This window comes from Spea bombifrons, chromosome 12, assembly GCF_027358695.1.
Source record: "Spea bombifrons isolate aSpeBom1 chromosome 12, aSpeBom1.2.pri, whole genome shotgun sequence".
NCBI classification, from domain to species: Eukaryota; Metazoa; Chordata; class Amphibia; order Anura; family Pelobatidae; genus Spea; species Spea bombifrons.
This window is the reverse complement of record NC_071098.1, coordinates 15,445,490-15,574,687: the sequence shown is the minus strand read 5'-3', so window position 1 is coordinate 15,574,687 and position 129,198 is coordinate 15,445,490. Positions and strand designations below refer to the sequence as shown.

General features: G+C 39.9%; 2 protein-coding genes across 4 annotated transcripts; both read right to left on the bottom strand.

Annotated features, from left to right (window-relative positions):
* Positions 1-55,309: 55,309 nt before the first annotated feature.
* FXYD6 (FXYD domain containing ion transport regulator 6) lies at positions 55,310-89,503 on the bottom strand. Of its 3 annotated transcripts, none has more exons than XM_053452654.1 (8): positions 89,421-89,503; positions 68,538-68,591; positions 63,852-63,893; positions 62,265-62,339; positions 58,729-58,768; positions 57,092-57,141; positions 56,293-56,332; positions 55,310-55,343 (listed from the first exon to the last, which is right to left on the bottom strand). In XM_053452654.1, exons 1-7 carry the CDS (start codon positions 89,464-89,466, stop codon positions 56,304-56,306), a joined length of 336 nt encoding a protein of 111 aa, XP_053308629.1. In that variant the 5' UTR covers positions 89,467-89,503; the 3' UTR covers positions 55,310-55,343; positions 56,293-56,303. The 3 variants fall into 3 exon arrangements, with proteins under 3 accessions (XP_053308629.1, XP_053308631.1, XP_053308630.1); XM_053452656.1 differs by lacking the exon at positions 89,421-89,503 and adding an exon at positions 83,130-83,315 and having other exon boundaries at positions 68,538-68,593; XM_053452655.1 differs by lacking the exon at positions 89,421-89,503 and adding an exon at positions 83,127-83,306.
* Positions 89,504-93,060: 3,557 nt separating this feature from the next.
* Positions 93,061-113,405, bottom strand: TMPRSS13 (transmembrane serine protease 13). Its single transcript, XM_053452643.1, has 13 exons — positions 113,143-113,405; positions 103,267-103,396; positions 102,346-102,453; positions 101,439-101,564; positions 100,350-100,482; positions 99,212-99,310; positions 98,164-98,207; positions 97,871-98,042; positions 97,156-97,322; positions 96,188-96,286; positions 95,566-95,708; positions 95,086-95,238; positions 93,061-93,815 (listed from the first exon to the last, which is right to left on the bottom strand). The coding sequence occupies exons 1-13, from the start codon at positions 113,155-113,157 to the stop codon at positions 93,798-93,800; spliced, it is 1,407 nt and encodes a 468-aa protein (XP_053308618.1). The 5' UTR covers positions 113,158-113,405; the 3' UTR covers positions 93,061-93,797.
* Positions 113,406-129,198: the final 15,793 nt, after the last annotated feature.

Genomic DNA, 129,198 nt, shown 5'->3' with positions numbered 1-129,198 from the left:
CCTCTCATCGTCTTCCCCGTCGGCCCTTCCCTTTGTTGCCCCCCCTCCTCCTCCCTCTCCTGTCCTTCCCCCCCCCGCCCCTGATAGTTGCCATCTCTGCACTGCGATCAGGCTCCACGGCTCCATCGTGCCAGTATGCTCGGCTGTGTAGCGTGTGGGTCCCTCCCCTTGTGCTGCTCTGATTCCTTTTTGCCACATGCTCGCCTTGATCTCCTATGCCCGGTACCGGGTTGGGTTCACCTTCTTTGGGTGGTTTCCCCCCTGATTGGTCCTTCCAGTCCTTTTCCTTTCCTCGCACCTGCTTACTGCACATAGCCTTCATAGCCTCTGCGGTCGGCACTGTTGCCTACAATTCGTGGGTGCTGCCGCTCTCATCTGTGTGCGCCTTCTCTCCACTAGGCACTGTGATTTCTCATTTTCTACATGGTTTAACTCTACCAGATTTATGCCTGGTCCCGTGGCCTGTTGCTACCTCTTGGGTCCTCTCATGCTCGATGTTGTGTTGGGAGTCCTGATGTAATGCACTTTATTGCACTGTACCTTGTCCCCTCCCCCTCCCTTCTTCCTTTTTGTACCCCTCCCCAAAACTTTTGAAAAATAATAAAATTTGATTTACCCATAAAATTGTGTGGGACTTTATACTACCCCTGATGTTCCGACTGCTTTACTGCTTTGAGACAGTCGCCTGTGGAACTATAAGTAGTAACCGCAAGGGGTTCCCAGCAAAATTAGCAAAGACCTGGTTAAAAAAGGGAGAATGCTCTGCTCTGTGCCAGGAGGAGCTGCTGGCACTTAAATTTAGGGACAGGAAGAATGTGTGCATGCTCAGCACCATCCATGACGAGAGCACTATGCGCGTTCCTGTCCGTGGCAGAGCTGGGGTTACTTTGAAACCAGCGTGCATCAGAGCTTATAATAAGCATATGGGAGGTGTGGACCTGGCATACCAGCTGCTACAGCCATACCTTATCATGAGGAAGTGTAGAGCGTGGTACAAAAAGGTGGCAATCTAAATGATGCAGATTGTCACCCACAATGCCTTCCTCATTTTTAAAAAGTCACACCCCGGAGGAAAAACTTTTCTCCAATTTCAGCTCCAGTTGATCTCAGAGGTGTTGACTTCTGATGCACCTCACCCTTCAGCATGTCAAGGAGTGCGAAGGACTGCTGAAGCCAACTTTATTTATAAAATCCCCCCAACAATCAAAAAGAGAACCCCCCAAAAGCAATGCAGAGTGTGCCGAAGGAAAGGCAAAAGGAAGGACACTTCATTCTACTGTCCTTCTTGCTCTTCCCAGCCGGGATTCTGTGTCAGCGATTGTTTTAGGGAGTACCATGCTGCTCCTGTTCACCCCCCAGCAGCTGCCCATCCCTAACTTTCATCTGCTGCCCCCAGTTAACCCCGTTGCCCCCCTGTAATTTTCATGTGTAAAAAAAATGCACCCAAGAAAATGGTTAAAAATTGGCACAAAATGCTACCTGCCGCGTTGCCTTGGGGGTCTACTATTGCAAACAGACTGCCAAGATGGGGTAAATTAAACTTGGGGACTGCCAGGGGGTCCAAAAACTGACATGGACCCCTACAATCAAATGGTCCAAATTCCACGTTTGAAAGCTGAAAATTGCACATCTCCTATAGGACCGTATAACTACAGAAAAGCCTGGTATATGCATAAACTGGAGGCACCGCTGTACTGGGGGGACACAACAGAATGCAAAATGGGATGTTTTGTGGAAACAGCACCCACCAGGTGTACACAATTCACACAAAAAGTTCACTTTTTGTATAAAAAAAATGAAAAAATAATGTTACTCAAACTTTTGGCAGGAAATGGTTAAAAAATGACCGCTTGAAGAGGTACAAAATGCCACCTGCCACGTTGCCTTGGGGGTCTACTATTGCAAACAGACTGCCAAGATGGGGTAAATTAAACTTGGGGACTGCCAGGGGGTCCAAAAACTGACATGGACCCCCTATAATCAAATGGTCCAGATTCCATGTTTGAACACTGAAAATTGCACGTCTCCTATAGGACCGTATAACTACAGAAAAGCCTGGTATATGCATAAACTGGAGGCACCGCTGTACTGGGGGGACAAAGCAGAATGCAAAATGGGGGGTTTTGTTAGTTCTCTATTTGTGGAGAACTAATTCATGGACATTGTCAGCAGTGTAAAGCGTAAATTAGGTATAGTGATTGCATGTTTATCATGGACCCCCTATAATCAAATGGTCCAGATTCCATGTTTGAACACTGAAAATTGCACGTCTCCTATAGGACCGTATAACTACAGAAAAGCCTGGTATATGCATAAACTGGAGGCACCGCTGTACTGGGGGGACAAAGCAGAATGCAAAATGGGGGGTTTTGTTAGTTCTCTATTTGTGGAGAACTAATTCATGGACATTGTCAGCAGTGTAAAGCGTAAATTAGGTATAGTGATTGCATGTTTATCAATTTTATGACTTAACAGAAAGTGTTTTCATGATGTAAAAATTCAACAGTGTAATACTTGTGATAATATGACCTTAATTACCTTTAGGTATGTTATGTTTGTAGTCTGTACCTATAATTTTATGTGAAAGACAAAAACAAAATATTGCATTAGAAAACTGGATAAGAACATATAATATATACAAATAAGTACATTTCAAAAAGACTGCCATCTGAAGGTCCAAATAAAATGTGGTCAGAAGATATCTTTTGTTGTTGTTTCTCGCCCGCATACATACCGCGTCTTCGGCTCCCTCTCCTTCATTACCCATGTTTCCGCTGGTTTTGGCCCTCTTCGGCCTGCCCTACCTCTGCCCTTCCTTCCCTCGTGGACGGTCTCCCCTTCTTATGCAGTACTCCTCTCTCTCTCATGTTTTTCTTACATGGCCGGAGTTACCCTCTGATTGCTGCAGCAGTTTCTTTATTTAATAAACAAATTTTATGTTATCACATTTACCGTATTTCGATAAGACGACCCCACAAAATTTGAATGTTATTTCAGGAAAAAAAGATAAAGCCTGAATATTAGACTATCCTATAAGAAAAAGTTTTACTAGTAAATATGAATTTACATGTAAACAATGTTTTCTTATATAATAAAAAACTATGATTGAGAAAAATGTTTTTTTGTTTTTATTTCCTTTTGTCAACCTGCCCCCCAGATTTCCCTTTACCCCCTATATGCCACTCTGCCCCCCAGATATGCTTTATACACCTGTATTTGCCAATCTGCCTCCCTGATATTCCTTTTAACCCATATATACCACTCTGCCTCCCTGATATTCCTTTTAACCCCCTATATGCCACTCTGCCTCCCTGACATTCCTTTTAACCCCCTATATGCCACTCTGCCTCCCTATTCTTTTTAACCCCCTATATGCCACTACGCCTCCCTGATATTCTTTTTAACCCCCTATATGCCACTCTGCCTCTAGAAAGCCCTTATACTCCCCCCTGTATGTCACTCTTACCCTCCCCCGAATTACCAGTGCTTCCATAGACTTCTCCCATGTGCTTCAGATTACTTGGTGTGTAGTGGGGTCAGCCCGTGGAGGTTCTGCACGATGTGTAGAGACAACCTCCATTGCTATTGCCGGCACTTCAAATGAATGAGAACCCGAAGGTCATATGACGTCATAGATGCCCCAGCAGCAGAGGAGGTTGCAAACGTCCACCAGCTGCTGGGGAGAAGGATCCAGGTCCCCTGCAGCGCTGTGGGGGGTCTGGATCTTAGTCTTGTAATCAGATCTCTATTTGAGGTCTGATTAGAAGGCGACATTGAATATAAGACAATGGTTATCATCTTATAATCGAGCAAATACGGTATTTCTTTGGTTGTTCCATGATTGATTGCAATCTTTAATTATATCTTATTAATTATATTATTTAATTTTTTACTTATTTTAATTACTTATATTACTCATTTGATTGTCTTATTTATTTTAATGTGTTATGGATACTCTCCAAGATGTTCACTTGTCCCCTGCTTAATTTTATTTCACAGCAGGGTGATTCACGACAGGCTAGAATAAATCAGGCCTTTTTCTCTAACACATTGGCCCTTGCCCCATCCGGGTAATCTTACTTACACTTACATATTGGGCCAGTCAATTCAGTCCATAACTGATCCCAGCCTCTACGGCTACCTTGTGGCATTACTCTTTGTGCCCTGCACATTTATTATCTACCACTCCATAGTTCCGGTGCCATCAATTATACCTCTATTCTCTTACAGTTTGTGAGACGCACTGCTCAATGTGGCAGCGGATGCACACACATCATCTGCAGCAGATTTCGCATCATGGCTCTCCGCGGCCAGAGCTTCATTTGACACAGCCCTCCAATAAGCCCTAGCCTCCATCCCTCAGACTCCCGCTATTCCCCAGGATTCTTCCTCCGGGGTACGCTGCAGAGAGGATTCTTATCACTCCGATCTTGACTCCAAGGGTTCCGCTCACAAACATTCACGTAAAGGTTTCGTGTTCGGCACCAGTAAGGGTAAAGAATGCACTGTACATGGCCCCGTTGGCTCCACCCTAGAGCTTCGTGGGGTTCTTCAAGGTTCCTTATCCGAGGATGGCGAGGCTGCTGGCTCCTCCTATGCCCTAGTGGACGAGTGGCAGAGGGACTCACACGACTCCGTCCTGACGCCCCCAGACCTCCCTACCTGTTGCACACTCAGCGAGACTGCTCACAGATATAACACAGGCACACCTGCGGTTACAGGAGACTCCACCAGTCTGGATGCTGCAGGCATCAGAACACATCAGACATCCGCCTTTCCGCGAAATGGAACCCTTCCGGATCATATCTCCAACTTGCTAGTGAAATGGATCCAGAAGCCTGTAGAGAGGATGGTATGAAACAAACTTCGGACGGAATACCCAAGACCCATCCTCCCACACAAGGTGCTAAAGGCACGTGAGTTCGACCCTACTTTGGCAACCTACATGGCCAAAACAGGCCAGGATCCCAAGAAAAAGGCAGAACGAGGGATTAGAGGTGCCCAAGACAAGTTGCTGGACATTACAGGTCATCCTACCCAACTCTTACTCATGGCAGACCAGGCGGTTATGTACTCCAATGGGTGCCTCTCTCGCTGCATTATTTTACTGGGCAACACCAATGTGGCATTGTCCACAGAATGCCGCTGTGCTACCCTTCTACGACTGGACCCACGCCTCATGGATCTGGGGAGAAAGGAACTGGGACCTACAGCCGAAGGCCTCCTCTTTGGGAATGTGTTTTTAAAAGAACTTAACAAGCGCGTAAACATCTTTACGTCTTTCACCAAAGCACAGTCCTGTCTGAGGAGGCGTTTTCATTGTGCCAGCGTTTTTCTGGCAGTGCTAGACAACTCCAGAGGAGCTGGGCCGCCAGCCATTCAACCACTAGATGCTCGCAAACCTATTACCAGCCTTCTCATCAGAGGCGCTGCTAATAAGGGAGGCTTTTAACAGTTCCTCCCAGGGGAGAACACGTAACTGTAAATCCTTTATTCTCAAATCTCTCTTCTCCTATAAGGGTTGCAGGCAGATTATCTCTCTTTCCTCACAACTGGCATCTCATCTCTCAAGATCCATGGGTTTCCTGATAGTTTTACCAAACCTCCTGTCCAGCTCTCCCTTCTCGGTCCCCTCCATCTTTCTCTCTCTCAACAGGCCGAGAAGTCAGCCCTCATCCTAACCTAGACTCTGTAGCGGCAGTCCTCAAGCTCCCAGCCTCCAAGATCACGATGATCAGGAAGGAGATTCGCAGGATACTCCGCGTCAAGACGACACCTCTTCACATTTTGGCTCACATCGTGGGTCTCCTCAGGACCGAGTACCTACTGGGCTCGGACAACACGGTGGCAGACTGGCTTTCTCGTCACTGGAGAGATGTCAGATGGAAACTGGACAGAGAGGAGCTTCAAAGAGAGGACCGTTCACGATAGTCATATTCATTTTGAAAGACGGCCATCTCGCTATTCCCATATTGCTGTCCTGGGAGGCTGGTCATGGGTTATACTTACCTGACGTCACATTGCCGCAATTCAGTTGGGGTGGTCTGAGGCCCAAGGAAGGAGGCAAGGTTCAGAGGCCTATTCAAGCCAGTGCCACACTGACACTATTTTTATTGGGGGGGCATTTCAGCTTTAAAAATTGTTTCCCTGCAGTGCTGTGAGTTTGTGACTGACATTTAATGTGTGTGTATATATTGTGACAGAAAGGCCGGTACAGTAGTGGATGGGCGGTATATACGCCCTACTCTGGCTAACTTTGTGTGTCCTTATGTGTAAAATTGAAGTCCCAGGGAAAGATGTTGTTTGACTACAAACTGCATTACTGGCAGTTTGCAAAACATGGTAAGGGTCCCTGGGGCGGAGCATCTGGAAGAGCAGGGTGGGCCAGTGCTCCAACAGCACTAATTGTTGTATTGATCCAATCCAGAGTTTGCATTCTGGACAGGAGCTCTACAGGTGTGGACTAAGTAGCAGCTCACCTGTCCAGAATGCAGACTCTGGATTGGATCAATACAGCAATTAGTGCTGTTGGAGCACTGGCCCACCCTGCTCTTCCAGATGCTCCGCCCCAGGGACCCTTACCATGTTTTGCAAACTGCCAGTAATGCAGTTTGTAGTCAAACAACATCTTTCCCTGGGACTTCAATTTTACACATAAGGACACACAAAGTTAGCCAGAGTAGGGCGTATATACCGCCCATCCACTACTGTACCGGCTTTTCTGTCACAATATATATATATATATATATATATATATATATATATATATATATATATATATATATACACACACACTTGTTTATATATGTGTGTATATATAATGTTTGAAGAATCATTGATAGGTTGTTGTTTTTGTTTGTTTTATATATTTTAATAAGATAAGATGTCTTCCAAAAAACGAGAGGGAAGAGCAGAAAAAATCAGAAAGACATTTTAAGTCTTTGGAACTCGAAGCTCAGAAATGTGCTAAAATTACGGATATGTTCAGTCTTCATGCACAGAGTTCCAGTGATTCCATAGCAGGAACAAGTAGAGAGACAGCAAACACTGAACAAATAACAGTAGAAGATGATTTAGTGGAATGTGTTGATGAAACAGCAGAATTATCCATTGATGAACATAGAGAACTTGGACACACTGAATTACCAGCAGAACAAGTGATTGTAGGCATTTCAGAGTGCCAAACTGAAGACATAGATCCATAATTAAATTATTTTGCTTATCCAAAAAACTTGGGCCAGAGACGTGATAACGTGACAAGCCGTGACATGCACGCCTCGCAGCATGTTCCGCTGCTAAGAGCCCACCCCTTACCCTAAGTTGCCCCGTCAGTTTGTTTGAATCTCCCTGCTATTTTCCCGCTGCCTACCGCTGTCTGTCGCTGCCCGCCGCCTCTGAAACTGATCGCCCGCTGCTTACTGCCTCCTGCTGAACGCCTGCTGTCTCCTGTCGGATTCCACCTCCCGGAGCCTGTCTAGGGTAGGATACTGACGGGGGCATGGGCGACGTGGTTGGTTCACCCACAGTTCGCGAGTGGGGGAGTTGTGTGGAGTGCAGCGGTGCAGTGCTTTCCCAAGTATATCTAGGGGTTCTGTTTTGTATTCTGATCGTTGTTGGAGATGTTTGACAGATAGAGGTCATATGATGCATATTTGGTGGGAATGCCCAAGATTAGAATCTCTGAAACAACATCTGAAAAATGTATTATTGGAAATGTTAAATATAAATCAAGATATAAAAGTTTAAAAATATATATATGCCAGAAAATGGAAATCAGAGGAAATCATAACCTGGAAAGAGGTTGAGGTACAGTTTGAATATCAAAAGACGATGGAATTAGGGGTTTTCAGTTCTAGAGGTCAATATAATTGTTATGAACAAAGTTGGAGTCCTTGGATAAATCTTCCTAGAGATAATAAGGAATAAATAATCCCCCACATAGGAATCTTATTTTCACATAGCAGTTCTAGCCCTTAGTATGAGTGGTGTATGGATGTAGTATGATTGTATAACATTACTATCCATAGTTGGTATAGGAGATAAAATCCTAAATTATGGTATTCTAATGTTTAATAATTTACTGTGGAAAACACTGTAAATTATAAATTATGGAAAGATTTACACACTAAATTACTGTATTTCCCTCTATTGATATGGAATCATGGAAAATTTTATTGTAATTTATCATTTATGGAAATATTTGTATATTCTAATAAAATAAAATAAAAAATCATTCACAGCAGGAAATTCCAGATCCAGTATTAAAAAAGGCTATAAAGCGTAAGGATGGAACAAGTCGCAAGTGGCTCACCTACTGTAATGAAAAGAAAGCTCTGTTTTGTTCTGTTTGTCTGGCCTTTTCAAAGTCACATGAAACTAATTATTTTACTGAAGGAATGACAGATAAGCGTCATGTTCATCAAAGAATTGAAGAACATGAGAAGAGTGCAATGCGCAATGTGTGTGAAGCTTTTTTTCTGAAATCCAGCAGTACTGGTGTTGATGAGCTACTTTTGTATAAACAAATGTCTGTAAGGAGTGAACAAGTCAGAAACAGGCGGCAAGTACTGCATAGGGTAGTAGATGTTGTAAAAGTCATAGGAAAACATAGGAGTTACAGAGGAGATAAAGATGAAGCTGCATACAATTTAGAGGACATTACAAAAGACCAGGGAAAGTTCTTAGAGCTCATTCTTCTTCTTAGCAAGTATGACATTTGTCTAAAAGATCATGTAAACAAATGTATTGGTAAAGGAAGAAGAGGATCTTTTATAAATACTGCTCTCAAAAACTACTGTTAACAAAGTATTCGAAAGTATTTGTTTGCTTAGCCAGGGAACGATTTCCAATGAAGTAAGGGAGGCTGGAATGTTTTCAATTCAAGTTGATACTACTCAAGATATCACCTCAAAAGATCAGTGCTCGATAATCGTTCGATATGTCACAGATTGCATCGAGGAGAAGCTTCTTGCAATTGTTTTTCCACAACCCAGATCGGGAGCCGAGAGACACTCATGCCAAAATGGCGTCGCCTCCTTCAAGCCTGCAAAGTGCTCGGTCTGGCTCTCCCTCCATCGCGGACTCGATCGATCCATCCCTGCCGCATCATAGCCAAGCCTGGCAAGAAGCTCTTAGGGATTTACCTACCAAGAAGGAGATGGCAGGCCTCATCCACTCTGTACTGTCTGGCCTCCGTAACGATCTGCAGGAAATTAAGCACAACATAGTGTGATATGTAAACACAAATAGTGCACTAGTGTAGTGTCTTGTCAACTCACAAGCGGGCTGAACAGATCGGGCTCATCAAAGGTATCGGTAGAAAATTCTTTTAATGTCTTCTAAAATCAAGTTAAACGTGGCACTGCTAAACTAATAGAGTGCACAAAGCGTTTTAGGATGGTAGAGTCAGGATCAGCATATATTCCGGTGTAGTTGTCCTCTCTATTTCTGCTGTCTCTCAACGCGTTTCGCTGATAGTACGTCGGCTTCCTCAGGAGAAAAAAAATCACTCAAGTCGCAGAAACGATGTCAAATTCTATTTGTGGTCCGAGTTCCGTTTATATCCGTGAAGGAACTTCCGGGTACGTAATCGCGTTGTGTCGGCGTAATCTATTACGTGCCGCGTCTCATTCTTTTTCATGCGGGGTGTGTATCTTTTCGCTGTGAGGGTCCTATCATCCTACGTAGAGGGGGCGTTACACTTCTCTCGGAGGAAGCGGCGCATCAAGTCCCACAAACATTCCTCCCTCCACAGACCACCGATCGCTACCTACTCCCGAAAATTACTTGTTCTTACAAACCCGGTTTGATGTCACTCAACCCACAGGAATAAAAATAGTACTAATGATAATAAATAAATCTAAAAGAAATCTATAAAATGTTCATTGTTTCGAGACTCCTTTCTTTCTGTCCAGTGTCTTTATGAGCCCGATAGCGAACCATTTAGATATTTCAACATACGTATATCTCTCATTATTGACTTATAATATAGTACTCATACATTAAAATTGATTTAAAATTTAAGTTGAAATGTATAACGATATATCAGACAATAGAAGAATATCTATGAATAAAATTAATACTAGCTGGCATAGGAGCAAAACATATATAGCAGCATATAGATACACCATATAGGGGACAAATGAAAAAATATATTATTGCACTTTATATTATTGCACATAATAGTGTTCTATGAACCAATTATAAAAAAATTTTACAGTGCAAATTATTATTATTAAAGTGCAGTTTCTCCAGTGAAGGTGCAAGTGACACTTCAATCTCCATATGGAACACCTTATTCTCACCAAAATACATTGGAGTAAAGTGCAATTGAAAGTGTAATGATCCAGAAGAAAGTGGTATCTGTGTATTTTTTTATATATGTTAATTCATAAAAGCGAGGATATCTAGATCCGTATTGAGTCCTCCCCTCTTATGTGTTTGTAACGTAAAAATCCACTTTCCTTTTTCGCTATTTCTTGTTTTAAATCACCACCTCTCCAATGAGGAGAGATCAGATCAATCCCTATGACCTTAAAGTCCTCCAAAGAGAACTTATTACAATTGTTACAGTGTTTCGGAACACTGTGTTTTTGGCTTTTATTTCTTATGCCACCAAGATGTTCCAGGCCCCTAATTTTCAGTTCTCTAGTGGTACGGCCTATATATTGAATTCCACAGCAGCATGCCCAAAAACACTTCCCTTTTCTTTTCTTTAATGGATTTAAAGCTACGTTGTAGTAGTTCCTCGGGGTAGTTTCTTTCTTTGAATTTATCTATCAATGTCTGGCCTTGTTTGATGCAATCTTCCTCTCTTGAACAATTCCTCCGTACACGAGCTAAATTGCCCTTTCGGAATATTTTGTAACCACTGTGGTTGGTGGCAACCGAAGTAATCTTTATAGCTATTGCCGTCAGTGGGTTTGAAAAAATGTTTTTGACTGTATATTATCACCCTGAATATATAATGTGAGGTCAAGGAAGTTCATCTCGTTTTGAGAGATACATGATGTGAAGTGTAGATTGTGATGATTCGTATTTATGTGTGTGATAAATTTATTTAACTCTTCACTAGAGCCCTTCCAAATGATTAGAACATCGTCAATGTAGCGCCGCCAGAGGACCAAATTTGCACCAAATGGATTTTGGGACCAGATGGAATCCTCTTCCCAATCCGCCACGTATAACGTTTGTGCACTCTATTAGTTTAGCAGTGCCACGTTTAACTTGATTTTAGAAGACATTAAAATAATTTTCTAACGATACCTTTGATGAGCCCGATCTGTTCAGCCCGCTTCTGAGTTGATAAGACACCACACTAGTGCACTATTTGTGTTTACATATTACAATATTGTTTTTTATTATTTTTTTACCCTATGTTTATGCGTGCCATGGTATATCGTCTGTTTCTTTAAACACTTCAAGGAAGAGTGTTGTTGGCAGCTGCTTTCATTGGGGAGTATTATCATTATTTATTTCAATTTCACGTTGAACTCCAGTTTCTGTTTTCTTCACTCACCTTGGTGACCGACCGTGTGGCCTCTCTCGAGGAGGATAACATCCAAATATGCTCTACGGTGGATGAAGGTGTGTCGGCACCTGGAATCCCCTTACCCCAAATATATCCCATTTCCGACAGGCGTACACTCACATCTCCTGGTTCGGAAGAATCACGGTACTAAAATATATATCCTCCCAAGGTTCCTTTACTTATTTCAATGTCTGCCGATCTTCTTGCCACGTTTGTTCTTTAAAAAGTGTTGTCGACTTTTCGCCTCTTATATATGGTCGGCTAAATCGCCCAGACTATCTCACTCTCATCTCATCCGCCCTAGATCTGGCGGGGGGGGGGTTCCTGACTTGGAATCCGCCCACCTACGCAGGATTGTGGAGTGGTCTGTCAGGGCCCCAAAACAATGGCTGGGTATTGAGGAGGCCCTTCTGGGTCACCCACTACATGTTCTCCCGACCGATCACGTCGCTTTTTGGACCAGATGTTCCCGGACCCCGAGCTCCCCCTCGGCAACCCCGAGACTCCCGCCGCTCCTTTGGGATCACCCCGAGAACGATGTTCAAAGTATACAGACATTGCGGGGCTTGGTGGCTTAAGCACGACGCTGGACTGTCTGGGCAGAGCGGGAAGATTTATGACCTTTTTATCACCTAACCTGTATTTAAGCCTGTGTGTTTCCCAATAAAGTTTGTTACTTCCCTGGGACATTAGTTTTGTCTAATGCTTCAGGGGCCCACTGGATCACTAGTTGTCCTTGTCAAGAGAACTATGGCACTTCCCGGCAGGAAGCATCGCAGAACCAACGGGTGTACCCAGCCAGGGTACAAGTTGTGTCCGTGACAGTTATGATTAACTTATTATATATTTTTGTAATTCTAATTGATTACAGTGACAAAAGCATGCTGAAATAACTAATAGACAACAAGAAATGGTATATTAAATAAAAATAAAATGGGTTGCTTAGTCTTAAATGCCCGGGCCTATTTTTTGTCCCAGTCCGGGCCTGATGGTGGGGTTATAGATCGAAAATTGCGGTGGCTTCACTACATGCAAGCCTATTATATGAAATAATAAATTATGAATAGGGTATAAAACGTGAGAATTACGGAGTGAAAATAAGTTTTTCTAATGCTCACTAATATCCTTTGAATCAAAGTAAAGGCAAATAAATCAAGTAAATATACAAGTCAATTTGGCACCATTAAAAGCCGTTCTGGTGCTCTTTTTTTGAGCATGTGTGTAGAAGGGTACATATCAATGACTGATAGGTAGAAGTAGCCAAAAAAAACAAAAAATGGGAGGTGGTCTCATTGATGGTTATGGCTCTTATTGATGGGTCCTACAACCTGTGGGAGTTTTTCTTTACTTGTTTTCACTCTTCCAATCATCATTTACGAGGGGAAGGGGCAAGCAGTAGATATATAAGTGAGCTGATGACATTTTAACTTGTCAGCAGCAGCAGTTACAGGTTTTTGAGAGTTGAAATATGAGGCAAAGACAGGTAGCTTAGCAGAGATTTATCTCGTTGCTCACCTACAATACTCCAGGTTAATTAATAAAGTAATATAACAAAATATTTTGTATTTTCTTTCTATCTCATCATATATTATGCTTCATCTTCATTGACAAATATTGGTGATAAAACCAAGCATGTAACTTGCGCATAGTGTGACTATTTCTTTTGTTTAAAATATAAAACCTGTTCCAGAGTAATTATTTTTCTTTTATATGCTACTTTACTCTTCATTGATAAATAAGTATTGGTGACAAATCCAGGCATTCTAATATATAAAATATTGTGGAAACTTAGTCCTGCTCCAAGATGCTGCATGCCCAGGCCCAGTGCCCTACTAATCCTACTACTCCTCTTTGACCTTGCTTTCTCTGGGGAATCAATTCTTATTTTTCCTAATATGGTGGGGTCAATTCTTGTGGCTACTGGAGCATCGCCTGTCCTACCCTGCACCTCAATGAGCCTCTCTGGGGAATCAATTTTTGTTCTTGTTTTTAATATAAGGGAAGAATGTAATGTGTCTGCCAGTGCTTGACTTGTGCCACGTTCTGCCTCTGCAGCCCAATTTCCTCCTTACTCTGAGGAATAAATATTCCTCTAATCTTGGGCAAAAATCTGTGTCCTGTATGGTGGGACTTTATATGTGCCAATATCTACCCAGTGCCCTACTATTACTGCTGCTCCTGCCATATCACCTTCCTTACTCTGAGTGATCAATTAATCAAACTTGTCCAATGTTTGGAGAAATTGAGTCTTATAGCATGCTGCTCGGTGTGTCCATTGATGCTGGTGGTTGACCTGCAGTGAAAAACTGAGTGTGGATCACTTCCTTAACCTTGATACCCTGCTGCTGTAGATGAAAGGTGAGTTCAAAGGTGTCAGAGACCTCCCCTTGGCGAATTGGGAATGCAGTTCCCGAATTTTGTCCAAGCTGAAAATTTGCTGCGGCAAGTACTAAACAAAATTTTTTGTCTGAATGGATTTCCCTGGGTGTTTTGGCCTCTCACTGAGTTAATATGTTATAAAATTACAAAGCATTAATCCTCTCACAATTCGAATTAACTACAAACAACTTATTCCAGGGAACATTTGACACCTTCATGGATCTGGCATATGTCAAATGCTTTTATGGCCCCTCTAACCAGGGAGTAAACTGACCAAGGATGCCTTGATTGAACCATATCTGTCCATTGGATCTCTGCTAGTCCAACTAATTTACTGCTGAACAAATTCCCCAATACCTCTGTGTTTATCTAAAGTCTTTGTTAATGTGTGAATTGTGCTTTTGTATTTAGAAAAGTCTGTGTTAGCTTCATTAATGCCTGAGGAAGGGACCTAACAACTTGGTCTCGAAAGCTCGCAATTAAACTCTCAGTTAGCCAATAAATGGTATCATTTTAACTATACTTTTCTCCTGTTTTCTCAACGGGCTAACACGGTGCAAAACCTTTTTATCATTTTAATATGTTTTTGAATGTTTCTTGGAGAGATAGGGTGCCCCCTCATGGATAGTTGTGGCATTAGCTGCAGCTCTCTTATAGCCATTTATATATATCACCATGGTGATGTATCATAGACATAGTTTTCATTTATAAAAATGTATTATCTTATTTTCTGCTTTTTTATCTATATGGAATAAGTTATCTGCTGGATATGGGACATAGTATGACTGATAGTGGGTAGGTGTGTGATTATGAATTTAGTATACAAGTAACTGTGTACATGACTGGTCTATCTTGATAATAGACTATAACGTAGTCCAAAATGTCTACATTTTTAAGTGACAGTCTAATAAAAGATGGATTTTCTACTTTCATAAAAAACTAACTATTTCAATAGTCTGGTCAGTCTCCCTCCATTATGCTCCCTTTTAGAGTGCTGAGCATCAGAAGATAACATATCAGGGTGCCCGGCCTCAGAAGAAGGCAGCTTGAGGTAAGTGGAGCATGCAGATCTGTGCAGACAGAGGCAGGGACCTTGCGCTCATATGCAGTCTGCTTGTCACGGACCGCAGCATAGCCAGAGTACCCGCGGTCGATGCATACCTCCTCTGCTGCCTCCTCTCCCCGTCCCCTGGGAGTGTCGCGGTCCTCGCCACACGGGGTCCATACATTGCTCGCGTCCAGCAGTTACTTGTGTCGTACCTCCTTCGCTGCTGTCCATCCAGGAGGGATGTGCGCGTCCATACCACTGTGGAGGCGACGGAACGCACACTGCGCGTGGTCATAGCTGGGGACAGGGCTTAGAGGCGCGGCAAGTTTAAAAAACGAGTTCTGGCTTTCATTCAGTGCTCGGTGGTTTTAACGGCTGAGCTTACTACGTGACTGTGTTCCTAGTGATAGATCGTTGCTGATATTTGCCTGATCCTGACTACGCTGGGGGCAATACCTCAAATTCAGAAAAAGGGGTAACTGGGCTGATAAATGGTAACTGAGATTCAATGTAGACAAATTTAAAATTATGTATTTTGGGCATAAAAAAATGCAGCATATTCAAATGGTGTTTCCTTGGGGAAATCTACTAATGAAAAAGATTTGGGAGTAATTGTAGACAACAGACTTAATAGCAGTAGTGCCAGCTAGCGGCTGCAATGGCAAATAAGATATTGGCATGTATTAAAAGGAGTATTGACTCACGGGAGGAAGATATTATTGTGCCTCTTTACAGGTCCATGGTAAGACCCCACCTTGAATATGCAGTTCAATTCTAGGTGCCTTTTCTTAAAAAAGACATTATGGAACTAGGGAAAGTTCAGAGAAGGGCCACAAAACTAATTAGGGGAATGGGAAGTTTTAGTTATCAAGAAAAGCTAAAAAAAAGTTACATTTGAAAGACATAGCACATCTCATCCCTGCACTTGACCCCCAGGCTCAGATAGCACTTCTCCTTGGGAGAGATATCATCAGAGTCCACAAGGTGAGAGAACAAATCAACGGCTCCCATGACTCTCCCTATGCCCAGAAGCTGGACCTAGGATGGGTTGTCATTGGCGATGTCTGCCTGGGAAATGCTCACAAGCCTACCACTGTGAACTCCCTTTTTACAAAGACATTGGAGAATGGGCGTCCATCCCTTTTCCAGCCTTGCCCTAACAAATTCCTCATAAGAGAGAAGCCTGTTAACGTTGTACATTCTAGACTTACAAGAAGTGTTTCCACCAACCACCATCTCTTTGACAAAGGCGGAGATCATTTGGGATCCACAGTCTTCCAGAGGACAAAGGAAGACCACAAAATTGCCCCATCTATTGAAGACAAGAACTTCTTAAAGATAATGGAGCAAGGATTCTATAAAGATGAAGCAAACAGCTGGGTAGCACCGCTGCCTTTCAAAAACACAGAAACCCTGTCTCCCTAACAACAGGGAACAGGCATTAAAACGCCTTTCTTCACTCAGACACAAATTTCAAAAGAAACCAGATATGAAAGAAGATTTCTTCTCATTCATGGGCAAGATATTCGAAAACGACCATGCAGAGGTAGCTCCACTCCTGAAGGAAAAGGAAGAGTGCTGGTACCTACCAATCTTCGGTGTTTACCACCCTAAGAAGCCAGGAAAGATCCGGGTGGTATTTGACTCAAGCTCCCAGCACGAAGGAGTCTCGCTCAATGATGTCCTCTTAACAGGACCAGATCTTAACAACACACTTCTTGGTGTCCTTAACAGATTCCGCAAAGAAGCCATCGCCATAGTTGCGGATATCCAACAAATGTTCCATTGTTTCCTGGTCAAGGAAGAGCACAGAAACTTTCTGAGATTTTGGTGGTTCAGAGATAATGTCCCCGCTAAAGGACATTATAGAATACCACATGAAGGTACATGTTTTTGGCAATAGCCCATCCCCTGCTGTCGCTATCTACGGACTCAGGCGGTCCGCCCAAGAAGGTGAAAAGGAATATGGGCAGGACGTCAGACAGTTTGTTGAACGAGACTTTTACGTAGATGACGGCTTAAAGTCACTTCCATCACCTGAGGCTGCAATTAGCCTACTCAAAAGTACACTTGCCTGTTCAAACCTCAGGTTGCATAAAATAGCTTCAAACAGCAAAGTTGTTATGGAGGCCTTCCTCCCTCAAGATCATGCCTGTGATTTGAAAGATCTAGACTTGGTAACAGACTCTCTACCCATGCAACGCAGCCTAGGACTCGATTGGGACCTCATGTCTGACACCTTCACCTTTCAAGTTGACCAAGAGCAAAGGCCATTCAGACGAAGAGGCATTTTATCCACCATAAATAGCCTGTATGACCCATTCGGATTTGCAGCACTGGTGACCATCCAGGGTAAGACCCTGCTCAGAGAACTCACCTCCACCACATGTGATTGGGACTCTCCACTTCCCCCTGAGAAAGAGGCATTATAGGTTACATGGAAAGACTCTTTGAAAGCACTATCCAATCTACACATACATAGATCGTATGCTCACACTCCCTATGCAGAAATTCAGTCCAGAAAGCTATGTATATTCTGCGATGCTTCAGTAAAGGCAATAGCTGCAGTTGCCTACCTTAAGACAATAGATGTTAAAAGTCAAGTCCACATTGGGTTTGTAATGGGTAAGGCCAAGCTAGCCCCACGTCCTGAGCCTACCATACCAAGACTGGAACTTTGCGCTGCTGTTCTAGCAGTAGAACTAGCGGAACTGGTTACATCAGAAATAGATGTAGAATTTGATGACACAGAATTCTATACTGACAGCAAAGTAGTGTTAGGCTACATATACAATGAAACTAGGAGATTCTATGTCTACGTAAACAACAGAGCCCTAAGGATTAGGAAGTCTACACAACCTACCCAGTGGCGTTATGTACCAATTGATCACAACCCAGCAGATCATGCTACAAGGGCCGTACCAGCATCCCGCCTTAGAGACACTACATGGCTTACACCCTCCCTATACTAACCAGCACCTAACACTGCTTAGTGTAAGAAAAATAATGTGTTTTAATATTTATGTTAGAATATAACTGATATCTTAAATATAAGGTTGCTGGCAGTTGTGCACCCCCAAACTCATCAGGACATTGGCTCCAGGGATATGTGGCAAACATCGTGGTTATTGTGGACCTTCACAGTAGGCCTTTCGAATATTCGCAGCCGGCTCCAGCTATTGTGGACCTTCACAACATCCCTTTGAATATTCACACCCGGCTACAGCTATTGTGGACCTTCACAACATCCCTCTGAATATTCGCAGCCGTCTCCAGCTATTGTGGACCTTCACAACATCCTTTCGAATATTCCCGCTATTGTGGACCTTCACAACATCCTTTCGAATATTCACAGTAGGCCTTTCACATATTCATAGTCGGCTCCAGTTATTGTGGACTTACGGCCAATGGAAACATGGCAATGGAGAACTGAGCAATTTCCATATCTTAACAATGGCCCTTGATTGGATGGAATGGATAACCAAAGACAGAGATAGGCAGAGTCCATAACTTAGTATGGCCAGAAATACTGTATAAGAACAAGAACCTCAGACCATAAAGAGAGAGGGGAGAACCAGTCAAAAGGATGGTCCAGGAGAGAGGACAAGGATAAAAGGCTACCTATCCCAAGGACTGATTGGTTCCCAAGAAAGAAACTCAAGATATTGCTGTGTGCAGAGGATCCTTGGGGGTGTACTTAGATTGCCGGTGTCCTTTCAAGTCAAGATATCATTGGGACGTTGGTGGTAACTATATTGTTTTACGGTTATATTTTGTATGGTGTTTTCCTCCTTTGTTAATCGGAGTAAGGATTAGTGCTGTCATTATTATATATTGCAGTATTGTGGTAATTAGTCTGGTTAAGAGGTGTTAATATGACGATAATGTAGTAGAGGTTTGTCAGTGTTACTCGTGTTTGCTTTTGTTGTTGTATTGTAATTCGAGACCATTAATTGCTGTAGTTGAATTTTCCTATTAATATACTCTTAAAATACATATTGCTGTGTGCGTGTGTTTCTTTGCCACCTGTCCCCAAAAGAACGAAAGAATATATATTTGGGTACAAATAGTTATATTTCTTACATTAGAGAGTTGTGTATGAACTGCTGGAGCCTGAATCTGATACAGAGATCCGCTCTCAAGTTTCCACACTTCACACAACAATTTCTGACAGGCAGCTGGGATCCAAGCGCTTCCACAGATTTTCCACTTGGAAGTCGCTGCACAGAGCTATAGCCTGCTTAATTCACATAACCAAATCATTTAGAACACCTACAGGATCAGAACACTGCAGAGGTTGGCACTATTGCCACAAACCACATACAGTGGATGAGCTCACATAGGCTCAGAATGAGTCCTTAAACACATCCAGCTTCATAAATGCCCTCAGGCGTTTCATTTCCATCAAACATATCCGCTCTGATAGAGGTACCAACTTTGTTGGAGCTTGTAAAGAATTGAACATCACTTCAACCTGATGTCTGCTGGTAGCATAAAAGCGATTGAACTATTGCCTCTCCCAGTATTTTAAAGTGTGCCTCCTGTAGCATATTAATGCCTGTCCCTAACTTTTTATAATAAGACTGTATTTCTTAACCCCTTAAGGACCAGGCTGTTTTTGTACCTTTTGTACCCTTTGGGACTGGGGCTGTTTTAACACTTCTGCGGTGCTTGTGTTTAGATGTAATTTTCTCCTCACTCATTTAGTGAACCCACACAAGTTATATATTGTTTTTTTCAGGACAAAAAAATATGATGAAAAATTGAAAAAAAAAAAAACAACTGTCTGACTTTTACCCGACAAATCTTTTACTCATTCAAAAAAGCTAATGAAAAAAGCTGCTAAGAAATAGCATGGGACTGCCTGGGAGAGAGTGCCATTAAGGTGCTTTGCCCTCAGGTACAACTAAAATGGTGAATAGCCGGACCAGCATGGAACCTTTCTCTAGAGAGAGCAAAGGGCAGCAGGCTGGGCCATTTCCAACAGCGGGAAGGTATAGGGGCAGGGACAAAGGGGACTATTCTAATAAGATAAGTATTTAACCTGGCCATTAGGGCCACTCACTTTTCCTGCTTTGTTTCCCACCCAGCCCGTCACAAGAGCCTCAGGAGAACTGGAGGGCGACCGGTAATAAAACGCCAATGAAGTCTCAAGCTAGTCTAATGCTCCAGTTGATGCACTTCACAGCGGTAATGCGGCCTTCCCTCCTCCCAAGGTCGCCAGGAAACCCTCTACGGTTGTGATTCGGGCCTGCACCGGGCACTGACTTTGTGGTCGGGCCTGGCAATTGCCCATGGCTGGATGTAGGCATGACAAGCACGGACTTTGTGGTCAGGCAGTCAAGGGCAAGCACTGACTTTGTGGTCTCTCAGGGCCAAGAGGCACACCAGGGTGAGGATGGGGAGGACCATTCTGACAGTGCCCCATGGATCCTCTGCAATAGCAGCTGGGTGGGGTGGCCCCGCTTGCTGTTTATCGGGGAGGGGTATACGGCTAGTGGAGCTCCTAGCTTGCCCCTTGGACCCGCTTGCCACGTCAGATGCGGGTTGACGCTGACTGGAGGCTGGGTGCACGGGGAGAGGGAATGCTGCATTATACGGGGGCTCCTTGTTTTATGTGTGTAATAAATAAAGAGACTTCATTCGTCACAACTCTCATTGTCTTGTAGTGTTTATTTGTTTACAGTTGAGAACCATGCAAGGGTACATGTTGGGGCATATGCACCTTAATAGATTCTATCATTTGTCCTGAGTTTGGAAATACCCAATGTTTTTATGTTTTTTTGCTTTTTTCTGCAAGTTATTGGGCAATAAGTACAAGTAGCGTTTTGCTATTTTAAAACCACTTTTTTCCCCAAAGCTGGTCATCTTTGAAGCCGGCCAATGCAATTTACCCCATCAAACCATATATTTTTCAAAACTATATACCTCAAGGTATTTTAACCATGCACTAATTCTACTACTACTCTTTGTCAAACTTTGTGGTAGTAATTTATTTTGTATTTTTTTTCACACAAATTGTGCTCCGGGTATAGATGTATAGCTCCTGGTATAAATTACTATCAAAAACAATATGTGTTCAGCAACATCTCCCGAGCGATATCACCCATGCATGGGTTTGTCAGGTTGCTAGGGAGACGCCACATTTAGGAAGTGCGCATTTTTTTTAATTTGGAACTTTTACATCTGGTCCTACTGTCCCCGTGTCCTAATAGGGCCATCTTTGAAGCCAGCTTATTCAATTTACCCCATCAAACTGTATATTTTTTAAAACCAGACACACCAAGGAATTTCAAACTGTATTATTTTAACCCTTTCCATGCATGAGATTCTACCACCAGCCTTTGCCAAGGTTTGTGGTAGTCATTTTTTTAAAAAAAATTTCAGCATTTTGTTGAGCATCACACATGCATGGGTTTGTCTGGGGCTTGGGGTTAAAAGGCCACATTTGGGAAGTGCCCCCCCATTTTGGTCAGTCTGTGCCTATGCCCTATCTTTGAGCCCAGCCACTCCAATTTACCTCATCAAACCATTCTTTTTTTTTTTTTTTTTAAATCAGACACCCCTTGGGTATTTGAAATGCTTTTACTTTAACTCTTTCCATGTCAAGATACAGTGCTAATTTTAGCACTTGCTCATAATAAACTTTATTTTATTCTTTTTGGACTTTTTTTTACATTTTGGTGGAACTGGATGCATAATTATTTTAAAATGTTACTACTTTTTTTTAAATTATTTTTAAAATATTTCACTAATCACATCGTTGATCGCCTCCTAAACTCATTTAAAACGGGCGTCCGCTACCATACGGTGTATGGGGGATGTTGACGCCCCGGGGAGGGGTCAGACATGATCCCTGATGCCGATCTCGGTGTTGCCTTAATTACAAGCAAATAATTTAATGTACTAGACACAAGACTTGTACAATGCAAAATATAGCATGCACAGAACACTATTGCATTGTTTTGGATGGCACACTAGATTTTTTTTTGTTCAAGTCTATTTTATTCATAATGGTACAATGCAGTATATTCAAAATAGTACATTCATAGATACAGCACAAACATAACCAAATAAAACATATTGAAACGTGGATGTATATGTCAAAGAAGGTACATTACCACGTAAGGACAATTTGAGGATATTCATTATGGCTTAAAAGTAAGTAGCAAAGTGAAAAAGCCGAAAGTAACAGCAGTACAACAAAGCAGTACCCCGTATCCAGTGAACAGAGGGGAAGGAGAGATAACTCCCAAATGACTGTATAGTTCAGTACAAACCTGACAGACACTAAGATCCATTATATATGCACTAAATTTTTTTTAATCAGATCACCCATAAAGTAAAGACACTGAATTTTGTTTTCTAGAAGGACAGATTGTTAGCATATAGATAATTATACCAACTATATTATTTTTATTAGATGCACTAAGATGTTGCGGCACACATGGCTTTTTTGTTCGTTTTGAATCTCAGAGACATTTCTGAAAGTTCCCAGGTATGTCCATAAGCTCTCTCTCACATATATATACATATACATATGTAATTAACTTCATGGCACACGTGCTTTCCAATATACGGGTAGCAAATTATAAAACAGACTCAATTTTGCACAGCAGCAGAAAAAAAAGACTTTTTTCTATAACCTTTGTTATTACTGACATAGAAGGTTATGTGGCTGCAGCAGACTAGCAGATCTAGGTCTTCCATTTTTGAACAAATTACCAAATAAAGCAAGGCACCATCACTACCACATTCTATGCCCAGTGGAGCTTTAGTACGTATTACATTTGGGATCTTTGCCATGAAGCTACTCCATAGTTTATTCTACACAAAATAGATGTGTTATTTTAAACGTGCTATCCTATTTCAATTATTTCCTTTGGAGTTTTTGTTTACTAGGCCGGACAGTTACATTTCCAGTGCCATGTGCTGCCAGGAGTAAATCTAGTACAGGTGTGGGGCCTGGTGCTTGGTTTTAGATCCAGGATGGCATGTCTATCCCAGGCATGTTTAAATTATATTAAATAATTAACAGAGATATGCTGTAGATATTATAAATTATATAATTGTTATATGATATGATAAATCTATCAGAGAGGGTCATGACTGCCACAGCCAGCTCTGCTCACACACTCTAAACTCTCCTCTGACATCAGTTCCTCCTGTAGCTCCACCTACCCTGTTCATCTTTTAACCGTATGCTGTCCTTTTATGTGGCTTGTTACAGCTGCTTACATAGCTGATTGAAGCATAAGCTGAGTCTCCTGGGTATATGGCTTCAGAGCTTTCTAGAAAAGGGAGCTGTTAATGATTTCAGCAGGGGTTTTGTGTAAATTGTTCAATTTTGTAAGCTCACTGCTGCTCTGTTGCATATTCAATTTTTTTTATCAAAATGGCAAATCCATGAAATGAAATGCCCATCCATGAAATGCGCATTCCAATGAAAATCCAATCTTTCCTAACCTTATAATAAATATGTAGAGTCATAGGATTTCATAGCACATGAGAAATATTTGACCCGTTATAGTCCACCCATTTTTCTTGCTATAAACCATAACAGGTCCATAGTAATCCTTTATATTGGTTAGTATTATGCCTATGTTGTGCCCATTTACCTGTTAAAACCTTCATGGTGTTCCAAAAAACAGGGCCCAAAAATGGCATGGAACTTCATGAAGAAAGTAGTGGTGTGCGCAACGCTATTTATAACCCCAATGCAAGACTTTCATTCTGAATGGATGCATCACCTTCTGAAGAAATTAGATGCTCCATTCATGTAAAGTAAGTGTTACTGATCGGTCTCGGTCAGCAGCCTTAGTAGAGTTAAAAAAAGTAATAATAAAAAGTAAATAAAATAACAATGATCCAGGAGCAACCTGGATTGCTGCGAAGGCAGTCATTTGGGATCTACCTTTAACCCTCCCAATGCCAGAAGTCTTGCACAATCACGCAAGACTTCCATTGTGAATAGATTAAACGCGATCAGCCATTTCTGACTGCTGATCGGTCAGAAATGGCTGATGCCAGCATTTTGTTTTTCACATGTACCTGCTTTTGTGGCTTACAACTCACATCATCTTCAGCCAAGCTGATGGTAAGGGCGATGGGAGTTGTGGTCCATAAAAGAGGTTGCACAAGAAAGGCTCCCATTCTTTTGAAAATGTATTTTTTTTTCTCTAAACTGTATTTGTATTGTGTAATATCATTTAACCCTTTATTCTCTGTGTGCCTGCCTTGGCCTATTTTGTGTAGATTTGTACACTTGTGCATTTGCCTTTGTACAGACTTGATTTTTAACGAAAATTGCCTGTTTCGTGCCTTCGTACAAATCTACTACTACTGAAAATAAATTGCCAAAGCGCCACATTTTCGGTAGGATTAGTGCACACTTAATGTTTCGTTTAGTTTAGTGCAGAAAATGTACTGGTGTGGGGTGGATTGGAGAAGTTATATACACTTATACAGGTACTGCAGCAGTAATTTTTCTTTTTATTTTAGGGCTTTTCTAGAGGCAAAGCCTCTAGTTGTTGGTCAATACATTATCTTTGTGACAAAATTAGGCATTTTACTGCTTTCCCACAGTGTGTTTGGCTAGGTTTCCACTTGGGTTTTTGTCCTGCGTTTTTTTCTTGATGAAAAACGCCAGGAAAAACACCAAGAAAACTGCCACTGCAGTTACCTGCGTTTTGGTGTTTTTTCTGGAGTTTTTTCTGGCGTTTTAGCCTTTCTGTGGAAATTGCTTTTTTGAACTTAGGCAGTTTTTCCAGCCTTTACACGTTGGAATTTTCACCCAGCTCAAAGGGATTAGGATAAATGGCAAGTATCTGCCCTCTCCTGATGTCATTTCCTTGGTAGAGTTCTACTTAAACGCCCCGGCGGACCCTTTTGTCTCTTTTCTGTGGTTTGTAAGGCATGCTTTATCCCGAATGTCTGCTCCTCTAGGAAGATTGGCCCCAAATGATGGTGCAAATTGTTTGCTGTTGCTTTTGGCACGCAGGATCCGGTTGGGTATGTTTGTTTGTAATGGCATGTTTGTTCCAAATGGTGTTGAATTCAATATGAACTTTGTTTTGTGTGAAACTTTTTGTTTCCAGCCTATTTCTCGTAGGACACACAGATACTGGGTCCATCTTCTGCATTGTAACTGTAAGGCTAGGTTTCCACTTGGGTTTTTTTTGCTAAAAACGCCTATAAAAACGCCAATAGCGCCACCTGGCGTTTTTTTGTGAAAAACGCATGCAGCCAGATGTTAGCTGTAATTCAATGGGAAATCGCAAAATGCCATTTCCACTTGGCGTTTTTCTGTTTGGCGTTTTTTCAGTCCTCTTTGGCGTTTTTCTGCTTTTTTGGGCTCTGTGGCAGTTTTTCAAAACTGCAGCATGTTGACACTCTGGCGTTTTTTGCAAGAAATCTTGGCTTTTTTTCTCCAATAGAAGTCTATGGGAGAGAAAAAACGCCATGAAAAAGCCATGTGGGTTTATTGCCTTGGCGTTTTTTATGGCGTTTTTTCCACAGTTACAATGCAGAGGATGGACCCAGTATCTGTGTGTCCTACGAGAAATAGGCTGAAAACAAACAGTTTCACACAAAACAAAGTCCTGGACTGGTTCATATTGAATTTTACACCATTTGGAACAAACATGCCATTACAAACAAACATACGCGACCGGATCCTGCGTGCCAAAAGCAACAGCAAACAATTTGCATCATCATTTGGGGCCAATCTTCCCAGAGGAGCAGACATTCGAAATAAAGCATGCCTTACAAACCACAGAAAAGAGACAAAAGGGTCTACCAAGTAAATGACAGCAGGAGAGGGCAGATACTTGCCATTTATCCTAATCCCTTTTAGCTGGGTGAAACTTCTAACTTGTAAAGGCTGGAAAAACTGCCTAAGGTCAAAAAAAGCAATTTCCACAGAAAGGCTAAAACGCCAGAAAAAACTGCAGAAAAAACGCCAAAACGCAGGTAAATGCAGCGGCAGTTTTCTTGGCAGTTTTCCTGGCGTTTTTCATCAAGAAAAAAACGCCGGACAAAAACCCAAGTGGAAACCTAGCCTAACTTGGTTTTTTTTTTTTGCTAAAAACGCCCATAAAAACGCCAATAGCGCCACCTGGCGTTTTTTTAGTGGAAAAACGCAGCAGCCAGATGTTAGCTGTTCTTCAATAGGAAATCGCAAAATGCCATTTCCACTTGGCGTTTTTCTGTCTGGCGTTTTTTCAGTCCTCTTTGGCGTTTTTCTGCTTTTTTGGGCTCTGTGGCAGTTTTTCAAAATCGCAGCATGTTCACACTCTGGCGTTTTTTCAAGGAAATCTTGGCGTTTTTCTCCAATAGAAGTCTATGGGAGAGAAAAAACGCCATGAAAAAGCCATGTGGGTTTATTGCCTTGGCGTTTTTTATGGCGTTTTTTCCACAGTTACAATGCAGAGGATGGACCCAGTATCTGTGTGTCCTACGAGAAATAGGCTGAAAACAAACAGTTTCACACAAAACAAAGTCCTGGACTGGTTCATATTGAATTTTACACCATTTGGAACAAACATGCCATTACAAACAAACATACCCGACGCATCAACTGGATCCTGCGTGCCAAAAGCAACAGCAAACAATTTGCACCATCATTTGGGGCCAATCTTCCCAGAGGAGCAGACATTCGGAATAAAGCATGCCTTACAAACCACAGAAAAGAGACAAAATGGTCTACCAAGTAAATGACATCAGGAGAGGGCAGATACTTGCCATTTATCCTAATCCCTTTTAGCTGGGTGAAACTTCTAACTTGTAAAGGCTGGAAAAACTGCCTAAGGTCAAAAAAAGCAGTTTCCACAGAAAGGCTAAAACGCCAGAAAAAACTCCAGAAAAAACGCCAAAACGCAGGTAAATGCAGTGGCAGTTTTATTGGCGTTTTTCCTGGCGTTTTTCATGAAGAAAAAAACGCCGGACAAAAACCCAAGTGGAAACAGCCTGATGCAGCCATTCTGACGACATGTCAGAGGATCATGGTATGACTAAATGGAGGTGAATTGAGCCTGTCCCAGTCCATGTGCCTCAGCAATGTTGGGTACGCCAAAATATATTTGACCCCAATTCTTACATTTATTGACAATCACCTTAGTTCCCTCTGGATCCCTATACTCAGTTGTACTAGTGGGAAAATAGTGTGGGATCTGCTTTCCCCTTTTGAACAAGGGCTACCTCCCCAAGTGGATAATTTCTATAGCTGCACAGATTTATAAATATATATATATATTCCAATACTCTTGCAGTCAGTCCAAGCACATTCAGAAATTGTCCATATCCCCATTTTCACTTGTGGCTCACCCTAACTGAACGTGTATATATATATACCGTATTGGCTCGGATATAGGCCGCCCCCGTATATAGGCCGCACCCTAAAAGTTTGGTGCTTTTTTAAAGAAAACGTTTTTTTCTTTAAAAAAGCACCAAAAAAACTTGCTGCCACTCTGTCTCCCCCCCCGAGATATGTTGCCACTGCCCCCCCGAGATATGCTGCCACTGCCCCCCCCCGAGATATGCTTCCACTCTGCCCCCCCCCCGACTTACCAGAGCAGACTCCCGGGTGTCTTGCGGGGCCGGCGGGGGACATCTACGCAATACGAGTATACAAATTCCGGTGCCGGCACTCAGCGGATGTGCCGGCACCGGAAGTTGTATACGCGTATTGCGTAGATGTCCCCCGCCGGCCCCGCAAGACACCCGGGAGTCTGCTCTGGTAAGTCTTGGGGGCTGAGGTAAAACGCATCGTGCGGACGGCTGCGGCGATGCGGGTAAACAACCTCCGCTGCCGGTGACCGTCCGCACGATGCGCTTAGACAACCTCCCGTGCCGGCACCCCCCCCCCGTGGAAAGTGCTGGCAGGGGAGGCTGTCTGAGTGGATCAGAGAGTAGGATGCAGGTCCCCTGCACCGCTGCGGGGCATCTGTATCCTAAAACTGCATGTCCCGGGCGTCGGGCGCTAGACCCCGAATATAGGCCGCACCCCCACTTTAAAGACTTAAAGTGGGGGGAAAAAGTACGGCCTATATTCGAGCCAATACGGTATATTATATATGTGTATATATATATATATATATATATATATATATATATACACAATTATGTCTTTTTATTTTGGCCTTAATAAGGTATAACTATTCAGCCCTCTCTCCGTTCGTCAAATATTGTCAAATGTGGGGAGCAGCTTTTATTATAATGTGTTAAGAAGCGAAGAGGTCTAAGAATTACATCACGATCTGATGAATTTAACAATCTAATTATCATAGTCCTGGCTGGAGCCCCCGGTATAGGGGCTTTTGCTGGAAATCTAATTCTGATGTAATTCTTAGACGTGCCAGGGAAATGGGTACAATTACATATAATTCGGTAAAGATTGCCATGTATCCAGATTTTTCCAGGGAAACACAATTACATCGAGTGGCCTTTGGGGAAATTAAAAAACGGCTTAGATTGGCGAATATTCCCTACTCTTTGTTGTTTCCCACAAAGCTCAGAGTACAATATAAGTCAGGAACCTTATTTTTTTTAAGTCCTCAGGAGGCGATTAGGTGGTTGGAAGGAGAGGGGTTATAATTCCAAAATGTCCAATTTATTTTGTTGTAGGGATGGAGGGGGGGGGAGTAATTATGACGGTGTGTAGAGATACGTGGGGAAATTGTCCACCACGCATCACGGGGGGGGGGTTATGTGTCTGCAGGGTTTTTTTTTTTTTTTTTTATTTTTTTTTTATTTATTTTTTTTATTTTTTTTTGAATGTTGATTAAGGTTTTGTTTTGGAATGTGAGGGGAACGGGAGAACGTAAGAAGAGGGTAGCCATATTTGATCGCGTTCAGAAATATCTTCCGGCTATTATTTGTTTAGTTGAAACGCATACGATAGGAGAGACTCAGAGGAGGTTGTCAAGAAGATGGGCTCAGCTGGAATTACACTCCTCTTATTCTAATTATTCGGCTGGAGTTTCATTACTTTTCCATCGTAATATTTCATTAGAGATTAAGAACAAAAAAATTGATGGGAGAGGTAGATTCATTTTTGTACATTTGACAATATATAACCGAGAGATGATTATGGCCTTTTTTTTATGTTCCTCCCCCTTTCTCCTCACAGCCAATAAATGAATTAGTTCAATTTATTCGAGATAAGGAACATCTCCCATTATTTTTGTTTGGGGATTTTAACTGTATATTGGATTCTGTGAAAGATGTGGTCCGAGTGGGTAATTCACGGAATATGAATGTAAATATCCAGACCCCATTAGCAAGATTAATCGAGGAACTAGGTTGGAATGATCCTTGGCGTTTAATGAATCCTGTTACACAAAGATTTTCATGTTTCTCTGCCTCGTATCAAACTGCATCTAGGATTGATTTAGTTTTATGTAATGATTTGGGGACAAGGTTTATTCATAAGATCGTATATGACTCGAGGACAATCTCAGATCATGTACCATTAGTGGTCGATTTGTTATTGGGGGAGGGGAGGAAGAATGAAGGGAAACCTTTTAGGTTCAATCCCCATTGGCTAACACTATTGGACACTAAAGAGAGGAATATTCATACCCTAAAAGAGTTTTGGGAGATAAACAGAACATCCGCAACTTTAGGGGTGGTTTGGGACACACTAAAAGCATTCTTGCGGGGACTGCTCCTTAGAGATGTGGTTACAAAGAAGCGAAGAGGTATGTTCGTAGTCCCTGGATGCTGTAATCAGACTTCGGCTAAAATTCTGCTGGCCTGGTACTTTTTGGCAGGAAGATTATGATTCCTTCCTAATACATCAGCAGCAGCTAGCAGAGAGTTTTTGGACGTGTGTTTATCGTGATTGCAATTGTGTCTGTTGTCTTGGTGTGTGCAGACGTAATGCGTCCCTGGCACCTATGAGCGTACATTGGGAACTTCTCGGCTCCGGCTTCCCGGAGCCTTCCCTTGCGGGACGCGGCCAGGACTGCCCATTGACGTCAGGGGCATTCCTGCTGATGTCGGGGGTGTTCCCGCTGACGGCAGCGAGAACCACCCCATTGAAAGGGAAAAGGAGCGGGGCGCAACCCAGAGGATTTGGAAGCAGTGCTTCACCCAGCAATCTCCAGGTCAAACCCAGAGAGTTCCCAGGTATTTCCTGTGAGGGACCCATCCCAAGGTGGCTGCAGTCCTGGCGAGATCTTCTCTCTGGGTTGAGCGATACGGTTATAGTAGCAATTGGTGTAACTGAAAGTCTATCCGTGTTTTCCTGGTTTAGTGGATGTGGTTATGCTAACTTGCCAGAATCTCAGTTGGGGCCAAGGAGCGAAGTGGGACTAGGTTCATCCAGCCTCACTGCATCATGAGCACATTGATTTCCCCCAAGGTATACTTAGCAGGAAATTCAAGTGTGAATGTAAATTTAAAGTGGTAAAAGAAATAGTGCTGTCTGTTTCTTGATGGTTTCATAACGTGATGTGACCAATGCGAAAAGATTGTTATCTGCTCTTGCCAGAGCTCAGGAAAAAGCAGTCGTTTCCTAGGCCCGGAATCCAGGGCTGAACTTTCAGTAACCCGGTGGTTATGATGCCCATGAGACATAGTTTACTTGTAGTGACTATACCCTTCACTAACATGTGCATCCCGTTTACCATTTAAGAAAAGTACAACATGAAAACAACATATGCTACTTTATTAAGATATACCAAATATTAAATATAATAATGTCATATGAAATACACATTTATTTTAATTAGCATAGCCAATGAAGTTATTACATGTTTGTCAAAATGTTTTTAATTACTTGTCTAATGTCCATTTCTTCTGTCTTCTATACGGCACATATGTTTATATATACAAGATGTTATTTTGAAAGCAGATCTGCCCTCATCAGTGTTTTTTTTCCATAACCAAAGAGATGTCCTGTCATTTGGTGTCTGTTGAGAAAAATAAGATATATATCATTATCATATCATAACCCTGAGGCTAGGTTTCCACTTGGGTTTTTTTAGCTAAAAACGCCTATAAAAACGCCAATAGCGCCACCTGGCGTTTTTTTGTGAAAAACGCATGCAGCCAGATGTTAGCTGTAATTCAATAGGAAATCGCAAAATGCCATTTCCACCTGGCGTTTTTCTGTTTGGCGTTTTTTTAGTCCTCTTTGGCGTTTTTCTGCTTTTTTGGGCTCTGTGGCAGTTTTTCAAAACTGCAGCATGTTGACACTCTGGCGTTTTTTGCAAGAAATCTTGGCTTTTTTTCTCCAATAGAAGTCTATGGGAGAGAAAAAACGCCATGAAAAAGCCATGTGGGTTTATTGCCTTGGCGTTTTTTATGGCGTTTTTTCCACAGTTACAATGCAGAGGATGGACCCAGTATCTGTGTGTCCTACGAGAAATAGGCTGAAAACAAACAGTTTCACACAAAACAAAGTCCTGGACTGGTTCATATTGAATTTTACACCATTTGGAACAAACATGCCATTACAAACAAACATACGCGACCGGATCCTGCGTGCCAAAAGCAACAGCAAACAATTTGCACCATCATTTGGGGCCAATCTTCCCAGAGGAGCAGACATTCGAAATAAAGCATGCCTTACAAACCACAGAAAAGAGACAAAAGGGTCTACCAAGTAAATGACATCAGGAGAGGGCAGATACTTGCCATTTATCCTAATCCCTTTTAGCTGGGTGAAACTTCTAACTTGTAAAGGCTGGGAAAACTGCCTAAGGTCAAAAAAAGCAATTTCCACAGAAAGGCTAAAACGCCAGAAAAAACTGCAGAAAAAACGCCAAAACGCAGGTAAATGCAGCGGCAGTTTTCTTGGCAGTTTTCCTGGCGTTTTTCATCAAGAAAAAAACGCCGGACAAAAACCCAAGTGGAAACCTAGCCTAAGGCTTGGTTTCCATTGGGGTTTTTTTTGCTAAAAACGCCTATAAAAACGCCAATAGCGCCACCTGGCGTTTTTTTGTGAAAAACGCATGCAGCCAGATGTTAGCTGTAATTCAATAGGAAATCGCAAAATGCCATTTCCACTTGGCGTTTTTCTGTCTGGCGTTTTTTCAGTCCTCTTTGGCGTTTTTCTGCTTTTTTGGGCTCTGTGGCAGTTTTTCAAAACTGCAGCATGTTGACACTCTGGCGTTTTTTGCAAGAAATCTTGGCTTTTTTTCTCCAATAGAAGTCTATGGGAGAGAAAAAACGCCATGAAAAAGCCATGTGGGTTTATTGTCTTGGCGTTTTTTATGGCGTTTTTTCCACAGTTACAATGCAGAGGATGGACCCAGTATCTGTGTGTCCTACGAGAAATAGGCTGAAAACAAACAGTTTCACACAAAACAAAGTCCTGGACTGGTTCATATTGAATTTTACACCATTTGGAACAAACATGCCATTACAAACAAACATACGCGACCGGATCCTGCGTGCCAAAAGCAACAGCAAACAATTTGCACCATCATTTGGGGCCAATCTTCCCAGAGGAGCAGACATTCGAAATAAAGCATGCCTTACAAACCACAGAAAAGAGACAAAAGGGTCTACCAAGTAAATGACATCAGGAGAGGGCAGATACTTGCCATTTATCCTAATCCCTTTTAGCTGGGTGAAACTTCTAACTTGTAAAGGCTGGAAAAACTGCCTAAGGTCAAAAAAAGCAATTTCCACAGAAAGGCTAAAACGCCAGAAAAAACTGCAGAAAAAACGCCAAAACGCAGCTAAATGCAGTGGCAGTTTTCTTGGCAGTTTTCCTGGCGTTTTTCATCAAGAAAAAAACGCCGGACAAAAACCCAAGTGGAAACCTAGCCTAAAAGCGTAAATGCCAGTAAACTTGTGAAAGGGCAAACATTAACTTGTTTGTGGGGGTTTCTGCTTAACAAGTGGCAAGCTTAAGTGAAATGGTCTTTTTTAAGGTCCAGCCCAAGGGTACTTATACTGTAAGAAAGGTTGAGTCAGTGCTCTATTTAGATTGGCTGCAGTACATCTGCATTTTATCTAATTTAAAGATAGATTGTGTAGGATAAACTTAGGTTATCTTCTTCTTTATTATGTAGAACTAGGTTAACATTAAAGAAATGCTTTACATCACCTACAACCACTGGCGTAATGGTTGCATTGCAGAGGCCCCCTGTCCTTCACAGCCCAGCCAAATCACTCCCCACCCTGGGCTGTGTATACCACTGTGTTCCTTCAGTCCCCAGACGCTGAGTCTGTGCCCCCAGTCTGGTGCTCAGACATAGGCAGCATGTAAGTATGTTAGAATATGTGTATGTCACAGTATGTGTGTAGCTTTTGACTTGATAAAGGGAGGACTCCCGAAAGCTTGTCTATTATTTTTAATACTGTTAGTCCAATAAAAAAGGTATTACAAGATTCTGCAACATTCTGTTCTGTTTTATTGCATTCTGGCTCAAAGGCAAAGACAAAAAATGTGTAGTGTAGTATAGGCTTTTTTTCCATACAAAAATCCCCAGACTACATAAACATGAAAGATAATTTTTGTTGATTGCTTCCAGCTAATGTGTACAATGTTTTAAAGACCAATTTGGAAACACAATTCAAAGAGGTCCTTGGTGAATTCAGTGTTTAATAAAAATACGTACTTCTAACCAAAACTCAATAGAAATGCTCCTATGAAACTAAGTGTTGCTTGGTGAAGTGTAACTAGCCTACTAGACCATCTCCCTGAATATCTGAAATGTAGCTAGTATAAAATATTAGAACTATCAGCACGATAATCTCATGAAAAATCAAGGTAACTGTTTTGATTACAAATACAATTATACAAGGAAGCCACCTAGTTTTCTTCCCAACAGCATATCGTACAATATATTTTGCATAAACCTACATTTCCAACTGTCCATATGCAATCACATGTCATCGGTGATGGCTCTGCAAGGAAAAAATAATAATATTTAGCAAAAAGAATTGACACCTATGGTTAAGGTGCAGTACAATATACAAGTTTAAATATTGATAATATGTGAATGAGCAAAAGATCACCTCAGTTGCTTCTTTCTTCCACAGCGAAATCTGCCACCTGTGGGGTATAGGAATGTAAGAGACCAAAATATATTTCACTTGTTATCCTAGTGAAAGGGCCATTAGGTTCAGGGTAAAAAAAAAAAAGCTGAAGATAGCATAATTTCTAAAAGGTGGGTTGACCAAAGTTTGTACTCACTGAAAATTACCAGCATTCCAACAACAAATGCGACTGCGGCAAATATGAGGCCACCTCTCCTTACAGTCTCATAGTCTAGAAATTCAAAAATCAAAAGAGTAATAAATAAATTATGTTAGAAATAATTTGAATGGATAAAAAATATGCACAGAAATTGATACAGATAAGAAGGTTATTTCATATTGGATTTCCATTTCACGCTTGTATAAAAATAGTGGTTCCACTATTGCTAATGCTTTCTAAGCATAGTCCTCAGTGTCCACAGGAAAGTTTGGGTCACTAAGGGGCCGAGCACACATGCTAACACCTCCAAAACAATTTGAATATTCACTAAATTGTGTGTTGTTTATGAGTACCTTTGAAAAATGTTGTGTTGTGTTTCAGGCACGGGCATAATTTTTTAATTAAACTTTGCACGTCCTCATCTGAATATCTTGGAATTTATTGCAAACGCTAATGGTCAGTGTGTGTGTAAGGGCAGTGCATATGTGTGTATTTAAGGGCAGGCATGTGTAAGGCAGTGTATATGTGTGTGAGGGCAGGCGTGTGTTTGTCGGCAGTGTATATGTGTGTGTAAAGGCAATGTATAGGTATGTGTTAAAGCCTTGTATATGTGTGTGTGTAAGGGCAGTGTCTTGTATCTTGACAGTTTTTTTATACTATTGCTGTCTTGGGCCTAAAGGGAGTAGAATGATTCCCTGTAACATGTATTTAACACTGGGACTATTATTTTTTTGTAATACTTAATGTATTATATTAACTAGTGATATGCTGGGATTTAATGCACTAGTAAAGCCTTTGATTTTGATCTGCCCTCCATGCCAACTTATTTTGTATACTTCATTTATTGTCAATTTTATTTGAATAGATATATAATAAGACAACATATATATGTTTGTTTTCTGGCTTATCAGAAAGTATTTTTAATGGTTTGGCATTTGTTAAGCTCTGCAGTCGCAGGGGTTTTTGGTATCTCAAGTCCAGGAGCAATTTTGCCAAATTTTGCGGTATGTCGGTTCACCAAAATACTCACAAAAGTATAGATTTCTGTAAAGCAGAAAGCAGAACCCAGACTTTGGTATCAGGGGTATGTGGGCACTCTTCATGCAGCTATTTGGCCACCAATCACTGTCAAAAGTGGCCACAGAAATTATTTTCTGCGTTGCTTAGATTTTTTTTTGCACATGGTATGTGTTACGGCAGAGAAACCCGGCCACAATTTTTAGCTGCATCTCCTGGTTATGGAAATAACCCACATCCTTATTTTTCTTTCTTTCTAGAGGGCCATATCCATCCTTAAAATATAGCACCCTATAGTGTAGTATTATTTTATACTTATGGCTTATCAGGTTTGGGGGTTGTGAACGGGGGCAGGGGGTTATACTTGTTAGATGTTGTGTTAGGGCAATGGGATGTAAGGGTTTTTTCTTTTTTTATTATTGTTAGCTTTTTGATATTTTTTTGTATTTTTGTTTAAAAAAATGCACTGTTATCAGTACAGTATGGTTATTATTAATGCCAGCTTTATTGTTTATTTTTTTTATTATTTATTGTATAATTTTAGTGATTTTTTTGTGTTTCAACTTGTGAGGAGAGTAAGATCGTGCGCCTCAACGGGGCGATCAGATATCCCAGCAGGTTCTAGACAGACCCTGCAGGGGATATCCTGTCCTCTGATGACCTGCAGGGTTTAATCCCAGGAAGCCTAGAACCTTGCCCTTGTTACCTACTCCCCTAAAACTGTCCGTGCATTAGCAAGTCCTAGGGGTGCAATGGCAAGTCAGTTTGTGAATTTGGTGGTGCAATCTGTACTGTAATAACTAGCCGGAACTAGACAAATTTAGCCTAATTATATGGGTTGGGCAGAGTGGGTGGAGCTTTGGGGTATTGGGTGTGGAAATTGACAGCTGTTTTGCAAAGTGGATGCAACCATGAACTCCTAGGAACTCCTATGTATCCAAATTAAATTCTACAGAATTGAAAAAAAACCTTCTTTGAGGAAGCCCATTGGCCTAAAACTGTTACTGCTGCAAAATCTGTGCCCTAAGTGAGTATAAAATGACTTGTAATCTACAGCGGATTCGGTGACAAAATCTAGTAAAAGAATGGAACGTTGTATGTACGCGTGTTTTGGCTTCACCAGAACTCACCATAGGAGAAGTTTCCGAGCATGCTACCAGACATGTCTTGTTCTATGTAAGAAAAGAGAGACATTGAATACAAGGAGAGTAACGCAGAAACATTATATGTGACTTCAAGACACGCAATCTGCTGTTCATACAGATAGTATGTGTTTATAGATAATAATTGTTCAGCCATCTGTTAAATAGCAATGTGTACACAATATTAATCGCACACCCAGGAAAGGACAGACTTCCTACTATCAAATTCACATGGGGTCAGAAGTCTGTGTCATATATTACATTTAAAAGAGTATTTATACATAGATCTAGAATGCTGCTAACAACCCACCCTGTCTATTCTTTCTCAATGTCAAATTACCTGGCAAATAAAAAAGTATTTGTGGTTAAATCTCAAGCCATCTTACGTTCTGAAAAAATGCTCCCTTCTTGTAATTTGCAAAACCCCTTGATCATCGTGTTTGTTCAACCATTAGTCAGTAGGAACAGGAACTTACATTACCCAGGAGACAGAATTGGGTTTAATCATCTAACGCCTTGTTATAAACTAATCAAGCAGAAAAACTCTGGTTACATGTAAACCAGATAAATTCATTTCTGTTTAACCTAAAGTCACTGCAATAGGAAATTTCGTTAAAATTTACTTTTAGGCATAAATAAACCTCATCAGTATTTACTTTTTAGCTAATTTCATCCATAGAAAATTTAACTGGAAGCCAAATACGGAATACACACATATTTACAAATTAAAGATGTGTAATTGCAAAAAGAGTGTTATGGGCAAATTCAATAAAAAGATCTCTGTTACGCTAGTCATTTTCCTACATGATATTTACAACAATGTATTGTTTTAAGCTAATAGATTGCAAACAATATAATGTTTTTAAATTTAAAAATAGGCAATTACTTTGGAGTTTTCTTTCCCATGTTAAGCAGTTTACAGTGTCTCGTGTGGAAAGATATTATAAAGGGACTAAGTCTCAATTAGGGACTGTCTGTTTAGAATAGAGATGACCGGGAAGAATAAGTAAGAGACCATAAAATAAGGGCAATAACATACAGTTAAAGAGCGAGAAGAGTATTTAAAATGGTAGTAGTTACTATTAGTATTAGCATCACTGTATGTACATAATAGCTAAAAATACACACACAGCACAAAAAAATAGAAAATGTTGTCAAAGTATATTTTAGTAAATCTATTTAAAAAGGCTTTTTGGAATACATTTGTGCCCTAGAAATGTGAAAGTTATTGTTTTTATATAACACAATTGGTTAGTCACATTTTACACTGTATAGGAAACTCTCCAAACCTATGTGTGGCAAAAAGATATGTACAATAAATTAGACTGGTAAGTGATATTTGTATAAGTCTTCAATGACTGCATTAAGTCACACATTGATCTAGGAATACAGCATCTCATCTTACCATCAGCCATGATCCTAGTCGCACACAACTGTTCTGTCCTCTTCCCTGCTCAAAGAGTGTGATATCCATGACTACTTGGATAGGACAAGTATTCGAAGACAGCTCTCATTAAACATTAACCTACCCTGGGGTAATATTTCTCTGAGTCACGAGGAATATAGGATTCACATGAAAGAGTTTGGAAGGAGTCCTGGAAAAATACAAAGCCTGAGGCATGGGTGTAGAAGTTATGAAGGATGAGGGGAAACATATCAAAAATTAAATACAGATAAAAAACTGATCAGTAGTACACACTCTAATGTGTGGGGATTCCTAAATCCATTTCACCAAGTGTTATTCTGACCTTATTCACTGTGGAATAAGATTCTTAATAGTGGTATCATTTTAAAGGAGTGCCTCCGATAATCGGATTTATTATTTTTCATGTGAATTGAACATTTCAACTCACAGTCCTGTACAAACAACACGTTTGCCTCCATATTGCATGGTTAATGTTGGGATATTTAGCGGAATATAACTATGCATTATGTAGGGCAAGCCAAGCCCTTGTTCCAGTAGCTCAGTTAATGGGTTGATTACTAATGAATTACTTCCATGAGTCAGGATTCTTGTGAGTGAGAGTAACAAATATGCATTGGATATGTGCTGGAAAAGAATAAAATATTTAAGGGCACATAAAGAAAGCCAATGTGTCGATGGGCACAGTGGAGCAGCAGATGTGGAACAGTGACAGAGAAAGATCTAGCAGCAGTGTTGAGGAATGATTGGAGCGGTGAAATGCGGGAGAGGGAGGAGATCAGTTGGTAGGAAGTTGCAATAATCCAGGCAGGATATCACAAGGGAGTTTAAGGTGTCATCTGTGTATAGTACTGGAAAACAAAGGAATAAAAGAGTTATCCAAGTAAGAGGTGTAGCTGGAGAAGCCTAAGAACTGAGCCGTGAGCAGGCCCGGACTGGCCATCGGGCACACCGGGCATTTGCCCGGTGGGCCGGGCCACGGCAGGGCCGCATTGATTTAGGGGCTGATGGAGCTGCAGCTCCAGGCCCCTACCCTACCTACCGGGTCCGCCACTCTAAGGGGCCGGGAAGTCCCCACCAAGGCCGGCCTTACGGGTCTGCGGCCGCACAGGGTATAAATTAAAACATCGGGGTTTTTTTTACTTTATTTAACATCCTCCATGTTAAATAAAGTTTTTTTGAACTTTATTTAACATGGAGGATGTTAAATAAAGTTGGAAAAAAACCCCGATGTTTTAATTTAAACCCTGTGCGGCCGCAGACCCCTAAGGCCGGCCCTGGTGGGGGCTTCCCGGCCCCTTAGAGCAGGACCGGCCTTTGGGGTGTGCGACCGCACAGGGCGTCGCACTCTAGGGAGCGGGGGGCGGTCTGCACCGGGTGCCGCTCATCAGGGGGTGCCAACTTGCGGCACCCGGCACCCCTCCAGAGACGGACAGTAATGTCCGCCACTGGAGGAGCAGGTTCGCTAGGGAGCGGTATCGGAGGTCTTTAACAGACCTCCGGTTCCCTTGAGTGATTTTAAGCCGGGTTCAACCCGGCTTAAAATCACTCAAGGGAGCCGGAGGTCTGTTAAAGACCTCCGATACCGCTCCCTTGTGATCTGCACGGCAACAGCTGCTGTGCGCCGGGATCTGACAACAAACCCCGGCGCACAGCAGCTGTTGCCCTCTGAACCGGAAGAAGACAGAGAAGACAGAAGAACTGAAGAAGAGGAGGAAAAGGAGCTGTAAGGAGAAAAGAGGAAAGGTAGGAAAATATTCAGTGAGAGTGGATTGGTATATATGTGTGGATTGGTATATATGTGGGGATTGGTATATATGTGTGAATTGGTATACGTGTGGATTGGCATACGTGTGGATTGGCATACGTGTGGATTGGCATACGTGTGGATTGGTATACGTGTGGATTGGCATACGTGTGGATTGGCATACGTGTGGATTGGTATACGTGTGGATTGGTATACGTGTGGATTGGTATACGTGTGGCTTGGTATACGTGTGGATTGGTATATATGTGTGGATTGGTATACGTGTGGATTGGTATGCGTGTGGATTGGTATATGTGTGGATTGGTATATATGTGCGGATTGGTAAGTGTGTGAGAGTGATGGGTGTTATGCTGTACCATTTCCAATGTCTTTTTCATGATCTAATTATGCTCTAAAAGTACATCATAACTCCCATCACTCTATACTGTTCCATACAGTGGCAGAGCTGGGAGGCAGAGGCCTTGCACCCCCACCGCAGGACTCCTGAAAGGTAAGTGAACTTCAAAGAGGGAGAGGGTAGATAGTTAGGAGGGGGTAGATAGGGAAAAGGGCGTGAGACGGGGGAAAGAGGGTAGATAGGGAGAAGGGAGTGAGAAGGGGTAGATGGGGCAGAAGGGAGTGAGAAGGGGTAGATAGGGCAATCATACTCCTATCATGCCAAGTCTGCGAGTACATCCTGGAATCTGGGTATGCCTGGGCATGATAGGAATGTGATTGCTGTTAACAATCATATATATACATATAATATTGTTTTTTAATTGTTTTGTCCTATTTTGGTGTGTTACTTACTTTAAATAAAAGTGTTAGATTTTTTTATGGTGTGGGGAGGTCATATTCGGTTTCGGACAGGTAAATGCTGCATTTTCGGTTTCAGTCCAGAATTCGTTTCGGTGCATCCCTACTACTAAGCCAGACAATGAAGTGGTAGGCCTACACCACATCAATGTTTGGCGTAGTATATAGTGATTGGTGTTATGCTGCACTATTGTCAATGTCTGGCTCAATGTATAGTGATAGGGATTACGCTGTACCACTGTCAATGTGTGCCTCAGTATATAGTGATAGGTGTTATGCTGTACCACCGTCATTGTCTGCCTCAGTATATAGTGGTAGGTGTTATGCTGTACCACCGTCAATTTCAGCCTCAGTATATAGTGATAAGTATTATGCTGTACCACCGTCAATGTCTGCCTCAGTATATAGTGATAACAGTGAGAAGAGGCAGAGGTGGTAGATAGTGATATAGGGGGATAGATAGTGAGAAAGGGGAGTTTTGTTACAAGTTTTTATTCCTTTCTTTTTTTGGGATGGGGGGGCACCAGAGGAGTAGTCCGCACAGGGCGCCAGAACACCTAAGGCCGGCTCTGCCTTAGAGTGGCGGACCCGGTTGCAGTTGCGGCGGGCTTAAGGGGCTCTGCCTTAATGCGGCCATATTTTAAGGTACTAGCCTGGAGCTGCAGCTCCATCAGCCCCTAAGTCAATCCTGCCCTGCCACAGGCGCGGTCGCAGTTGCTGCTTGCTCTGGCAACAAGGTAAGTAGGGTGAGGGAGGGGGCTGCAGTGAGAAGGGGCAGAGGGGGGTCAGGTAGTGAGAAAGGGGGAGAGGGGATAGATAGAGGCGGTACATATTGATAAGTGGGGAAGGGGGTTACATAGTGAAAAGGGGGAACATAGTGAGAAGGGGCAGATAAGATGATGAGAGGGGGTAGTGTGAATGCGTATGAGAATGAATGAATAAATGTGTGGATGAATTGTGTGAATGCGTATGACAATTAATGAATTCATGTGTGGATGAATTGCTTGAATGATTTGTGAGACTGCATTAATGAATGTGTTAATGATTTGTGTGAATGATTAAATGCAAAGATGGTACATGAAGGGTGGGCTTTAACAATAAATAAATAAATAAATAAATAAATATGGGCTGCTCAGGCTTAAATGCCCGGGCCTATTTTTTGTCCCAGTCCGGGCCTGGCCGTGAGGAACACCGACAGATAGCGGTAGTGCGGAGGGGCGAGTTCCAGTGAAGGAGAAACTAAAGGTATGGTCAGACAGGTAGGATTTGAACCAGGGAAGAGCAATGTCATGGATGCCATGGGAATGAACGGTTTGTAGAAGGAGGGGGTGGTCAACTGTGTCAAAGTCTGCAGAATATAGAGTATAACTAGTGATGGCCTTCTGTTTTATTGGTGAGTAGGTCGTGAGTAGGTAGTTTCAGTGAATGTGGTCTCGGTGGAATGCTGTGGACAGAAACTAGACTGTAGAGGGTCAGTGAGCATAAGTTAATTCTTCCAGCTGTTTGGATGTCAAATGGAGAAGGGAAGCTTCTTTGACAAAGATATGGGATCAAAAGACGGCTTCTTTAGGATGAGAGAGTTGATAGCATGTTTAAATGGGGATAAGAATACACATTTGGAAAGAGAGAGAGGGGGTCTTTTCAGGAGATGTGTTTAGCCAATCTCATGAAAGCCAAGCAGCTTGATTAATCTTTCCATGCATTTGCATGTCAAATCTCAAAGCTGACACACACGCTTCACCTGAAGACCCAAGTTAAAAACCTAACCATTTTTTGACAATAATTTTCTGCTTGAAGTAGACAATACTTGCATGAAATCTAGACCACAGGCTCCATGTCTTGCGGGCACCCATAATAGTCTACATCCAGTTCCCTGTATGTCTCTGCCTTAATTTGTGTTTTTCAGTCTCTTGAATGTATCGTGCCTTACACTTTACCTCTGTTTGGTTCCAACTTGCTACAAGTAAGCACATTGGTTTTGTGTCCCCTGTTTCAGTTTTGATGATCTGTTTTCAGGGCTAGTGTTAGGACTTGCATAATGGGAAATGCCATGAAGTGGTGGGAAGCTTTCCATCTTATGGCCATATGATCAACTAAATCTTAACATGTTTTGCATTATTGTTAGGTCTTTCGTCTAGCCTGTATGTTTCTTTTCTAATTTTGTTTTTGATTTACACTTGCCTGTATCACTGTCCTTTGCTCTGGTGTGCCATGCCTGCTTGACATCTGGTTATGCTTCTGCACCTATACCATCAAACCATGGATCCTGCAGGGCTGGGATGATTTTATCCTTGTTTGATACTACTACTACTACTGCAAGCCTTCAGCATAGTAGACTCCCACTCACAACATGGGTCCTTACACAGAGGGTTTCTAAAGAATTCATCTTAAAGTCAGGGCCGGCCCTACCATGGAGAAGAGTGGGGCAATTGCTCCAGACGACACTTTTGAAGGGGCGGCACTTTGCCGCCCCAAGCCCTTTTTTTTTTAAAGAGGAAGAGAGAGAGCGGCGAGTGGTTTTCGCTTACCAAGTTGTCAGTACCCGCTCGGCGCCCCTCTCTCACCTCTGCGAGCCCTCTAGCTCGGTCTCGGTGCTGGCTTATAATGCTGAGCGCCGGAAGATGACGTAATTGCCGGCACCGGGACCGAGCAGGGAGATTCGCCGCAAGTGAGTACAAAGGGGGGGGGGAGATAATAGGAGGGATTGAGAGGAAGGGTAGATAATGGGAGGGGCGGCAGAGGAAGGGTAGATAATGGGGGGCATTTTAAACTTCGCCCCAGGCGGCATAATGCCTTGGGCCGGCCCTACTTAAAGTATTTACAAAATGCTTTAATATGCATTTTACATTGGTGGGGCTGCATAGAGGCACTAGAGTGCCCCTTAATGGCATCCACTGCTAGTGACTTTATATAATTGTTTGTTCCAAAGTGTTATCACATTGATTGCTTATGTATACATAAATACACGAGAATAGGAACCAATTGTAATAGGAACACATTAACTGTAACACACAGACCTGACACACAGTCTAACACACAGTCATGCTAACACACACATTTACTCTATCATACTCACACTCATGCACCTTCAGCATGTGTTGTGCTACTACTGTGGGATCACCGTGAGCAGGCCCAAAGTGGGTCCTTTGGCCAGTCCTGTTTGGGAAATTTAAATTGCGATTACCCTCCTTTCCCTGCCTTCAGTACAACTTGTTCTGGGAATCTTACATTATCACTGTGGGCAGAATGAATAAACAAACAAAAGAAAAATATAATGTAACTAGCATTGTTGAATGAATGTTGTTGTAATTTATGTATTTTCAACAAAACACTGTTGTCTTTAATTCACTGTATAAGATTGATTAATGGTATAGATTTATGTTAACCTTCAGGTGTACTGAATGTGATCACAATCACGCAAGTAGAAAATTAACCTGCTAGAGTTTGTACTGAAAAAATGTCTTATGTACCTGGTTGCCCTTAACGGTGCATTCAAAGGTTAAAAAGAATGGGTCCGCTGCCTCTATTGTTTGGTGCACTTCCAGCATTGATTAGGTCTTTGTCATTTCATTTCTGATCAATTGGTTTATATCAGAAAAATTCAAACTTGCAAATACCTAATATATATATATATATATATATATATATATATATATATATATAAACACGTTTTAAACGGAATACACATAGACTAGAAATGAGTAAGTCCTACTGGTTATCCCATCATGTTTATTCTACCTAAAACTCATATCTAAATGATTTTTTAAGTCATACTGTATGTGCTTTCCACCAGAAATTTAAATAATTATTAATCACCATATTTTTGCATGTATTGTGTTATTAAAAATGAGATGTCGTTGTCACAGCTTTTAGCATTACCAAATGAATTTGGCTGTATCAGGAGAGGTGGGGCTAAAAGCTGGACTGCCCACCTACCTTACCCAAAGAGACCCCTCACAGTGCGCAGCTCCATAACAGCCCAGACCTCAACAAGTTTTACACCTCTCTAAGCCTGTCAGTGGGGCAGCTTACTGGGCCAGTGCCCAGAATTCAGGACTGTCTCTGGGAAAACTGGATAGCTGGGAGGTATTCTGTGCTGAAGTTAAGTATGTTATTTTGTGGAAGAGTGGAAATGTTTCACCTATTGCTTCCACAGGATTATTAAATTTATTTATACCATTCAAAAATACCTTTTCTATACTTCTTACAACATATACTAATACTAACCTCAAAGGATAGGCATATATCCAGCTAACCTAATCAGGGGTAAATCATTGGTTCATTTTATTTAAGAAAGAAATTTTGTTGATTCATTTCCAACACCAAGCAATTTTCAATGCAACGCACGTCTAGCAAGGTGATGTGCATTACGTCAAATAGCAGCTTCAATCACCAATTTAAGGCACCAGAGTCCCTTCACCATACTAATTTCATTTTCCCTTTTTGTTTACCTGAGGATCTTTAACTAAGAATCCATTGAAATCAATATTTCTCAACTACACCTCTGAGGAAGCCATGTGTGCAATGAAACGCATCAGGTCTCATATTTCTTACCATACATCGTTTCAAAATATGAAAGCTACACTATATATGTGAAGATTGCTTGGAAATTGTTTTATGGTGTATCTTTATTTTTTATATATATTGTTTATTTTGAATGATTAAATTGTTTTAGTTTTATAGATCCTGTTTTTATTACATTTTTATATGTATGATTCTTCTACTGTCTGAGTTTAAATATTTAACTTGTTAAGTGCTCCCACCAATTACTGTTCCCTCAATAAACTGCTGCTCAGCAATGGATCGGAAAAGGGTATTTAATTGAATAAAACTGAATTTATCAAGAAGGGTAATAGGTCTATTTGGGACTAGCTGGACTAGTGGTCTGAGACCATCCGTCGTGAGGTAGTGTTGAATTATTATTATTATTATACTTTTTTTTATAAAGCGCCGACAGATTCTGCAGTGCTGTACAAAATGAAAATTTTACAGATAACGACAAGTACAATACAGCAACTGACATACAGATACAAGAGGAATGGAGGGCCCTGTTCCCATAGGAACTTACAATCTAGGTGAATCTCAGAACTCTTCGCCAACAAGGCGCATAAAAAGAGGCTCGCCCCCAAGCCTGGGGGGAAGTCGGGATTGTCCCTAATAGGAGTGAGAGGGGATGGATGGGAGAAGATTTGTGTATCCTGACAAGGAATTGACGAATTTGTAGGGTTGACAAAATAAAGCGGTGAGATGAAGCCTGCATCCTGGCAATAGTCCTTGCAAGCCATGCAGGTGCTCACATCTAGATTCCCACCAATTCTCTTTCCACCCCAATACACTGTTTCTGTTGCGAGCTGTGAGACCACTCCAATATGCAGAGCAGGAGGCATGCTCTATAATAAGTGCGCGACGAAGGTAGTGCAAGACCCCCTTTAGAGTCAGGGAGGATTAATGTGCAATGTTTTATCCTAGGTGTATGTGAGCCACAAAGAAAACAAAGAAAGACTAAAACGTTAGTAGTAAAAAAGGATGATGGGATGTGTATAGGAAGGGTTAGGAACAGATACAGGAGACGGAGCATTATGATCTTCTGAATTGTGTTCACTCTACCCAACCAGGAAATCGTTAGCTTTGACCAGGAGGAATGGTCTGCTTGCAGAGTGGCAAGCAAAGGTAAAAAGTTATAGTGGTAGAGCCAGGAGAGGTCGGCTGTCAACCAGAACCCCAAGTTCTGGAGTGACACCAGGTGAAAGCAAAGGAGGTGGCCAATGAGCAGCTATTCGGCAGAGGCAGATAACCAAATCAGATTAAGGAAAATGATGTGTGATATGTACTGTATTTTAATGTGGGGCTTCCAAAGCTCCTGTAAAGTAGACTTTAGTCATGTACACAGTGTGTCACATTTGGAAAATCTGGCCCTGGTCATTCATAACAGATGTACACCGATAGATTTTATAGATGTGAATCTGTACCAGAGCATTGTACGAAAATTCAACCATCTCAGAAAATGGCCAGAAATAGGAGGAAATAGCTTTGTTCCCACATCTGACATAGCTGTTAGAAGCACTGTGACATATGCATGTCAGGAAATAAAATAACACAATATCACATAACTAAGCTCCATGGACATCTTTCTCTGACCTCATTACAGGTACACTCTTGCCATCAGATATACTTTCATTGAGTTCACACATGGAATGACATATTCATGTATACAGTTAGTCATATTCACATTAGGACAAATACAAGGGACAAGGCCTCTCAGCACAGATTGCAGGGGGCTCAATCATTATGTGCTAAGCCTCCACCTTGCTCCCCTTTCTGGTTTTTCATACATAGAGCACATTCTCTCTGCTTTATTGTTACTCTTCTACCCTTCAAACACACACACTTGTGATTACCTCTCTCTGTTGCACATTCCCCCCATTCCCTCTCTTATTCACATACCTCCCCCTCCCTTCATCATTCTGTCTCTACAGGTAACTGATTAAGCACAATATGTTCCCTAATAACTAACTTACAATTATACAAGTCCATTATTCTCAAAGTCAGACTGTGAGAGTTCTCAGATCTTAGCCCACCTTTATTTCCAGATACTGGATTTAACTGATAAATGTATACATAGCCAACAAATCTGAACAAGAGCAGGATTGTTGCAATCACGGCAGTTAAGAGGTGACCGTATCTATAAAGAAAAACACTCACAGACATACTTTCAGACCAGTTGTGGAAGTCTACATTTTTAAGGACCCTAAGTAAAAAGATTTAAAAGGGCCATATCTAACAAAACCAATAAGAAATTAAACAAGTTATAGAAAACACTAGTTGAGGCTGTTTTTTTAACGAGTATCATTGTGATTATTTAAATATATTATGCCATCATATTCTAGGTAAACTGGTCATATCAAGATTTGCATCACATAATTTGCACGTACATAAACAAAAGGCAAGGAGGGTCCCAATGCATTGTACTTGCATGGGTTTTTTTCATCCATACTTTAAGGAGGCCTTTTGGACAACAGGACATCCTCAGAAGGTGCATAACCTGCCTAAATGCAATGTTCCCCCTTGAAGAGATAAACAAGGAGACAGACACTTTAGACTGAGAAAAATGCTGTAAGTTTTGTTCCTGGTAATCTGCTTTCAAATAAAGTACTGTAAATAAACTGCACTTACCCAGGGGTCATCACTGTTCAATGAGTTGACAGTCAGGGTATTTCTGATCACCATGTCTGGTACCTTCTCTAGTGGGTTTAGAGCAGTGTATTATTCATTTCTACCTATTATACCCTTTATGTCCTCAGATCCCCACCCCTTGCCATAAAAATATGCACCCTTAGGGTCTACTAGTCTTAGGAATGTGATGGTCAATGATGCATGCAAAGTCTTAAGGAGCAGATATGATTAAGTGGACATAGTCTTTGAAAGTATGTTGTGCTTACAAGAGTTTTATAAATAGCATGTTAATATGCTACAAAAAGAATGCAAGTATTTTACAGGCTACTCTCAAATAAATTCTATATTTCGGTGTTTAATGACTAAAATGCTATATACAGAGAGAACTCTTATATGTATATGTTGGGAGCAGTCATCCTAGCTTCTGTTTTCAGGATCTGCATAATTATTTACCCCCCAAACACACTTAATATGCTATTGCTCCCCTTTTGTTAAGTAAGTCAATAGGTTCAGGAGGCCTTTTTGGGGTGGCGTGAGGAGAGGACAGATATCTTGATAGGAAACCATTTACATAGGCGATTGATTTGTCCTTTAGCAACAAATAGCTCATCTCCCGCTTAACCTAAACAACATTAAAACTATTACATTCATTGGAAATAAAAAGTACATACTTTTAGTTTTCTTGTTATTGTTAAGCTAAAAGTGAAAGGGTAAAGTTGCATTTTTAGAGTCTTTTTACTAATTCCAAATTATTAATTCAAGATGGATATTGTGACAATTATCAACTTCCCTGAAGTCAGTTACTGAATCTGCAGAAACTCTTGGGATCTTGGGTTCTTTGATTACAGGGGTTGTTCTACAGTGATCTGCTGAGTTCTGATTTGTTTTATAGGAACACAGCACTAATATGTTATCTTAACCTTTAACATGACTTTGGCTACACTCTCTATTTAAGACATGCCACAAGTTTCGATTAGTTATACGTATTTTAATAAAGTAAAAAATATCCTATTGTTAATAATAACTATTAACAAAATAAAATGCACATTCAGGGCCTGAAATTCATGTCATAATTGTGAGAATCTCATGCAATCCAGTAGCTTGCTAGAGGTGAGGACTGGCACATAACCATTTCTGGGCATGATGGTCCTCTTCTTTTACATTCTGAATACTTGATACTTGATTTCTCAATTCTTGATACTGAAAATAGCAAGAGCAATTTTATTCTTGTGGCAATGTGCAGATAAAGTCTGTTTAAGTTGTAGAGCCCTGGGCATTAAAATCTGTCATTGTGGGCATTAATGGAGGAAAGTGCCATGGCTACAGGTGGAAAGAAAACACAGGTAATGCTAGTTACAAAATGGATGAAAATGATCAGCTGGGAGAAAGGTTGCTGCCAAGTCTGTATGATACAACAGGGAGATGTGCTTGTGCATTTATCTAGGGTTCATTTCCATGCAACTATTGTAAGTTGCTTTTTATATTTAATAACAACTAATAAAATGTTGGGCCAGTATACGATGTACTAACCCCTTAATGACAAAGCCCGTACATGTACATTGTTAACCAGCATTTTCAACCACAAAGTTGGTGGTATAAAGCTCAAGGCAGTCAGATGTAGTTATTCAGTGGAAAGGATTGTGAGAAAGCGTGCAGGTCATCCAGTGGAAATAACTTTAGGTAACTATAAGCAGCAGATGGAAGATATGAACCTTTCAGCCCATCTGATCATCCCAAATTTCTTAGTGTATAAGCAGCACATCTTCTCAGTCTTTCATTTAGGATAGTCTTATACTTATCCCATGCGTGTTTAAATTCAACTGTGTTAATATCCAGCACTTCTGCTGGAAGTGTTGGGTGATGCAGCTGGACAATGACCCTAAACATTAAATCTACTACAGAATGGCCTTTAAAAAGAAAATCTACCTAGTGCCCCAGTGGAATGACCCCCAAAAGAGCCATTCACATCAGGCACTATATGGACAAAAGAATTGGAAAACACCCCTTAATTATTGAAATCATGGTTTGGGTCCCCTAATCCCAGTAAAGGAGAATCTTACTGCTTCAGCATACCCATATGTTTGGGACAATGCTATGCTTGCAACTTTGTTGGAATAGTTTGGGGAAGGCCCTTTTCTATTCCAGCATGTCTGTGCCCAAGTGCACAAAGAAAGGTCCATATAGACATGGTTGAATGAGTTTGGTGTAGAAGGACATGACTGGCCCGCACAGAGCCCTGACCTCAACCCCATCAAACACCTTTGAGATGAACTGGAACAGAGAATGCGAGCCAGGCCTTCCTGTCCAAAATCAGTGCCTGGCCTCACAAATGCAATGCTCTACTGGATGAAACACAAAATATTGTGGAAAACCTTACCAAAAGAGTGCAAGCTGTTGTAGCTGGAAAGGGAAGACCAGCTGCATGTACAGTATCTCACAAAAGTGAGTACACCCTCACATTTTTGTAAATATTTTATTATATCTTTTCATGTGACAATACTGAAGAAATGACCCTCTGCTTCAATGTAAAGTAGTGAGTGTACAGCCTGTATAACAGCGTAAATTTGCTGTCCCCTCAAAATAACTCAACACACAGCCATTAATGTCTAAACCGTGGCAACAAAAGTGAGTACACCCCTGACTGGAAATGTCCAAATTGGGTCCAATTAGCCATTTCCCCTCCCCAGTGTCATGGGACTCGTTAGTGTTACAAGGTCTCAGGTAAAAATGGGGAGCAGGTGTGTTAAATTTGGTGTTATCTCTCTCACGCTCTCTCATACTGGTCACTGGAAGTTCAACATGGCACCTCATGAAAAGAACTCTTGGAGGATCTGAAAAAAAGAATTGTTGCTCTACATGAAGATGGCCTAGGCTATAAGAAGATTGCCAAGACCCTGAAACTGAGCTGCAGCACGGTTGTCAAGACCATACAGCAGTTTCACAGGACAGATCCATTCAGAACAGGCCTTGCCATGGTCGACCAAAGAAGTTGAGTGCTCAGCGTCATATCCAGAGGTTGGCTTTGGGAAATAGACGTATGAGTGCTGCCAGCATTGCTGCAGAGGTTGGAGGGGTGGGGGGGTCAGTCTGTCAGTGTTCAGTCCATACACTGCACACTGCATTAAATTGGTCTGCATGGCTGTCGTCCCAGAAGGAAGCTTCTTCTAAAGATGATGCACAAGAAAGTCCACAAACAGTTTGCTGAAGACAAGCAGACTAAGGACATGGATTACTGGAACCATGTCCTGTGGTGCCATGAGACCAAGATAAACTTATTTGGTTCAGATGGTGTCAAGCGTGTGGCGGCAACCAGGTGAGGAGTACAAAGACAAGCATGTCTTGCCTATAGTCAAGCATGGTGTTTGGAGTGTCATGGTCTGGGCCTGCATGAGTGCTACCGACACTGGGGAGCCAACATGTACTGTGACATACTGAAGCAGAGCATGATCCCCTCCCTTTGGAGACTGGGCCTCAGGGCAGTATTCATAACATGATAATGACCCCAAACACACCTCCAAGACGACCACTGCCTTGCTAAAGAAGCTGAGGGTAAAGGTGATGGACTGACCAAGCACGTCTCCAGACCTAAACCCTATTGAGCATTTGTGGGGCATCCTCAAACAGAAGGTGGGGGAGAGCAAAGTCTCTAACATCCACCAGCTCCGTGATGTTGTCATGGAGGAGTGGAAGAGGACTCTAGCGGCAACCTGTGAAGCTCTGTTGATCTCCATGCCCAAGAGGGTTAAGGCAGTGCTGGAAAATAATGATGGCCACACAAAATATTGACACTTTGGGCCCAATTTGGACATTTCCACTTAGAGGTGTACTCAGTTTTGTTGCCAGGGTTTAGACATTAATGGCTGTGTGTTGAGTTATTTTGAGGGGACAGCAAATGTACAATGTTATACAGGCTGTACACTCACTACTTTACATTGTAGCAGAGTATCATTTCATGTTGTCACATGAAAAGATATAATAAAAAATTTTCAAAACTGTGAGGGAGTACTCACTTTTGTGAGATACTGTACATATGTATTTATTTACTAATTTGTTTTAAATATACTATTAAATATGGTGCAGGCTGATCACTCTTTACAACAGCAGTGTGTGGATGTGAGTTTCTGCACACAGTCTCAAAACTGATGGGCAGCATAAAAACATGCAAGGTTCCAATCCCTTCAGATTTTAACTGCAAAGATAACGTAGCCACTGAGTATATGTTCATGGCATCCTCACATGTTTAAGAAAAATATTGTAACAATACATGGTATTATAATCATATAAAATATACTTAAAACATGGTTTTTATTCTTTTAAAAAAGTATCTTGGGTGTCAGGTGCTGGTGAGCGTGAGCTCTACAACAGCCATATGACTGCTTCACAACCCTAGTAATTCATTGCTAAAACAATACCTGTGAGCATGTGAGTCTCATTCCAATCTTATAAAGCCACAGCCGCTTGTAACTAGATTCTGCCAGTTCCTGCTACATGACTGATTACACGGCCTCCTACAGACATTGTTCCACATCATTGCAGTGTACCCTTCTGAGTTAACCCATTTAATGGTAGAAGAAGACTAATATATTTGCACTCAGTCAATGAAGTAGAACAACATAAACTGAGATTTTCACAACTCAGAGATGCTGGTTAACTAAAGAAGTATGATGGCTTCAGAGGAGATCCATAGAATATCCTTGGTGTAGGATGACCCAACTAATTCTTTAACATTGATTGTGTTTGGAAAATAAATGTTTCAGTGCACTTGTATAGTTGTATGAACTTATTTGACATCTCATTCCCAAACTATTTACATTAATATGAAGCTGGCACTGTTTTGTACCTATAATAGCCTCCACTCTTCTAAACAGGCTTTCCACAAGGTTTTGGATTGTGTCTGTGAGAATTTGTGCCTATTCAGCAAAAAGAGCATTTGTGAGGTCAGCCACTGATGTTGGACGAGAAGGCCTGTTTCTCAATCTGTGTTCCAGTTCATCCCAAAAGTGTTCAATGGGGTTAAGATCAGGACTCTGTGCAGGCCACATGACTTGCTCCACACTAAACTTGTACAAATTAAGGGGCACCTTATGAAATATGCTCACTCGGGGGACAATTTAATGTCCCTGACACCCCACTATATAAGAATGCATATTAAAGTACTCCGCATTCTTCAAAAATAAAGAACGCACATAGAAGATGCAACTCTGTTTCTGCAGTTACTCTCTTCCTCCATTTTCAGGTGATCACATCTCCTAATCAGCATTTAGTATGTGGGTGATGGGGGGCAAATGCATTTGCAGAACGGCAACCTAAAATTTAAATGGACAGCTGGCAGATGCATTAAAGTCCATACGATGGCTGATGCATGACACCTGAAAAAGCTATCCTCTGGTGACCTGCCCCCTCCCCACATGCGCAGTGCTTGCTTTTCTTGTTCTAGGGAACACTAAATCAGAGGTTAAGCTCTCCCAGGGATGAGAGCTGACACAATGCGATGACATCCATGCAGTGGAGCATGATCTAAGGATTCTTTATGGTCTGGTACCGGAGGAGGTCCATGGAGGTGACACCATGGGTTACTACACCAATCCTAGTGACGCCACTGAATAATGCTTTAGCAAGGCCAAATAATTTTTTTTTTAGAAAAGGTAGTCACCCCAGTTGGTATCTCCCTTTGCCAAAGAAATGTGCATCAGCTCCGGAAATGAATGGGCAACACGCATCCCGGTAAAATCAAAACAAGCTTTATTTGTGTCCTTAGGCTAGCTCTGTGTTTGTTAACATCTAAGAAGGCTGCTTTTGAATAAACATGTAAGTGTGGAACGTGTCAAGGGTTGGTCCTATTTCTGTTTCGTCTCACTCCACACAGGATGTAGTAAATTAGACCTATATAAGAAGGTAAGGAGGACTACAGAGAGCAATATACCAAGTCTGATTATATGAAATGGAACAATTCAAAATCTTGACACTTTTGTACATAAACATAGTATTAGAAACAAAATTCCTAGTGCTAAACATATCCCAGAAATTATCATGTAAGATTTTGCTGGGAACAAATTGTCATGTGATACAACAGCAGTCTTTGTCATAGAAATTGTTAAAAAAGCTTCTTGAAACTTTCATTGTTTTTATGTTAAAGAATGCAATTAAAGTTTTTGAGAATGTGAAACTATACCTGAAGAGTGTGGTTAATGTTTTGTCCTTTCAAGCAGCAATATGAAAAATTATGTAGACCAAAAAGCAGAAATGCAATGAGTAGTTTTTATACAACAGGACAAGTTACATCAAAAGAAGTTGATATACAGTCATGTGAAAAAGAAAGTACACCCTCTTTGAATTCTATGGGTTCACATACCAGGACATAATAACAATCATCTGTTCCTCAGCAGGCCTAAATATTAGTTAAATACAACCTCAGATGAAGAACAACACATGACACATGACACCGTGTTAGGATTTATTCAACAAAAATAAAGCAAAATGGAGAAGCCATGTTGTATTTACCTAGTTTTTAGACCTGCTAAAGAAGAGATGATTGTTATTATGTCCTGATATGTAAAACCATATAATTCAAAGAGGGTGTACTTTTTTTCACAAGACTGTACAGTATATTCACATAATTACATAAAAATAACTTTTGAGACAAAGAAAAAATAATTAACAGGCTATGAGGTTAGAAATACAAGTTTATTTCACATTAGATTGACACCACATATTCATACACAATAAAAAAGGGTTCAAGACTTTAGTTAGAAGAGGAGCTGTACATGCCCCAGAATCACAGCGAGATCGGTATATACTAAGAATACAAATATGTTTACGTTTGATTGTATAAGAACATGCCACACAACAGCCACGTCTGCACAGGGGGACAGACAGACACAGAACCCATGAGAAGGTTAGCAGCGATCAGGATGCAGTGTTCAGCTGTTTTCTGATGATCATTCTGATGCTGCTTGCCTCACAGGCTCCAGTATTTAACAGTTATATAGAATGTATTGTGCTAGTTAAACATATATTCATGTAACTTGCCTAGGACCTGCTACAGAGTATAGTGCTGTGTATTAAACAAATTAAATCCACACAGAAACCAGCAGTATAACAATGTTCACACAATACAAGGAGACATAACTATTTACCAAGAAAAAACTAGGGAAATCAAAAGGAGGATCAAAATGATTGCCAGAAAAAAAATGTTCCATAGAAAGCAGTGGAATGTTTTTCGCTGATTGCTCAATATTCCTTACCCAGAATATCTCCAATTTTCCCTTGATAACTATCAACCACAGTGCTCTGCAGCTGATAGACACAATGTCCTTCACATAATGCGCAGTGTTGTGCATATATATATAGTTATATAGTTATATATATATATATATCTCTGTGATAGAATACTTCTATACTGTATACATATGTGTCTCCACAATATTTTAGGAACATTTAAAGGCACCAACACAATTTGAATCCTTCCAGTCTGCAATCTAGTTAGTAACAATATTTGTGGATTATAGCTGATGTTATATGTTTGACCAAGAGATTCACATCATTATGAAGAAAGCAAACACTAACTACGAAGAAAGCAAACACTAACTACAAAGAAAGACCTGTGTATGCAGTCAGTCATTTCTACCCTACAGAGTAACATATATATGTTTGTATTGGAAACAAACTAAACATTAGCTTCTGATTTTTGATACCTGATTTCTCTGCGGCTCCACTCCTACCAGAAAAGAAGGTGCTAAGACAATACAAAGAAACAAAGTAGAGACGGCACTGAGAAACTATCAAGAACTAAGACGATGACATCATAACCCACGGTGTGGACACATAACACTGCAGGCCTGGATAAAAGAGAGACAGTAGTTGTAGGTGAAGCATTGATTTCTTTTTTTGCGTAGTTTAATTCTTGGATAGCCTTGGAAAAAGAGAATGTTTATATAATCAATTTATCAACTTCATACCAGAACCCTCTGCCATTCTACATATTTATATAGTTCCTTCCATGTTGGCATATAAGCTTTCCTATAGCTGTTCCCATTGCACCACCTAATGTATTCTATAACCCACCACACTACACATAATAATACATACTGTAACTCTCCACTTCCTTTAACAAATCTATGATTTAGCTCCTCTCTATAAAACATGTCAATACCCCATACATTTAATGAGAAAAATAATGTATATGTGAGCAGATTAAAATATACATTGTGGTTTATTTTGGTGGGAAAAAGAGAAATAAGCCACTAAAATGTGGTTATAATGAAAAGACAGAGGTGCATTTTGAACATCAGGGACTTTGAAGTATACTTAATGTCAGATGATTTGCAAGCAGATGCACAGATCAAGATATGCGCAGCTGGAAGGCCTCTATGCAGGACCCAGAAACCTAATACACATGTCTGTCAGCACAATTTAAAGAGACTGGGCAGTGTATTGTGGGATATAACTGTCATATCTAAATAGCTTTTGAAAGCACATCTATCCATCTATCTATTACTTACCTTCCGTGATGCCCTATGCCAGACTAGGGCAGTGCCCCCTACTCAATCAGTGTCTTCCCTGCATTAACAGGCACCTTCTAATGTTGTGCTAACTTATTTGCCATAGCCTGTGTAAATGAGCCAGTTGGGGAGATCCTCGCCTGTAACTAGGCCAGTGAGCACCAGGACATTGAGTGGCCTGATTGCCCAAGAGGGCAATCTGCCCCTGGTTTTGCTCCCCTGGACCTGCCGCCCTAGGCACATGATATTTCACTGGATCTATCATGTGTGGTTTTAAGTAAACAGTGCCCACTTTGCATGTAACTATACTATAAATTCTACTTATAACTTTTCAAATTGTCCGAAAATGTAATCACTCACAGGTTATCTTGTCAGTTCTCTGTTTTCTGGGATCCCTGAGCTGTAGACAGAGAATTGGTTACTAAAGTACACATTAGCAGGCTTATTGCTGAAAACATAACACATTTGACCCATAAATATTAGATTAGATATTGAGATAAATGCAAATATATATTTATTCCTGTGGAGATAGCTCCATCACTAGGTTACCTTTTACAGACTACTAAAAGCCTCAACATCAGGCCTGTGTAGTGAGAAACCTGCCAAACCCATCAATATCAGTAGATACATCAACAGCAGGTCTGTTGGCCATGGGGCATACAGGGCAAATGCTTAAAAGCAGACACAGAGAGGGTGTTGGCACGGAAGAAAAAGTTTGTATGTGATTTTTATGCAATGCAACCTTTATAGAAAAGAATAAAACGAGAGTTCTACTAAGGTTTATTTGCAATTAATGTCTTGTCTAAATGGTGAATTTAAATTTCATGGCCCTTTTTGTGTTCCAAGTCCAGCCCTGATCAAAATATACCACTAGCATTACCACACAGCCATGTCCAATTTTCCCTTCAACTGATAATAAATCAGCGAAGCCAAAGTGAACAAAGTGAAAGTAATGTAGAGGAAACCAAAAACAGATACCTTTAATTAAGTAAATATTGTAAAGTGAGAGATAAAAGGTGAGCTGAAACATCTCAACTTATTGACTTGAAGGAGCAGTCATATATATTTTTTTTTAAAGATTATAACTTTTATTTATATATATATATATATATATTTTTTATTTTTTTGACCAAAATTGACTTTTTTGTGAATGAATTACCTTTGGAGACAATGAGATTTTCTGCCTGAGCTTCTTCATCTCCTGGAGCCCTGCAGAAATAAGGACACAGAGAAAATTATAACACTGCAATTGTACTGAAGGAAAAACTTAAGACAATGAAGCAAAAATCTATTCTCTGGACATGGACACGGTAGCATCAGAGTAATATTAGCTGGAAACAAGATGTGAGATAAATGTCACTTTTCCCTTTGTTTCATTCAATTTCTAAGAAGGTCATTATTAAAGCACATACTCTCACACTAAACACAGGCAGATAATTACCACACAAACATATACAGTATGTGTCTGATAATTACCACATTACCAACCACTGGCGTATCTACAGGGGTCGAGAACCTCATAGCGGTTCAAAATTGTTTAGAAAGGGCCGCACTGATCCAGGTTGAAAGGGCCCTTTCTAAACTATTTTGAACTGACAGGGGGAGAAAGAAAAGTATTGGCGTCATGTGACGTCATGTGACGTGGTGAAACCGAGGCTGCTCGCACACTGCCCAAGTGGCCAGAGGGAAAGCTGCAGGAGAGGTAAGCGGGAGGTGGCATATGTCTACTTGTGTGTGTGTGTTTGAGTATGCATGGGTATCTGTGTGTGTGTTTGTGTGTGTGTGAGCATGCATGTGTACCTGTGTGTTTGTGGGCATGCATGTGTACTTATGTGTGTGAGCATGCATGTCTACTTGTGTGTGTTTGATCATGGATGTGTACTTGTGTTTGTGTGAGCATGGATGTGTAGTTGTGTGTGTGTGAGCATGGATGTGTGTGTGAGCATGTGCAAGTGTGTTTACATATGTTGGAAGGGGGGGGCAAGGTGCAAAGAAGGCACAGACCAGTTGTTTGGGGGCAATGATGGCACAGACCAGCTGTTGAGGTTGGGGGGCCCGGGGTAATTTTTTGCACCAGGGCCCCTTGATTTCTAGTTACACCCCTGTTACCAACTGACCTATAGGTGTTTATTACACATTCAAATGCATTTCTAATTACTTTAGGGAGTTAGATTAATCTTATTAGAGGGAGCAAGAGTTTGACAAATTAGATTAGATGTGACAAATAATAATAAGTAAAGATAGGTACAATAAAAAAATGTCAATATATGCATTACATATATGTTGCATTACAAATAGGTTTAAAAAATATTTCGCTATCTTGTTTCTGGGTGTGTGCATTTTAGCCATTTGTATGTGTTCTAGCTCTGTTATTTTAGCTCAGTCTACTAGACTACTGGTCTAGACATACAAGTCTTTGAAAGAATAGACTTCACTAGCCATAAAGAATCATCTCAGTGTGGTGTTTGAAAAGGGAATGTCACCAAAATATCACATGACTGACAAAAATGGCAGCCTCCAGGTCTGCAGATAAAGGGAAGTGTATTGGAACAAAATAAGACAAAACCAAGTTTTCTTCAAGGCTAATCTTCATTGCAATATTCAGCACTATATTTATTCATCTAGTGAAATCAATCCTGAACACACACACACATATATTACATTGAAGCAAATATGTGCTTGAAAGTCCAACTAACTTTTGACTCCCTGTTTATTTTTTGAGCTTTGTGGAAAACAATATTTAATTGGGAATAGTCTAGCATATAATTTCAAAGAGGGTTAATATATATTTCCTACCTTTGTTTTTGGTTAAGATTGTTGCATCTGCACCTTCGGCCTGAAAGTAAATAGATATCAGTTTACATATAGTAAAAGAGGAGGATGAAGATTCAAACTAAATAGCAATGAGAATTTTAATCTGGATGTCTATGCAGATGAGCCAGAGTGTTTTGGATACCTTTGAAGCCAATCTCACTGCGCTCAAGTGATGAGCAACTTGCTCTTTTGCTGAAACTAAACTCTGGTCCCCCATGGTCTAGATTCAACCGTAGTTTTTGTTCCAAAATATGTTGTTCTCAATCAATGACCACTTGTATTTTTTTTAAGAGTTAGTAAGGCCAAAATCATATTTCTAGATTATGAAGAGCTTTACATGTCTCTTTGCAACTGACTCTCTAGGCTAAGAGACATTGAAAACAGACACATTGCCCCTTTAATTGTAACTAACAATAACTGTGTATTACCTTTACAATTAGTTCCGTGATTGGATGATGACGATCTGGACACGTCTGTATGTATTATTAATAATATTCATAAAATAGACAGAACCTACAGAACTATATATTAAGCTGTTCAATGAGATGTAATAATACCTTATGCATATTTACATGCCATTCAAAATGATAACATAAAGTGACAAAATGTGAAGGGCCGTGTTTACAGGTCATATGAAGAACAGTGGAATTTAACATGTGGAATCAAGTCTGTGGATCGGGGGATTTATAATGATTAACAGAGTTTTGTATTTTATTTTTCCTTCTCGAGAAGAACATTGTGGTGAGTCTCTTTTGACTTCTCTGAATGCGTGTGCAAACAATCTATGGAGATTGGGGGCGCAAATGTTGTCTTTTTATTGCTTGTCTTGTAAAACATTTAGTTTGCCCTATTTAACAGTTTATAGTATATTAAAGTTGCAGTCAGATGTCACACTGTTTGCTAACGACAGAGTAGCTTGTAACTAGTTGCATGGAATTTTTTTTTGTTTACCTCAAACAACACCACCTAGAATACCATTTTACCAGGTTTTATATGGAATGTTCTGTGCTACTGGCCATTTGTGATAATACAATATCTCGATATAGATGAGATGGCACAGAAAAGCTGTTCGGATTCAATGGTGGCACAGACAAGCTGTTTGTGGGACAAAGGTGGGACTGTGGGATATATTCCTCGTGAAGTTGGGGTACCCCTGGTGTGGCTAATATGCAAATGAGCTCGACCACGCAAAAATATATATTAACCATTGACAGGAAAGGTTTACAACATGCAATGCCATGTCCCAATTAAGCAATAAAGGTTGACATTCATCAAATTTGTCATAAAAATCTTTACAATCCACCACATGAAAGTCTTTGTAGAGAACCAATTTGACAGTAATGCATGATGAGATGTTGACAAAACAGATAACTCAACTCAATGTTGACTGATCCTGAACCAGCCATTTAACATTGCAAAGGATAAGAAAGAAAAAAACATTGCATGAAGCTGATAACTACCCAAAATGTAATTACACCCTCAATACATTTGAAAAGGAATGTTGCCCCTTTTGTCCACACACCCCACTACCACCCACCAAGTAAAAATGTAACCTGCACCCCCCCCCCCCGAGTTAAACTAAGTCTAAAGTCAAAGAGAAAAGAGTGTCAAGAGTTGGGCAATAGGGCCAGTATAGGGTGTTGGACCTTCAATAGTTAGAGTAAAAAACATTCTGTATATTGGAATGTCTGAAGCAACAAGTTTTTATGTAGGGGCCGCAGTGTGTGAAGTAGCCTTTGGTTCGTGCTTCCTTATGTGAAACCTTACAAACTCATGCAAGGGCAGTCTCACTGTACTTGAGAGATGTTGCTGATCACATATTGGGGTGTTGTGTGACTGTAAAGGCTGCATAGAAATCTTGTGCGTGGAAAGAGTTAGGGCTGCAATTAACAATTATTTTTATAATAATTGATTAATCGGATAAAAACCAATATGCAAATTTTTCATTTATTTAAAATAATTTAAGAATAAGAAACGTAACATTTACATTAATGTGTCGTTGTAAGTTGTACACACAACACTTTTATCTCTCTACCACAATGGCATTTCTCAAACTAGGTTTTAATACCCCCAAAAAAGTTTTACTAGTAAATACTAATTCACATGTAATTTATTTTGTTCATATTTAATAAAAACAATGATTTTATCTATGATTGAGAAAAATGAATTTCTTGTTTTTATTTCCTTTTATTTGCCACCAGAGAGGAGGATCCAGGTCCCCTGCTGCGCTGCGGGGAATCTGGATTAAGTCTTATAGTTAGACTTATTCAACTAATCGATAATGAAAATTGTTGACAATGATTTTCATTATCGATTTTATCTATTAGTTGTTGCAGCCCTAGAAAGGGTTTAAATACCAGCATTTAAAATAACTTGGGTGGTTTATTTTTTAAAAAAAATAATTTGATGGGACATGGGGTCAATAAGACCAGATATCGAAGTTCCATGTTGAAAAATGCGCACTTCCCAAATGTACCATTTTACCTCACAAATCACCTGACAAGCCCATGCATAGAGTGTATCACTGTAATGGTTTTAAAATAACAAAACACTACTTGTACTTATTGCCCTATAACTTGCAAGAAAAACATAAAAACCTTGGGTATTTCTAAACTCAGGACAAATAGAAGAATCTATTTAGCAGGTTTTTTATTAGCTTTTGTAATTGAGTAAAATAATTTGTTTAATATAGGAAATTAGATGATATGATCAAAAATGGTATCTGAAGAAAATCCTTTTTGTCCTGAAAAAAAAAACCAATATATAACTTGTGTGGGTACACTAAATGGGAGAAAATTACAGCTAAACACGAGCCTGGCAAAAGTGTTACAACAGCCTTGGTCACGAAGGGTACAAAGAATAAAGAACAGCCTGGTCCTAAAAGGGTTAACCAGGAAAAGGAGTGGTCATAATAGGGCATGGCTAATAGAAGGGCACCACCACGGTGGGGCCATTACTGTTTGTTACCCGAACTGCTGTTTGGTCTCAGTCTGCCACTACCTCCAGATTTTTTTTTTATCATTCTGGAAGAACAGATACTTGGAGTCCATAGATTTTAACTACTTCATATTGTATTCTGACGTGACTCATTACTGAGCCTCTTATTGGTATATTCTAAGTGTAGCAGCAGCTTAAGTATATGTTACTTGATTAATTATCTATGTCTGACCGAACAAATTAGTTTTTCCATGAGGCCATGTGTTAGAAGTATTTGTTCAGAACTAGGGTTTGGGCTATGAAGCTGGATTGCCCAATATACCAAGTGGTTAAACGTGTCAAGTTAATATTTTGAAAGACCTGCACATATGGAAGTCCATCCAAGGTCCCCAAACCAGTTTCCAATAACAACAAACAATTCAGAAATTACCCAATTAGGTACAATTACAAGGCAAGACAATGAATACTGTTGGACAGAAGGCTATAAAACCACAGTAATGTTTACAAAGTGATAGAAAAAAATGTATACAGCTAATTTTATTAGTGTCACTGATGGTGCATTACAGGTATGATAAACTTACTCAGTATCAGGAGGATACCCAGAGTGAAGAGCACAACTGCAAAAACAAGTCCTCCGATCCGCAGGTTTTGATAATCTGCACATATTAGAAAATAATTCATTAATGCTTCAGTTATTCCTTCACCAGCTAAATGTCAGATATACATACATCTACTAAAACATTTCAAACCAGAACAGCAACCAAAATTACTATTATATGTATATATTTTTTTGTTTGGAGGAGGAGGGCTGGCAAAAAAACAAAACAACTATGTTGGATACTATATGCTGCCTGTCAGTAGAACTGCCAGAGTGTATTAGGACAGCAGTGGTGGTGTTTTTGGATGAAAAAAGTTAGTTTTACGGAAATCACACTTGGGGACTTTCAAAATAAGCTAAAATATTAAACCTTTAATAGCCCATTGTGGTGATTCTAGGTAGTGACTCTCCGAATACATTACCCAAATGGCTCTTATAGCGGTCCTCATAGAAACTTTGACTTGTCATTATTTAAATGTACAATTAATTGGGTCACTTGTATACAAGCAGGGATATCAGCCATAACATACAGGGAGTAAAGGCACCAACTGGGTCTTTTATATGATCACAGCACCCCAGAATATAAATAACTTCAATTCAGGCTGTATGACCCTAAGAATCCGCCCTTTACCCTGAGACTCAGGGTCAAACTGTGAGAAGTGTCATGCATGGCAGAAATCCAGGTTTCACAGGATCGTGCACTTGTTACAACTATTGTTGTAACTTGTTGCAAATCACTCCCTAAGTATTTTTATGTACATGACATTTAGTTTATTAAGATCATCAATCAGTGAGGTTCTGTATTCTTTTCGTTTTTCTATCATGGAAAATAATCACAAAAGCTTTAACTAAACCAGATCCACAATCAATGATGAATGATACAGCACAAAAGTAATTGCATAGAACACCATTCAGCCACACAGAGTGAGCAGAGCGGAGAGAGAAATTTCTGCAGGGTTTTAAATGGCAGTGAACAGATGCATTTTAAATTGCAGATAGATTGGGGTTATATATACAAAGTCAATTACATGGGATGCTGGTTGAATGTTTGAAAGGTGACATTATCTCCATAGCAATCAAATGACTGTTGCTGTTTTAACATTACATGGTCTGCTACAATGATGAAACCACTTTACTCCTCTTTCCTCCACTTAGAATACCTGTTGATTACGTAACCCACTTATATTTCCATTTGTGAACTGATAAAAAGAGCGGTGTTGACCATTTATTTCTAATGAGAGGGTTGGTATGCTATTAGGAAGCACTGGCTAGGAGGCCAGAGATCATTAAACCAAATATATATATTGAAAATAGGTTTTATGGGCTTTTTTCCATAGAATGGATTTTTTAAACTGCCCTGACAGCATACAGGTATCCCATATTTCGTTGGTACTGCAAAATTAATTTAATAACACATATCCTCCAAATGAATTGTAATTTTGCATTTAACATGTCAATCTGTATAGACAACTTGCTCTTAATAAAATGGTTCCCGTGCTGTGCTTCTTGCAATAGTTTTGACTCTAAGACCTAAAACTCCACATAGAGGCACACGGCTTTTTTTTTTTACCATAATCGAATGGATTCGACTCCTTGTTTTCCTCACTGGCACCTGCAAAAACAACATGGCATGTAAATTATAGGCTTCAAAGTGTTCTATGAAAAACAGAATGTTAAACAATAATATGAGAAACATCAAGAGCAGCTTCTGGTACCTTCCTGCTCAATTTTTATGAGTATCTATTAATGATAGTTTCAGTCTTCAAAACCATCTGAAAGCAGTTTTTTTGGTCAGTGGGCATTTAGAAATGTAGAACAAATGCAGTGTTTATGGTGGGTCTGTCACTTTTTTTAATCCAAAGTGTTGTTCAGTACATTAAATTAGCCTGTGTCCTTCAACCGATGTTGCTTGACAGTGATAGCCCAACAGTGGGGTACGGACATGGCTGGCGCCTGTGCTGTCAGAGACTGGCTCTTTACTGAAGAACATGGAGGAAGTGTGCAAAAGGAAGTGTACACTCACACATTGATAAAGAAAGCTACTTTCACTTCCAAAACATTCTAACACAAAATACATTTGTTTTAAAACACTATGGATTAATGCAAATTTTATAATTTGAGGTGCCTGTAATAGGAGGATTTTAGTAGTCCTTTTACAATATATTTTTCTGTAATACAGTAATTGTCCACATGGTGGCACTAAAGGCCCATATATCTGTTTGCCACATCAGTAAGTCGCATTGTCTCAAAATATATCTATGATGCAGCCCCCAGCTCTCTCTCCTGTCTGAAACCCTACCTCTCTGAACATATGTTTAGCATTTCCTTCTCTGGCTCATATTTGTGTCCTGTCTGTATCACTGTCCACTGGCATGCCACAGGGAACAGATCTGAGAGCGGCGCTTGTAAAAGTGCTATAGAGACTGTGCTGGCTAGTCACATTCCTCCATGGTGTAAGTGTTTCATCGGAGAGCTTTTGTTAACTTGTAATGGTTCCCGTTACACTTTGCCATAAAGGTCAAACAAAACAGGCTTGGAGGATAATTACTTATCAGGAAAGAAATGTTACTGTTAATAAAACAATATAATCTGAATCTAATAATATTTTTAATTAACAAAATAATAGAAATATTAGGATTATTCAGATTATTATGAATTACAGTCTATCCTCAATAAATGTAGGGTTACATTTAATGTTCTTGGGAGCCTTCCTTTATTTGGATTTGTAAAATATTTTACTCTACAAAAGCTAATGAAAAAAAAAACTTGCGAAATAGATTCTGAGTTGTTCTGAGCCAGACATTACAGAGGAACAGCATAACTACAATCACTATACACTGAGCCAGACATTGACGGTGGTACAGCATAACTGCAATCATTATATACTGAGACTAGGGTGACCACGTCAGCCATGCTTTCCAGGACACATGTAATTTTTAAATATTGCTGACCTCACCAGATAGTGAAGCTAGTGCCGCCCTGCAGTATGGATGATGTATAACTAACTAATTGGTTCCCTTCCATGAACCTATACATCCACCATACTGCAGGGCAGCGCTTTACCTGTGTTGGTCATCAATATGAAAAATGTATACATGTCCTGGAAAACATGGCCAATGTGGTCATTAGTCATATGTGTTATGCTGTACCACTGTCAACAAGACTGTAAGCTTGTAAGAGCAGGGTCCTCTTCTCCTTTTGTGTCGGTTTGTTATGTGATTTTTTATTTTGCTGACTGATTGTAACAGGGCTACGGAATCTGCTGGCGCTATATACATTCATATAATGTAATGTCTGGCTCAGTATAGAGTGCTGGGAGCTATGATCTACTACATACTGAGTCAGGCACTGATGGTAGTACAGCATAACTCCCACCACTATACACTGAACAAGACATTGATAATGGTACAGCATAACTCCCATCTCTCTCTCAAAATATCTCCCTACATTTCCTCTGTCATATTTGCTATTCCTCATCCTCCACCTACTTCTCTTCAGTTTCCTCTTTGTTCTTCTTTCTCTGTCTCCTTCCGGTGCGGTGGGCGCGGCTTCAGTGTTGTATGCCAGGATATGTCATGAAATCCCGAAACACAGCATCAGTTGCCGGCACGCATCGCATCGATTGATTTAAACCCGGTTAGAGGAAGATCTTTAATCTCCCCGACCGAACCTGCTCTTCTATTATATTATTATTATCATTATAGTCCATCTCTGGAGGGGTGCGCAACCAATGTCGGGCTGGTGGCACCCCCCTGAAGGTATGCTACTGAATTTTGGTATACATTTACTAAGAATTTAGAGAGTTTCTAAGAAACAAAACCCATAATGTAGCACATTTTGTTCAGCAACAACTCCTGAGTAAAGTGATACCCTACATAGGTTTGTCAGGTTGTTTGGGACATGCACATTTCATCCACCCCCATCAAATATATTTTTGAAAACAAATCAAATGGTGGTATTTTAGCATTTTCCATGCACTAATTCTACCATTAGCCCTTGTCAAAATTTGTGGTAGTAATTTAATTACTTTTGCTGAATGCCTTGATGCCTCTGCACTTTCTAAGCTTGTCTAGGCACTTCATCGGTCCTTAACTGTATGTTTCCACAACGTGCCTTTCCCGTCATTGGTCGTTTAAGGGGTGAAAAGGTGCATGTATTTTTTCCAAATTGTCATATTTTAAAATGTTGTATTCTGGGTGTCTATGTTCAATAGTACAATAGAGTGGTCCAACTCCACTGTAACATTCCTTGCCTCCTGAATACAATGTGTCTTGTCTCTTGGGTACGGTGCCTCAAGCCATCACATTGAACAAAGGAAAAACCGGCATCAAGTAGTATTACTTATACCACATGAAAGGCAGTGAGTGGGACCATCCATTATAGTAAAAATTAACTTTTAATCCTTAATAAAAAAATACAAGAATACAAAAAAAAACAAAAATCCTCAATAAGAAGTGGTCGTATCTAAATAGCAGCATTAAATACCTGCTTTTCAGGTACACTTTGCAATGCTGCTTTCGATTTCTTGCACAGGATATGTGCAACTGCAGTAAAAAAACTAATTTGTGTTCAGCAGAACAGCAATGACGCACATTGGTAGGTTTGGCATGTTTCAGGAAAGCTACTGGGCCAAAACAGGAACACGAAGGGAGCAGTACCATTACTAGTGATCCCCAGGGAGCTCTTTTGACATCACTAGAGGGGTTTCCTTATGTCAACAAAGTGCACCGTACACATTTTTTTTATATATTTATTTTTTAGTTAGAAGGATAAACTGTCTTTTTCGCCCTCTTTTAACACACCTGCAAACTGTTGTGACAACCTATCACATCGCTTGCAGTGATTTTACTGTCACTGATTACACTGATCCGGAAGCATGGCTGTGTAGTCCTGGTCTCCTGATCAGCAGCAGTTGGCATGATCTAGGGTTTCTATAGACTCCTTTAGGTCTCTCTAAGACTAAGGGGATTTTCATTATCGACGGTGATGCCACCAGAAAGGGAATTAATCCCCTGAATGTGACAGAGCTAAATTTGATTACTGTCATATTTAATCACTGAGTTATCATACATTTTGTTGAATGATAGCCTGATCTCCCATGCACTGGTAGATGCTTAAAGCAACTGGATGTAGCATTATGTCCCCCGGCATTAACTGCCAGAATTTTGTGACATAGTACTATGTCCATAAGCATTAAGGGGTTATAGGCAAACCATTCTGTCACTTTTCTATAAATATTTTAAATTCACATTGCAGATCCGCTTACAAAGGTGAGACAAACTGATCCTTCCAAAGTCCCCAAACAGGACTGGTCCAACTTCAACCTGCCCGTGAAGGCGAGAGCTGAGTGATGTAACACAGCGTTATGTGACCCCACAGTAATAACAAAGTAGTTTGAACTAGAGGACTGCATTGGGAGGCAAAAAACTTGCGGGCGCGGGCGGTCTTGCTGGGGGCAGTCAGGCACTGCGCAGTCCCGCAAGGCTTCCTTCTCGCTGCTCCCTTACAGTGTCTCCTATCTTGCTCTGCCCAGGAACAAAACGGAGTCACATGATGTGACGTCACTTCCTGTGACTCCGCCTTGTTCCTGGGCAGAGCAAGAGAAGAGACGCTGTGAGGGAACAACTCGAGGGCAGCCTTGCGCGGGAAATGAGGTAAGGAGGCGTGCGGGAGCGGACGGGATTGGCCAAAAATGTGGCGGGAGCGGAACACCCACATTGCGGGAGCGGGATTAAAAACAGCGGGATTAAAAAAGCAGTCCCGCACAGGGCTCTAGTTTGAACGTGTGTTCATGTGTGAGTGTTGGTTACTACCTGGGGGGCATTAACTTTAATTGCACCCCAGCCAGAAGGTGCCCTTCCAAGCTGGTTCTGCTCCCTCAATGTTTCTGTGACAGATTTCCGTAAAAATGTATGATCCAGAAGATCATTTATATAATTCAAATCACTTCATCTGACATAGGGTCTTAATACCTTAACATTGTTTAATTTTCAAAGTAATGTTGTTGGCAACAAGTATATGTGGTTTATTCTCAACGTGTGACAATAGTATTGGCTACTTAAAGACATACTTAAAGGTGAGAAGTATATAAAAACATAATAACATTTTGTTCTATAAGGTCGGTTTGAGATAAGCCCTTTGAAAATTGCAGTAATGTTAACAATATTTTAAAAGGAACAACATAGGACCTATCTGACATAGGCTAATTAAATACGTTACGTAGAAGAGAAGCTTAGGTAATGCTGCTTGCACTCACCGAGTACTGGAACCAAGGCAGAACACAGGAAAATCAGAGCAGTCTCCATGAGCCCTGCAAAATAATATGTGAATAGAAGAAGATATATGTGAATGCTCAATAACTTTGAGACACAGATTTTTCCCAAAAGAGTTGAATAAGCAGATTTTATTGGGAGTGTCATCAGCCAGACTACTCTCTCTCCATGAAAACAACACGTCTTATATACCTTTTACAATCAAGAAAGATACAAAAAACCATTCATCCTATTATGGTCAGTTTATGTCAAAGACCATGTTTGTCAAAGACCATTGTGGCCCTTGAATAGACTTGGTCAGTTTCTTTTAACTCACTTGGAGCAAAAAATAGCCAAACACCTGTCCATTCTTAACCTTTCATTGCACATAGAGTCACACAGAAAAGGACACTCAGGGTTAACATAAAAATATCCGCTGAGATGCTGAAGGCACATAATCAGCATTCACACATATGTTACACTTACAACACATTTATTTTATTTAGCAATCATATCTAAGCCTTTATCATTTGGCCAGACCATATTATCACAAAATATTTGTTCAAATATATGTGCAGCACAATTATTGGCACCCATAGGAATTCATATGGGAAAAATATGGTATATTTGAAGTATATATTTTAGTACACCTGGATGACTAGGAACAGGCATATTTTTAAAAAAACAATGTAAAATATCAGTGGGAATATACTTTAAATATATTTTTCTCATATGAATTCATAGGGCTGCCAATAATCGGGCCCACATGTATTACAAGAAGTTAGTTTGGATAAACCTGTCTAGTGATTGCAATCCACGAGAGCAGAGGATTTTTGGAGATTAAAAAAAAAAGAGTTAAACAATAAAGACAAATGTGGATTTGGCCATTGTCACGCAGGTTCATGAGTTAACCATACCATTATACACAAAGGGTTAGCAATGCATCTTGTCTATCCACTGGCCCAAACTCTCTGGAAACTAGCCAAGCTCCGCTGTAAAGAGCAACCAAGCAGGATAGCTTCAAAGGGTACCAGAGGGTAATGAGGTCACAACACATAGGTAGAACATCAAAAATATTATCATAGATGTCGCAAATCCAGTTCAATGGACTCTAACTCCTATCATAATGTTTCACTTTAAAGACAGAGATAAATTGTTCTGCTTGTCTGTTCTTGCAAGCTCAGTACTAAAAACAGGGGCTCCAGGTTTGGGCTCCTGCCCTAGAGATGAATATCCAATGACTCCGCCTCCGCCTCCACATTTACTGCACTTTTACGTCATTATATTGCAAAACTACAGTTGTACTTCATTGTACTGCAGTTTTACTGCATTTGTACTTCATTGTACTGCAGTTTTACTGCAGTTATTTTTGTAAGGAAGTACAAATGCAATAAAGCTGCAGTACATTGAAGTACAACTGTAGGTTTGCAATATTATGACGTAAAAGTGCAGTAAATGTGCAGTAATACTGCAGTAAAAGTGCAGTAAATGTACAGTAATACTGCAGTAAAAGTGCAGTAAATGTGCAGTAATACTGCAGTAAAAGTGCAGTAAATGTGCAGTAATACTGCAGTAAAAGTGCAGTATTGCAGTTTTTTCATGTCCAAAAAAATGCAGTTTTCTACAAAGAAACTGCAGTATTACTTCAGAAAAACTGCAGTGATTTTTCGTAAGAGCTGGCTCACAGTCACTGCAGCATCCTGCATCCTTCCAGGCACCGCTAGGAAAAGTGCTGGGAGGGGGATGCTCCTATCGTATCCCTGAGTCAGCACATTCTATGTACCAGTGGTGCAGTGGATGAATACTGGGACACAGGGAGGATAACGTGGGACATGGATGGAGGTGTACCGACTGTTCATAGAAAGATCTCCTACTCAGGTAAGAGTTATAAATATGAATATCTCACTCAAATTCTCCCCTGAATCATATATATTAACTTAAGTCCACTATTTCACCCTAATTGTAGTTTCCTTTTTTTCTATTGCAATGTTATCTCATTGTCTATCTTTATCTATTTATTTTTCTTCCTTTTCCATTTCCAGCATTGTAATCCCTTTTCTCTCCCACCTTCTGTTGGTTACCCTGTACTTTTTTTTATCATTTTTTCTCTGTTAAATAAGCATTTAACTCTCTCATTCTACAGCAAGACCTCACTTCATACTCTCCTTGATTGACCTTACATTTCTGTCCCTGGGGTTCCTGGAGTGTTAACATGTGAATGTTATATGCATGTTATATATGAATACATTTATACAACATACTATATATACTACGACGCAAATTAAAACTTAACTCCTGCGCTACCATCGAAAGGCAAGCCACAACAAAACAGCAGCTACAAAACCATGCGTTTTCTCCATTACGGCCACTGTATATAGATATCTCTGCGTATAGTATATGCAGAAACTGAAAGGAATAGGGGTTGTATGGGAGAAGAATCATTGGCAAATGATTGCTAAATATCTGATTTGTTGCACTGTAATATCTCACTGGCTCATTCTACCGCTTTATGGTGGTGGGGATTATGGCCAAACTAGGGAGATATGAGGATCTTCCTGACCGGCCCAGGGAGCTGTAAGGATCGATGGAGGTTTATGCTGTTACAGCACAGACCTCCATCAGCTCCCACATAACCACCATGGAGCATTTTGAAGCTAATCTTCACAAGCTTCACAAAGCGGTCTCTTTGGGTAAAGTGGACAGGCAATCTGGCTTTGGCCCCACCACCATCCTACGTTCGGGTTCCAGCCCTTCCCTGACTCCAGCTCTGCCTCCCCCCTTCTCCGACCACACACCCCAACAAAGGTGTCCCAATTTGGCCTCTGACATGTTGGGGGTGTATTAAATCAAAGAAAAAGAGCAGAAGTTTTCTGTTTTTCTATCATTGTCCTATAATTCTAATGTAAAACGCATTTCGTGCAATTGCTCTTTGGATTCTAAGCAAATGAATGGTAGTATTTGCAAGATCAGCCTAGCATATATTTAGTTATGCGGGTTTAGTTTAATATCAGGTTAAAATATATTCGTCGGGCTTTGTGTTTTTGTGGGTTTTTTTTTTTAACAGTTTTGGCATCACATATCATTTTCAAAGCTGCATATTAGTCATTTGTATGTGTTCTAGCAATATAATCTTGGCCTAATCTACTAGACGGACATCCTGACTCCTTATCATACTGCCTTGTACTAAGAAAATAGAATAACTCAGTCTTAATCATACCGCCTGACACTCTGACTAAAAAATAGAAACAAATGTCATACAGGGTTTTATTAACATTGCCCTAAAAAAATCAGCTCAGGGTTGTGTTTCAGCAGGAAACAATGGCAGCCTCCGATATCTGTGCAGATAAAGGGATTTTTTGGTGCAAAATTAAATAAAACCACATATTTGTCAGTGCTAACATTTTATGCTCAATGAAAAGGAAAAAAAAACACCAAAACATGCGACTACCCTTACAAGGTAACCTGGTTTTTACATAGAATTCAGGGACATTTCTACGCAAGTAAATATTTTTCTTACATCAGGGCAACATATTGTAACATAGAAACTGAATTTGACAGCCGAGAAGAACTCTTCCCATATTCCGTACTACAAATATATTGTTTAAGGTAATATTCAAAGTTTCTTCTTGTGAGTTTTATCTTGACTGGCTATAATAGATATATTTTATAATGTTTAAGTTATTTAAATTACAGAATCAGGTTACATTCAAAATGTAATTTGCAATTGGGTTTGTTATATCAGGGCACATTTCTAGGGACAGATAACAACATGGTCTTATAACTGACAACAAAAAACATGAAAGGCAAATCAGAGGAGAGAGGGAGACAAGAAAAGAGGAGGCTAAAAGAGGAGATGAAAGAGAAAGGAGAGGAGATAGAAAGGAGAGGAACACGAGAAAAGAGGGCAATGAAAGAAAGGAGGAATGAGAAGAGATAGAAGGAAAGACAAAAAAAAAAGAGGATGAGGAAAGGAGAGAATGGAAGAGAAGGGTGTGATAAGAGAAAGGAAGAGAAGAAAGAAGGGAAAAGAGAAAATTGAGAGGGGAGGAGAGAAGAGTGAGACACGCACACTTTAACTTTAAAACTTTAAACACAAACTTTAAACACACAAATACACTCACATTAACACACATGCACACTAGAAACTCACACTAACAAATGCAGTCATTCTAACATGATCCACCCTGCCTCCTTGTAGAACTCAGAATGACATCCGCCACCAGTCCAGCAGTTTCTGGGACATACCTTGTATACCTTGTATCTAGGACATACCTCTTTATTCTGAGGGATTTCAATCCAAGTTCAGGAGACCATTGCCTCCAGGGCTCCTCTAATTTTTAATAATGTGGGCAAATTGTGTCAGGAACTTAAGATTTTATGCAGTATTTTATATCTTTCACTCCTGGGTGCTCCTTTTGGAGACTTTTTACATGGATCAATTCAGAGTAGTCTCCATGAACCCTGCAAAATAATATGTGAATAGAAGAAGACATATGGCCTTGGGGGTAGTCTGTGTGGCTGGTGCATTATGTATACCCTATTTTCGTGCCATTTGGGATGATTTTACAGGCCCTGCAGTTTGGCCTTCATCACAACTTTTACACATTTTAGCATTCTTACTATCCTAAAATTGTTGAGTGACCTAATCAAGCAGGAATATAGGTGAAATTAACAAAAAAATGTGTAGATGGAGGGTATCAAGTAAGCTTAGTTCATGATATGTAAGTTTTTAAGAATAATAATCCTGATGTAACCATACATATGCCATATGTTCATGCCTGGGAATTTTGCCCAGAGGCTCTGGGTGGAGCACCGCTTCTACGGGTCACTATGGGGAAACTCTGGGTCTCAGGATCGGTGTTGCGGCACACCCCACTACCAGCCCACTTGCCTTTCAACAATAGCGAGTGTCCTTAGATATCAGCATCTCACAAAGGGGGCTGTGGGTAGCCTGGCAAAAAACATTTCCAGGTATACATATGTGGAACAACACCTTTAATCTACAATATAATGCACATGCTTCTATAATGAGTTTGCTGACTCATCAGTAGACTGCTCCCTTTGCTCCATGTGAAACAACTGATGCAATTAATGGCTGGAAGCATTCACATTTGTAATGTGTGGTAATGTAGTTTTAATTTGGCCATACACAGTGTACACATAAAGTAAAATTACTACGAAGATATATCACTCACACTCACAGAGTGGGACTGCTTAGTGCTGAAGCGCCTGGCCCGGTAAAAGCTACTGGCGGGGGGTCTGTTGAAAGTCTACTGTGAGCAACAGCTCAGTTTGATAATCAGCTAATAGTTAATTTATCAAAATATGTCAACTATGTTTAGCCTAAGTGCAGCCAAGGGACATCCAAGTTGCCCTGTTGTTACTTAAAATATTAGGCTTCATGAGCGGAGCCTGTGATCCACCTACCCACCAGAAGTTCCAGCCAGGCTCATGCAAACTTCTTTTTAGGTCTTTGTTCTTTTCAAGTTTTTTTGGTAAATGTTATTATGTGTAACTGTGTTTACCAGTGTATGATGATTTTAATAGAAATATGTTTAGCACTAATACAGAATGTGAAAAAGAAAGTGCACCTTTACATATCAGGACATTTATTTGTTGCTTAGCAGGTCTAGAAAATAGGTAGATACCAACTGAGATGAACAACACATGATATATTACACAGTGTCATGAATAATTCAACAAAAATAAAGTAAAAAAGCCATGTGTGAAAAATGAAGTACACTCTTATTGCTTCCATAGGAATTAAGATGCTAAGTGCTGCTAATCAAACGCCTTTGATTAATTGATCCTCAGCAAATGTGACCACCTCTATAAATGTTTTAGCAGTTTGCTGGTATGGAGCATTCAGGTGTGTTTAAACGCAATGGCAAGGAGAAGGGACATTAGCAATGATCTTGGAGATGTTGCCCATCAATCTGGGAAGGCGTATAAGGCCATTTCATAACAATTTAAAGTCCATCATTCTACAGTGAGAAAGACAAAAGTGCAAAACATTCAAGACAGTTGCCATTCTTCCCAGGAGTGAACGTCACAGCAAGTTTATCCCAAGGTCAGACCGTGCAATGCTCAGAGAAATTGCAACAACAACAAAAAAAGTTACATCCCAGACTCTACAGGCCTCAACATGTTAAATGTTAAAGTTTATGACAATAAACAAAATAAAAAATAAAACAAAAAACTAGTATGGTTAGTTTAGAAGGGTTGCCAGAAGTAAGCCTCTTCTCTCTAAAAAGGACAAACCACAAGACTTCTGGAACATGTTTGGCCATAATGCACAGCGCCACATTTGGTGAAAACGAGACACAGCATATCAGCACAAACAGCTTAACCATCTGTCAAACATGGTGTTGGAGGGGTGATAATTTGGGCTTGTTTTGCAGCCACATGTCCTGGGTGTGGAGGTAGCCTGCAGACTATGTCAGATACCTTAGGGAGCATGATAATATTAAAACTATATGTTATTATTTGAGCTTTGTGCATTTAAACAATTTACCACAAGACAAAGGTGTGTCAGCACCTGCAAGCCGCCCTTTTCCCAAATATACCCCATTTTTTACACGGGGAACCTTACAATTGATTGAGTCAAAATGTGAGGTCATCTGTCGGATAGCTAAAGCTTTGGACGAAATTGGGTCATGCAACAGGACAATGATCTCAAGCACACCAGCAAATCTACAACAGAATGGCTGAAGAGTGAAAGGATGAAGGTATTGCAATGGCCCAGTCAAAGTTCAGACGTCAACCCAATTGAAATGCTGTGGTGGGACCTCAAGAGAGCTGTGTATAAACAAATGCCTGCAAACCTCAATGAACTGAAGCAAGGTTGTAAAGAAGAGTGTAAAAAATGCATCCACAACAATATGAGAGACTGGTAAAGTCATACAGAAAACAATTACTTCAAAGTATTGCTGCTAAAGGTCATTCCACAACCTATTGATTTATAAGGTGTACTTGGTTCTTCACACATGGCTTCTCCATTTTGGATTTATTTTTTTTGAATAAGTCATAACACAGTGTAATATGTCAAGTGTTGTGGTTCATCTGAGGTTGTATTTTCCTAATTATTAGACCTGCTTAGGAACAGATGATTGTTATAATGTTCTGACATGTAAAACAATAGAATTCAAAGAGGGAGTATTTTCTTTTTCACATGACTGCAAATAAGTGAGATTTACTGCCTTCCACGTCCAGATTTGACAGCTGGCAGACAGGTCTTGAATGCAGAAATTAATAAATAGCAACCTACAGTAAACTCTATACAGGGCAGCCCAGAGGCGGGTGCACGGGGTGTACGGCAGGAAGCGGAGGAGAGAGAGGGACGCCGAGCGGTCGCTCATTCAAAAGCTTTCAGCCACCGCTCGGTGCCCCTCTCCTCCGCTGCCTGCCACCACTCACCTTGGTGATGCCCTGACTGCGGTGGTGGTCGGTCACGATGCTGGCGCTTCATGCAGAGAACTGGAATATGACGTTATATCCCGGAGCACAGTAGTGAATTTGCACATAGAGGCCTTGCACTCCCACCACCACAAGACACAGCAAGGTAAATTAATTAGAAGGGGAGGGGCGAGGTAGTGAGCAAAAGGGAGGGTGCTAGGGCAAGTCCTCTGAGTGCAGTCTGAGTGCTGGGGTAGTGTTTTGCATGCAACCTGGGTGCTGAGCAAGTGGTTTGGATGCAACTTGAGTACTGGAAGAATCCTGTGGATGCAATCTGGGTGCTGCAAAAAGTCCTATGAATGAGATCTGGGTGCTGAGCAAGTCCCGTTGATCAAATCTGGGTGTTGAGGCAAGTCCTGTGAGTGCAACCTGGGTCCTGGGGCAAGTCCTGTAAGTGCAACCTGGGTGCTGGGGCAGGTCCTGTGAGTGCAATCTGGGTGCCAGGTCTGGCCTTTGCTATGTGGGTCAATAAATACTAATGTGCATTTTTCACTTGATCACACTTTTGTAGTTTTCTGTTTGTTTTGTTAACACTATAAAAAATGAATTTGTTGATGAATCAATGTTCATATTCTTAATGGTGCATTCTGATGGGCCAACCTTTCATAGTTTCTTCTAGCTGGCCCTTCTATATATTTAAACTGACCCTTAATAATGTACAATTATTGGACACATGTTTATCTATAGCAACTTGTTGTGAAAACTTGTTGTAAAAACTAGGCAGCATGCACCAGTGGTCCAGCACATATAATGTGCCCAATGTTACTAACGCATTTAGTGTAATGCTGTTTGTGGGGCACATATATCACTAATGAGCGGTTTAAGCCCAAAATGGTACTGACAAGCTCTTTGGGACAGAGATGGGTCTGATGGACTGTTTGGGGGCAAAGCTGGCACTGTGGGAAGTGACATGTTACATGGTAAAATTGGGGAGCCCAAAGAGGTGGAGTAGAAAATTGGTGTGGTTACAGGAGTTATGTTTGTTAAGAGGAGGAGTTGGCAATATTACCACACCCACCTGGGGGCGTTAAAGAAATTGCACTCAGGCATCAGTGACACCAGGCACGCTTCTGTCGGTGTATATGTAACCTATTTGTGAATACTGTCTGTAGGAAATTGAAGAACTAGTCCAGTCAGATAATAAATGAGCATTTAGAGCTGCACACTGAGACAGCCACCACTATCCATGGATATTAGCCTATGCCAAAATATGCCACCGTAACAAAGTGCAAAATATGGAATGCATAACTGGAATGGTTTGGAGGTATTTCTTATAACTTGTCAATTGTAACAAAATGTAAAACCATCAAAACAAAAATAAATAAGAGAAAAATCCAATGAAACGAGCTTCAGAATAGGTTTTCTAAATAATTATGATGCCAAATCTTAATGATATGCAGGGCCGGCCCAAGACATAGTGCCGCCTGGGGCGAAGTTTGAAATGCCGCCCCCCCCCGCCGACGCCACCGCTCATTATGCACTCTTCCTCTCCCTACCTTCTCATTATCTACCCCCCTCCCTCCCTATTATCTACCCTACCCCCCCCCTTTGTACTTCACTTACCTTCCAGCAGTCCTGCGGCAAGAGTCTCCCTGCTCTGCCGCGGTGCGCGCTGCTTCACTGCTGAGCATTACAAGCCGGCACCGAGACTGATCACCGCTTGCCCCTGACCTATTGGACTGTTCCTGACATTGTTTTGGACTATCTTCTGCTTTTAAGCTCCAAACCCAATCCCTGTGAAGGCAGGAGCAATGTAAGAACAAGATGTAATGGTCTAAAACTTGAACGATAGAGGCTTAGATGTAACGTAAGGAAGTTCTGCTTTTCCCACTTTTCTCTGTTTCTGTCATCCATCGCTGTGCGCACGGCTTCAGTGCTGAGAGGCAGGATATGACATCATATCCTGACACTCAGCATCGATAGCTGGCGTGATTCATGAGGAAGCAGGGAACCCCTGGGCTCGACCCCTTGCTTAGGGCCTCCAGGAATGACTAGACCCAGGGCAGCTGCCCCTTTTTCCCTGTATTAAAGATGGCCCTGGCTACATCTGAGAGGCAAACTGGTCCTCTGTTCTTGAGGTTAAGTATTCAGGAAGCTGGTGGTGATGCTGGTCTACTAGCCCTTACCCAGAACTCTCTCCAGAACTGTACACAGTGAGGTTTAACTTCTTAGAAATAAATGCTCCCAAGTTCATTTTGTTGTTGCTGATAGCACAGTACACCTAATACTGTATCTTGACTTTTGGATTTTCACATGTCACACTCTCAACCATTTTCCTCATTTACTTAACTAATTGATCTCAAGACTTTTTCTGATGGTATACCTTGTTACAGACCTTTGTATTGTCTGATACTTTTTGCCGTCCCAGTACAGATCCATGAGTTCCCCACTAGTAATGCCTCAAATGTCCTATAATTCAACAATTGAACCTTAACAACGCAATATATGTCAGGTACTTCTCTATCTCTTTCACAGATGCAAAAATATCGCTAGCGCCACTGAAGTGTCAATTCTTATCTAGACAACTGTTCCAACAGCCAAACACGACAAGGTTTTATAAGTCTGCTATTTGGTAAATCCTGCCCTGCAATGTTATTTAATCAGCAAAGGATTAAGATAAGTCTATTGGTCTCAGTACATGAAGTGAGTTAAAGCATTGAGCCAAATTACTTTTTTTTTTCTTATCGGTTAGTTTTTAATATTACAGCTTATTATTAGCATAATTATACCCTGCAATATTTTAACAGTTCAATCACCTTTAATAGTTGACAAACATACACTATGCAATGTGTTAGCTAGCAATTATATCTTTGTTAATTCTAAAACAGTTTGCCATATTGAAAATGGTAGGGTTGTGATTGGTCTGACTGCAAAATAATAATACTAAAAAATCTAAGAATAGTCTTTAAAGTGAAACATCTGCTATTGCTGCCAACATCACATTCAAACAAACTTTCAAAATGTATTGTTTTGTTTTCTTTCTTTCTTTTTTTTTTTAAAAAAAACGTCTACTTTTAAGATTCTATAAAGTTTCAGACACCTGCATATTAGTTGTTTGTATGTGTTCTAGCCCAGGTTGCTAGACAAATATCTTTACCTCTTCTCATACTGCCATGCAGTAAACAATAGAATGGCTCGGACTTAATCACCTAGACACTAACACACTGACTAATGAAAGTCTATAGAGGAAAGGGTTTTATTGAACAAACAGTGCCTATTTAGCTTTGTCATGAACAGTTAGATCAATGTGGTGTTTTAGCAGGGAAAGTCATCTAAAATATCACGACAGACAGCAATGGCAGCCTGCTGGTCTACAGATAAAGGACGTTTATTGTAACAAAATTAAATGAAAACATCACTGCTAAACTACACTACTGTACACAGCACTCTATTTAATGTCCAAATAAAAATGTTTGTTTTTCCATCGGGATTCATCTTCGATATAATAAAAGAATCACTATCTTCTCAGTTTCCTTTCTAACATTCAAAACAAGAGATTTTGGGTGTTAGAGATTAATTCACTTGGGGCAATGAGAAAAAAAGAGGTTTTTATTTGTAGGTTTTCTCAAAAAACAAGAAACAATGGAATGCTCTTACTAAAATATGTAATTTAATGAAAACTCGATTCCTTATCGGCATCATAGCCTGTCTCCTTATATGTGTGAGATGCGGTCCTTGCACATCCTGTCTCTATGGCAACCAAGGGAGGAGAGGTTACCATAGCAACAGCAGAAGGCAGTCCACACAGACAAAACAAACATGAAATGCCTGCCATCATCATCTGTCTTAAGTTAACTCTTTCTTATCCCACTAAAAAATGGCAAGATATGTGAGAATGTACATCCTGGTAGAGAAACTTTAACTGTACTATAGAGTCTAGACCCCAGAGACTGATGTGATACACACAGAATAGTGTGAGTCTTGGATATGACATAGCGGCGTCATGTTTTGTGTAGTCTAAGTCAATTTTGTTAACGTATACACATATGTATCGCTGTGCTTGCACTTCATACAGACATTGTAATATTACTTTATTATGTTTTCCTCTTAATAAAGAGATTACAAAAATAGAATAGAGTCTAAATAGCGTAAATCATTCTGAAATGGGGTATTTTTAGATGGCGTTCTATTAGGACATGTTACTGGATCGAGTTTTGTGTCTACTGTGCCTTTGCAAGGGAGAACAGTATTATATATTATTGGTTAATTATAGATATTAAATTTAAACTTGTGTGGATTTAAAATGGCCTTTTATAATTTTACAAAGTTTCTTTCTATATGCCTGAGATCCACCCCAAGTGACTGCTTCACAGCTGTTACTCAAAGACAGAGGATGAAGAGATAAGATGCTAGAAACAGAGAAACATAAAGATGGTGGCATCTGTTCGCAAGAAAGCAAGGAAATAAGCTTGTCTCATGGGACAGAGTAAAAGGAAAAACTCTTCCAAGCTGTGCCAAGAGACACACTAGAGTTAGCATGTGTTAATTATGAGCAATCACATGACTAATACATTTTTAAATGAGAAAAAAATAACCCCTTTATGGCCTTGTATTTCTCCACGTTTTTTAAATACCACATCCACCATCAGGAATGCCAGACAGTGGTACCTAAATTAAAGTTATCATCAATATAAATTCACTAATGGGACAAAAGGAAATTTGGTAGAAGTAATGCTCTTCTCTTCGGATCCACACATTCATACATAAATAATAATGAATTATAAATACCCTGAACATATTAATGAACACATTAAACACATCTCTATCTTTATTTGCACTATAGTAGTGTCCTGTATTCCATCTGTGCCCCCTTCCATCACCCCTTATATTAAACTGAGAACCAACTCTCTGTTTTAGCATTAGCAGTGACTCCATCTTATCTGTGCGACAAAAAATCCAAGAAACATCACAATTTGGAACAGAGTCTCTTTTAAAAACAACGATAGAACAGGGAGAACTCCAACTCCAGATGAAGGTCTCAGCCTAAAGAACAGAAATCACATTATGGCACAGCCAATGCGCTGTCCTTCACATAAGACAAAAACCCTGAGAGTTTTTGAGGTGAGAGAATGAAGCACAGATACTTCATTCCATTTGGAAGTGTGTTGAGGTAGGACCAAATGGCACAACAATCTGTGTTTTCTGATGTTGTAGAATTAGACATAAATATCTGATGTGATGATCCTAAATAGCTCAATTTTCAGTGTTGCTGGTAGATATGTGAAACAGCCTCCCAGCAGAAGTGGTTCATAAAAAAAAATGGGCAGACTCAACGGGCTGAATGCTTCTATGTAGCCATTGCTACTTAAGTTTTGCAGTGGTGCAAAAGATAAATATGTGTAGTAGTAATTTGAATTATGATTTACAACTATGAAACTTGATTATCATCAACATGACACAGGGTGAGGAAGTAGATGTGGCTATAAAATATTCAGAGTATGAGGTAATAAATGACAGAGAAAAGTTACTTTGATGGCTTGAAGACTTGTAAAACTTGGGGGTACTGGGTAAGGTAAGTGTTGGGACCCATTTGACCCATTTGTGTTCAGCCGGACACATCTCATGCCATGTGATATATGATAAGGAGACCACGGTTGAGAAGTTGCACTCAAACTCTGGCGGTGCAGCTTCTTCTAATTTATTTTAATTTTTAGCTTTAGTGTACAGAGTATTTTAATATAAATTATTTGTTGAAAAACCTATTTGGGACAGATGATCAACTTAAAATACCCCAGGAAACCATTGGCAGTATAATTTTGGTGCCTTGTCCACCTAGTTTTATCTAGTCCTGTATACACATGCATTGCTTTAAGCTTGTTTTTTGTGAGTAAACATTATAGCACACCATTACCATTTCTTACAAAGCATTACTAATATAATTTGTAGCACCAATTAACTTCTTGTGTTTTCTCCTACATGTATCCGTACAATTTGATTAATGAATAGATTGTAACCTTACAGTCTTTTTCTGTATGTCTTAATGTGTTTTTAAGTTTTTGCACGTTGTATATTGTCTTTGTTAAATATTTGTATTACAGCATTACGGAATCTGCTGGTGCTACATAAATAAATAAATGTAATGAAGCAATTAATTGTATTTCATATTGCTACAGTGATGTCACATCAAGAGACGTGCTGTCAAATTTGTATGAATGTTATACATCATATACCTATATACATGTTTACATTAAAAATGAATATCCACCTTATAAAAAAAACTAGGCTAAAAGGCATGCAGCCCCCAGCTGGCTGTGAGTCATTGGAGTTGCTGTTGAAATAACATAGAAAAGTCTGCATGTGACCCAATCCTGTCCTAATAGCTGATAGTAATTAAGAAATAACACAAAACACGGTTAACTGTTGCTTTTTCTAACAGGTATAGAGGGGGTTAATATTTACTCTGCAATATTATGCAATATTATGCATACTCATATGCTAGTCAAATTGTTCCAACTCATTCATTTTTCCCTGTTGCTCTAACAATGATCACTAACAAATAGAAGCACAAAGAAAACATCTCCTAGGAGATATTTCTGGGATTAGAATAAAAGGAGCTGGGCGGGTCACAATAACACACCCTTACTTAGCCACAAACAACCGCAGATCCAAAGATTACAGCAGAATTCCTTTAATCTGCTAAATCTCTGTAACATCAAGCATGATGCACCTGTGTGAACGGGGCGACGGAGACACACCGGAGTAAAGGCATTACTAAAACCTAAACAACAGAATAATCTATGGATGGAATATAGTGATACATTTTTCTGTTGTATTTAAGTTCACAAATACAACAGGGCATGTCTAGCCACACAAAACACACTGGTTTTTCTTTGATGAAATATTGCATCTTTCATCGCAAAGGTGACATCACAGGCACCGATTTTCAAAAACACATACAAAGAATTTACATGCTATGCCCAAATATATTTATTAAAGGGTTTCCTTCGATTAGTTTTAAAAACCTTACCAACCTGCTACGCCCAATCCTATCGTCGCAACCTGCCTGCTCACTGTTACCATATTGTGAAAACTTGATGCTATTGTTTTATATATAATTCCCTCTAACAGAGGCAGCTTACTTACCAACCATTTCCAAACCCTACGCTCAGATTTCCATCCTTTGTTTTGTGTAATTTTACCTTTTTTTTGTAGTGCTTTATCCTGATTGCTTTGCCTGCAGGTGGGGTGTTCTTTGTGTCGCTGGAAGAGCAGTATGTATGTGTGTGTCTGTATGTATGCGAGTGCCTGCGCTGATAAGGATGGAGACAGACAGCTCTGGTGCTTGTTCTCACATCCAGGAAGGGAGGCGGCTCTTCCTTGTGGACCATTACTGGGAGGGTGTGTTTCTGTCTGTGTGTCTCTTCTTGCAAGCTAGTAAGGGTCTGGTTATGCAGAATATATTTTTACAATTAAAATTTAAGCATCAAAGAATGATACAATCTACTGCTCCTCAGTTTGTCTTTTTCTAACCGCCAATTTTTATATAGTCTTATTTTACGTATAGTGCTTGATCATATCCTTTACTTTGACAATTGCCTCTTTACTGTAGTATCCTGAGGGGTTATTACGCACGCCGATAAGTTTTTTGTCATTATTTGTGCCATGTCTTTCTGCAACAAAAATGTAGTTTTCAATACCGTCTCTCATTATCTCATTAGATTTTCTCTTGCTACAGATACTTGTTGTTCTCTGTGGGCTGACAGCTATATAGCAACAGTTCACACAGGAATTTTTTAGGTTGAAACAATAATTGCATGGGATGCTTGGTAAACTAAAATCTATGGCTGAAAAAGGTTTTAACTACCGTACTTCACTAAATTTAACATTTTTGTTGAATACTGAATATCCCAGTAAAAAATATTTATTTGTATTTTTTGCCCAGAACAAATGTCATGTGATAAGATATAAGGCACTCATAGGCTCGCATAGAAACTCAGACTGGCCAGTTTTTTTTCCCCCTTCTTCTTTATAAAACAGCACCATTACAATAAAACCAAGCCCCTCCCCCCTCTTTCCTACCCTGGGGTGAGGGTGTCACTGTGCCCGACAGAAATAAAGCTAACTAGATGGGCAAACTAGATGGCCCAAATAGTTTTTATCTTCCCTCACTTTCTAATTTTCTAGTAAGAGGGAGTCAGATGTTTGCTGGTAAAAGTGGTCTTCTGAATACAGAAGAAAACAAAAGTGTGAATGGTTTTAGTACCTTTTATTTATCCATACCCAGACCTTTCACTAGATACTGACTGGTGGAAGTGTGCTGCGCTTTTCACCATAGCTCTGTTACATTTATCCCTTTGGAAGCAGGTCATGGCAAGAGAATATTTCTGTATTCAAGCTGGTTTAATCACCATGACAAGGGATGAAATTTTAATTAGAAAATTAAATCCCAGGTTAAGGAATTGCCTTTCTGCCCACCTCTTACCTTGAATTTTCTCTCCACAGGACAGTCCAGGTCACTGCTGTGGATTTGATCTATACATTGGCACTAGCATATAAATTCTTACATTTTTTGTGTCTATGACCAGATGAGCATTATGAGAATTGCATTTCTTCAGCATAAAGGACAGGATACCGTAATGCATCGTCTAATGTTTTCTATCTCAAGTCCATGCATTAAATTAGAACCTTGAAATCTGTGATGCCAGAATATGAAACTATCCTCAAGCCATTTTATAAAACTAGCAAGGCAAACACTGGCCAATTACACCAAAGAAAAGGTAATGATTGTGCAATTGTTATTCCTCTTAGTGTTTTCCAACACCAGAGCAAGTGGTCCTCAAAAATGATGGCAATCATCGCCATACTTTCATGAGAAAACACTATATGTTTCACCTGGCCAAGAGTTATCTTAGTTTTACATAATTTCAAATCCCAGTGTTGGTATAAATATAGTATGAATATACTATATCTCAGCAAAGGCACAATAATGACTCCCGGGGGATAACAGAAATGATATTTATAAATAATGGTTACATATATCAAATAAAACAAACCTAAACAATAAAAAAAGAAAATATATAAGATAAAATAAAATGAACACTCACCACTGAGTAGACTAGGGCTGGACACGCTAGCACCAAAAAAGGGAGAACCCACACAGGGTTCTGGTATCCCTTAACTCATTGTGGGATGGAAAATCATTATTGTGCCTTCGCCGAGATATAGTATATTATTTTTTGTATTTTGTGTATTTAATGTTTTTTGATATATGTGTTATTTATTAAAGATTTGTATATTTTTTTATACAATTATTTGAGCGCTGTCTTTTTTCAGTTTGTTCTTATCGTTATAGGTTTTCTCTACCTGGTGGAGATTATATATTTGTCAAGACTAGCTGCTTTTTCCTCAATTGGCTATAATAGGTTTCTTTCATTCATTATTTCTGTGTACGTATATATGATTGGTAAAGAATTTTGATATATATTATTACCTTTTTCACAGTGGTGTTGGTTAATTTTATATATATATCTTAGGTCACTGTTTTTCTTTTTTCTTATTATTATTTACTTTTTTATATAGCGCCATCAAATTCTGTAGGGCTGAACACAGCATCTGTTGTGTTGCTCAGCTACAATTTGGCTTGTTAAACATCATGGGGGATATCATCTACACCAACTAAATGGATCCTTATTGCCCAATCCAGATCTAGAAAAGTAATGCATGCATGCGTGTCCGTTTTTTTTATCTCAGCAGCAAGTTGTCCCCTAGATTTACTAGGCCTAGAACAGCCGGTCCCGGTGGCTGCAGCTTAATGGAATCAGAGACCTTGTTTGTAATTGATCCATTTACAGTGCAGGGGTCTCTGTAGTATCTCTCGCTTGTGTGACATTCCAAGGTGGCGTGCCTGGTGCTCAGCACAAAGAGAATGTACAGCTAGAAGAGAATGTACAGCTAAAAGAGAATGTACAGCACAAACAGGAGACACTTTCACCAATGTAGGTCCAGGAGGGAGCTGAGATCAGTGGTCTTTCAATCTATCTTTCTTGATGACAGAAATCATATTCCTAATGTATTCAAGAAAATCGGTATTCTACACAGTATGCTTGTCCTCTGATCAGTGCAATTTGAGCTGTGATTTTTAATGTACAGCTAGTGTGGTACGTGGACTGCCATGTTATTACAGGCTTGTCTGTCAGCTGTGAGCACTTTAATTACCAGTTCTGAAAATCCTTGCTCTGTCTTTTACTAAACAATTTCCTTGGATTTTTACCAGGCAGCTTTTTGCAAAATGCTCTCAATACACCATTTAGATTAGAGAATTGTTACTACTATGCTTTGTGCCCACGCCAAAAACTGGCTGCCAGATTCATACAATGTGTATTAAATAAACAGGCAAACAAAATCTGTCAATGGAAGGCTGTACACAGCAAACCACAGACAACCATGGCAGTCACTGTGGGTATGTTTAATCTAGCTATGACATGAAGCATTATATATAGATTATTGTGACAGATGCCTTATAATATTGTTCCAAACTACAGAATTATCCATGGCGACCAAAGACTACAGGCCCGGACATGCACTATAAAAGCACGTTATAGCAATCTGTATATTTTTAATAAATAAGAATAATGTTATTAATCTTAATATTGTTTACGTGGAAGGAACACTCTGTTTCTGAGATCAGTTAAGCAAAACATACATAACTAAAAGAGGGTTGGGTGAAAAATCAGAAAAAGGCAAGCCGTAGACTTCATAATGTTTCCTACAGAAGTGACAAAAAGTACCCAGGAAAAAATTGAAATCTACATATGAAGAAGGCTCGAATTTAACAGTTTGTCCTATGCCCTATAACTCTCAGCCAACTTCAAAGATGAGATGGGCAAGTGGTTAAGGCAATGGTCTACTTATCTTGCTAAATGGAACAACCTCCGATCAGTATGAAGGCGAATACAGTGACGGACAAAGAAAGATACTGAAAGGGGAGCACATCCCAAAAGGCCTAAACAACATACACGTTCATATTAATGGGGGCTGCAAAAATAATAATGGTCACTAATTACAAAATACAGTAATTAAATGCATACCCTCTTATACATTGTTTGTGCATATTTGAAGGTTAGACCCCCACCTTCCACACATGTACCTTAATAATGGAGTCCAGAGAATATTTTAAATTGATTGGGTCTCATTTAGGTTAAAGTGCAGTCCCATTGATTTAGCTCCTATATGGCCATGAAAAATTAAATCATACCTCTAGCCATTCCCCCAAAACAAAAGGTCCCCTTCTCTTCAGCAGAATAAATCTCCATCCATAGCTAGAAACATTCATGCAAAATGGGGTGAAACGATTCAATAATTGTCTTATATAATATATTATGCAAAGGTTTGTGTCCTCATAACTCAATTTCAATGGCCTTGTTAACTATAATCATTGGCATGGTGGGCCTCTCTACTATATGTTCCTTCAAACCAGCTGTCTATTTTACCTTATATACTAATTTCTCCTGTTACCTCTCTCACTTTTATCATCATCTGATTTTGCATCGTTATCATTCATAACCTTCATTTCCTTCCTTCACCTCTGTCAATATCCCTATAATGTCTTTCTCACCCTAATTTAATTCAATTTACTCCCAAACCCCTGACCCCTCCAAGAACTCATTGTGCCCTCCTATGTACTGCCCTAAGCAACAATCTATTTTACTGAACTCCCATGAGCAAAACCTGCCCCCTTGCTTCACCCTCCATCCTTCAAATTCCCGTATTGTGCGCTGTTTGCCTATATAGTGCCCCTCGTAGGTGTGTAGGCAAGCCCACATAACCTGTGGAACCAAGACGAATTGGCAGAAAAGAATGAGCTCCACCACACAGCAGTACCAGTGTGTGCAAAGATCACTTCGAAGATCAATAAAATGCTTTACATATGTCAGTTTAAGGCAAAGTAGTTGTGGAAAGCAGCAGATACATCAAGGGATTATGAACAGAGAAAAAACAAGGTGTGTTTACAGCGCTTATGTGGTAGTGAAGCTGCATGAACTGTGATACCCTTAATCACAAACATATAAAAAAAATTGGTTAAGATGCACTTCTCGTAAAATACAATAGAATTATGGTGTTCGCATCATGTAAAGTATATAGGAAAGGAAGGCATACAAATAATGCATAAAAAGGTGAAAGGAATTGGAAATGTCCTCTAATTTGCATCAATTCTTATCATATGATAATGTTGAGCCTTGAGTGCAATATAGGTGGTTTTTCTCTAGCTCTCTGTAGGGAACCCAAGTAGATATCTTGAAAGCTTCCCAGTAATCAGCATATATAAAAGCAGTATATAAGTTAATAGAAGAAAATATCTTACATGAGAGTTTGCAGAAAAAAAGGGCAGCATCAAATCAGCAGCAATCATGAACAAGTCAGCAACTCGTTTCACCTGTCGCAGTGGGCTTCCTCTAGGCTAGACGTATATACTTATATATATATCTTTCACATGGTGGGGATACTATACTTCTATTGTATTGTATTTGAGATGCGCATCTTCACCATTTGTATGTTTTTACAGCAAGGGATTATACAGCTCTACTAATAGTACCCCTGAAATGTTTAGGGGATTCATTTTGAATCTGTACACTGTAGACTTCACATGAACATTTTGAATATTGGTGGAAATCCATGCTGTTTATGCTTACAAGAGTCTGGCCTGTCATGGAAAATGTAGCTCACATTTCCAAGCAGTAATGCTATTAATAGTAGAATGTAAAAGCCACATGAAAAAGGGGAGGCAGGTCTGGGAGTTTCTGCGCTGCGGTTTCAGAGAGTATTTGGCCTTGAGTCAAACTAACACAACATGCAAAGTCAAACGGGAACTGAGCAGAGAAGCTAAAGACAATGATGAAGTAACAGGGACACAACTTACATTTAGCCCCTAAGGCGACACAGGGAACACCAAAGAACGTTGTAGCATTAAATGACACCCTAGTCCTAAAACGTAATATTTTTTAATTAATTATTTATTTGTGTGCCATCATATTCTGTAGCACTATATATGAAATTCACCTCAACCATAAGCTTTAGTTTTTGCATACTAATACATGCCTTAAACCTGACGAACTGACTGTCGCTTCAGGCTGCACACATAACAGTTCCTTCTACAAAGATGAGGTGAAAATAAATTCTTCATAATGCTTTGAAATTAACGCTAGATGCATTATTATTATCTTTTATTTGTATAGCGCCAACAATAAAACCAATTGTAAGAACCAATATTATACCCATTTGGACCATAGAGCTCATAAATTGCAGATCAGTAGAGTCTTGGCATGAAAGAAAATTAGTTATTAGTTATTCCCGCACTTTCTGTGCGAATGAAACATTGTGCGCCTTAAAACGCAAAGAAGTTTTGTAGCGTTCTATGCGTTCTTAAAATGTGTTCATTCTTAATAATACATTCATATATTTGTGTGTCATAGTTTAAAATGCAAATAAAGATATACCTTGTGTGTGTCGAGCTGTAGGTCTGGTTTGCAGGACCGTCCGCATGGAATGATGTGTTCACAAGAGAAGCACTGTACACCAGCGTTTGGGATTATAAATAGACCACTGTGAAAATCCTGTTGCCTTCCCCTTCTTGCTACTTCCCCCACACACTACTCTCAGTCTTCCTTTCTGTCTCTTCTTTGTTGTCTTCTTCCTTATCTACCTCCTTTACAGGTGCTTTATTTGCATTTTTCCCTTTTAACCCATTCAATGCTGGTGGACTAAGAAACATTCATGTAACATTCCTAAAAACAGTTTATCTATCTATCTATCTATCTATCTATCTATCTATCGATATACATATATATACATATATATATCTATATACCGGTATATATACATACATATATGTGTGTGTGTGTGTTTATGCCACGTACTTCTGTAGCTCTGTTCTCATTCCTTCACTTTAGTCTCGACAAGGCAGATCACATAAAGCTACAGTATACAGAAATATAACAGCTGTACTTTTTCCCAGAGACTGTCATACTAAGCACAGCTGAGATATACCCATGTCCTTTGTGTTGCTAGATAATTTAAAGCTACAGTCCCATAGGAATGACATGTAGCCCAAACCCCTGTTATAAAGATATAGTACACCGACCAGCCTTAACATTATGACTTCTGACACATGAAGTGAATAACACCGATCTTTATCATAGCACCTGTCATAACTGTGCCAGAGCATCTCTAAAACTGGAGCTCTTGTGGGGTGTTCTTAGTCTGCAGTGGTCAGTAACTATGAAAAGAGATCCAAGGAAGGAAAAGCGGTGAATCGGTGACAGGGTCATGGGTGGCCCATATCATCAAATTTAATAGACAAGCTACTGTAGCTCAAATTGCTGAAATGCTGGTTCTGATAGAAAGGTGTCAGAACACACAGTACATCACAGTTTGTTGTGTATGAGGCTACTTAGCCGCAGATCAGTCAGGCTGCCCATGCTGACCCCTGTCCACTGCCGAAAGTGCCTACAATGGGTATGTGAGCATAAGAACTGGACCATGGAGCAGTGGAAGAGGGTGGCCTGGTCTGATGAATCACATTTTCTCTTACATCATGTGGGTGGCTGGATGGCACCATGATGCATGCATGGGGCCCCACCTTTCAACAGGGTCTGCTGCCAACATCTTGGTGGCAGACACCACAGCACACCTTCAGAGGTCTAGTAGAGTCCATGCCTCAACGGGTCAGGGCTGTTGTGCCAGCGAAAGGGGGATCTGCGCAAAATTAGGCAGGTGGTCATAAAACAATTATGCATTACAATACTCAAATGCAGTCAGTAGGATAAATTAATTGAGGATAGCACTTCAAAATTCAGTGATATCAGGGAGGTGATATGTTCAGTTCAGCAAACTCCAGGTTTAGTGGCTTACCAGGAACATCTTCTACTTCTACTAATGTTACAGTTCCTTGGGTTGGTTAGGGTAGATCAGAGGATCTTCACTGGCTCATGATGCCTAATGCCAGTAAATGCAAGACAGCCAGTGGGAATTGCCCAAGAAACAGGATTATCTTGTAGAAAATGCCACTTGGAAGGTATGTATTGCTTAATATATACATTGAGGTAATAATAATAATAATACAGTGAGTATAAATATATGTATATAATATATATATTTATATACATACTAATTACTTTTAGCTAATCATACATGTTGTTTATAAACACTAAACACATAAGTCTCATACACAGAAATATCTGCCACAAGTTAAATTGCATTAAGAGACTTAATTTATTTATTTATAAATCCAATTATGTATTTCTGTTCACCTTGACTCTTGCAAACACAATATGTAACATCATCACCATAACTGCTCAAGTATGCAGGTGAAGACCTGCTTCCACTGGTTTCTGGGTCAGTTATTTTTTCTCCGACAGGAGAGCGGCATTAGACCATGCCACCAAAGGCTGTCTGAAGCTATCCCTACCCTATGCATGGCTACCCATATCTCTTAAACACAGCTAATTACAACCCTTTACAGAAGAGGGAGAGCTTCTGGCATCCCACCCTGGGAAGTTTGCAGGTATGATCATCACTAACAACGTATAAAGCATGTGGCTAGGGTGCAGGCTTATGTGACTGTGAATTATTGATTTAATTTAGGACATTTAGAGATCAACAATGTATTTTATACAATTTATAAATCATAATTTCAGATTCTGAAGTGTACACATTACTGTGACTTTTACACGACTAGAACACCATGATAAAGCTGCATTTACAGTATTATGCATGGCAAGAGAAATGGTTTCCACAGCCACGTACACATCCAATACCAAAACATCACATAACTACGAAGGTATTTCGGTGCCAGAGATATTATAACTCATCTGGAAAGTATTGTCAGACGGTGGAGCGCAACATCCATGGATCATATATGTTTTCAAAGTGCGTGGCTCTATCTTGAATTTCAGCTGTACTTTTGATTACATTGTTAATATGGATAACAAATGTTCATCTTAAAAATAATGATGACAGGAAATTATTAATTAATAACCAAGTTACTACAAAAACGTTATTTCCAATACTTAAGTCAAATACATCATCCATAGGAAAAATGAAAAGCATCGGTTGATGGACCTTTTTAATCGTAAAAGAAAAAGAAGCCAGTCAAAACACACAGAAAATGGATGTATGCCAGCATGTGTTTAAAATATTAATACATTAACACGCATTATTGTTATGTGAATATTGTGTAGAATGACTTCTCACAGTGCAGATATTCTAGTAAGCTTTGCTAAACAGATCAAAGGCTTGAAGACTCTTGCAAACCTGGATAATGGTAAAGGTGGTCCAACATTCCTACTACTGTTGATGTGCAATATAAAATTGTATTAACTTTGGTCATTCGGTGTAGCTAGGTGATCTGATTTCCTACAAAATGGACTCCAAAAAGTCCAATATAAAAACATCCAATATAAAACACAACAGCCAGGTGACTTGACATAAATTAGCAGCACTCATAATAGGACAACAATTAATGCAGATGCAACCAAAGGATAGACAGTCTCTATTAAAACAAAACCGTACAGCCACCAATGAGAAAGAATGTGGACAGCCTTTTGATTTTCCTAGCTGGTTCCCTGTATGTTTGTTTGTTGCCCATATAAAGGGGTCCAAAGATATAAGTAAATCACTGTTCAAACAATTTTGTAATTACTAGGGATACTACCATAACTGCATCTAATCAACTGGTATATCAGCAGGGGGTCAATTTCTTGTGCTCCACAAAAGTTTGACTGCCCTCATAAAGCATGTAATATACCATTGCTTTGATCCAAAACAGGACATTTATAAAATTGATAGAATACAAAGGCAAATAATGATAACCAAAAAAAACAGCACTATCAAAGAAAATAAAAAGAAATAAAATAAATAATTTAATAATAAACCCATTTTACGCACAATAAGGAATCCTCTTTCTAAAAATGAATAATATTTAATTATTTGTTTCCCATATTTATTGACCATTATAAATTAATTTTCATCTTGGCAACTTAAATACATTATTTACGTTTACGAAAACAGCAATGGATTTGCAATTACTTGCAAATAGACACTTTTGCAAAGTGGTACATATAAGGACCATCTGGGGAAAAAAAGATGTTAATAGGCTTTAAACAAACAGATATTTTTTCTCGATTGAACAAAGTGCATTCTATGGTTTCAGTACTCCTGCCACCTCTATAAATCACTTCCAAATGTCCCATGCGAGTACTGTCATTATTTCAGGCACGGGCAACACAAGTACTTCTAGATGCCACTCTCACAACGTTCAGCCATTCTTTGGCTAATGTGGCACTATAGGTGTTGTCGGACAATAGCCTATGGTGGCTGACTACTGAAGATTACATGGAACTAATATTTAAGTCAATAAGACTCTTCCTATTGAGCTATATAAACCTTCCTCTAGTTCACTTAGCACTCTGGCTTCTGCTTATTACTTTAGGTTGCAACCTTCTGTAGCGCATATTGATCAATGCAACTCATTTTGTTCAACGACTCATCTTTTTGTATCTGTGTTCTCTATATTGTTGCTTAAAATATATAATTTATGTGCATAATACAGCTGACTTCTCTATTAATATGGTTCAATGAGTGCCCAAGTCCAGATGCAGCGCACGCATGGTCTTCAAGGTCCTGTGTCCAGTTTGTATTTGTTGCTTTTGTTCCACTGCAACCTTATGAAATTATTGGGGTGACCCTGCATTATGTTGTTGCATTTTGCTGGGAAGCCCATAATGTCCTTTTGCCCAGTCAAAATTTTTTGATACATAACAGTACAGTCACATCAGGGGCAAGTCCTTTTTGTCTTTCCCATCGGTGCTCTGTGGTCATCGATTTCTCTCCAGCTGTGGGCAGACAAACAAAAGATTAGGCACTACATCACAGTGGTAACATAATGGTAAAATTTCAGATGTGTCAGAAATGTAGCTACATCAGTTCCGATACTGTCACTACAAAATTATGAAAATACAGATTTTGTACATCCATAGAAATATAACCTCAAAAAGCTCAGTGTTACAAAGGGTGATCAGAAAGTACAGGGACCAAATGCTTCTGCACGGCTTATAAATTACTTAAACTTTCAACTTATAAAAAGAAGCTGGTTTCTCCTCTCCTGATGCTCTTGGTAGATGCCTGGCTTGGCCTGACAAGAACAGGAGGGAAAAAGCTCAGTCGAAAGTAGAATGCTGTAATTCTCTCCATCTCTGACCTATGTCTATGGAAGTGGGAGTTGGCTACAGGTTGGCCTGTGATCACTTTATTCATATTACCGGTATTTACCTTTCATTTTTATAGCTCCAAAAATTTAAGCAGCACTTCTTACAGTGCTTGCAAGACCCTGTTGAGCTAGAAAAAAAATTACTCTCAATCACACATGCCCAAACATCAGAAGCAGGCACGAGGTGCTACAATGCATTCAATCAGGTAGCCCAGTTCACACGTGCACGCCTGCTAGACGAAGCTAGGTGCCAACCACACAAAAATATAGACGTCAGGAAATAAAGTTAAAATTACAATTACAAAGGTAGGGTTCATCTTTAGTGTAACAATAACCAAGAAAAGCCTCATAAGGAAAAAGGCTATTTGTTGGAGTACACACAAATTAGAAGGAGTCTTGGTGGGTTAAGGAGGCATCCTCAGAGCGTGTGGTTGTCAATGATGAACAAGACATTTTGTAGCTTTAGGGTATCTAAATCTGGCATTATACAATCTTCTTAATCTTCAAGCAGCTGGCCTTAAACTACCAAGTCTGGCCCCGATGTCCACAAAGATACCTGGCTTCACAATACATTTCCTCCTGACACTAAAGTGTTGTTTATCTACAGCTCCCTCTACTCAAAGCCAACAGATGGTGGAAATTCAATAACTTTGAAATTCTGTCCGTAGCCCAACCATAATTTGATTCAAGTAATAAAAGAAAACAAAATTGTTAAGTATATTATAATAAATATCACGGGTTATTTCATTTCATTTTATACACGGCTAGTGTGAGTAGTGGGAACAGCCTGTGATAGTTCCATTGTGTTCCCATTTTATTCTCTTCCGCATTTATGGTCATGGCTTTGTAATTTGCATTTCCAATGCCTCTGTTAGGAGTGACATTTGTACACTTACCTCCATCTTGGTATAAATCCATGGCAGGACCTCAGTAACGCGGGTATATACACCAGGTTTATTCCTTTCTCCACAGCCAGTTCCCCAACTTGTCACCCCTGCAACATACCAACGTCCGCTTTGCTCACACACTAGTGGTCCACCACTGTCTCCCTGAAACACAATGGACACCAATGTTAACAAGAACAGCAAACACCAGGATGTATGTACATATGTTTTCATTTGGGCTGTAGAAGGGACATTTTAGTTGTATATCCAGGCAATACCCACAGTTTGGAATAGATATGACAGAGCTATGTACAATAAATGTATTTACACAAGAGCGAAGGAAACAGGCTCTATTCCTGAAAGAGGATGGGGTCCTTATATATAATTAGGAAGGCTGTTAAGGATGCACATGTATTCCGAACTAGCTGAGCGTAGGCATGCAAGCTTAATTTCAGTTTAAATGAATCGTTATCTATCCATTCTAGTTCTTACCTGGCAAGAATCTGTTCCTCCTGCCAGTTTCCCAGCACACATCATTCTTGAAGTAATCGCTCCACGGTAAATATTCACACTATTGCAAACATCTGTGCTGATAATTGAAACCTCTGCATCCATCAGGACACTGGAAGTCTCATCTGGTAAAAGGGCGATAGTATTATTCCAATAAAAAGTTAAACTAGGTATGCCATTGTTAAATGAAAAATCCAACACATGCCCACCCTTTCCCATACTACAACATCAATGTGATCTGCAGTGAGCCTAGGATTAGTGGCTCCAGAGCGCAGTATTTCTCTGGTACCCCTAAGGCAGAAAAGTGGCCCTGGCCCTTTATGGTTAGCGGCTGCTAAATTGTGTCTATGTGCCCGCCGGCTAGATATGTACAGCTGCATGCACCGCTTACACATCAACGCACCAAGATATTTATTTTTTCTAGAACTAAATTAGAAGTAGAATAACAATATCACAAATAGAATAACATCATATATTCCACTCTTATGAAAATGTAATATGCTTCACTTTTTATAGGGTGTAGCTTAGAAAGAAGACACTTTCTGATAATTGTCATTCCCTGTTCACATCACTTGCATCCTTCTACTTTTTGTGGTCTACTCACCAGAAGATGCTGCCGTTTTACCAAATCCACTGATCCAGCATTTGGTATCTGGGTTAAAGGTCTGACCCGTCATGGGTAGGCAGGCAGGCTGGATACCAGCTGGAGAATAAAGTCAGAGAAAGAGCAGGTTTTTACCTCCAATACAACTCACCAAGGTCAAATGGGAACTGTCCCCATCATTACCCTTAGATGACTCCATGATGCAATGTATCATACCAAATATAATTTAGCACCTGACTGCGTCTGCCAAAAAAAGTTTAAAATGGGCCGAGGTTGGATCTTCCAGCATGACAATGATCCAAAAAATACGCCAAAATCAATACAAAAATGGTTTACTGACCATAAAAGCAAGGTCCTACCATGGCCACCCCAGTCCCCTGACTTGAACTTCATAGAAAACCTGTGGGGTGAACTGAACAGGAGTCCACCAGCGTAAAACTTCGACATTTGAAGGAGAGATTCTGTATGCAGGAATGGTCCGAGATCCCTTGCCATGTATTCTTCAACTCCATTATAGGAGAAGACTGAGAGCTAGTATCTTGGCAAGGGGAGGTAGCGCAAAGTATTGACTAAAGTAGGTGCCAATAACTGTGCCACACAAATATTTTTTTTTTGGTAAACCTGTGTTGTGTGTGCGCAAGAAAAGCTAAAAAAAACGTGAAAAAAAAATAATTTTCAGAGCCATATTTACCAAGGGTGCCAATATTAGTGGAGAACACTGTATAACTCCATTTGAATTTAGGACACTACAAGAGCTGTAAGATGGGTAAACGGGAAATAACAAGTGGAGAAACACAAAACAAAGGTTAGGGGGGAACTGCTCTAGGATAGATAACTAAATAATTCATATATTTTCCCCTAGTTTATTTTTTTTTTAGATAATGAGCTACAACTCACATGATTCTTCAAACCCTATATCTATATAGCATATGCTATTTTTAATACAATCGCTACCCTTTGTGTTTTACCTGATAAAGTAAAGGGTTCCCTCAGCTTCATAAGTGCAACATCATAATCATCAGTATCCGAATGATAATCCTCATGTCGAACAATGCTTGAGACAGCAGAGACAGCACGGAGGTTATAAAGTTTGACAGCTCCAGCATAAACTCTCCAATGGCTAGGAGCTGCTGTCCTGCAATAGATAGGTGTGTTAATGGCCATGGATGTATGCATCTGTTTTCTTAGAGTGCTGTTATCTGTTTTCAGTCCTGTCTTCTGTAAAACCTTGTCTATGACTTATACCTATTGCCATACTATGTATATTGTTAAAATCAATCCATGTCTGGTGGATTATTATGTTTAGAAGATATACAAAAATACCCTACAACAAAGAAAAACTAGATGGAATGAGATAGGAAGAACACGGATAACGGGGAAGAGATTACTGGAAAGGAGAAGGAAATCACATAAAATAGTTTATATCAACAATGACAACCAAAATGTCTAAAAATGTAAATGATCATCAATCAGATCAGGAGGCCAGGGGAACCGAGCTTTTATTATGGATGGTATATTATGGAATGTTTTACTCTTATTATAATTTGCTTACAGAATAGTATGACATACCGATAGTCCTTTGTGCTGATTCAAATTATCTTCTGTTTGCTTATCTGTGTCTAGGTTGACTAGTAGTTAGAACTATTAGGAATTAGATAACTAATGGCAGGGAATTCTACTCACTCAGTAAAGCAGTGAGATGCGGTAAGCACCCATTGGGTGTTGATGAGAGTACCACCGCAGACATGTGTAAATCGGACTCCTGACTGCTGGTGGAGACTGACTTGCCAAGGCCACTCTCCCACACTAGCCTCTGTGCCTCCGATAATTCTACTCATCTTTCTGGTTCCACAGTCTACGGAAGAAAGAGCACAAATACATAAACATACTGGACCAAGGGAGATCAGTTCTGTCCATGTAGTTAGGTATTTTTGGGACAATATTCCCTTGAATTAATGGAGACCCTTATCACTTACCTGAACATCTTACAGCCAGGTACTGACCAGAAGGACAAGGTGCACTGATGGAAAAGAGAGAAATAAATCACACCACATCACACACACATTCTATCCAATTGTCAGATAGTTTGGAAAGCAGGCAGATAATTATTGTTTTCAATAAATATGGGGTAAATTTTAAGCCCTTTTCATTGTGATGTTTTGTGACAAAGCAGATGTATCTCTGTCTTTCACTGTGTGTTTGGAAGCACCAGGTATGATACCATATCTGGTTCCTTTATGAACCGGTACAGGAAGCGGGGGACTATTCAACCAATCCAATGTTTAGAGAAGAGGTTATGAGCAGCTTTGATATGTACATATGTTGTCCCTCACAAGCACATACATACCTACATTCTTCCTTACAAAACATATATTCCATGACATATAGATGTGTGTCTTGGTCCTGTAAAATACCCTTCTGTAAAGGTGGACATTGAATTATATCCCCTCAAATGTTTTGGATACTGGATAACAAGTTCAGTTACTTACTCTACCATTACAGTACTCCATGGACAGTTTTGATGAGAATTGTACACAACACAAATGCAATAGACAAAGGATCTGTACATTTGGATCTGTTCTATTAACCCATGCATATCCTACTAAACATACCTGGGAACCCAGAGACTTGTACCCAGTACCCTTGAGGAACACGACCAGGCCTGCCTACTGACATCGGTGGGAGTTGCTGCCGTTTTCAGTGGAGCGTTACCACCGTTGTCAGTGGGTGTTGCTGCTGACACCACGAGAAACAACCCCATTTATTGGGGAAATGGTCAGGGAGTGGAGCATGTCAAGACCCCTCTCCGGCGACCCAGAGTATTCTGGTGTTGTCCCAGAGAACCGGCACTTCTCCTAGAGTTCTCTGGGTCAAACCCGAAGAGTTCCCATGTATGGTACTAAAGCAGCATTTGTCTACTTAATGAAAGCTTTGGTTTCCAATACCATTGCATACATAAGAAATCCTATTTATTTTATTTTTTTAAGCATAGAGTGTACAGTTTTGGTTTTAAGTGAGTTTTACCTGTCTAGACTGCCATGGATGGTGTCTGATGCCCCAGTGCTGACCATTCCAATGTTTTGTGGGTTGTCATTCATGGCCACCAGACTTTTTTTTGGATTTCTAAACAAAAACAACAGAGACAGCATTTTAAATTGACAATTTATACCAATCTCCTACTGTATTATGCAAACAGAGGTTATTACAGATTACTGCAACAAAACAGCCCCAAATGTTACCTGTCTGCTGAGTGAAAGAGAGTCACAATTACTAACCTTCGAGAGATTGAAGCAAACATTGGTGCAGCAAAAAATAAGCTTCATCTACACCAAGAAAGCTGGTAAACTTCTCATTCACTCTGAAGGATTTGTTTGCTACAGCAAGATTTGCAAATGAACTGTGATGAATCTTCATCACAATTTTATGAGTGCCATATGAGAGACAGTCACAACCTAATCTGTACCTTATGGGAGATACATTTTCAGAGATAACCCTGGTTACTTTTTTCCTACAAGAGGGCTGGATAAGCCCTATATAATATATCATTAAATCTCTGAGATTTCCTTCATTCATGAAACTTTCGATTACGCAAGATCTTAGTTACCTACATAATGAAGGTAAAAAAGAACCAATTGGCCAATCTAGTCAAATATACAGTATGGTGCCATACAATAGATCTATGTAGCCCTCTAGAACATAAAATGTGGGGTAATACTGTAGTCAGGGCATGTTGCTGAACAGAAAATGGGTTAACATTGGCACCTATATTTATTTAGCAATATGTTTTATTATGTTATCAACATTAATATACATTACAAACATTTTATGTATTTTTATGGTTTAAAAAAAAGTAATGTGTAATTTTGTGTGTGTACACCAAACAAGGAAAAGTACAATCACGGTTTAAATAAAATACGGTAGATATTGCAAAAAAGGGTTTGGGGTAGGAAAAAAACTTTGTAAGGGGAGGGGTTAAATTTCAAACCTCTTTGATTTTGCTTCCATATGTTTACCTTCCATGATTATTTAGTCATATTTAGTCAATTTTCGCACAAATGTTTTGGTATGATAATGTTGCATCTATTTATTTTTTATGCTTTTATGTGAAGTTACCAATTGTAACCCACCCTAACTGGAATAAAAAGTAGGAAACAATACTCACTCCTGGAAACCAAAGCGTTGGCACACAAATGAAGGGAAGTTGTCATTAACCCCACTGGAGCATACAGGCAGCCAGAGGTTCTCTCTCTTACGAGACATGACCAGGAGCAAGGAATTATCCCATCTGAATCGTACTGCAATGTATACAAAAAGTGAATATCTGATACATCTAGACAAATCACTTTACAGCCACTAATGTTCGAGACCTCATTGTAACATACCCCCCCAGCAGTTAATTTGGGCAAACAGTGTTTTGGAGAGTGTGGTTAGAGATATGGCTACTTGGCAAAGGGTGTGTCTTTACCAAGACTTTTTATGCAACTTGTTGATAGATATTTATGTAACCAATATTTATGCATTTAGAAGACAAATAGTTTATATTATTTGCACAATTTTAATAAATCAAGTTATTTCTTGCTATTTCACGAAACATCATTGTGACATTTAGGGCTGTAGAACACTGGGTAGATACACTCATACCCAAGTAACACTATAGAATAAAGGGACATCAGGGGAGGAAAGAGGGACAGGGATGTCGACCCTGTCAGAAGTATGATTATATCTATGATCCGTAGTTGAAGGGAGGGACTTGTTGCTTTATTGTACTGTGTTAAAATGAGTTTTCAAACATTTTATGTTGTTTTTTTTCTTAAATAATTCTAGGTTTAAATGATATAATGTATTTACATTAGCCATTTGTAAATGATCTAACAATGTTATCCTAGCCTAATCCACTGGAGAACCACACTGACTCCCCTGTGTCCTCAGCCCAATTTGTTGTCGCCCCGAGTTGCCCTCTTTCTTCCCTTTGATTCCTTCTCTGAAAGTTCTTATATAACTGCCTATGTTATTGAGCTTTTATTGTCTTTAGTGGTTATAAAGCCTTGTTCTATTCCAATAAAATAGCCCTGATTCTTACTCCTTGACCAAGTCTCATCTGATTACACACTGGAAACAGTAGTTCTGAGCCATTACCAATGTGCAGGGAACTAATAGCCCCTGGAAGGTCCGTAGTAGACAAATTGAATGTCATCCACTACTCTATTTATCATTACAACTAAAAAACAAAACAATGATTAAAAACACATACCACATCCCATCTCATCTCCTCCTCGTGAACACTCGGCCACTCCATTACAAAGAGTTTTGTTGGGAAAACATTGCTCCCTGGGAATTGAGGAACTTGAAGAGGAGCCATTGAATGCATTTAGTTTATCTGTGGTAAAAAATAGAACATACTATAATAGTGTAGAATAACAGCAACATGTGTATGAGGGCATTCCAAGAAGATCCAGAAGCGTGGGGCTTTCCCTACAACCTCAGGGTGAACAGGTGAAATCTCAGCCTCAGTAAACTGGACCTAAGTAACATTCTACTTTTGAGTTAATGATAGTTAAGCATCCAAATTAATGATCCTTTCATTTGTATATTAATAGTAAATTATCATTATTGTTTTAACATTGTTAATTTAGTGAATTACATAAAATCAGTGGCAGGGCAAGGGATCCACAATTGTTAAGGTGGATTAATTAAAGCTGTCACTAGAATCACATTGCTACTGGCTGTAAACTGCCTCCCGATGCCTTCTGCTTGTGCCTGTGTACATCTTTTACAAGTCATGTTTTTTTTATGACTACTGTTAGAAACAATTAGTAACCCACTTATGATGAACCATAACCATAAAATGATTAATGGCGGATGAGTCTCAACTATTTTGCCATGTATGATATTTTGTGAATGTCCTAACAAAAATCACATAACAAAATAGGTAAAGCTGGATTACATCTACTTATTGCGCGAGTTGATAGTTAGCTGCTGTTTATGATATGCCATATACACCTTCTTCTGACATAGGCAAGGATTGAGGTAGTCTTTCTATGACATGGTAGCAGCAGAGTTTTACAATAAACCTTTAGCTTATATTGGAAAAGTTTCTATTAAGATATGTTGTAACCACGGTATGTGAATTCTAGGCCACATTTCCCCAGATTACTTACATGCAGCGATCAGCCCCAATCCAACAAGCACAATCGTGATAACAAGGAGGATTAATATGCTGGCCCCACGACTGGACAGACAGGAGAACAACGACACCTTGTTGGATGCTGAAAGCAAAGTAACATTGAATGTCAAGTGCAAGAGATATACAGTCAGATGTTTCAGTTCCCAAAATGTGCTGGAAAACACTCTTCTTCCTGGTACATTTAGAAATTAGAGGTAAACATATGGATGTATAAAGCCTCCATATGTTGTAAGAATGCCTATGTCTAGGGCTGTTCTATAAAGTGGTGAAATAACTTGAGTGGTTCCACATTATGATGAGTTTCAGGAAACAACCCAGACATGACCATCTTCTATTACTTAAATGCATGGCTGATTTTCTGTTGCACTTACTAGAACTAGCAGCAACATTTTACTGTACAATGGCCACTGTCAATTAAGCCATTGTGCTAGATGTGTGGCATGACATCATATCATATCATGTATGAACACTTAGCATTCTATCCTAGTACTGCTTTTCATAGTTATGGTTCAATGTTCCTCTTCCATTGCATTGGAGTCTTCTTGCCCATTTGGTTTTATTTCCACTGCTATTAAGTAGGTCTAGACAGAACAGGGTTCCATAACACTCTCACTTATCTTCCTGTGTAATCAATTAAGCTTAACTGGCTTCAGAGTGCAACCTTTCTGCACATGTTATTTCCCCTTAAAGCTACATTCGTAATAAAAAAATGGGGCTCTCATCCAAGGTATGCGGAGTCCCCTATTTGTGTAAAAGCAGAAAAAAAATAGCCAGGTAACCCTCTGTGCATGACTGGTAGTTATTCATTGTGAAGACATCAGTACCAGGACATGTGGTCTGTGTTACATGCCTGTCATAGAAAATATCGTACCCACCCCAGCCGCATGATACTTACGGGGTCTGTTGATAACATAGTGGGGCTGAGGAGGTCCTGGTTGTATGGTATATGGTCGATAGTGGGTACCAAGGTTCCCAGGTTGGTGAGGAACAGATGGATAGGGTGCATATGGAGAACCAGGATATGCCTTTTAAAAAATGAAATAACAGGTAAGATGCCAATTCTGACCAACTATGTCCTTGATAAAATTGATTTTGTTTCTTTTACCAAGCAGAAGTTGCAAAAACAGGCTTCAAATATAAAAATATGGATATCATATATATTGCTATATTGTTGAATACCACTTTAAATACACAAACTTTTGGGAAAATGTTATATTTTTCTAACTTAATTCTGCACCACCATATGCTTGTCTGATATACAATATATTACATTTATATTTTTATTGACTGAACACCAATATAATAACTTATAGTTTTGCAGTATAATAAAAGAGGAGGTACAATAAGTGTTGTAATAAAATAAGTACAGTAGTAAACAGACATTGTGCTTGGGGTACAATAGGTATGAATACATTAGGAAAGCAGTTATTTGTCTATAGAGCTTACACTGGAATTAGTACAAGGTAGGAGTGGGTAAACACACAGATACAGGAATTCTGTATAAGTATACACCAGGAGAAAGGAAAAAAAAAAGAAAAAGAAACCAGAGAAGTGAAGAGACTGTCTTGTTAAGAGATATGTTTATCGCTATGTGGATACATAGCAGGTGCTGCCCCATGATGCTCCCAACGGGAATAAAACACTTTTTTTTAGCTGGCTAGGGGAAACAAGACTGAAAGCTGTTGGTTCTGAAGTGTAGATGATGATTCCTGAGAAATGGGGGTTGGACGAGTAAAGTTGGGATTACATATTGTATATCTGCAAAACAGCAGATTATAATTGTTTTTGCTATCACACTGCAATTCACAATTTAGCGTAACAATGCAACAGATAAACAATCCAAAACAAGTATGATTTTTAGTAGATTTGATTCTATCACATGATGTCATGGGGCAGACTAAAAACATTTAAATCCACTTTAACTTCATGTCTTGCTAGCATAATATATCATTATTTTTTTTTTTTTTAACATTGCATTAGTTATTAAACAGTGAGTTCTTCTGATCAGATCCACACAGAAAAGGGGACATGTGAACTACATTAGATTGGATATTATTTTTTCTCTGTTGGCAGATACATGCCATTGTTTGTATGGTATTCATTTTCTCCTGATTGGATTAAAGTTTAGGTTCCTTTTGGGGACATGAATAGGGACAAGCATATAATATTTACAGATTGGTTACCCATATTTTGGATGTGGTAATGCATCCTATGGACGCTAGGGAATACCACCTGCCTTTTGCAGCTATTATCAGCATGAGATTCAGTGTTATGTTTCCCTGGCAGATAGTTTGTCTTTCACAATCGTGGTTACATAGAAATTAGAATGCAGTTTAATGAGCCAGAGAATAACACAATGTACCAGACAGTAAACTTAACACCCTGCACCAACCTGTACAAACAAAACCACCAACCCAATCACATAAATACGCTATGCCATTTATATAAAAGGGACAGGCACGACATATTGGTCTAACACTCATTTTTATTCTAACAATTATATTTTAAGTGTGTAGACCATAAATCACCTATAATATTTTTGCCAATGCTGTTTTTGAATGCACAACCATTTCTAAATAAATTAGTAAACATCATGAAAAAAGGTAGTCAGTTTTGTCGCTGTATCTGTTTGGTCACTGGATGCAACAGACCTAATCTTCTTATCACTAGTTCTTCAAAAGACCCACTTCTTCTGGGAAGCCTACCAACCAACATATTGCACCTTTCCCAGCCCCACTCCTGTAGTCTTTCACCATACAGTCCATTCAGTTTGTGTATGTATGTATGTATGTATATATGTATATATATATATATAACATTTAAAACCGTTTACATGGAGGAACAGTTGTCCGGCTAGTCTACCTAAGTCATTTGCACTTCACCTATTGTGTAATATACCCCCACCTCTTTCATGGGTATATATATTAACATTTAAATTGTTCTATGCAATTTACTGCTATGTCTTGTTTGCTCATCATTGACAGGTATAGGTTGAGGGAAGATCATCATGATATTTTCACTCATTTCAAATAAACTGAAGCAATTTCATATGCTATGTTGATTATAGGGAAGACCAAATCAATAATTCATAGGACACTATAATATCTCAAGCTTGCATCTGTATCCAACTGGGATTATTCACTTAAATCATAATAATTAATACTATTTAATCTCACCCACCTGAGTATGCATTACAAACTGAACTACCCAGCTGAGATTCTAATATAAAAAGGTGACTATCTCTTAAGGTAATCCATTTGCGCTGGAATGCTACTCAGGTATTTGCCCCCTTTTCAGCAAAACTGTGGATTCTGCAAAATATCTTTGTAGGGACAGTCCCTGGAAGCTTGGACCTCTGTAATCGTGCACAGTATATGTTTGTAGCACTGTATTCAAACACATCTATGAAGTCCTGCATTCGTACAATACATTGATCCAGAACTCCATCCAGGGCTGGACTGGAGATAATGAGGAGGCCCTGGAACATTAAGGGCTGGCAGCTGCCTAATGACTGAAGGGCGGCTGACAGCTGGATGGGCACACACAGCGAGTGGCCAGGCATAACCAGCCGGTGCCCACACACTACAGCAACCAACCTCGTGATGGGCAGATTAGGTATATATAGGGCACTGTCAGTCAGCAGCCCATCAGCCATTTGCCAAGTGTGCCAAATAGCGATTACGGGCCTGACTCCATCACTTTGTACAGGGCTCCACATATTCTCACTGTGGCCCTGCACTACATTTGATATTTATACATCACAGAGACCAACAGTAATCTGTGCTTAAAGTAAGAGAAATGCATGTGTTTTTATGTCGTTGTTCCTGATGATTAACTGAATTATATAACTAGCCAGAAATAGCTCATAAAAATCACACGAAGGTAAGTAAAGCTCCACCCAGCAAACGCTCCCTAATAATAAGCGTGAATTTTTGAGCTGTTGGAAGGCATCCATAATCATAGTGACATAAACTGTGACATACATTATACTGTACATTTGTGAAATAGTTACTATAAATATCACATACAGAGGTACATATTGTTCAAACTATTTCCAGTAATGGAAGGTTTGTTCACTGCATTTCTCAGTTTTGTCATATTGGGACTCGTTGAAGTAACTGCCTTGGGATCAAAACTACAGGTGACTCAATTCCAAGTCTGTGGAAAGTCTGGTGGGGGGCCATCGAAGTTATATTTCCACAAACAAAACAGTAAAAAGCAAAACAATAATCTTCCACTAACTTCCACTAACTCCACGCAGCCAATGATGTCAGACGCAGTGTGAAAAAGAGTGCAAAAATCACACTGCATTCATTCATAGGCAAGGGAGCGCTTGTTAGATTATATCCAGGGCTGGCCTTAGGTGTTCAGGGGCACCTGTGCGGGCCATCCCCGTGACACACCTTATCTCTTCTTTTTTCTTTATCTGTTCTCTTTCTTCTTATTGCTCTCCTTCTCTTTATCTTATACAGTATATCTTCTTTCTTTATATCTCCTCCCCTTTATATTTGTTTTCTTTCTTCTTATCTCCCCTTCTCTATATATATATTTCTGTTTATATCAACATTTTCTTTCTATCCATCTCTCCCCATTTCTTATTTTTCTGAATTCATGTGGTGGGAGTATGACGTCTGTTCATACCAGACCTCTGTCTCAGTGCTCCATTGTGGTGCACATGGCTTCAGTGTTGAGCTCAGCATCAATATGCAGCATGCATCTCAAGGGAGCAGTGAAATAGAGGGCTATATGATCAGACCTTGTGTTCGCTTCATATTGGGCTCATTAGAGGAAGTTCAATAATTACCCCAACTGGCCCTAATGCAGCAGGTGTAAAAAAGAAAGGGTTGGCACTTCAAAATGTTTAGGTCATACCTCCCAACATTTTAAGTTTTATAAAGGACACTTTAAGAGGTGTAGTTAGAAGTTTAAAGTAATTGGTGCCACAGGCATACATTACAGTACATTGGTACACCTGTATAGCATGCCCCGCCAACTGTCCCGATTTAGGCGGGATGGCAGGACAGAGACCCAAAATCGGGACTGTCCCGCCTATATCTGGACAGTTGGGGGGCATGCTATACAGGGGCAGAGGAAGGGTGAGGCGAGGGCCGGACAGGCCCACCGGGATACAGGGAAATTTTCCGGTGCGGCCGGCAGACCAACATTCAAAACAGCCGCTGAGTGGCTGCGAGCGGGATTGAAAGCCTCTTCGGCCACTGACACCTAATGAAATTAAAGGGGCTGGAGTGCACGCAGCGCGCCACCCAATTGCTGTGTCTCTGCTCTTTGTCCCACCCATTTTAAGACGTCGGACGAAGTGCTGAGGCACGGCCATTGGCCGGCGCGGTGCGCGCACGCCAGCCCCTTTAATTTCATGAACGCCGGCCTCCACTCGCTGCCCCCACCAGACACCAGGGAGTCAGAAGCAGTGGTAAGTCGGGGTTTTTATATGGGGGGCATAAGGCTTTTCTGGAGGCAGAGTGCCCCATGATATGCCTTTTAACCCCCCCTTATGAAAAAATTACTGCAGTTTTTCTGAAGTAATACTGCAGTTTTTTGGACATGAAAAAACTGCAATACTGCAGTATTACTGCACATTTACTGCACTTTTTTTTAATATATATTGCAAACCTACAGTTGTACTTCAATGTACTGCAGCTTTATTGCATTTGTACTTCCGTACAAAAATAACTGCAGTAAAACTGCAGTACAGTGAAGTACAAATGCAGTAAAACTGCAGTAAAAGTGCAGTATTGCAGTTTTTTCATGTCCAAAAAACTGCAGTATTACTTCAGAAAAACGGCAGTAATTTTTTCATAAGGGGCTTATATGCCACTCTGCCTCCAGAAATGCCTTATACCTCTAAATGGCACTTTCTGGCAGCAGAGTGGCAAGCCTGGGGGCAGATGTGCATAACTGGGGGGGGCAGGATGGCAAATAAAAGGAAATAAAAACAAAAATTTCTCAATCATCAATATGTGTGTAAGGGCAGTGTATGTGTATATGTGTGTGTGTAAGGGCAGTGTATGTGTAAAGGCAGTGTATGTGTGTATAAAGGCAGTGTGTAGGGGTCCTGGGAGGGAGGCTAACATTAGACTTTTTTAATATACTTTTTTAATATATAAAAAAAAATCTCTGCTGCTGTGGACTACTCTTCCAATGATGCTCAGCCAAGGCCCTCTTTCACATTTTGGAAAGTTGGGAGGTATGGTATAGGCCTGCCTTCAGAGAGTCCCTGGAGGCCGAGTGTCCCACACTGCTGTAATTTTTGGATCCTTACTTTGCATGCTGATCCCAAGACATCTGTACGTTGAGTGGGCTAGTGGAGAGAAGGTGTGATTTGATATATGTAGGGTATATGAAAGGTTAGATCCTGGCCCTGAAAAAAAGTGCACAAAAAAACCAAAACAAAATCATAAAATAAAATCCTAGCTCCCAATTGGAGCCCTGCCTGGTTTACAGTTTGGTGGCAGAGGCTGATTCAGCCCAACTATTCACCAGACCCAGCTTAGCCAAGCAGGGGAAACCTCCTTATATAGAACACACATGTCCTGTTAGGTAATACCACTCTTGGGTCAGGGATTCTTTCCATGTCCTCTCTTTGCCCTGAGAGCACAAGGGAACTACCTCAATAGTCACTTAGATTGTGAGGCTTCAAAAGATTTAAAACGTACAGTTGATGTATGTTCCTTAGGAATCCTGTACTGGATGCCACAGACATCTAGTCTACAAAATCTGGCATGGATTTTCCACTAGTAGGGGGAAAGCATCATTGGCCCACCCTGCTCTACAGTTTTTGCACCACAGGTATCCATATACACGATTTGTACAGCAACTGTGCCCAAAGCCAGACAAATCATCCCATCCACAGTATAATATATATATATATATATATATATATATATATATATATATATATATATATATATATATATATATATATATATATATATATATATATATATATATATATATATATATAGCATTCACCATGCTCAGGGCTGGATTAGAGTATGACTTAACCCTTTAGGGCCAGCAGCTACTAAATACCATACATGCTGCCACCAGCTCTATACACATAGCTCCACATTACATTTTTATACCTGGAGCAGGCGTATCACTATGTACGTCAGCCACTGGTCTTCCATATGGCAGGTACGAGCCTGCCTAGACATCATGGACTAAATGTTAGTAGATATGTAACTTTATGCTTTCATGTAAAGGTTTAACGCGTTGAAAATACAGAAATATTTAAGAAGCCTGGTGGTTTCTATGGCAGCAGCCCAACAATGCCTGCATTTGTATCCTATTACAGATAAACATTCTCTGAAAAAAAGTCAAACATAATTTGACATGATTAAATAATCTGGGAAGGGATTTAGGCTTTCAACAGCATTAAATTTGTTGTTTCTAGTGCTGCAAAGTAGCTAAATATAATTTTATTAAAGTAGACCTAAAAATAACTGAACCTCAACATCAATAAAGCGGTTGTGTATCATGCAAGGTCTGTAAAGCAATGGTTGGATGGCTTTGGTGTGAAAGAACTCGAATGGCTGCACACAGCTCTGACCTCAACCCCATCAAACACCTTTGGGGTGAACTGCAACAGAGATTGCGAGCCAGAACCTCTTACCCAACATCAGTGCCTGACCTCACAAATGCTCTACTGGATGAATGAGCAAAAATTCTCATAGATACACTGCAAAATCTTGTGAAAGGTCTTCTCAAAGTAGTGGAAGCTGTTATAGCTACTAAGGGGGACCAACTACATATTTATGTCTATGTGTTTAGAATGCAATGTCATCAAAGTCTCTGTCTGTGTAATTTTGTCCATATAGTGTGAGTATATATATTGGCTGAGTGGTTCTTATCTTTCATCAGTTTCTATTTATGACCCACTGATTTTCCTCCAGAATAAGGCTTAGCAGTAGAATACAGAGGAGCACCTAGAAATTACCCATTGAAGCTTTATATTTAGGATTATATACTAAAGGTGCTGTACATACCTCTTCTATTAGCAAGTGCAACTGTCTTAATTGAGCACTCCTAATAATAACAAAACAATTAAAAGGACATAAACAAGACACTCATATGAAAGCAATAATTATTTAACATTCTAATTCAATAAGTTTCAAAGCGTTCAAAGCGAATACCGAATAAACTAATATGGTGGCTTCGTAAATATCTCTTTGCTAATCTCTTTGGTCCCTTCCCATCATACAAGTCGCCAGGCATTAAATGTCCATAAGAGCGACTCTATTGGTCCCCTGCAGGGGGGGTTCGTGGTTTAAGTATGAGATAACCGCTCTGAGCAGCTTGGCCTGGGAGGACCAATGGCTTTGGCGCCAGGATTTTACAAGTCCATAAGAGCGACTCTAGCATCAACCAACGAAGGGAAGCTGCTTATGAGAACACAGAAAAGGGTTGGCTATGAAGGACTTATTATATTAAATAATATTCCAGTGTATTCAAATTCCTTATCTACGTGTATGTTTATTGTACAGAGCTGCATAGCATGCTTATACGCAAATAATAATATAGATTTTTTTTATCATATTCTCTTAGCACCAGCATCTGGTTAGTGTTATGTGCTGGCGCTGTATAAATAAATCTAATGTATGTCTTTTGTTTGAGATCCAATGCTGTGCGCCAGATGATTGTTTCCGTGACCTCCAAGCATGTTGTCAAAAACCTGCTGTATCTTTCATCTGCAGTGCATGAATGGTAGGCATATTGGCTTAAAACCAGACACTCATGAATTGTACATGCTGGCCCTGGTACTTTAAGGTAAGCAGCTAAAAATTATGTCCATGTACATGCTTCCCAAATGTCCCGTGTTGTGTGGGAACGTCCTGATTTGGAGGAAGAGTCGGTGACCCCAATTTCATTCTCCTCTGTCTGAAAAATACGTACCGTGCATGTGCATAATTGTGTGCATGCCCAGTAGCCCTAGCTGTCCCTCTGGCTTCCTGATTTGCTGGGGGTATAATTTGGGAGATATGTATGCGGCTGACTGCTGAATTCACGCAGCTAAACACTACTAGCCCACAACTTCCCTTTAGAGGCCCAAATCTGCACCATCTTCTCCGTCCATTTGCCAGATGGCCAGTCTGGGCAAGGTCTACTTGCTCTTACATTCAAATGCATGTTTACTCAGGAATAAATTCAATAATGTATTATGCTCATCCTCTACAGAAGGTTACTCGGCTTTTATCTATATTAGCCTTGCTTGGAAAGTTACAGCTTTTGTCACATTGCTACTGCTGGAGTTCCTAAAGGTAAAATTTCTATTTTATGCAACTTTGCGTGATCAGTTAACATGTGTCTCATTCCATTAACATATAGAGTAACCACGTCAGTCATTTTTCCAGGACTGATACATATTTCACATGTTCATGACCAACACATATAAATTTATGCCCCGTGAGGCAAAATTATGTGTGCTGCTCAGGAACATGTGAAACACGTATGTGTCCTGGGAAAAAAGTCCAGCACAACAAAGTATCAGTGAAACGTTATGGCGCATACATGACATTTAGTCAAATGCCCATCATAAAGATTGTTGTTGCCTACCTTTACAAGGGTTAAACACATCACAAATATTCACACAATACCCAAATTACAGACTTCTCTACATCTGACCATGTCTTGTCATGTCGATCATTTAATATGCTGCAGCTTTTAAATCAGCAATTTTGTAATATACACCTGAAGATTTAAAAAACCAACTCGTTGATTAACCCTTTCGCCTCCAGAGGATTATGTCATAAATTGCTCGTACATCCCATGGCCAAACGATTAACGGCAATGTAGCAGTAGTCTGGCCAGGAACCAGTTTAACATAATAACATTCAATTTGATGTCAGGTAGGTCCCAACGTCATCACTCTTGTTTGCCAGTCTACCACTTCATAAGCAGTGCAGGCTATTTTGGTAAAAATTCTTTTTAAGGCAGCCTCATTGTCAGCTTAAGTGCTGTAATTACCTCCAATGTATCAAACACCCATATAATATTACAAACTATTTGATGATCACAACAGATGATTACACAAATAGCAAAAATGGTACCAAATTTACATGAATAAATGCATTGAATAAGCTAATTAAATTACATTTCAGAAAATGGCTTTTAAAGTGGCTGTACGTTAGTTGCATTTATTTAACACAGGCCAGTAAACTTTTTCCACATCACTGGCATAAGCTCAGGATGCTACAGGTAGTATTTGCTTAAATGTTGATAAAAAAATCATCTTTTATATTAGAACATTTTGCAATAATTTACAAAATTAACTACACCGCATTATATTCTACATAGCACCATGGTAAAGAAAAAGGCATAAAGAATTCTATTGATAAGAAATGCATTCCTCATGTATTACTCATTTATTATCTCCTTCCTCAGTCCTGTTGAATATCCATTGCTTCCATTGTCTAAACTGATTTCTAGGCAGTTTCGTACTTTAAAGTATTTTTAGAATATAATTGATTTAGTCAAATAATATACTCTACCCTATGCCAGTCTGATAACAATAACATATAAAATTACTTTTCTTCTCGCTACTCTGTCTCCGTTATTACCACACTGTGTCTGCTAAAACCTCTCTTTTTCTCTACGCTAATATCACACGTCACATTAAAATGTATTCAAGGTTAAGAGTAGCTATTAAAATACTTTTCAAATATATTTAATCCCGCTGCATTTTTCAGGAGTCGCTTTGAAAAGTGCACTTCCCTTTTATTTCAGGTAGTTGTAAATATAATGAAACACTTACCGGTGGAGGTTCCATGGATGAGCAGGTGAGATTCAGCTGAGCAGAGGTAGGAACATGATGTATACTGATCAAAGGTATATCGTGGTATCCTTCCCAAATATTACTCCTCCTCTTTCCAGGTTAGAATCTCTCCCCCACCCACACAGGCAGTACCTGTCCTCTGTTCTGAGGACAGGAAATACTGTGGCTTGTGTGATACCTGTCCTACTTACCTTTCTGTTCCAGGTAATGGTTCTCCTCCCCTTACCTACATACCATGTAAAATTCCCTGTTCTGCTCTGCTCTGTTCTAGTGTGTAATTCCCTTGCACCTGTCCCAGGTATTTTGCTCAACATGCAGGTTAACTGCAACCCTCCCTTCAGCTGCCTCCCAGACTCACCTAACCTGTCACACCAGCCTCGGTTATAAAGCATTTCCTGTCACTGCACCATTGGTCTCATTTCCTTCAGGCCTTCATAGGGGAGGGGGAGTTCATGACTATGGAGGGGACACAGTCATATGGTTTAGTAAAGTCCATACTTTACAGCAGGATGGTGATTATGTGTAATGAGCAACTCTGGTGCACAGTGCTAAAACTTTGAAAAAAGTTTTCTCTTCTACTGTCTCTCTTCCACCTCAACCACCAAATAGATTATAAGGTCACAAGAGCAGGGCCCTCTTCTCCTTCTCTACCAATATGCTGTAATGTGTGCTAATGTTGTAATTTTACATTGTCTTTCTTAAACATTTTCACTGTTCCCTAACATAAAGCAACAGGGCACAGGGCTAACACAGTCCTGTGTCACAAAACCAGGGGGCGGATTGCTCTTTTTGGCAATCAGAACCCTTGGTTTGCTTCTGCTGGTTGCAATTGATATCTCTGATCTACCCAGCTCGCCCACTAACACTATGAGGACTTTATCCCATCCCCATGGCCTCCCATGTTTAATTAAAAATAACTCATCGACACCATCCCCATGTCCTACAATGTTTAATGAAATGTCTTCCCCGCCCCCTTGTCCTATGACCCCTCATATATTACACCTCCCCTTCCTTTGTCCTGGGTTTACCCTTTTTCATAAAGGTCACCAATAGTTTACTTGTCACATCCTAACCATGTGGTCCATAAACCATACCCCTGGCATGTTAGAGGTTGTCATGTCCAGGGCCAGACTTATTGCTAGACGACTCAGGCAGCTGACTAGGGCACCTGGACCAGTGAGGGTGCAATGTGGGTTACCCCACAATATGTCCCCAATGTGTGAAAGGAAACCGCTGAAGTGCTGTGATAGATGAAAAAAACAAAAAGGGTCTATGGCAGGGCCAGACTGGGGATGATAAAGCGGCCCAGGAACTTTAAAGATGGCAGCATGAGAGGTCACACATTATGTTTCTATGCTCACACAACAAGCGACAATCATATTCTGTAGTACTGGCCCTGGTCGCTTCTAGGCTTGTCTGGGGACTGGAGCTTGTTTAGTCCCCATTATTTAGAAATAATATTTTTGTGATACTTTCCTGGTGAGAAGTCACATCAACATTTGTCTTTAGTGATAAGCCCTTTAAGAGCAGTTTTAACACATCTCTTTTATATAAATGAACACTATATGCTTTCGCTGGAATGGGTGTAGATATTTCCTGGTACATTTTGATCTGCTAATATAAAAATATGGCATTGTGTTTACACAATCTACATTTGGTTGAACTGGTTTTTTAGTTACAGTCCCTCCATTTGTGATTAGAGGTATCCTCGTGAATAAACCCTGTATGATTTGTGAGTGATTCACAACCTCGCCCAGATCTGAGCAGGAACAATAACAGACTATTACATACAGATGACAATGTGTAATTTTAATGCAAGGAGTCTTTGATAACCACACAGCAAGGGTGCGATTTATCTTGAAGAATGTGGTATGTATAAAAAGGTTTAGAGGTTCTTGGAAACTGTATAAATCATCATAACTATATAAACCATCATATAAGAAATAGAAGATTAGAGGACTGCTTTTTGTTACAGTACGGTGAATTATTTCAGGAAATCTACTGGCAAGAGGTGTGACACTGGGTTACCTTGAGACTGTTTGATTTGATTATGACACAATTATATATATATATACATATACCGATCAGCCATAACATTCTGACCACTGACAGGTGAAGTAAATAACACTGATAATCTTGTTATTATGGCACCTGTCAGTGTGGGGGGGGGGGTATATTAGGCAGCAAGTAAACATTTTGTCCTTAAAGTTGATATGTTAGAAGCAGGAAAAATGGATCTGAGTGACTTTGACAATTGTGATGGCTAGACGACTTGGTCAGAGCATTTTCAAAACTGGTGCTCATGTGGGGTTTTCCTGGTTTGCAGTTGTTAGTACCTATCAAAATTGGTTTAAGCAAGGAAAATCGGTGAACCGGCGACAGGGTCATGGGCAGTCAAGGCTCACTGATTTACGTGGTGGGCGAAAGCCAGCTCGTGCGATCAAATCCAACAGACGAGCTACTGTAGTTAAAATTGCTGAAAAAGTTTCTTGCAGGTTTAGATAGAAAGGTGTCAGAACATACCGTGCATCACAATTTGTTGCATATGGAGCTGCGTAGCCACAGACCAGTCAGATGCCCGTGCTGATCCCTGTCCAGTGCCGAAAGCACCTACAATGGGCACTTGAGAATAAGAACTGGACCACAGAGCAATGGAAGGTGGCCTGGTTTGATAAATCACGTTTTTTTTACATCACATGGATCGCCGGGTATGTGTGCGTCGCTTACCTGGCACCAGGATGCATCTATGAAGGCCTCATCTCGCAATTTACAGGACTTAAAGGGCCTGCTGCTAACGTCTTGGTGCCTGATACCACGGCACGGAGGTCTAGTGGAGTCCATGCTTCAACAGGTCAGGGCTGTTTTGGCAGCAAAAGTGGGACCTACACAATATTAGGCAGGTGGTGTTACGGCTGATCAGTTGTGCTCAAAAGTTAGCATACCCGGCAGAAATTATGAAATGTTGGCATTGATTTTAAAAATATAACGGATCATGCAAAAAACAGTCTTTTATCTAAGACCAATGATCATATGAAGCCATTTATTATCACATAGTTTTTGGGCTCCTTTTTAAATCATAATGATAACAGATATCACCCCTTGAACGTTTGGCCGTGTTACAAACACACCAGGTGGCACATACAGGTTAAAATGGCAATTAAAGGTTCATTTCCCACACCTATGGCTTTTTAAATTGCAATTAGTGTCTGTGTATAAATAGTCAATTTGTTAGCCCTCACGTGGATGCACTGAGCAGGCCAGATACTGAACCATGGGGAGCAGAAAAGACCTGTCAAAACACATGAGTAACAAGGTAATGGAACTTTATAAAGATGGAAAAGGATATAAAAACATATCCAAAGCCTTGAAAATGTCAGTCAGTACTGTTCAATCTCTTATTAAGAAGTGGGAAATTCGGGGATCTCTTGATACCAAGCCAAGGTCAGGTAGACCAAGAAAGATTTCAGCCACAAGCTCCCAGAAGAATTGTTTTGGATACAAAGAAAAATCCACAGGTAACCTCAGGAGAAGTACAGCCTGCTCTGGTTGTTTCAAGGAGCATAATACGACAATACTTGAACATAAATAAGCTGCGTGGTCGAGTTGCCAGAAGGAAGCCTGTGCCAAAGCCACAAAATAGGCCAGTTGCAATACGCCCAACAACACCATGACATGCGTCACAGCTTCTGGCACACTGTAATTTGGAGTGACGAGACCAAAATACAGCTTTATGGTCACAACCATAAGGGTTATGTTTGGAGAGGGGTCAATAAGGCCTATAGCAAAAAAGATACCATCCCCTCTATGAAGCATGGTGGTGGCTCACTGATGTTTTTGGAGTCTGTGAGCTCTAAAGGCATTTGGAATCTTGTGAAAATAGATGGCAAGATGAATGCAGCATGTTTTCAGAAAATACTGGCAGACAATTTGCATTCTTCCGCTAGAAAGCTGTGCATGAGACGCTCTTGGACTTTCCTGCACGACAATGACCCTAACCACAAGGCCAAGTTGACCCTCCAGTGGTTACAGCAGAAAAAGGTGAAAGTTCTGGAGTGTCCATCACAGTCTTCTGATCTTAATATCATCGAGCCACTCTGGGGAGATCTCAAATATGTGATTCATGCAAGTCAGCCAAAGACTTTGCATGACCTGGAGCCATTTTGCCATGAAGAATGGGCAGCTATACCACCTGCAAGAATGTGGGGCCTCATAGACAACTATTACAAAAGACTGTTGTATCCTACAGTTGAATATGAATCCCATAATAAATAAAATAAATGTGTTTTTCCTGCTCACTCATGTTTTCTTTAAAAATGGTACATATATTACCAATTTTCCAAGGGTATGCAAACTCTTGATCACCACTATATATATATATATATATATATATGTGTGTGTGTGTGTGTGTGTATATATACCATATTTGCTCGATTATAAAACAAGTTTTTTTCCAAAGCAAATGCTCTGAAAAAAATTGGAAAACCAACAGCCATTTTAAGGTCTCCCCGTTAATAATAATAATGCACCTTACTTATAGATATTCCCCTCTGCTCCCCTGATATGCCACACTTCTCCCCTGAAATGCTTTATGCCCCCTGGTATGCCACTCTACCGCCTAGATATGCCACTCCCCCCAGACTTATCAATACACCCCAGACTCCCTGGTGTCTAGCGTGGCCAGGCGGTGGATGTATACGCGATGCACACGGACAACCTCTGCTGCCGGCACTTCTACCGGGCTTTTATGAAGGAAAAGCCCCATCGGAAGTGCTGGCAGCCGAGGTCGCGCACATCGCGCAGACGTTCACCAGCTGCCAGAGAGAAGGATACAGGTCCCGTGCAGCGCTGTGGGGAATCTTCCTCTCTGGCATCTGTGCGATGCACAACCTCCTCTGCCGGCATTTCTGCCGGGGCTTGTGACGACAGCGTACCTTGTCCACGCGCAGACGTCCACCGGCTGCCGCAAAGGGAGATCCAGGTAGGAAAGAAAATTGCTGCTGGGGGTCTGGATCCTAACCCTGCTGCGAGCAAGTCGGGGGAAAAAGTACAGCCTATATTCAGGCAAATACGGTTTATATACAGTAGATATATATATATATATATATATATATATATCATAGCAAATACAATTTCAAATGACATTTGCATTTGGTCTACTTAGTAATCTAACTACATTGGCGTATCAAAAAGGAATGTAAAGGTTATAAAATGGCCTTCTACTAGATAAAGGCTCAGAAAGGTTAAACTTGATGGACTTGTATTGTTTCAGCTTCACCAGCCATGTTTGCATGAGTAAAGCTTCTGACATATTATTGAGAAGATTTACAAATTATTATCTATAGGATGTAGTACATTTCTGAATATGTCTCCTTGTTTCTCATTCGGTTATTTGCATTTAAGCTTTAGTTGTCTGCTTAGGATCTTTTTTCAACTATTAACCCCCCAGGAAACAACTTTTTGAAAAGGCATGCAGTAAGTTTATGGATTTTGCCAGTGACATATTTACCTTTGGGGCTGCCCTATGCCTGAGCTAGGGCAGTGTCCCCAGCCGCCCCCCTCCACGGTCAGCATCTTGAATACATTAAAAGACGCACAGAGCCCTTAAGATATGGCGTACCGGGATATGACCCTGGTGCACTTTTTTAAGGGGGCACATGGCCTTTTAATGCAGTCTTTGGAGTTCACAGCAGGGGGACTGCCACCCTCTTGATTTTGCTAGGATATGGAACTTCATCTTTGGACTTTAAATAACTTCTGCCATGTGCATACTGAAAAGTTCTAAACTGCCCCAGGGTGAAACAAGTTTGTTAATTACTTTTCTCTGCATTTCTAAAGTCTATGACATAAGGCAACAGAACCTGGAACACACTGGATAGGAAAATCCAATAATGAGTGATGTGTAACTGGCATTGATTTGAGTGAGACTAGGAAAACAAGAACTAGCATTTGCATCAATCAAAACACGTGGAACCTCGGGCAGATAGTCATCAGTTTGATCTTCCCTGCTGTCCAATATACCCTGGCATATGATTGGTTCCATCAAATACCATATCACACAGTTCTAAGAAATAAACACATTTAGTTCTGCATAAATAAATAACAGGCATTTCTTTTTGGAATGTAATTGCATAAAACTAAATATTTACATTGGTAAGGGTGCCTCTTCACACATAATTACATAGTATGCCTCCTAAAATTTCAGGTATCCAAATCAGGACACGTGTGTTGAAGGATGTTGCCCCACGTGGGAATGGGCAGGTTTGGCATCATATGTCAGCACCAGGTAACACATGGAAGCTGTACAGGAAATCTAAGCTGCAACAAATCAGTGGATCTCTTTAACTGGCCCAATATCACCACAGCCTGCAAAAGTAGGACAGTAGGGCAGCTACCTGGGACAAGATAAAAACAGAACTGTGAAGGAAATGAGTCATATTTTCATTAGTTTCATTAACAATTGTCTATTCTACTTAAACTTATTGGTACTAATAAGTCAAACAAAATAGGAATATTGCAGGATTGGCCTGACTCAGGAATGAGATTACATGATGCACTTTTCCAATGCAATCTACGCAGGATTGCTATTCAATCACTTCTTGATATACTAGTTGCAAGCATTGAATCCAACTCTCTGTTTCTTATAGGAGGCAGTATAAGTGTATAGAAATATATATATATATATATATATATATATATATATATATTTATTGATGATAGAGAACAAAAACAAAAGCATCTCAGCTGACATTATTTACCAAGTGGTTAATGATTTGTCTCTAATTACCAAAACTATTTTGCTAGCTGCTTGTAAATCCAAAATGATGATGTGTCAGGAATTCTTCCCTTACTCACTACTGAGACATGGAGAGAGAGAAGGGTTCGTGTAGCTACCTGTGGAGCTCTAGGTGAAGTGGTGACAGGTGACCTAAAGGCCTCCTTCCTGCATGACGAGGTCAACGCAGAATTAATGTCACTTTCTCAGAATGACAGGAATCTTCTTCCCAGTTTGTATATGTGTACATGGTCTGATCTGACCTACAATAAGTATTGTTCCATTTTCATTATCATTTAATTAGTAATAAATCTAGGGTTGCCAGATGCCTGTAAACTTATTCATAAAAATTGGTATTAGTACAAAAAACTGTACTCCAGCCACTTAAACAATAAAAAATGACTGATGATGATTCATGATACTATGTATTTAATTAGGTATATGTCCTATATGTATAAATAAAAACAAATTTTTAAAATTTACAAAATAGCAGCTATATTGCTAAATGTATGACTGTCACATGTATTTTCAGATGTGGCCAGTGCAGCATAGCAGCGATCAAAGAGTTAAGACACACACTATATTGTTCACATGTAACTGTACTCCTGGGTTTGGGTCATGTGACACCGATCTTATAACATTTGGACAATGGATTAGCTGGGGTCTGCCCCTTTGCCTTATGATTAGCTGTCCCTGAGGAACATCAACACAGAATGAATAGGAACAGCTTGGTGACAAAGGGGTCATTGTATCTAGTCTCCAAATGAAAATCATCACAAGGCTGGCCTCTGAAACCTTATCCTACCGCTGTTCTAGAGCTTATTGGCCAACATGGAAATCTTAACTATTTGCACCCAAGCTATATATGATGACTAAAGTCAGTGTGTCCAGAGACGTGAGAATGCAGTGTGAGGAGGAGAGGAGTGGACAGTGTTCAGCACAAATTACATGTAACATACTCTTTTTTGTGTGGTACAGTAGCACAAAGCATAGCCATATTAACGTCATCCATTCCTGCATCATACTTATGATGGTTCAGGGGAAGCAAAGCAATTAGAACAGTCAAGTTCGCTGTCTTGGTGTCACACTTGGCTCTGCTTCATCCCTCATATCGAAGTCACTCGCCAAACCCTGCCACATTCGGTATTATCACACCACAGCTTTCTGTATTGCTTCCCGAATGCATGGATTTTAAAGGGATCTGGGCTTCTGCTTGTAAACTACCGTAGATCCCATCTCGCCACATGCACAGCATACTTCCCCGTTTAGGAAAGTGAGTCGTTCTTTTGAACAAACATCTCTCGGCCCCTCTTTCCTACCCTGATAGCACTCTTCTTTAGGAGCTCATAATGCGTGGTGAACATTATTATATCATAAGGTTCCACAAGCCCTAAAACGTACAGTAATATGTATATAAACAATAGAAAATGTGTCTTGATAAAGCCTCACTACACTTCTAACCACAGCCCTAAAACAAAAGTGTCCCTCTTTGGCTCTTTAAAATGTTGGAAGGTATTGTAAAAGGGAGGTGGGCACCAGACACCATGCCTCTTGTTTCATATGTTCCCCTGGGAATCCAAGTTTCTTTTTTCTTGATGCAGGGGGATGGGGAACAGTGAATTATTTTTATAATATTGCTTTACTTTAGTACTTTTTGAGGTGTAATTAGAGTCCAGGTGCACATGAGATGCTTTTTTCTTTTACAAGCTGATCAGTTTAAACTGACCAAAACTCTAGCTGTCTATGACCTTTGTGAAGATGAGTTACTTCTTTGACATCTTCCCATGCAAATTCACCAAGTTTAGCAAAAAAGGGTCAGTTGTGTGATTATAATGTTAATATTTGCAACTATTTCTGCATCTATTACAGAGAAAATGTAATGTCATATTGTCTAAGATGTGTCATATTTTGAAACCCTTTTAAATGACAATTCAGCATGATAAGCTTTTTGTCCAGAGAGATAATTGTCTCCGGTTTTGCACCCTTTAGTAAATCTTGCCTCAAATGAGCTTCCCTTTCTTGTGAATCTGCCATCTGGTGTTTGCAAAATGAAAAATACTTTCTTGTCTAGTATCAAGTGATGCCTTTGTTTAAACTGTACATTCAATGGGAAGAAAAAAATCTTGAAATATGTTTGCTTTGCCCGTAAGTATATTTGGAGTTAAACTTTCCACAACTGCCTTGTCTCCAAAGTAAACATACCAATGTTGATACGCTTACTCAACATGAATTCTTTCATTCCATTTCTCTCACTTCATCCCAGTTTCGATATATATGAATATATCTAAAATATTACTTGTTAGAATATCTATGTATCTATTGCCCCACTTCTAGCACTTTACACTAGAACCAGGTTTTTTATTTATAAGTTACATCATTCAGCTGTTTTATGCTCTAAGTTCCATCCATTTTTAACTATTTTCCAATAAATTGTGCAGTGAAATGTCAGACTATGTGCCAATAATTATCAGATATGTTTTGTAGACATTAATGAACTTATTAAGGTAAGAGACATTTATAAGTAAGCAGCTACTAATCTTATTGGAAATGTCTTATATGATTGCTTGAATAGTCTTTACATTTATCCAGCTAACAGAAGTGTTCTAACTTCATGTTGTAAACCATATTTTATATTCACCAGTTGCCATGTAAAATGCATATCATTTTGTCAAAGGGTTCATTTATTGGAGGCTATCAGCGTGATTATTATTTTTAGGTCAATGATACTTGATTTACAGATGAGTACACGTGTGTATTACTTCATGTCATTAAATTCAGGGATTGATATGTCTAACAAACATCTTTGTGGTTAATGGCTGAATAACTTAAGACATGGGGAGGTATTCATGTTGAAATGTGGATGACTGATCTGCAAAATGCTTAGTACAATGAGTGAGGAGAAACTATTCCTGCAGTAGAAGTTCACCGGGGTCACCCCTTCAAAATAAAGTGACAGGAGTTGAAAATATGAATGTCTTTAATTGATGTTTATATTCAACAGGGCTGGCAGTTATCATGCCTGGGCGTGTCTAGTGAAATTCAACTCAATTCTCAATTCAATTTGGTTAAGTAGTTGATTTAGTGACTGAGGGACAGTTACTTTTTCACATGGTAGAGTTGGAGAGCTTTTTGCCTTATATACATGAAATTGTTTAAAGCATATTGTGTTTAGTTGTATTAGTTGTATGATCTGATTTAAATGTGACAAATAAGCAAAAATAAAATAAATAAGGAAAGGGCAATTACTTTTTTAAATTACTGTATGGGTTACCATAAATAATATTCAAAGTCTGTACATTAACTATACAACAGCTGTAGGGTTAGTAAAAGTGGTGTAACTACAACTATGCATGCATATGTACTTGTGTGTGTGTGAGCATGGATGTGAAATTGTGTGTGTGTGAGAGAGCGTGGATGTAGAATTGTGTGTGTGTGTGTGAGAGCATGGATGTAGAATTGTGTGTGTGTGAGAGAGCGTGGATGTAGAATTGTGTGTGTGTGTGAGAGCATGGATGTAGAATTGTGTGGGTCTGTGTGTGAGCATGTATATGGAATTGTGTCTGTGAACATGGCTGTGTAATATGTGGAAGTGGGTGAGATGGAGTGTGTGTTAGAATGTGTATGTGTTTTAGTGAGCATGAGTGTGTGTAAGTGTCTTTACATAAGGGTGCCAGAGTGTATGTTTGAAGTGGGGGGCAAGGTGCAAAAAAGGCACAGACAAGTGTTTGGGGACAATGATGGCACAGGCCAGCTGTGAAGTTGGGGGGCCCCGGGGTAATTTTCACACCAAGGCCCTGTGGTTTTTAGTTACACCCTTGGTTAGTGATGACGTTGTTTTCCAGGATGTAGAAGTTGTAATTCTGGAAATGTATTAGCAAGAACCAACATATCTTTGATGACATAATCACAACAAATGAACAGGTTTTGTAATGTGTCATTCACCAACAGATAAATCCAAGTTAAAAATGTAAATTATTGTGAAAAATTCCTAGAACTCTAAAAGCTACAAGAGTTGTGAATCCGTTAAGCTGAATAACATCCTGTTTAAAACACTTTTACCATTAGAACATATGCATTACTTGGATGTATTTTTTGAAGCAAGTGGAAAAGTAAGGAAACCTCAGAGGTGTAGTGCAGGGAAAACATACAGGCTACATAAGTTACGGGGGCAGAAGGTTTGAGCCAGATAAATGTAAATTTTGGAGTGTGTAGTGTAGAAAGGGTTTAATGGGGGTTATAAAGGTAAAACAAGGAAAGGGAATTAATTTCCACATTTCTCTGTATACCTTCAGTTGTGTGAGTACACCCTCTTTGAATTCTATGGCTTTACATTTCAGGATATAATAACAATCTGTTCCTGAGCAGGTCAAAAATAGGTAAATACAACCTCAGGTGAACAACAATATAACACCGTGTTATGATTTATTCAACCAAAATAATTTACTTAGACTTAATTAGTCTCTCATAACGTTGTGGAGGAATTTTGTCCCAGTCTTCTTTTCAACGTTGCTTCACTACATTGTTTATGCACAGCTCTCTCTATTGGTCCTGCCACAGCAATTCAATCGAGTGACTGGGCCTTTGCAACTCATTGATTCTTTTCTTTTTTTATAGCCATTCTGTTGTAGATTTGCTGGTGTGTTTGCGATCATTGTCCTGTTGCATGACCCAATTTCGGCCAAGCTTTAGCATTTAACATTTGACTCTACAATACTTGAGTATAAGTAAGTAATCTGCAGTATAACCCTTTATGTGTGTTATTTGGCCCACTAGTCCCCCCTACTTAAGTTTCTCTGGGACTAGCCCAGCCCCATAGCATGTCGCATAACAAGCTAGACCTGCTCTGTGCCTATACAGCTGGATCCCCCTATCCCAATTCAAAACTGCTCCCCCCAGAAGAGACAGCGATCTAAGTAGCGTAACCTGAAAAGTTCTGTGTGCTAATGTGTTGTTATTTGTACTATACCTCAGTCTGATATGTGGGATATATTTATTTCTGTTAATACTGACATTACCCTCACCAGTTAAGTGTAAGGCTGGAATGTGCTCTACCTGGTGTATATTGCAGAATTCTGTTTTATGTCTGTGTTTGTAGAATACAATGATTATTAATCTCTCGTAACATCTCCCCTTGAACCTTGATACCATTTTTGTCACATTTGAAATATTTATCAGCCAGGTGAAAACAACATGTTTTAAAGAGTCTAGTGCGCCAAATAGTAATATTATTTTTCAAAGCAGATTAAAATTCTGCAAGGATACCAATACATTTTACAGCAGTTTACTGTCTCTTTAGCTAACACACTTTTCATGCTTGCACTTACTAGGCAGACCAGGGACAGGTGGAATAAGCAGAAGCATATGAAAAAATATAGTATACTTAGGTTGGGGAAGTCCTGACCATTTGTGTATTTGCAAAGCCAGTGGACTGGCTTTCAGGATAGTCATCTAAATTAGTTAATTGGCAAAGGTTAGAAAGATTATTGTCACGTGTCAGTAAAAGCTACAGAAGCTGTATATCTAGGAACTCGCACAGAGACTCCAGGTAAAGTGCCTTCTTTAGGTCTGCAGCATCAACGGGACTGCCCACTGGCATCAGACAGACCACCCACAATGTCAACAGGATCATTCAGTGATGTCAGCAGGACCACCCATTGATATCAATGGGACTTCCTACCTGCATCCCCTGGGGAGGTTCCAGGTAGCTGGAGCCAGGAAGTTCCCAGGCACGTATTTAGACAGTGATGAAAAAATTTAATTGGAGGCCAAGCAGTGGTGTACACTGACTTAGGCCTCACAGTGCCTGCCGCTAGGGTGGCAGGGAGGTAGTTGCCCCTTTGCAACAAAACCAGGGGAAAATCGCACCATTGGCCATTAGGCTGTTTAGAGCACTTATGCTAAATGGCCATTTTCAAGGGAGTCCCAACCATTTTGTTCAAATTGTACAGGATTGTGCGCTCAATAGAGAGGATGCATATGGCAGCCACACAGATCGGGCCTGGGTCAGGCCTAAATACACTACAGATGGCAAGGCACTTCTGTCTGAGATATCTGTCAGTTTTCCTCACTAGTTGTCTTTTTTTAATGAGGTGTGTGTGATGCCAGTGATGTCCCCAGATTAATCTCTACATGAAATTGTGGCCACGAAAAAACTCAAGTGCTTTCACTACTAGCTTGTTTGTAGAGTGAAGCAACATGCCCCTGCTAAAAATGACTTCAAACATGAAGGTCATTCGTTCATGAAAGGAATAGCTGTATGTCATCTCAGACATTGGAATTATCTTTGCACTAAAAACATGAAATAGTATGACTAAAATAAATATGTGCCCCTCTGACAGACAAAGTATTCAGGGCTAAGCTATCCCTCCACTGCCAGCATGTAATAAAGTTCGATATGTCTTTGCATTTTCTTTCTTTTTAAAGTGTGCTGCTTTAGTGAGTAGCCATAATGAACAACATAAATGTCACATTTAAATTAAATAATATTTAGATACTAACCCTGTTGTCTTTCTCCTGACATGCTTGCCTTATAATTGGCAAGCAGAGAGATCTGCATTTCATTTCAAGGACATTCATAAATAACCTCTCAGCCATTTGGACTGATTTAGTTCCACTCAGCTTTGTTTAATGATAAATTACCATAATATGTATGAATAAACGGACCTTTCTTTTCCAAAAACAAATCTAATCAACCATATCCAACAGTTGTCATATCAATTCATAACTATCAAGTTATAACTAAAGGTGTTGTTCCACTTTTATAACTAAGATTTAGGAATGTCATTCCATGTACTGTTGAATGCTCAAATGTCTAATCTCATTTGGGCCTTTTAACATTTTTGGTTTCTGGGATTTTAATACAAATAATGTGCTAAAAATGATTTATAGTTATTTGCGTGGCAAATAGCGTGACTCAGGTGTTTATTGTGGCAGCGTGTGGGTACAAGAGCTCGAACACAAGATAAAATATATGGGGCCAGTGTCCAAATGTTTCCAGGGCTGCTTTTCATTCCCAGTCCGGCCCTCCTGATGATAAAACCTGAAACCCAGAACTGCAGAATCTGCAAGCACTATAAACCTCAAAAATAAGCAGCTGTCATAATACTACTAATAATTAGTAGATAATTTGATTGCAGGATAGAAGAAGCCAACAAATTATGTTAAACTCTTGAGTCACAGTTATCTCCTACATAGTGGCAATCCGAGGGGTGCACTGAGCGTTCATGCAAATCGGTCATTCAGATCTCTTTTCTGTAGCGTGGTGTGCTTCCCCGTGGAAGTCTCCGATATTTAAGATTTAACGCAAGGCTTCTATTAAAGGCTAGTGCCTTGCATTTACTCTGAAACACAAAGCACTGTCTGGGGGAGGAGAGAAGCTGAGATGGACCTGTGTCTGATCAGCAGATTCTCTCTGGATAAACTATAGTGTCTGGGTATCTTAGTGTGTCTGCCTGGGTATGCACTTTAGTGTTTGCTTGGGTATATATATGTTAGTGTCTGCTTGGGTATGCATATGTGTGCCCGGGTGTGTTAGTGTGTCTCAGTATGCATGTTTGTATCTGTCTCGGGATCCCTTACAAAAAATAACTGCAGTAAAACTGCAGTACATTGAAGTACAACTGTAGGTTTGCAATATAATGAAGTATAAACAGTATATAGTACTTAAATGTCCCCAGTGCACCCCTTGAATATGTTAAATATGGGGGGCACAGAGCCAGGGGAGGTGACCCTATTCTTTCAGTAGCCCCGAGTCGAGGCAATAACCCTTTCACTGCAAGCAGCAAAAGGGTTATTTCACGTAAATCACCTCCGACAGGGAGGGTGATTTAGGGAAAGGAATACCCCCAGATTCCATGGGGTCCTCATTATTAATCAAATTCCACAGAACTGCCTAGTTATAATGCAGCTCTATGGGATTTGGCTGCAAGGAACCATTCTGCTGTTTCATCACTGGCTTTAGCACTAGATTCAGCGATGTTTGTGGTTTTAAACAGCGCTATTGTTTTTGGCCTCAACGCAATTTAAATGTGATCAAGCCCTAAGTTTTCTGTTTTTCATTTTGTCATGATGTGTCATATCACGTATTAGGCAGAGAAATGCTAGTCTCATACAGAACTGGCATCCAAGGTAATTAGGGATAGCACGTGAATGCTGCCTGAAGTCTGATTAAAACCCTATGTAGTTGTTGTTGGCGTGGCACAAGTGTCATCCTAACAACACCAATCAAAGGGATATTTGAATGCAGAGAGCTTGCCTGAGCGGTATAAAAGAATAAAAAATATGTTCCATTTGTTGTGGGAAACTAATTTCCAGACAAATAAACATTATTCATGGGAAAATAATCTTTAGATTAATGATGTGTGCCCTGTGTGTTTTAGGGAGTACTAATCTAAAACTGGCAATATGCTATAATGCCTCAGTAAGCTATATTGTGGGGAAAGAGTCCTTAATGTTATAGAGATAGTTTAAGATTATTTATGAAAATGATTTTAATTTCGCAAATGCACATATTCAATTCTTGTTTATTTGTATAGCACTTTGTACGTGTTTTGGTAAAATATACACATTCTGAGATTAAAACATCTTCACAAAAGTTAATACAAGTACAAGTACAGTTATATTATGTACTGTTAATCACGTTCATATGAATTTGGTAAGGGCAAAATGACAAGCCCACCTGGTCTTTTATCAATTTCTATACAGTTATTTGTTATTTCAGATGGAAGCACTGCCTTGTAGCCTGCACAGAATGTGACATTAAGTATTAAGTGAGAATACATGCAAACATACTTTTTGAGAAAGGCTTGGATTTGATTTGTTAACCTTACCAGTAAAACTGGTTGTATGAGGATTGGCAGTGTTTGAACAACAATGACGTGTTCAATTTTTGCAACCTGTTGCCCAATGGTTACCAAGGAATTACATCTGGAGTATTTTGAGTCATACTGATTAACAAACCTCTGAAAGTACGTGGCTTGATTTTGTTCTGTATGAATTCCGGAATTCTGTAGTAAGATGTGATGAGACAGTGGTAGCTCTTTTACCTGACCATGACCCAAAAAATTGCAGCTGACATGTTTTTGCATAAGGAATAACCCCGAATTGCTGATGAAACGTATTAATTTGCCAGGGATTCTTCTGGGATGTAAACTTTCGACAATATTTTTAGTTCCTCCAGTTTTGCTAGATTTTGAGTTATTTGGTACATATTGTGTTCCATTGAACAGTTTTACCAACCTACACTCTCAGCTAAGTAGTTGAGG

Bases quoted from the DNA above. Each gene is read 5' to 3' on its own strand.
- FXYD6 (XM_053452654.1), bottom strand. From the start codon at position 89,466: ATGCGGACGGTCCTGCAAACCAGACCTACAGCTCGACACACACAAG. The intron at 63,894-68,537 runs GTGAGTGCAAGC...TTGTTTTTGCAG, and splicing joins TGCCTTGGTTCCAGTACTCG to GTGCCAGTGAGGAAAACAAG. The intron at 58,769-62,264 runs GTAAGTTTATCA...ATTTACTTTCAG, and splicing joins GGGTATCCTCCTGATACTGA to GCCGAAGGTGCAGATGCAAC.
- TMPRSS13 (XM_053452643.1), bottom strand. The intron at 98,208-99,211 runs GTAAAACTCACT...CTTTTCCATCAG, and splicing joins ATCCATGGCAGTCTAGACAG to TGCACCTTGTCCTTCTGGTC. The intron at 95,239-95,565 runs GTAAGAACTAGA...ATTGTGTTTCAG, and splicing joins GAGGAACAGATTCTTGCCAG to GGAGACAGTGGTGGACCACT.